Below are 121,896 nucleotides of genomic sequence, written 5' to 3'. Positions count from 1 at the left end.
CTTGTCCTGGGCACCTGCCACCTCTCTGAAATCTGGTCTCTTCTTCAGTCTCACCCTGGTAAACCCTCAGAGTGATTAAAAATATTCAGCTCTGAGCTCACATGGCTTTGATCTCAAAAACTTTTGGGTGGTATCAATTTTGCTCCCTTAGCTCCACTTTGGCTTTGAAAAGTCCCACCCACATTTGCTTTCTGGCTGTAATTAATTATTGATATAATTAATCACATTAATTATTATCCCAGATATAATACTAACGAACTGAAAAAACTCATTTTTATTGATTTGTTTTTGTTTTTTTTTGTTATGGTGGGGCCACTTCCGGCTCTGTGTTTGGAGACAGGGGAATGTGCAGTTCTAAGAGAATTGAGTTTATGCTTCCTGAGCGCAGAGCATGAGTTCAGCCCACTGAGTACCTTGTCCGCACCTCTTGGGGGGTTGGTAGTGGTTGCTTCACACGCAGTGGTGATCTGAGCTTTCTCCTAGCTCTGTGCCCAAGAAGTCACTGTTGGAGACGCTTGGAGGACCCTATATGGTGCCAGGGATTGAACCAGAATCAGGTTGGCTCTGTGCAAGGCAAGTGTCCTAACCTGCTGTGCTAACACTTAAGCCCTTTTATCCTGAAGATTCCAGAGGAACCTGACTTCAAATCTTCTGGTTTGGGGCCGGAGAGATAGCATGGAGGTAAAGTGTTTGCCTTTTATGTAGAAGGTTGGTGGTTCGAATCCTGACATCCCATATGGTCCCCTGTGCCTGCCAGGGCATGATTTCTGAGCACAGAGCCAGGAATAACCCCTGAGCACTGCTGGGTGTGACCCCCCCCCAAAAAATCATCTGGTTTGAATATTTCTCCTCTTTCTTTCTTTCTTTCTTTCTTTCTTTCTTTCTTTCTTTCTTTCTTTCTTTCTTTCTTTCTTTCTTTCTTTCTTTCTTTCTTTCTTTCTTTTTTCTTTCTTTCTTTTCTTTCTTTCTTTTCTTTCTTTTTCTTCTTTTTCTTTCTCTTTCTTCTTTCTTTTTCTTTTTTCTTCTTCTTTCTTCTTTCTTTCTTTCTTTCTCTCTTTCTCTCTTTCTCTTTTCTTTCTCTCTTTCTCTTTTCCTTTCTTCTTTCCTTCTTAATTTATTTCTTTTTCTCCCTCCCCCTTTCTTTTTCTTTTTTCTTTTTCTTTTTCTTTTTTTTGGTTTTTGGGCCACACCCAGCGTTGCTCAGGGGTTACTCCTGGCTGTCTGCTCAGAAATAGCTCCTGGCAGGCACGGGGGACCATCTGGGACACCGGGATTCGAACCAACCACCTTTGGTTCTGGATCGGCTGCTTGCAAGGCAAACACCGCTGTGCTATCTCTCCGGGCCTTCTTTTTCTTTTCTTTCTTAATTTCTTTCCTTCCTTCTTTCTTCTCTGTTCTTTCTTTGTCTTTCTTTCATTCCTTCTTTCTCTTCTTATCTCTTTCTCCTTCCTTCCTTCTTTCTTTTCTTTTCTTTTTTTTTTCCTTTCTTTTTCTTCAGGAAACCATATTGGATGCTGAGGATTGAATAAACCCTTCCTCCTGCTGTCCTATGACTCCAGCCCTCAAAACCACCCGTTTTTCTTCCCTTTTCTTCTCCTGGGCTCATCAGCATAGAAATAGCACCTCTGCCCCCTGAGCCCTTCCTCCTTGTCTGCAACCTCTACTGCCTCACTGGAGCTGAAGTTCCTCCCATTTCCTTGCTGAGCTCATCTGCCCTTGAAGCTCCTTCCCCCACCGATCAGGTGTGACTGGCAGTTGGTGGGGGCCCCACATTTTCTGAACTCCTATTTCTGTCCTGCAGACCTTCCTGGGGCTGCAGGGATCTGCCCCCATCAGCTGACGGGGCAGAGGCAGAGAGACCAGCGCTTCTGCTCTTGTGAAATAATCGCTGCAGAGTCAGTGTTGGTATCTCTTGCCAAACCCTGGGCGCGAAGCCGGTTCTAGCAGATGGTGTAAAAGCGTCTCCTGGCGCGGCTTCCTACAGAGGCTGAGGGAGCCCCAGGATGGACCAGAGACCAGAACTCGCAAGGTGAGGTGGCCCAGCATGGGGGACCCTCTCGCCTGGGTTGGGGAGTTTCTTTGGTGTGTGGTTGTTTGGAATTTTGGACCCTAGCTGGCCATGCTCAGGGCTGATTTCCTGGCCTCTGTGCTCAGAGTTAACTCTTGGCTCTGTGCTCAGGGCTGATTCTTGGTGGGGATCAGCTGGGGAACCAAAGCTGGGTCAGCCAAGAGCAAGCCAAATGCTTGATCCAGTCTGCATATCTCTGTCTCTTTCTCCTTTTTAAAGAAAGCAAACAACAAAACAAAACTTTTTTTTTTTTTTTTTTTTTTTTTTTAGTGGAGATTACTTTATCCCCACTGTCAGCTGGGGACTTTGTTGTCTGCTCTGGGCACTTTTCTTCTGCTGCCCCTGCCCTGTCTGCTGTTTGCCTGAGTCCAACATTGATCCTGGTGGTCTCTGGGTGGAGGGAAAGGACACCTTTTGGGAAGCAGGCTGGCCTTCTCCGCTCACTCCCCAGTTCCAGGGATTTCAGCATACCCGGGTTCATGCTGTGCTAGCAGTGATGAGAATGTTTGCTTGCAGGATTGGGGCAAGCTTGCTGCTGGCACTGGGCATCCTCTGGCCCCGGGCATCTCCCTGTGGCATTTCAACACACATCGAAATAGGTGAGTACAGCAATGCCTTGTTGGGGGTACGGAAGGGCGTTGAGCCTGTGATGGCTTCTTGTGGGGACCCTGGAAAGGAGAAAGTCTTGGTGGCAGGGATGGGGTGGTGGTGGTGGACCAGTACAGGGAGGGCAAGCCAGTGAACTGGGGGTATCTGTGTAAAGGGGCCAGGAATGTTTCTTTGGGGACAGGGGTTGAGTTGAGAAGGCACTAGACAGAAGGAGATGCATGTGTGTGTGTTGTGAAAATCATGTATGAAGTGAGGAGTCATTAATATAGTTTTATATTTCCCAGTATATGGGAAGGTCCAGGTGACTTGTGTATGAACCCTGAGCCAAGTGGCTTTGGCACTGGTCAGTTTCTGGGGTTTTATCATTAATCACTGGCATTAGAATGCCTAGAACGAAGGCAGAGGCTGGAAAGGACACGAGTGGGGGGGCATAGCAAGTTCAGGGGTGAAGGTGTCGTGATTTGGATCAATGTTTATTAGTGGTACAAAGGTCTGGCTTTGTATGAATAAAGTGTCTTTTTTTTGTTTTTGTTTTTTTGTTTTTTGTTTTTGGGCCACACCCGGCAGTGCTCAGGGGTTACTCCTGGCTATCTGCTCAGAAATAGCTCCTGACAGTCACGGGGGACCATATGGGACACCGGGATTCGAACCAACCACCTTTGGTCCTGGATTGACTGCTTGCAAGGCAAACGCCGCTGTGCTATCTCTCTGGGAAATAAAGTGTCTTTTAATGTATCTCTCTATTTTTTCTTTTTTTTTGGTTTTTGGGTCACACCCAGCAATACTCACGGGTTACTCCTGGCTCTAGGCTCAGAAATTGCTCCTGGCAAGCTTGGGGGACCATATTCGATGCCGCAATTCGAACCACTGTCCTTCTGCATGCAAGGCAAATGCCTTACCTCCGGCCCCTCTATATCTTTTGACTCATGGAAAATGTGAACCAAGGGCCCGGAGAGATAGCACAGCGGCGTTTTCCTTGCAAACAGCCGATCCAGGACCAAAGGTGGTTGGTTCGAATCCCGGTGTCCCATATGGTCCCCCGTGCCTGCCAGGAGCTATTTCTGAGCAGACAGCCAGGAGTAACCCCTGAGCACCGCCGGGTGTGACCCAAAAACCAAACCAAAACAAAACAAAACAAAAAAAAGAAAATGTGAACCAAGGTGTAAACATTTCAGTGGGATTCTAGTCAAGGTGTAGGTAGGTCCCTTTAGGATACATCCAGAGTTTTGGGTTTATTTGGTTAACTTAGAAACTACAACTACCCAATAGTCCAAAACAAAACAAGAATTCAAATCAGCAATGGAAAATCAGGGCCGGAGCTGTAGTACAGTGGTAGGGTGTTTACCTTGTATGCAGCAACCCAAGATGGACCCAGGTTCGATTTCCAGCATCCCATATGGTCTCTTGAGCCTGCCAGGAGTGATTTCTGAGCAGAGAGCCAGGAGTAACCCCTGAGTGCCGCGGGTGTGACCCAAAAACCAAAGAAAGAAAAAAAAAGAAACAATGAAAGACCATTAGTGTTAAATAGAACAATATAAGGAGCCCTGGCAGGCCGGAACCTTGTAATCTGAGGATAGTCTGGAGGGATCGTGGATGGAAACTACTTAAAGGGTAGGGGAGCCACAGCATGTCAGTAGAAGCCAAAGGACACAGGATGGGGTGGGTAGAGGCAGAAGCAAGGTCATGCAGAAAAGGTTGTGCCTGGGGCCTGTCCCCCGCATTTCAGTCTTGGGAAACTGAAGCAGATTTAATGGCTCACTTGCAAGTAGCTGGCCCTGAATGCTGTGTCTTAACAGCCAACCTCAGGTCCTTTTCCAAAAAGGACTGATTGCCACAAGGCTCAGGGAAAGAGTGGAAAAGGAAAACCACACTGGGCTCTGGTCCCAACTCTGCTGTGAACTGAGGGGTGGGGTAGAGGGAATCCAGGGTGATTCATATAAGCGCGTTGTAGCCTCTGTAAAATATCCGATTCCAAAGTCCCTTCTTTGAACTTAAAAGGGCTCAAACTGGGGCAGTGGGCCGAAACCCAAACTGGGAAAAGTCCCAGGTTTGCACCCCAAGGGCTTAAGCACAGAACAGATGAAAGTTTCAGGCTTTCCTATTATCTGGTTTTGTTTGGATTTCTCTGGTGCTGGGAACCTAGGTGAGATGTAGGCTTTTCTGTACAAAATGTTTCTAGTCCTGCTAAAAGCTTCCCCCCCGCCCCCTTTGTTTGTTTTTGTTTTGGGGTCAGACCTGGTGGCCCAAAAAAGGTTACTCCTGGCTCTGCTCTCAGTAATTGCTCCTGGCAAGCTGGGGGGACCATATGAAATGCCAGGAATAGAACCCATTCTGTCCCAGGCCAGCTGCATGCAAGGCAAACGCTCTACCACTGTGCTATCACTTAGGCTCCCTTGCTAAAGTTTTAATTAACTCAAATCTTTGCTTTTTTTCAGCAGGGAAAATGTTTGAATAGAGTTCTATGTAGTTCAATACAGGCTGAGAGGACTAGATCAATACAGTGTGCATATACTAATTATAACAATTAATTGGCTATGGATGTTACTAGATAGTAAAAGTATGTTAAGCTGGGCATAATGGAAAGGAACTGTTAATTCACTTAGATTTTGAGATATATATATATATATTTTTTTTGTTTGTTTGTTTTTGTTTTGTTTTTTGGGTCACACCCAGCAGCGCTCAGGGGTTACTCCTGGCTCTAGGCTCAGAAATCGCTCCTGGCAGGCTCAGGGGACCATATGGGATGCTAGGATTCAACCACCGTCCTTCTGCATGCAAGGCAAACGACCTACTTTTCATGCAACTGGCCCCTTGAGAATTTTTTTTTGAGAATATTTTTTATAAAAGGATGTTTTTATAATTTATATTGTTTTATAAATTACTGTTAGATTTTTTTAAACTGAATTCCAACATTTATTTTCTATCTTAGGAAATAATTATGTAACATAAATGATTATGTAAATATCTTACTTCAGTTTTTACTTTAAGTCCTTAAATAGGACTTGGGAAATTTCTGTGAGTTAGTTAGAATCGACCTCATTTGGGGATTAGCTCTGTACATTATTGGCATCCTAGATTCAGGTTTCTCATGTAGGCTGTGAACATTTTTTTTTTTTTGTTTGTTTTTGGGCCACACCCAGCGGTGCTCAGGGGTTACTCCTGGCTCTCTGCTCAGAAATAGCTCCTGGCAGGCACGGGGGACCATATGGGACACCGGGATTCGAACCAACCACCTTTGGTCCTGGATCGGCTGCTTGCAAGGCAAACGCCACTGTGCTATCTCTCCGGACCCAGGCTGTGAACATTTTTAAAGACTTAAAACAGAGGCTATCTTTTTTGTAGGAATTAAAAAGTGCCTGAGATTCATCCTAGACATGATATCTTTATTGATTAGACACTCAAGTTTTCCTAACATTAGTAAGTTTAGATTGTTTGTAAGGGGTTTAAGGGTCGTTGTTTCTATCCATGGCTTATTGTCAACCATAGTGCCTGTTTGTCACCGACTGATATTTTCTGTGACTCTTAACAATACCGTACAGTGGGACTTAGTTACTAAGGCAGAGAGACTCATTCCCTTTTCGGGCAAAGTAAGCAGAAATTTGAACTTATTATGCAAATCTTATTTGTATCACAATCGTATGACGATGATATGAATCTAATTATGCCTAAGAAACATGCCAAGCAAGGCCATACTTCATTTCCATTTATTTCCATACTTAATTTTTATTCTTCTTCCTTGACTGGGTCAATCACAGAAATATAGATTTTTCTGGTACAGTCACACAGCAAGTAGCAAACTATTGCTACTATTGCAGACCATTAAAAAATAATTTTAAATTTTGTGCATTTTTCCAATGGTTCAGAAGTTGTTTCCCTTTTAGCTGAACTTACTTGCTTTATGCATTTATTCTTCACAGGACACAGGTCTCTAGAATTTCTTCAGCTTCAACATGGGAATGTTAACTACAAGGAGGTATGAAATTTGATTTTTAGAAAAAATTTCTTTGGTGTTTTAATTGTCTTCCAAAGGTCCTAGCAGATGGTTGCTTACCCTTTGGTCACTGGGACCTATTCTGGCCCTTTCTACACTTTGGGTTCTCTGGCTATGGTTCTTTAATGCTCAATGAATTCAATGGTATTCAATTTGATAAGAGGGGTTTGCATTCTCGCCTTGGAATCAGATCCAATTATCATCTTGATAAACCAGTCTGTAGAGCTAGAGGGTAAAAGAACTGAAATCCAGGAATTTTTTTCAACTACCCTTTCTGTATTACTTCTAACTACCTGAAGCCAGTTTAACACACCCTGTAAGGGAAAAAAAAAAACATTTGCATTTGATAGTCATCTCTATAATTAAAAATAAACAAGAGGGCTGGAGGGATAGTAGAGCAGATAAGAAGCTTTTCTTACTCAGCCTCAGCCGGCTCAGGTTTAGTCAGGATCCCATAAGGTCTCCCAGCTCTGCCAGGCGTGATCCCTGGAGTAAGTACTGACAGAAAAGAGAAGCAAGAATCTGCCTATTCTTTAGCAGTCTCAGGTCTGCTGAGTGAATTTCTCTCAATAAGGCATTTAAATTTGTTTGTTTGTTTTAGTTTTGGGGCCACACAGGCAGCACTCAGGGGTTATTCCTGCCTCTGAACTCAGAAATCCGCTCCTGGCAGGCTTGGGGGACCATATGGGATTCCGGGATTCGAACCACCGTCCATCTGCATGCAAGGCAAATGCCCTACCTCATTGCTATCTCTCCAGTCCCAGCATTGATCTTAATGAAATATTATGTCATCGTTGAAAAAATCACCAACACTCCCTATGTTCACACACCCTTCTTTTATTTTGGTATTTTGGGGCCACAACAGCAATGCTCTGGGTTTGCTCCTGATTTTGCACTCAGGAATCACTCCTGGCAGTGCTCAGGGGAAGGGGACCATATGGGATGCCGGGATTTGTGAATCAAACCACGTTAGTTGCATGCAAGGCAAGGACCTAACACACTGGACTATTGCTCTGACCCTAATACCTCCCCCACTTTATGTTTTTGGGCCACACCCAGCAATACCCAGGGATTACTCCTGGCTCTGCACGCGGGCATCACTCCTGGCATGATTCCTACATTCCTCTGTCACATGTTGAGTTACCAAGAATGCTTCAGACTGTTGACTTTATCTTACTGACTTCTTTGGTATCACGTTGTTATTTCCTTTGCTAAACAATTTTTATGTCTGAAGGGCTACACTTGCTCTGTACTTCTCTCCCTTCCCCAGGAAGTTTCCGGGTTATTTTGCAGAGTCATTTACTTTCCAAAATTTGTATTATTACTTTTTTATGTTGAATAAAATATCCTCACTGGGTGATGTCTTTTTGTGGGGGGAGTCACACCTGGCAGCACTCAGGGGTTACTCCTGGCTCTACATTCAGCAATCGCTCCTGGCAGGCTCGGGGGACCATATGGGATACCGGGATTTGAATCACTGACCTTCTGCATGCAAGGCAAATGCCTTACCTCTATGCTATCTCTCCGACCCCTGGAGATTTTTTGTTTTTGTTTTTGTTTTTGTTTTTTTGGGCCACACCCACCGGTGCTCAGGGGTTACTCCTGGCTTTTTGTTCAGAAATAGCTCCTGGCAGGCATGGGGAACCATATGGGACACAGGGATTCGAACCAACCACCTTAGGTCCTGGATCAGCTGCTTGCAAGGCAAACGCTGCTGTACTATCTCTCTGGGCCCTGGAGATGTTTTTTTAATTTAATAAACTTTTTTTTGGCTTTTGCGCCAAACCCACTGATGCTCAGGGGTTATTCCTGGTTCTGCACTCAGAAATTATTCATGGGAGGCTTGGGACCATATGGGATGCCAGGGATCAAACCCAGGTGAGCTGTGTGCAAGGCAAATGCCCTTCACTGTGCGATGGTCTAGCCCCTCATTAACATGTCTTAATGTAAATAAAATATAAATTAACTAGAATAGTGACTGGAAGGTAAATATGAGTTAATTTTGGTGTTTGTGTGTGTGTGTGTGTGTGTGTGATTTGGGGAGCACACAGCTGTGCTCTGGGATCCCTTCTGGCAATGCTCTGTAGAATGCTCATTGCTGGCCATATGTGGTGCTGGGGATTGAATCAGTGTCATTTCTGTGCAAAGCGAACACCTAACTCACTTCTGATCTCTGTGGTCCCAACTATTAATGTTTGTAAGTGTACGCATATGTCTGTATTTCCCGCATTTTTTTTTTGTGTGTGTGTGTGGTTTTTGGGTCACACCCGGCAGTGCTCTGGGGTTATTCCTGGCTTCAGGCTCAGAAATTGCTCCTGGCAGGCACAGGGGACCATATGGGATGCCGGGATTCAAACCGATGACCTCCTGCATGAAAGGCAAACGCCTTACCTCCATGCTGTCTCTCCGGCCCCTATTTCCCGCATTTTATTAACTTTCTCTGGCTCATCAAAATCTTCCTACAGGCCAATTCTAAATTGGTCAAAGACACTTGGGGAAAATTCTGCTTTACTGAAACAGAAAACGAGAGTGAGGAAACTGACTTCCGTGATTTTTCTTCCTCTTAGCCTGTCTCTGAGGGTTTTTTTTTTGGGGGGGGATTTGTTTTTGGGTCACACCCAGCTACTGCTGGCTTTGTGGCAGGCCAGATGGGCCCCCAACCTGAAATTTTTATTCTGTCATGTGTTGCAAGAACATTTATTATTGACTTAACTTTTTTTTTGTTTTGTTTTGTTTTTGGGTCACACCCAGCAGCACTCAGGGGTTACTCCTGGCTCCATGCTCAGAAATCGTTCCTGGCAGGCTCGGGAGACCATATGGGATGCCAGGATTTGAACCGATGACCTTCTGCATGAAAGGCAAACGCCTTACCTCCATGCTATCTCTCCGGGTCCAACTTAACTTTTTTTTTTATTGACTTAACCTTTGCCACTTTTCTTTCCTCCTTCCTCCACTCTGCATACAGTAATTCTAAAATCTTACAGCTGGAAGTAGATGGTATCTGAGTTTCTCAGCTTATTGGTCTTTGTACTCTAATTTCTATATTTCTGCTCCCCAGTTGTTGCTTGAACATCAGGATGCCTACCAGGCTGGGACAGTGTTTCCTGATACCTTTTACCCCAGTTTTTGTGAAAGAGGTAAGAGACATTTCAAACCAAATGATGCCACTTTTACTTGGCTTACAGTAATAACTCTGACTTTAAAAATAATGTATTCTGGGGCACAGTGACTATAGGGCATTTACCTTGCATGGGGCTGACCTGGAACGGACCAGAGTTTGATTTCCAGCATCCCATATGGTCCCCTGAGCCTGTCAGAAGTGATTTCTAAGCACAGTGCTCTCAGAAATTACTCAGATATTACTCCTGGCAGGCTCAGGAACCTATGGGACCCAGGATTAGAAACCAAATTAGTGCCTGCAAGGAAAACGCCCAATCCACCACACAATACTCTCTCTGGCCCCACTTACTATGATGTTTTAAGGCAAATAGCCATGCAATCAAAAGCCTTTTTTTTTTTAAAGGTAATAGTTGTGACTAAAATATTATTTTATGTTGTCATGTTCTCAGTGAGTTCGTAAACATCACTTATATGTTAAGTATGTTTCTGCACTTGTGACATAGTGAAGCAAAGGCTGTGATTCTTTATTGGGTAGTTGAATATGTCATTTGGTTATTGGGGTTGAACAAATTCGTGCTTAAGTGTTATCTATAAACTAGATATAGAGAGTCATAGTTGTCACAGTCCCCGGGGGTGGGGGAGGCCCCAGAAGTTACACTTAGAATGAATCATTATTGGGGAGACTGAATCAGCAGCTGCTTACATGTCTCTCCAGTGCACCGGACAAAGCAAAACAGAGTGAAGCCATCTAGGGAGGAAGAGGCTGCATTCTATTGCAGGGTTTGGTAGAGTGAGGGCTTCTGGGCAGGGCAGGATTCAGTCCCAGAAGTTCAGTGACAACCAAAGGAGAGCGGGTGAGACAATGGAACCCCAGTTTCTCTTCCTTTGCTCTCACTTTCTCTTGGTTTTCCCTATTGGCCAAACTCAACCCAACCAAAGCCAGAAGGCAAAGACACAGGTGGAGGAGGACCCCCATTTGTGAAGAACATGCTCTAGGGTCAAGGACAGGCACAGAGGAGCTGTGGAGGGGTGTCAAAAAAAAAGACACCCCCCCCTCCAGCACATTGCTTTATCATGGCAACCCTTTATGGAGTTTTTGAGCCATCAGCCATTTTTTTTAATAAATTATCTTTATTTAAACACCATGATTGCAAATATAATTGTAGTTGTATGATTACAGTCATGTAAAGAACACCCCCCTTCACCAGTGCAGGATTCCCACCACCAATTTCCCAGATCTACCTACTCCCCACCCCACCCACACCTGTACTCGAGACAGGTTTTCTTTTTCCCTCATTCATTCACATTGTTATGATAGTTTTCAGTGTAGTTATTTCTCTAACTGCACTCATCACTCTATGTGGTGAGCTTCATGTCATGAGCTGCACCTACATGGGAAGATGGGGGAAAATAAGGGTTGGAACTGAGGCAGTAAAATATTAGAAATGAGATTTGTAGGGCGGTATCAAGGTCACAATACAAGATGGATATTATGGATATATAAAATATATGCATACAATACTATCAATAGGAAAACAAGGAGAAAAAATTTCCAGTGACTGTCCCAACATAAACCAGTACTAAAACGGCCCGCCCTCCTCCCAAAGTGCATTTCCATTAGTGTAGGGAGAGGTGGGGGGAAGCCTGAGGACCACTAAGAGTCCACCTGAACCCACTTCTGGCCATTTGAGCTGGCACCCAGGGAAGGCCTGGAGTCAGGGGAAAAAGACAAGGATGGTTGGGGGCCTGCCAAGCCTCCCAGCACTCCCCATGCCAGGGAGAAGGGTTCTGGTATGGGGCCTTCCCAAGCCCCATACCTGGCAAGAGCTGGTCTCCAGAATCAAAGAGGAAACCGGAGGCCAGATGTCTGCCCACCCTCCTCCCCATGCACCTCCCCCCTGGAGTATGGAGGGAGGGGGGAAGCCTGAGGACCACTAAGAGTCCACCTGAACCCACTTCTGGCCATCTGAGCTGGCACCCAGGGAAGGCCTGGAGTCAGGGGAAAAAGACAAGGACAGCTGGGGGCCTGCCAAGCCTCCCAACACTCCCCAGGCCAGGAAGAAGGGCTCCAGTATGGGGCCTCATTTTTTTTTTTCTTGACCACATCCAGTGAATTTCAAGGGTTACTCCTGGCTCTGTGCTCAGAAGTTACTCCTGGCAGGCTTGGAGGACCATATGAGATGCCAGGAATCGAACCTGGGTTTGTTTTGGGTTGACCTCATGCAAGGTAAATGCTCTACCACTGTGCTATAACTCTGGCCCCCAGCCATTATTTCTTTATTTTATTTTTTATTTTTTATCCTTTTTTTGTTTTTTGGGCCACACCCAGTGGTGCTCAGGGGTTACTCCTGGCTGTCTGCTCAGAAATAGCTCCTGGCAGGCACGGGGGACCATATGGGACACCGGGATTCGAACCAACCACCTTTGGTCCTGGATCGGCTGCTTGCAAGGCAAACACCGCTGTGCTATCTCTCTGGGCCCCCCCAGCCATTATTTCTAATTTATTTATTTCTCAACTACCCTGGAAGGCTCTAGACAGATCATTTCTTGGCATACTCTTTTTTTTTTTGGGTGGGGGGTCACATCCAGCAGTGCTAAGGGGTTACTCCTGGTTCTACGCTCAGAAATTGATCCTGGCAGGCTCGGGGGACTATATGGGATGCAGGGATTCGAACCACTGTGCTTCTGCATGCAAGGCAAATGCACTACCTCCATGCTATCTCTCCAGCCCACCTTGGCATAATCTTATGTTAAAAAGGGCATTTATGAGACCTGAGTGATCGCTCAGCAGTAGGTCATTTGCTTTGCAAGTGGCCGATCTAGAACAGCAGGAGCGATATCTGAGCTCATAGCCAGGAGTAACCCCTGAGCATCACAAAGTGTGGCCCAAAAAGCAAAAATAAAAAGAGGTCGTTTGCCTTGCAAGCAGCTGATCCAGGACCAAAGGTGGTTGGTTCGAATCCCGGTGTCCCATATGGTCCCCCGTGCCTGCCAGGAGCTATTTCTGAGCAGACAGCCAGGAGGAACCCCTGAGCATCGCCGGGTGTGGCCCAAAAACCAAAAAAAATAAAAAAATAAAAAAAAAATAAAATAAAAAGAGGGGGCATTTATTTAGGGGGCTGGAGTGATAATAGAGTGGTTAAGGCCTTGCATGCAGCTGACCTGAGTTCGATCCCCAGCATCTCATATGGCCCCCTCAGCCCCACAAAAATTGTCTCCTGCTTACAGAGCCAGGAGTAGCCCCTGAGCATTGCTGGGTGTGGCCCCCAACCAAAACCATAAAAAGGGAACTTTTAAAGTCAATCTTGAGAAATATTGCTTAATATAATGCTATCTGTAGAGATGACATGAGACAGACTGAAAGGTCCTGGGGAGTCTGGGAAAGGAATGCAAAGTATTTGGCATTCTGTTGATTTATTTTGCAAATGTTATTTCTAAGGTTGGGATGGAGTAGAGTCTATGCTCAGCAGTATTTCAGGGCTACACCTAGCATTGTTTTGGGGTCATTACTGCCTGTAGTACTTGAAGGACACAAAGTACCATGGATTGAACATGGTCAGCCATGCAAAGCAAGTGCCTTAAGACCGGTATTAGTTCTTTGACCTCAAATTTTTTTTTTGTTTGTGGGTCACACCCAGCAGCGCTCAGGGGTTACTCCTGGCTCTGCACTCAGAAATCGCTTCTAGCAGGCTCGGAGGACCATAGGGGATGCCGGGATTCGAAACACCGTCCTTCTGCATGCAAGGCAAACGCCTTCCCTCCATGCTATCTCTCCGGTTCCTCATATTTTTTTTTTTTTTTTTTTGTGGTTTTTGGGTCACACCCGGCAGTGCTCAGGGGTTACTCCTGGCTCCATGCTCAGAAATTGCTCCTGGCAGGCACGGGGACCATATGGGACGCTGGGATTCGAACCGATGACTTCTTGCATGAAAGGCAAACGCCTTACCTCCATGCTATCTCTCCAGCCCCCTCATATTTTTTTTAATAAGATAGCAAATGTCCTCTTTTCAGATGTAAATATTGGCCTCAGTGAATGGCTGATAACCAAGCCAGGCAATTAGACATATGCTGATGGTGAGATATCTGAATGCTATTTCTTTGGGATTTTTATGTGTTTCCATTTTTTTTTTTTTTTTGGTTTTTGGGGCCACACCCGTTTGATACTCAGGGGATACTTCTCGCTAAGCACTCAGAAATCACCCCTGGCTTGGGAGGACATATAGGACGCTGGGGGATCGAACCTTGGTCCTTCCTTGGCTAGCGCTTGCAAGGCAGACACCTTACCTCTAGCACCACCGGTCCCTCCATTTTTTTTTTTAATGAGGCCTCTGGCTCCTGGTTGTTACTTGATTATTTTTTAATCTTTTATAATTTTTTAAAAAATATTTGAATTATAAGTCTTTCATAGTTCTATTTAAGGTACACAGCAAAAGTGAATTAGGGGGGACCAGAGAGATAGCGCAGCAGTAAGGTGTTTGCCTTAGGCGCAGAAGGACAGTGGTTCAAATCCTGGCATCCCCTATGGTTCTCCAAGCCTGCCAGGAGCAATTTTTGAGCATAAAGCCAGGAATAACCCCTGAGCGCTGCCTGGTGTAACCCAAAAACCAAAAAAAAAAAAAAAAAAAAAAAGTGAATTAGGGCAATTCCCACCACCGAGTGTTGACCTCCCTCACCCCCTGTTCCCAGCATGCTTCCCTGTCTCCACCTTTAGTCCCTTTGTGTATAGCTTGTTGTAATTTGGGTCTCTTGATTCTATTGTCGTTTACTTTGGATTGGGTATTTAGGTCTGGTCTTTTTGTTTTTGTTTTTGCACCACACCCAGCTGCTCAGGGGTTACTCCTGGCTTTGCACTCAGAAATCACTTCTGGCAGGCTCAGGGGACCATATGGGTGCTGGAATTTGAACCAACATCTGCCCTGGGTTGACTATTTGCAAGGCAAATGCCCTACTGCTGTGCTGTCTCTCTGGCTCCCAAAACACATCTTTAAACTACAACTTCTTTGCAAATCATTTTAGAAAAACAAATGACTTGAAATTGGATCAATAGTATTTACTTTAGCAGCAGCATTAAAAAAATTGGGTTCCCTAATTTTTATATTTATTTATTTTTGTTTTTCTTTGGGTCACACCCGGCAGCACTCAGGGGTTCCTCCTGGCTCTATGCTCAGAAATCGCTCCTGGCAGGCTCGGGGGACCATATGGGATGCCGGGTTTTGAACCACTGTCCTTCTGCAAAGGCTTTACCTCTGTGCTATCTCTCCGGCCCCTCCCCAATTTTTTTTGAACCAAGGACTTTTGGTCACCTTCATAACATTTGACAATGTCTAGCTCTTGGAGTTGTAGAATAGACATCTGGCCCATTCTTATTCTGGTGGGCATAACAGGGCACAGGGTACAACTCTTGGCTGGTTCAGAGGCTGCTTGAGTAAAACAGCCGCTGGGGCCTGTGTTATTAAAACAATAATAAACGGAAATGCCTGGAAATCTTTGGAGTGTCTGCTTTTTGTCTTTTTTATTATATTTTATTTTTTTGTTTTTTGGGCCACACCCGGTGATGCTCAGGGGTTACTCCTGGCTATGTGCTCAGAAATTGCTCCTGGCTTGGGGGACCATATGGAATGCCAGGGGATCAAACCTCAGTCCGTCCTAGGTCAGCGCATGCAAGACAAATGCCTTACCTCTCGCACCACCACTCTGGCCCCTCTGCTTTTGGTCTTTTGTGCTAAATGAGAAGATACACAAAATGATTCCACTGTATATATATATTCATTCTTTCTTCCTAATGTGCTCATCTGTTATTGGGCTCTTAGTTGTTGATGGATAACAAGATTTAGAAAGACACACAGATTGTTTACCTCCTTAGCTTCTGGATACAGATGTTGAAATTCCTTCAAAGCTCTGTCGCAGCCCAGATGACTTGAGATGTTCTGCCTATGTTTTAGGCTCTTTCCTCTTTTGGTTGGCTCTGTTGTTCTAGACACTTCTTTGAATGTCTACTGCAGATACTTAGAATCCTGGAAGGAAAAAAGTCAGCAGCATGACAATCAGAGGAGGAAGGTCTGGTAAAGACTCGCCAACCATGTCAGTCCTGCTTTTGTCTTATCAGGAAAATTCCACGATATTTCTGAGAGCACTCACTGGACGCCATTTCTTAACGCCAGTATTTGGTACATCCGCGAGAACTACCCTCCGCCCTGGGACAAGGTAGGCCTGGCCCTCTCATCCAGCACAGAAATGCCTTTCTAGCCCAAATTTCCTCCTGGATTTAACCCCCTATACCTCTCACTCACACTCACCTTAGACTTTCTAAGGACTACTCACCATCAAGATACTTGGGATGTCATGAATGACTCATTTAACTTTTTTTTTTTTTTTTGAGGGGGTACACCCAGCGGCACTCAGAGGTTACTCCTGGCTCTGTACTCAGAAATCGCTCCTGGCAGGCTCGGGGAACCATATGGGATGCTGGGGGATAGAACCTGGTCCCTCCTGGATTGGCCACTTGCAAGGCAAACACCCTACTGCTGTACTATCTCTCCAGCCTCGACTCATTAACTTTTGAATAATTTTTTTCAAGTTTGGACTGAGTCACTTGGTCATTGATGCCTCAATAGTACTTCATCTGAAAGCCCTTTCCAGGGCCTACAAAAATTTTAAAACTGTCCTTGGTTGTATATGATGCCTGGGTGTTATTAAAGTGCCTCGTGATTTTTTGTGAAGTTTCAATAACATAAATAGATCCATACTCTTTTTTTGAATTTGTTTTTGGGTCACACCCGGCAGTGCTCAGGGGTTACTCCCGAATCTATGCTCAGAAATGATTGCTCCTGGCAAGCTTGGGAGACCATATGAGATGCTGGGATTCAAACCACCTTCTGTCCTGGATCGGATGAGGGCAAGGCTATCACTCCAGCCCTTGAATTCATACTCTTAAAATAATTTTTTTTGTTTTGTTTTTTTTGGGTCACACCCAGCAGCACTCAGGGGTTACTCCTGACTCTATGCTCAGAAATTGCTCCTGGCAGGCTCAGGGGACCATATGGGATGCTGGGATTCGAACCACCAACCTTCTGCATGCAAGGCAAACACCTTACCTCCATGCTATCTCTTTGGCCTCTTAAAATAATTTTTTTTATAGGGATGTAGTTTCCTTTATTTTTGAGTGGAAAGGGGGTCAGGGCCATACCTGGTGAGGCTCAGGGATGCCCTCCAGGGCTGCTTAGGGGACCCTGTGGTGCCAGGAATGGAGCATGGCCTCCCACAGATGAAGCCCTTGGAGCTATATCTGCAGCTCCTAGGCTCGCTGTTACAAAAACATGGGAACAAGCGTGACTCTAATTTGTTTTCTTTGGCAGGACACAGAGAAACTAGTGGCATTCCTGTTTGGAATCACCTCCCACATGGTGGCAGATGTGAGCTGGCACAGTCTGGGGATAGAACAAGGATTCCTCCAGACCATGGGGGCCGTGAGTGCCTGTCTTTGAGGGTTCTGGCTTTTAGGGAGTGGGGGTAGAGACGTCCTCAAAAACAGAGCTCTGCAAAGAAAAGGGGGCTTGGCTCTCATGTGTGAGCATGTCTTCTGTGCAAAGAGGGATTCGTGAGATTGCTGTTTCTTCTCATCATTCCCATCAGTCTTCTTTTTTTTTTGGTTTTTGGGTCACACCCGGCGGTGCTCAGGGGTTACTCCTGGCTGTCTGCTCAGAAATAGCTCCTGGCAGGCACGGGGGACCATATGGGACACCGGGATTCGAACCAACCACCTTTGGTCCTGGATCGGCTGCTTGCAAGGCAAACACCGCTGTGCTATCTCTCCGGGCCCCCACATCAGTCTTCTTGATCCTCAGGGGCAGAGAGAGACCTTGGCACTGAAAAGAGGTAGAAGAAAAGTTTTGTTTTGGCTACAAACAACTTTTGTGAATTTTTGTGTTTTTTTTTTTTTCTTCTTCCTGTTTTTGGAAAAAAAAACCCAATGATGCTCAGGGGTTACTCTTAACTATGCACTCAGAAATCTTTCCTGGCTTGGTGGACCATATGGGATGCCAGGGATCGAACCCAGGTTTATCCTGGGTCAGCTGCATGCAAGGCAAACACCCTACTGCTGTACTATTGCTCTGGTCCCACTTTTGTAAATTTTTGTTTTCTTTTTTTTTTTTTGGTTTTTGGGCCACACCCGGCGATGCTCAGGGGTTACTCCTGGCTGTCTGCTCAGAAATAGCTCCTGGCAGGCACGGGGGACCATATGGGACACTGGGATTCGAACCAACCACCTTTGGTCCTGGATCAGCTGCTTGCAAGGCAAACGCCGCTGTGCTATCTCTCCGGGCCCAAATTTTTGTTTTCTATACAAGATGCATGCCTCATGCATGCAAATTCTGCTTCTACCACTAAATTACCTCCCTGAACTATACCTGGTTCTGTTTGTCCTTTTTTTTTTTTTTTTTTTTTTTGGGCCACACCTGGTAACGCTCAGGGGTTCCTCCTGGCTATGCGCTCAGAAGTTGCTCCTGGCTTGGGGGACCATATGGGACGCCGGGGGATCGAACCGGGGTCCGTCCAAGGCTAGTGCAGGCAAGGCAGGCACCTTACCTCTAGCACCACCGCCCGGCCCATCTGTTTGTCTTTTTTGGGGGAGGGTAGGGTCACATCCAGCGATGCTCAGGGGTTACTCCTGGCTCTGTGCTCAGAATCGCTCCTGGCAGGCTTGGGGGACCATATGGGATGCCAGGAATCGAACCCAGGTTGGTCACATGCAAGGCAAATGCCCTACCCGATGTGCTATTGTTCCCACCCCTTGTTTATCTTTTGAAAGGGACCTTCCAGCCATTCTCAGGAGGCACAGTTGGGAGAGGCACTCCTGACAATAACTCAGTTAAGTGGCCGGATGGTACAGTGCTTAGACCCGATGACCCTGGAGTCCCTGCAGGCGTGAGGGTCTCCAGGGCTCTACCCGGTGGTGCTCAGGACCACATGGGACTGGAGATCGAACTTGGTCCCGGTACTCACAGACCTGATCCAGTAGCCTGCTCTTTGGCCCTATTGATCCTGTGTAACAGGAACAGTTGTGTGTGTTTTACTTTCCTTTGCCATATGAAAGCTCCATACAGTGATTTTTTGGGACTTTGTTCCTGCAGTCCTTCACTAAGATTAGTGTCGTGAGGAGACACTGGGGGCCCATTATAGTTAAATGGGGTGACATGTCAGCTGAGGCTTTACTTGTTACTGGGTACGAAGGTTAAACTCAGTTGCCAACAAGCTCATTTTACACAAATAAAATAATAAAAATAAATGCAATTCTAAAAATAGATGGAGGTCATTTATGGAGGAAGCCTAAGCAATGGGGGGGGGTCAGTCTACTAGCTTGCTGCTTGCTCCGTTGTGGGATGGGAGTTGGGGCTTTGGTTGTGATATTCAGAAGCTTCTCTCTCTTTCCCAGATTGATTTTCTTTATTTTGCCTTTTCTCCCTCAGATCGATTTTCATGGCTCATATTCAGAGGCTCATTCAACCGGGGACTTTGGTACGGTTGGTTTACATTGGTCAACTTTTCTTTATAGTTTTACTTGTAATGAAGCCCCTATTATAATAGAAATGTTTGTATTCTATAGTTAGCAACAACTTGTCTTCTTTTTTGGGGGGGGGGTGTGTTGGGCCATATCCAGCAGCACTCAGTGGTTACTTCTGGCTCTGTGCTCAGAAATTACTCCTGGCAAGCTTGGGGACTCTATGGGATACTAGGGGCTACTGTGTATTGAAACTGGGTTAGCCACATGCAAGGCAAATGCCCTACCCATTGTGCTATCGCTCTGGCCTCTCTATTTTACCTTTTTTTTTTTTTTTGACTTTTGGCTTTTGGCTTTTGGCTTTTGGGCTACACACGGTGATGCTCAGGGGTTACTCCTGGCTATGCGCTCACAAATTGCTCCTGGTTTGGGGGACCATATGGGACACCAGGGCATCGAACCTGGTCCCTCCTAGGCTAGCACCAGCAAGGTAAACAAATGCCTTATTGCTCCTCGACACTGCTCCAGCCCCTCTATTTTATTTTTTAATTAAACAATATTTTTTGGTCACACCCCAATAATGTTTAAGGATTACTCTTAGTTTTGTGGCCAGGAATTACTTCTGGTAGTGCTCAGGGGAGAAATTGAACCCAGTTTGGCCTCAGGCAAGGCAAGGCATGTTCCCTCTGCTGTATTGTCGATCTGTCCTCCTTCCTCCCTCCCTCCCTCCCTCCCTCCCTCTCTCCCTCCCTCCCTCTCTCCCTCCCTCCCTCCCTCCCTCCCTCCCTCCCTCCCTCCCTCCCTCCCTCCCTTCCTTCCTTCCTTCCTTCCTTCCTTCCTTCCTTCCTTCCTTCCTTCCTTCCTTCCTTCCTTCCTTCCTCCCTCCCTCCCTCCCTTTCTTCCTTCCTTTCTTTTCTATTCTCTATTCTATTTTTAGTCACACCTGGCAGCAGTCAAGGATTCCTTTGGTTTTGTGTTCAGAAATTGCTCCTGGCAGGCTTGGGGGACCATATGGAATGCTGGGGATCGAACCCGGGTCCGTCCAGGGTCGGTTGCATGAAAAGCAAATGCCCTACTGCTGTGCTACCACTCTGGCTCCAGGACTGATTCTTTTTTTTTTTTTTTTTTTGGTTTTTGGGGCCACACCTGTTTGATGCTCAGGGGTTACTCCTGGCTAAGCACTCAGAAATCGCCCCTGGCTTGGGGGGACCATATGGGACGCTGGGGGTATTGAACCGCGGTCCTTCCTTGGCTAGCGCTTGCAAGGCAGACACATTACCTCTAGCACCACCATGCTGGCCCTCAGGACTGATTCTTGAGTGCAGAGCCAGGTGTAACACCTGGGTATCCTCCAGATTTGGCTTCCCCTTTCCAAAAAGGGAGCCAGAGCAATAGCACAGTGGGTAGGATGTTTGACTTGCATACAGGTGACCTGGATTTGATCCCCAGCATCTCATATGGTCCTCTGAGCCTTCCAGGTATTCCTGAGGTCAGAGCCAAGAGTAACACCTGAGCTTGCTGGGTGTGGCTCCCCCATAAAAAATTGTTGGACTAGGCATATAAATCAAGAGACAGAGTCATGGCTGGCAAATCATGTGGTTCCATAATGACAATCAAAGTCACAAGTTTTGGAACCTGAGAGGGGGCTCAAAGGGCTGGAGAGTGACCCCTGAGCATTGCTGAGCTATGTCAGTAGTTTTCAAAAGACTATTTTTTTCTTAGAGATGTGTCTTTATCTAAAACAATAAAAAGAAACACCCAAAAGTAGAAAGAATGAGGGGATGGAGAGCTAGTACAACAGGTAAGGTGCTTGTTTTTTTTTTGTTTTTTTTTTTTTTTTTTTGGACCAAACCCGGTGGTGCTCAGGGGTTACTCCTGGCTGTCTGCTCAGAAGTAGCTCCTGGCAGGCACGGGGGACCATATAGGACACCGGGATTTGAACCAACCACCTTTGGTCCTGAATCGGCTGCTTGCAAGGCAAATGCCAGTGTGCTATCTCTCCGGGCCCATAAGGTGCTTGTTTTACATGCAGCATACCTGGTTCTACCCCCAGCATCATACAGTTTCCCCCAAGTCCTGCCAGGAGAGATCCCTGAACATAGAGCCAGGAGAAACTCCTGACCACCATCGAATGTGGTCCTAAAACTTCTTATCAAAAAGTTAAAAATGCATACATACATACATACATATATATGTAAAGAGATAGTTATTTGGAGTATATAGATTTGTTTTGAAGAAAGCACACTTTGTGTGTGGTCAGGAGTACACCCAATACAAATTTTATTTTATTTGTTCTTAATATCCTAGGCGGAGATGTGTTAAGCCAGGCGGAATTCAATCATAATTACCTCTCGAGGCACTGGTAAGAACACTGTCTATTTAAGTCTTTGAGATGTAAATCTTCTTTAGGAGTTTGCCAATTTTTAAACAATTTTCTTAGAAAATATAATTTATGGGGCCGGGCGGTGGCGCTAGAGGTAAGGTGCCTGCCATGCCTGCGCTAGCCTTGGACGGACCACGGTTCGATCCCCCAGCGTCCCGTATGGTCCCCCAAGCCAGGAGCGACTCTGAACGCATAGCCAGGAGTAACCCCTGAGCGTCACCGGGTGTAGCCCAAAAATCAAAAAAGAAAAAAAAAGAAAATATAATTTATGATGCCATCAGTAGTCTCTGTAATTTTTGAAAAGTGAAGTGCAGATTGGAATTGTCTAAGTAAATTTCTTTTTTATTAAATTCTTTACTTTATTGATGTAACATCTAATCATATTTTACATTAAATGTTATATTACAATTCAGATAAATAATATATTTCTATAATATATAAATAATATGCCAATAATATATATTATATTGAAAAATACATAGATAAATAGATATCATTTATGAATTATAAGAATTTAATTATTTATGTTCTTGGGTATTACCCTGGGATACTCAGGGCTTACTCCTGGTGGGGCTCAGGGGACCATATGGGATATTGGGGACTGAACCCGGGTCAGCCTTTTGCAAGACAAACTCGTTGTACTTCCTTTCTGGCCCCAGAATCATCTAAGTAAATTCTTGAAAAGATTTCACTGTGAGGTAAGGTGCTTGCCTTGCATGCAGAAGGACAGTGGTTCGAATCCTGGCATCCCATATAGTCCCCGAGCCTGCCAGGAGCAATTTCTGAGTGTAGAGCCAGGAGTAACCCCTGAGTGCCGCTGGGTGTGACCCACCCTCCCCCCCCACCAAAAAAAAAGAAAAGATTTCACTGTTGGGCCAGTGAGAGAGAGTACAGGGCTAGGCACTTGGCTTACACATGGCCAACTGTGGTTTGATCCCCAGCTCTGCATCTGGTCCTTTCAAGCACCAGTAAACATTCAAAAGAATATTGATTTATTAAAAAAAATTAGATGGTACACAGTTTTGGGGTTACCTTACTACTTAGGAAATAGCTTTATTGGCTTCTGGAGTTCCTAGCTTTTTCCTCTTTCTCTTTTTTTCTTCTATCCTACCAGGGAGCATCTCTACCTGTGTCTCCTGTCATTTATTTTGTTGCTTTTCTCCATAGTCTTATGATGTCTTGTTGAACCCATAATCACAATATCATGTAGTTTTTTCCTTTAATTGATAGAATGCATTGGAATTGTTCCTTCTGAATAGAGTCAGAAACAGAAGCAAGCCATGGTCCAGACTTTTCTCTGTCATTTTTTTTTTTTTTTTTTGGTTTTTGGGCCACATCCGGCAGTGCTCAGGGGTTACTCCTGGCTGTCTGCTCAGAAATAGCTCCTGGCAGGCACGGGGGACCATATGGGACACCGGGATTCGAACCAACCACCTTTGGTCCTAGATCGGCTGCTTGCAAGGCAAACGCCGCTGTGCTATCTCTCCGGGCCCTTCTCTGTCATTTTTTATAGAACTACACCCCACCAATCTCCCTATCTTACCCCCCTATTTTTCAGGAATTTCCCCCCCACATGGTTGAGGACATTGGCTGGTGTTTGTTTTTATAAAGGCGGTTTGTTTGATGACCCTCTCTGTCCATTCTTTTTTCTTTTTCTTTTCTTTTCTTTTTTTTTTTTGCTTTTTGAGCCACACCTGGTGACACTCAGGGGTTACTCTTGGCTATGCGCTCAGAAATCGCTCCTGGCTTGGGGAACCATATGGAACGCTGGGGGATCAAACCACAGTCCATCCTAGGTTAGTGTGTGTAAGGCAAACGCCCTATTGCTTGCGCCACCACTCCACCCCCATCTGTCCATTATTTATAAATGCAAATTATGTTTTTTAAATAGGGGGAAAACTTTACTGGAAAAGAGGAGGAAGAAATAAGATGGAACCCAAGAATTTTGTTTTTGTTTGGGGGCATGTGTCGCCATTAACAGCAGGTCTAATTTCTGGCTCTGTGCTCAGGAATTGGAGAAATGGTATAGGGATTAATGCACATGTCTTTCATGTGGCTGACTCATTCTGGTGTTGATGGACATGTTAATATAGTGGTTTTGCTTCACACAAAATGTTTCTACACATACAAAAAGTCTTATCCAGTCTTAGGACAGACCATGCTCTTGCCCTTTTGCTCCAAAGGCACTTTGCTTGTTCTTTGGCTTGTTCAGATCAAGTTGTTGTGTTCTAGAAAAGACCTTGAGATTCTTATTAAAAGTTTACGAACTCGGGGCTGGAGAGATAGCATGGAGGTAAGACATTTGCCTCTCATGCAGAAGGTCCGTGGTTCAAATCCAAGCATCCCATATGGTCCCCCGAGCCTGCTAGGGGCAATTTCTGAGCATAGAGCCAGGAGTAACCCCTGAGTGCTGCTGGGTGTGACCCAAAATCCAAAAAAAAAAAAAAAAAAAAAAAAAAAGTTTACGAACTCTAGGGATTAGTGACAGTAGGTCTTTTGGCAATATGGTTCTCTGCAAAAGTATTCTCAGTATTTTGAGTCTTTTTAAAGGTAATATTAAAGTTGGAAAGGTTTTTCAAGGTCTCACACATTTAAATTTAGTTTCAGTGACTTGATACTTTATTTGCTCCCATAAATGATAATACTTGGTACTAATATCATTTTTTTTTTGATTTTTGGGCCACACCCGGCGGTGCTCAGGGGTTACTCTTGGCTGTCTGCTCAGAAATAGCTCCTGGCAGGCACGGGGGACCATATGGGACACTGGGATTCGAACCAACTACCTTTGGTCCTGGATCGGCTGCTTGCAAGGCAAACGCTGCTGTGCTATCTCTCCCTAATATCATTTTTTAAAATTGACTGCTGGCATAGAGAAATACAAATAGTCCAATAATCAGTTGGATTAAAAATTCTTTAAACGTCTTATCCTACGGGGCCAGAGGATAGTGCAGTGATAAGATTTTGCCTAGCATGTGGCTGACCTAGGGTGAACCATATGGTCCCATATGGTTCCCCAAGCCAGGAGTGGTTTCTGAGCACATAACCAGGAGTGACCCCTGAGCGTCACTGGGTGTGGCCCAAACACCAAAAAAAAAAAAAAAAAGTCATCCTGTGATGCTGGACTCCCCTCCTGGTTTTTGTACTCTCAAAATTTGTACTAATGTGTTTTGAAGATATATTTTTGGGTACATTTAAATTTTAGAACTAGAACTTTCTAGAGAATTGAACCGTTTTTTATAAAATAGTAACTGTCTTGGGAGTTTGCTTTGAATAAACCTGACCTGGGTTCCATCCCTGGTGTGCTAGATGGTCCCCTGAGCACTTTTAGGAGTGAGTCCTGAGTGCAGAGCCAGGTGTAAGTTCTGAACACCGCTGGTTGGTTGCAGTCTATGGTATTATAATCACTCAAGATTTGGTAAAAATGCATTTCTCAAGAGATTGTCTTGCCTTACGAAATGGGTTATGGGACCCTGAGATTATGTTCAGTCTGAAGTTATTCTAATGAAATTGCATCAGAAATTGGGGGCCTCTCTAGGGACCTCTAGGGTAGAACTCACAAAGAAAACAATGGTGCAAGAACCAGTCTTTTATTGAGAGAGATTTTATGGACTTATCTATTTATTTTTTTGGACCATTATTTGGTAGTGCTACTGGCTCTGTGTTCAGAAATTACTCCTGGCAGGCTCAGGGATCCAGATGGGATGCTGGGGATCAAACTTGGGTTGGCTATGTACAAGGCAAATGCCCAATCCATTGTGCTATTACTCTGCCCCAAATGGAGAGAGATTAAAAAATAATAATTCTTTAATTGAATCACCATGAGATTTACAGTTACAAAGTTGTTCATGACTGAGTTTCAGTCACACATTGTCCAACACTCTTCACCAGTGTACATTTCCCACCACCAATGTCCCCAGTTTTCCTCCCAGCTTCCTCAATGCCCTCTCCCCTGCCTGCTTTTTCAGTAGATATTTTTCTTCTCTCTCTCTCTCTCTCTCTCTCTCTCTCTCTCTCTCTCTCTCTCTCTCTCTCTCTCTTTCTTTTTCTACTTTTAGACACGTTGGGGGTAACATGCACATCACTTTATCTCCTTTCAGACCCTGTTCTTGTCTAGAATGATCATTTCCAACTATCATTGTCCCTTCTCTGCCCTAGCTTCACTCTCCCATTATTTGTGGCAAGTTTTCTATCTGGCCTTTATCTATTGTCTCTGAATATTAATACCATACTATCTTTTTTTTTAATACACCACAAATGAGTGCATTCATTCTATGTGTATCCCTTTCATTATCTCATTTCTCTTAACAGTTGAATAATATTACATTGTATGGGTATACTATAGTTTCTTTCTTCACTTATCTTTTCCAGAGAACTTGGGTAGATTCCAAATCCTGGCTATTGTGAATAGTGCTGCAAAGAACACAGGAGTGACTTGGCTTTTCTGCATTGTTTTTGGTCCCTTAGGGGATATTTCTAAGAGTGGTATTGCTGGATCATTTGGAAACTCAATTTCTAGTTGTTTTTGAGGACTATCCGTAATGTTTTTCAAAGAGTTTGAACTAGATGACATTACCATGCCAGCATTGGTTGGTTCTTTTATTTATTTGTTTATTTATTTATTTATTTTTAATGTATGCCATTCTATTGAGAGAAATTTGCTGGAACAAAAGGAAACCAACCAAGGAAGAGAGTCTAACTGGTTGGTCTTTTCACAATTTCTCTGAAATTTTAGATATTATTGGTTTCTTACACCATATTTGGTGGTACTCAGGGCTTACTTTTGGCTCTGAGTTTAGGGAATCACTCTTGGAGGGGCTTAGGGATAGGGGTGCTGGTGACTGAACCAGCCATGTGCAAGACTAGCATCCAATCTGCTGTACTACGTATCTAGATTTTAATTAAAAAAATTAGTAAAGAAAGGGATGGCAGGAGGGTATATGGAGACGGTCCTTTTACTTTCATAGTTGGTCATTGTGCTTTCTGTGTGTTGCATATTCAAGGGCAAGGGTATCTATGCTCTTGGAAAGGAGGAGGTTTTCTTATGATAATGAAGTAAATGAAGGTATTTTAAATTTTGAGGGTTCTCCTATCTGAGAAGGTCATTATGGAAGCAACTCTTGGCTTTTGAACATCATTGGTTGGGGAGACAGTCTGTTCCTGGCTTGGACCACTTTCTGCCTAGCAATATACATCTTGCTTTTGTGGGTTCTTGTTCCCTGATTGCTTCCCATGATCACAAGACAAAGGATTTTTTTTTTTTTTGTGGTTTTTGGGTCACACCTGGCAGTGCTCAGGGGTTATTCCTGGCTCCAGGCTCAGAAATTGCTCCTGGCAGGCATGGGGGACCATATGGGACACCAGGATTTGAACTGATGACCTTCTGCATGAAAGGCAAACCCCCATGCTCTCTCTCCGGCCCCAAGACAAAGAATTTGTAGGGCAGGTAGTAATGATCAATTTTAGAAAAAATTGTTTTGTCTCACCCTTTCTATTAATTGCCAAGATGAAAATAAGCATTTTGTTTTGCTTATCCTTGTTTATGTGTTGGTTTCATTTCTAAGTCATTTTCATGTAGATGGCATCTGGAATCTTCATTCCAGGAAATTCCCCTGTGTTGGCTCATTTTGTGTCATTCCTATGCTTTCTCTCCTATCTCCTGCCAATTACATGCATCAAAACCCAAAACCAAACTAAATCTCCCAGTCCCCAGGGTTTGGTTGATGTCTTCAAGGCAAACTCTTCTTCCCACTTGTTTACCTCCCAAAGTTTCCAGTTTCAATTTGTTTTTGGTCTATGGAAAATTTTCGCTTTTGACCAAGGTTGGTGATTCATCTGAAAAAAAAATATTTTTGTTATTTTTTTTGTCTCTCCTTTTGAGCTATTTTTATTGGGAGGCCTCTATTTTGGTGCTCTTTCTGTGGGGTGGGTGGGTGGGGGTGAGGGATCCCAAGCAGTGCTCAGGAGAGCCTGAGAATTCTAGGCAACTGGGCTGAAGGTTCAGTCCAATGGTTGAGGATGTGATGTTGTTTGGGCTCTTTAGTTCTGGGGATACCTGGGCCAATCCAGCATTGTTGGGGACCTTTGGGACGACACCCAGTACTGGGGGTATCTGGGGCTGTGGTGCTATAAACTAAACATGGGTCATATGTTAGGTATGCTAATTCTATACAATCTCTCAGCCCTTTGGTGTGGTTATGAAATAAAAATGGACTTTTCAGGGCTGAAGCCATATTATAGTAGTTGCATGCAAGCAACCCAGATTCTATCCTTGGCATCCCATATGGTATCCCAAGCTCACCGAGAATGATTCCTGAGCTCAGAGCTAGGAAGTAACCCATGAGCCCTGCTGAGTGTGGCCCTCCCTAAAAAGTACTTTTATAAAAATAAATAGTTTTTTATATATTATCGAAAAACAGCTTTTTATTCTTTGTTTCTAATAACTGGTATGTTTTTAAGAATTTTCAAATGAATATGAAAGATAATTCAGTATAGATCTAAGGATTAAGAATTCTTTTTCCAGTAGAAATTATTATTTTTTTGTGAACTACTAGCTTGCTTTATTTAACATTCTTCCTAACTGTCTTTGGCAGTGCCTGTAAGATGTTTGAGTGAGGGTTCAATTTTGGTAATTTATACAGAATTATAACTTGAGACTAGTTTGACAGAAAATAATAGAATGACTTAATACTCTTCTTGAACTCTGAATTTTCTTTCTTTTTTTTTTGGTTTTTGGGGCCACATCCATTTGATGCTCAGGGGTTACTCCTGGCTAAGCACTCAGAAATCACCCCTGACTTGGGGGGACCATATTGGACGCCGGGCTTGGCTAGGGCTTGCAAGGCAGACACCTTACCTCTAGCGCCACCTTGCAGGCCCCCGAACTCTGAATTTTCTTTTTTTTTTTTTTTTTTTGGGTTTTTGGGCCACACCCGGTGACGCTCAGGGGTTACTCCTGGCTATGTGCTCAGGAGTCGCTCCTGGCTTGGGGGACCATATGGGACACCGGGGGATCGAACCATGGTCCGTCCTAGGCTAGCGCAGGCAAGGCAGGCACCTTACCTTTAGCGCCACAGCCCGGCCCCATAAAGTTTCTTTTTTTTTTTTTTTTTTTTTGGTTTTTGGGCCACACCCGTTTGATGCTCAGAGATTACTCCTGGCTATGCGCTCAGAAATCGCCCCTGGCTTGGGGCGACCATATGGGACACCGGGGGATCGAACCGCGGTCCGTCCTAGGCTAGCGCTTGCAAGGCAGATACCTTACCTTTAGCGCCACCTTCCCGGCCCTGAACTCTGAATTTTCAATCATAAGTGTCTCCTTTAAACTATAGAGTGTTCAATCTTTGGATGAACCTTCATAAATATTTCCTCAAGGTACTAGTTGATTCTACATCACTGAACAAATGAACTTTTATGTGTCTTAGATTCCTCTTGTATAAAAAAGTAATATGATAGTTCCAACTGCCTGAAGATTTGGGTAGGATTAGATTAATGAAAGCTTTTTTTCTCTCTCATGATATCCGGTATACAATAACTAGCAATTAACTGGTGCTGTTGTTATTAAACTGAAAAATAAAAAAAATATCTATACTTTTTTGTTTTAATGCACTTCTCAGGTATATTCCTGTCAAAGACCTCCTAGAAATTTATAAACAACTCTATGGCCATGAAGCTATCACTGAAAAAGTAATTGTTGACTGTTCTTACCTTCAGTTCTTTGCACTGTAAGTATCACAAGAGAGAAAATATGCAGCTGATTTTATTTTTTGCTTATTTAAAATATTTGTTTGGTTTTGGGGGCCATACCTGGCTGTGCTCAGGGCTTACTCCTGACTCTGCTCAGGAATCATTCCTGATAGGCTCAGGGGACTGTATGGGTTGCTGGAGATTGAGTCTGGGACAGATGTGTGCAAAGCAAGCACCTTACCCACTGTACTATCTTTTTTGCTCCAGTAGCCACTTTTAGAATAGACTGGAGCTGATTTTTGTAGCCTTCCTTACTGATGATTAGTAACTTGTTAGTGACTTTCTTGATGATTTCATTTTCTGGAAGCAAATTTTGCATTTATGGGCTTTGCATATTCCAAGCGATTTGTGTGTCAGTGGATATAGACTGATGGATCATTTAACTTGCTATTTGTGTCATTTATTTGAAGAAACCACACTCATGTCAGAATTTTTGTTTCATGTTCTAGGTATGGTGAAGTAATAGCCATTTCCAAGGTAAATGTTTCATTCTTCAAGATTTCAATGGAAAGGGTTATAGAGACACCTTATGCTTATATTCTTTTTTCTTTCTCTCAACCATAGCTTTATCCTACTTATTCTAGAAAATCTCCATTTATGGTGGAACAATTCCAAGATTATTTCCTTGGAGGATTGGATGACATGGCATTTTGGTCGACTAATATTTATCGTCTAACAAGCTTCATGTTAGAAAATGGGACCAGGTAAATTATTTCTTTTTTCTATCAACTTCTCCTGTTTTGCTTCCCCTTACCCAACATACTTGTCATGTTTTAAAACTGGTTATAAATGAGGGTAAAGGGAGGGAGTCTTCGCAAGTGCTGTTGCACCCTAGTCAAGAAGAAAAAGAATAGAAGCAAAGCCACATTGAAGCCCATGGCTAGCTCCCAGCTAGTGAGATTTGCCACCATGACTCAAGTTTTCAGGGTAGAGAAATCTGTGTGGTTGTGAGCTGACTCAGGTGGGAAGGAGTGAGCTTTCATTTTTGAATTGCATATATTTCTTCTAGAAGTGCCTATATTGTGGTCTAGGATGGTGTTGGATCTCTACAGCTCCAAGAACGGGTGTGGGGAGCTTCCTTTCCACCCCACCAAACTTTCAGGGTCCCCGGGCTTATTTTATTTATTTATTTACTCATTTTTGGGTTTTGGGTCACACCCAGCAGTGTTCAGGGGTTACTCCTGGTTCTATGCTCAGAAATCGCTCTGGCAGGCTTGGGAGACCATATGGGATGCCGGGATTCAAGCCACCATCCTCTGCATGCTAGGCAAATGCCCTACCTCCATGTTATCTCTCTGCCCCCACCCCCAAGGGTACTTTTATCTAGAATCCTCTTACTATGCCAACATGAAATGGAAGCTGAATATCTATGCAAAATGCAGACTCATGTGGAAATGTAATACCTTTTCTGAATGGGACAACTGGTCAACCTCTTAACTTTATTGCTTCTCCCAATATGTCCAGACCAGTGTTAGTTACTGACTCGATGGCATATAGGCCAGGATAGTCAGGGATCATCCTTAAATTAAGCTGTAGTAGATACCCAGATTCTAAGGGGCCCAAGGTTTCTCTGAGAGCCCATTTTCAGCCATGCCACTGAACATGTAGCCCCTTCCACACTGCTGAACTGAGTGACTTACCTTGGGGTCTGGAGAAGGACATTTAGTATAGGAAAAGGGTGAGATGGGAAGATTAGGCAGCAGCAAAATCAGCAGGAAAGAGGGTCCCAGAGAGATAGAACAGGGATTAATGCCCATGCTTTGCATACTGGTGATCCTTGTTTGATACCTGGTACACCTGGTTTTCCAGCATCATCCTAGCTATAATCCAGGAAGATCCCTGATAATATTGGGTGTGTCCTGGATAATCCCCAGTACTACAGAGCCTGAGCAATCACTACTACCTTGGATACTGATGTTGAACAGTTGACCTGGGCATCCTTAGGAGGCCCTCCCTGAAAAACAATAAATACTGTATGGCCATCCTGCTCTTCTAGGAAATAATCATAGCAGGCTTGACTCAATGGCCCAGATAAGTGTGCTTTGGAATATTACACATTGGATAATCCTTTGTCCTTCAAAAACACTTCCTGCTATTGAAACCATATCAACCGCAACTGTGTTGACGGTTGAGTTCCCATTTGAGGGTGAATTTAATTCGAGCTCAGTAAATACGACACTTGTTTGCCAGCCTCAGTGAGTAACAGTTTGGCTTACAAACCTTCTGTGGCTGTAGGATTTAAGGTGCAGAGGAGTTGTGGAGCCAAAGGGCTGAGAATGAGGAGCCCACGGCTCACCCCTGACTCACTAGAAGCAAGTTGCCAAACTGTCTTCAGGCTTAGTTTCTCATCTGTAAAATGGGGACAGCAATCATTTTTTATCTTTAAAATGAGTTGTTGTGAAGAACAAATAGAGATACTCATTTAAGAGGTTTCTACCTGTAGTCAGCACTGACTAAATACTGGCTACTGGAATTTATTATTAACAGGGCATTTGGCTTATATTACAACAGTGACGCAAATGGCATTGTGGATGACCTAATCTGTCGAGTCTGTGTAATATCCTTAAACTGGAAAACAATCTCTGTGTTTTGTTTGGTCTTGTTTTGTTCTGGGGCCACATCTGGCAGTACTCAGGGTTTAACTCTGACTCTGCATTCAGAGATCACTCCTGGTGGTGCTCAGGGGATCTTATGCAGTGCTAAGGATTGAACCCAGGTTAGCCACATGCAAGGCAAGTGCCTGGCATTGCTGTACTATTGCTCTAGCCCACTGGGTTTTTGTATTAATCAGGTTAACCAGATAAGCCAGGGAAGATATGTCACTGAACTTCATTCTTTCCTGAGGAGGAACAGTGGTGAAGTGGCGAGGTACCAGGTTTCTTGTCTTTGAATTTCTTGCCTGAATGATCAAGACAGATAATTCCATGAATTGATTGTATCTTTATGTACATACTTCAAGAAAGAATCACCAGGAGGGATAGAGATTTATGAGAAATTTGGAGAATGCTTTAAATAAAGATAATGACTTCATGACAGGAAAAATAAACATTTTTTCATCATAGCACTTCTCAACTCCCTGATAGGAGGCCATCAACAGGAACATTTTGTATTAGTTAAAATTTATGGTACTTTTATTTGTTTGTTTTTGGGGCCATACCTGGCGATCCTTAGGTTTTACCCTTGGATACATGCAAAGCAAGAACTTGAACCCCTGGACAGTTTCTCCGACCCCCTTTTTACATATCCTTTTGGGTGCTAAGGGTTAACCCAAAGGTTTATATATTTGAAGCATGTTTTTTGCATTCTCTTGAGTTATACCCACATCCTGATAGCACTCAGAAATCACTCCTGGCAGGCTTGGGGACCATATGAGATGCTGGGAATTGAACCTGGGTTTGTTCTGGGTTGGCCTCGTGCAAGGCAAAATCCATACCACTGTGCTATCTCTCCAGCCTCTTTTCCTTTCAAAGGGATTCAGTTGAGTTGAAACCTAACCCAGAATTAGGCGAACAGTGAGTAGGATGGGGTGGATGGCAGCTGGGTTGAGAACCTGCTCCCTTTGCCATCTCTGGCTCTAAGTAGATTTGTATTAGCAGGTAGAGCACAGAGGGAAAAGAAAGTCTGAGTATCTGGGCTGGCTGCCACTTGGGGATCTCGTAGTAGTGCCTGTACTCAGTCATTCCCTTCCTGAAGGGCTTAGACCTGGCACTTATTGCATGGGACTAAGTGGTGAGCACCTCCAGGCTAAGATATTGGGGAGTGCTTTAAGGTGCATTGCTGAGTCTTAGTGAAATTTCTCTTGAAAAGTCATAGATAGGGCTGGAGCAATAGCACAGCAGGTAGGGTGTTTGCCTTGCAATCAGCCGACCTGGATTCAATCCCCAGCATCCCATATCTTCTGAGCTTGCCAGGAGAGATTTATGAGCACAGAGCCAGGAGTAACCCCTGAGCACCACCAGATGGGACCCAAAAACAAAAACAAAAAGACATAGACAAATGCCTCACTCGTTTTACTGTTTTCCCTAGTGGCTGCAATCTCCCCGAGAATCCTCTGTACATTGCATGTGATGGAAAGCAGAACAACACCCCAAGGTAAGTGGCTTCTGGAACTCATTGCAGAAGCACATTTCCCAGTATATGGGGCTCCATAACATCAATAGCCTGATGCTCTGATTCCATTTCTGCAGGTGGTGCCATTTTTTTTAATTAAAAAATTATTTTTGGAGAAGATAATGCAGCAGGTAGGGCGTTTATCTTGCATACATCCAACCTGGGTCAATCCCTGGCATCCCATGTGATCTCCTGAGCACCATCAGGAGTAATTCCTAAGTGCAGAGCCAGGAGTAACCACTGAGCATAATCTGGTGTGACCCCAAACAAACAAACAAACAAACAAAAAGACCAAAGTTTTTTTTTTTTGGGGGGGGGCACACCCATTTGACACTCAGGGGTTACTCCTGGCTATGTGTTTAGAAATTGCCCCTGGCTTGGGGGGACCATATGGGATGCTGTGGGGGATCGAACTGCAGTCTGTCCTAGGCTAGCTCTTGCAAGGTAGATGCCTTACCTCTCTGGCCCCCCAAAGTTGTTATGAAGGATGAATCTGAAATGAGTCAGAGGGTTTATCCCTTACTCGATGCTCAGCTCTTAGCAATGCTTCAGGTACCATATAAGTGCTGGGGATCAAAGTAGTTTTGACCCTTACGCAAGGTCAGTGCCTTTGCTCCTGTACTATCTCTCTAGCCCCAGCAATGAGATTTTCAATAAGTTGCTTGATTTTATTTGTAAGATGACACCCAGCTATTAACCCAAAACAAAGGCATTCCACCATCTTCCTTTTTTTTTGGGGGGGGTAAATATCTCCTTTGATATGTAAAAGTCCACCTAGATAGGCACTTTTTTTTCTCTTCTACCTCCCCTTTCTGGTGAATTGGGAAAAGGTAAATAAAGAAAAGGAATTTTGGCTTGGTGCTCAGAGAGGACACCAGGAGAGAAAAGACACTGACTCCATGACTCTCCTGACTAGCTTGGTTTATTAATCCTTTGCCACTACCCTGCTTCTTCAGACCCATCCATTTGGGTGTAGACATAGAGTACATGGGGTGATCTCACAATGTGTGGATTTTATGTTATATTACTGAACCTCCTCCTTTGATTAAAATCACATGTCCACACTCCCAGAATTGGAGCCTGATTTCCATGTAGGGTAGACACAGCACATCATGAAATGAATTATGCGATGCTTGCAAATAGGATTACGTTATTATTATTATTATTATTATTATTATTTTTTTTTTTGGTTTTGTTTTGGGCCATACCTGGTGGTGCTCAGGATTTTCTCCTTGCTCTGTGTCAAGGATCATTCCTGGCAGGCTCAGGGGACAATCTGGGATGCCGGGGATTGAACCCAGGTTAGCCATGTGCAAGACAAATGCTCTACCTGCTGTGCTATTCTCTCTGGCCTCACATTACTTTTTTTAATTATTGTTATTTCTCATAAAATTTATCCAAATTTCACCCTAAAAGTGTGTTAGTCCATGGTTCTGGGTGGAGAGAAGAGTTCACTGATCATTTCTGGGAAAGAGGGATGAAGGGCTTGCTCGTAAAAGGTGATCAGGTACAAACCACGGAGGACTGAGCTAATATTTGAATAGCACATGTAACAAAATAGCCTCCCCCTTCCTTAGGTGCTTTGGACATCTTGGGGTGACCAAGTCACTTCCTGGCAGGCAGTTCATGGAGCTAGAATGGACACATTTTGAAGTGCTGGGCAGGACTGTCCAAGCCCGCACCACCAACCCCCATGGGTGGTAGTGCCTCCACCCTGCTCATGGAAGGGCTAGGAAGGCTGATCACAGAAACGGGGGTGAGCAAACATCGTGTACCCAAGAAAACACTCTAAACAAATGACCCAGGCAAGAGAGAATTGGACTGCCCAAAGAATCTTGTGTGTGTGTGGTTTTTTTTTTTTTTTTGGGTCACACCCAGCAGTGCTCAGGGGTTACTCCTGGCTCCATGCTCAGAAATTGCTCCTGGCAGGCCCGGGGGACCATATGGGACATCAGGATTCGAACTGATGACCTTCTGCATGAAAGGCTAACGCCTTACCTCCATGCTATCTCTCTGGCCTCGAATCTTTATAAAGTGCTGTTCATTTTCAGATATTAAAACTCTGTAAACTTTTTTGTTTTTGTTTTTGGGTCACATATGGCAGCACTCAGGGGCCACTCCTGGCTCTACACTCAGAAATCACCACCTTCTGCATGAAAGGCAAACACCCTGCCTCCATTGCTATCTCTCCGACCCCAAAACTCTGTAAACTTTTAATTAATTAGTGTTTTGGGGCCACATCCAGCGGTGCCCAGGTATTACTCCTTTTTTTTTCTTTTTGGTTTTGGGGCCATACCTGGTGATGCTCAGGGGTTACTCCTGGCTATGTGCTCAGAAATTACTCCTGGGCTGGAGAGATAGCATGGAGGTAGGGCATTTGCCTCGCATGCAGAAGGACAGTGATTTTAATTCCAGCATCCCATATGGTCCCCCGAGCCTGCCAGGAGCAATTTCTGAGCATAGAGCCAGGAGTAACCCCTGAGCATCACCGGATATGGCCCCCACCCAAAAAAAAAAAAAAAAAAGAAAAAAAAAGAAATCACTCCTGGCTCAGGGGACCATATGGGATGCCAGGGGATTGAACGGAGGTCCGTTCTGGGTCAGCTATGTGCAAGGCAAACGCCCTACTGCTGTGCCACTACTCCAGCCCCTATAGACTTTAATTCTCAACAATGATCACTGTTTCTCCATGTCTCTCTCCTTTCATCTTTCCAGCAGCCCCAAAGAACAGAAAAATGGTTTCCATAGAAATGTGACAACTCCCCCAGTGAAGGATGTCAAGAGGGCAATCAAGCACACGGAGAGAGGTGTGATCTTCAGTGTGGATTCCTGGGACATGGATACGGTGAGCACTTTGTTGGGCTGGGGTGGGGGGAGCCCTCCTGGGCTTGTCCTCTAAACCTGGTCTGTTCAGAGACTTCCTAAATTTCAGTCTGGACCCCAGAGGGCCTTTGGCCAGATTGGTAGAAGAAGCAAGGGCCGGGCGATGGGTCAGGAGTTGAGCCTTATATCCTCAAGTTTCCAAGTTTGATCCCTGGCACTGTATGGTCCCCTGAACAAGGCTAGATGAGGCCCTGGTGGTCCCCAATACTGCCGGGTCTGAATAGTACCATGTTGGATTTAGAATTTTGTCTCCTCAACTTGGAGGCATCTGGCGCCCAGACCCCATGGCTGAAAGTCACAGGGGTTACATAACCTGTGACCCTGCATCTATCTAACTCATGGTGCTAGCTTCACCAGACTGGATCTCCAACTGGCCATAGTCTGGCTGAGGCAGGTATTTTGATTTTCTACTCTATTTTATTTGTTTGAAAAATAAAAGTGAGGGTCTGGAGAGAGAGTTCAGGGGGAAAGGCTTTTGCTTTGCACATGACTGATCTGGGTTCAATCCTTGGCAACACATATGGTCTTTTGAGCCCTGCCAGGAGAGACCCTTGGGTGCAGAGCCAGGAGTAAGTCCTGGGGCCAGAGAGATAGCACAGTGGTAGAGTGTTTGCCTAACATGTGCCCGACCCAGGGCAGACCTGGGTTCAATTCCTGGCATCCTATATGGTCCCCTGCACCTGCCAGGAGCAATTTTTGAGTGCAGAGCCAGAAGTAACCCCTGAGCGCATCAGGGTGTGGCCCAAGAACCAAAAGTTAAAAATAAAAATGGAGTAAGTCCTGAGATTTTGAGATGTGACCTCAAAATCATACACACAGACACAAACAAAATAAGAATCCTCATGTTGGGGGCTGGAGAGATAGCATGGAGGTAGGGCTATTGCCTTTCATGCAGGAGGTCATCGGTTCGAATCCCAGCATCCCATATGGTCCCCCGTGCCTGCCAGGAGCAATTTCTGAGCCTGGAGCCAGGAATAACCCCTGAGCACTGCCGGGTGTGACCCAAAAACCACACACACACACACACACACACACACACACACACACACACACACACACACACAAAGAATCCTCATGTTGAAATATAGTTATAGTCCTATAGATTGAAGGGGTTTAACTTTCTAAAAAATGAAGCCTATAGAAATTACTCAATGACATTATTCTATGACATTCTGCAGATAGACACAGATAGTTTCGAGTTGGCTTTTTATGCTCAGTTCTGGTTCATTCTCTTCCAGGCTGGGTCATACTCTAGGGCTCTCAGTTCCAACACTAGCATGTCTGGAAAAATAACAAACCACTATGATTTCCTGTCCTCAGTGAGGCTATTTAAGAGGCACCTGTGCTAGTGTATTCCATCCCTGGGAATAACTTCTTTCCCCATGAAGTTCTCTGGCAGGAAGTGCTCTGCATGTGATGCCGGCTCCTAATAGTTCCATATTTGTTTCTCTGTTCTAGGATTCTCTGACCTCTGTGTATCATACCTTGGAAAGGAAACTCCACACGCTGTTCTCAGGCGGCTCCCAGAAGCCACTGAAGCGTGTTTCCAGACCCTTGGCCTCTTACTTCTTGTCAAGTTCCTATGCCCGACTGGGCTGGTAGGTATCAGCCATTGAGCTAATCTGTCTGTTCATCAAACTTCACCACACACTCGATTTCATTCAGGCCTTTCACAGGATGCCACCTGCTGAAAATGGGCCACCATACACACAAGAAATCCTTAATGGATGACTAAGCCAACACCCCCTGGGCACCTCATTTTCCAGCCAATTCATCTCAGTTCAGTGTTGTATAGATGAAATTCTTTTTCTTTAAAAATTGGGCAGCATGGGGCTGGAGAGATAGCATGGAGGTAGAGCATTTGCCTTGCATGCAGAAGGATGGTGGTTCAAATTCCGGCATCCCATATGGTCCCCTGAGCCTGCCAACAGTGATTTCTGAGTGTAGAGCCAGGAGTAACCCCGGAGCACTGCCGGATGTGACCCAGTAAACAAACAAACAAAAATCGGCAGCATAGCCTCATTGAAAGCAAGGAGCTATTGCTTTTGTATCATGGTATGGGATGAGCATTGCATGCCCGAAGCCCTGATACTCTCCCTGGCACTATGTGGCTCTTTAAGCAGTGGGGTGGATTCTGAAGTAGCTCTTTCCTCTGTTAGAAACCAAGCACCCCAAAGCAAATTAGAAAGGCAAAGTAGGACTTTTCTGATTTTAAAAGTAAATCCAGGGGCCAGAGTGATAGCACAATGGTAAGGCATTTGCCTTGCATACAGCCAAGTCTAGGACAGACCTGGGTTCAATCCCCAGCATCCCATATGGTCCCCAGAGCCTCCCAGGAGTGATTTCTGAATGCAGAGCCAGGAGTAACCCCTGACTGCTGCCAAGTGTGGCCCCAAATCCAAAATAAGTAAATAAATAAATAAATGAATGTTAAAAAAATAAATAAAAGTCGATCCAAATTGAGCTCCAGGATATAAAAGTAACTAATTTATGGAGTTATTTTTTCATCTTGTTGTTGTTGTTGTTAGGGGTGCTGAGGGTTTACTCCTGGCTCTGTGCTCAGAAATCACTCCAACAGTGGTTGGCCTCATGAAAGACAAATATTCTATCCACTGTGCTATCGCTCCAGCCTCAGATTTCTGGAGATTTGAGTGAAATGCTAATTTATTATTTTGCCTTTTCCCTCTATTTCTTGTGTATGTATTTTTTGTTTGTTTGTTTGTTTTCGTTTTGGGTCGTACTCGGTGGTGCTCAGGGCTGACTCAGGAATCGCTCCTCATGAGCTTGGGGGACCATATAGGATGCTGGAGATCAAACCTAGGATTTGGACTCATGCAAGACAAACACCATCTCCCCTGGTGTTCCTCTCCTTTTGCTATTTCTTAAACATATGATTGGCATGTAAGAGTTACTATGAACAACTTGTTGGGAGCTACTTGCAGCTGAGGACTCCATCAGTACTGGTGAGGCCAGATGGTCCCCCTTGAAGTCTCTCACACCCTTTTTTGTTATTCACTGTGTCTGATAACATCTACCCTCTTAGTAAATGTCAGGCGTATGGTTAGCTGCAAGCCCCTTGTCAGATATGGTAGGTGTCCAGTGCTCCTGATTGTCACTCCCCTCCTCTTCCCTCTCTTCCTGGTAACTGTCATTCCTGGCTCAGTGCTCAGGAATTGAGGCAAGCACCTGTTCCCTTCAACTTTCATCTTGCCCATTGTCCATTTTCTTTTGTTTCTTCTTCTTCTTCTTCTTCTTCTTCTTCTTCTTCTTCTTCTTCTTCTTCTTCTTCTTCTTCTTCTTCTTCTTCTTCTTCTTCTTCTTCTTCTTCTTCTTCTTCTTCTTCTTCTTCTTCTCCTCCTCCTCCTCCTCCTCCTTCTTCTTCTTGTTCTTCTTTCTTCTTGTTCTCCTCCTCCTCTTCTCCTCCTTCTTTTCTTCCTCCTCTTCTCCTCCTTCTTTTCTTCTCCTTCTTTTCTTCTTCTTCTTCTTCTTCTTCTTCTTCTTCTTCTTCTTCTTCTTCTTCTTCTTCTTCTTCTTCTTCTTCTTCTTCTTCTTCTTCTTCTCCTCCTCCTCCTCCTCCTCCTCCTCCTCCTCCTCCTCCTCCTTCTTCTTCTTCTTCTTCTTCTTCTTCTTCTTCTTCTTCTTCTTCTTCTTCTTCTTTCTTCTTCTTTTCCTCCTCCTCCTTCTTTTCTTCCTCTTCCTCTTCTCCCCCTCCTCTTCTCCTTCTCTTCTTCTGTTTTTTTTTTTTTTTTTGGTGTTTTTGGGCTACACCTGGCAGTGCTCAGGGGTTACTTCTGGCTCTGTGCTCAGAAATCACCCCAGCAAGCTTGAGGGACCATATGGGATGCCGGGAATTGAATCCAGGTCTGTCCCAGGTCAGCTGTGTGCAAGGCAAATGCTCTACTGCTGTGCTAGTTCTCTGACCCCTTGTTTTCATTTATATATATATGTATTTTTATTTTGGCCACACCCAGTGATGCTCAGGGGTTACTCCTGGCTATGCACTCAGAAATTGCTCCCAGCTTGGAGGACCATATGGGACACCGGGGGATCGAACCGCAGTCCGTCCTAGGCTAGCGCTGGCAAGGCAGACGCCTTACAGCTCCGTGCCACTGCTCTGGCCCCATTCATTTTTAAACAATAACCAAATTAATGAGGGTGAGATAATACCTTATTGTGATTTAAATTGCTATTTCCCTTTTATTTATTTTAGTATCAACAGCTTTATTATGAAATAAAGCAGTATTTCATACATTAACTCAATTTTAGTTCATAATCCATTTTTATTTACAGCTATAAATAAATGACTGTATGACTAGCTCCAACATAAAAATAGATGTCTTCTAAAAGGTCATTGACTTGTCTGATACATAAATTGGGACATATTTTCGCTTGTAGAAATAGTAAAAATGCTAACAATTCCCTCTTGATCAATGGTATTTAATTGCTTTCATTGGCCATTTGTATGTTCTTTTCTTTTCTTTCTTTTTTTTTTTTTTTGAGAATTATAAGTTCAGCCCATTGGCCTGGGTTTTAATTGAGTTATCATTCATGGTGTTGAGCTCTATTAATTGCTTTATATTTCAACAGTAACTTCTTATCAGGTACAGGGTTTATCAATCTTTTCTCCCCTGGAAAAAATATCTTACTTTTTTCTTTCTTTCTTTTTTTTTTTTTGGTTTTGGGCCACACCCGGCGGTGCTCAGGGGTTACTCCTGGCTGTCTGCTCAGAAATAGTTCCTGGCAGGCACGGGGGACCATATGGGACACCGGGATTCGAACCAACCACCTTTGGTCCTGGATCGGCTGCTTGCAAGGCAAACGCCACTGTGCTATCTCTCCGGGCCCAATATCTTACTTTTTTTATTTTTGTCATTTCCTTTGCCATATAGAATCTTTCTAGGGAGATTAAGTCCTGCTTTTTCAAAAATTGAGATATACCTTATAGTACATGTTATTATTTGTGTTAAACATATCATTCCCACTCTGAGGATATATTTTTAGCTGTTATTAAATTTCGGATAGATTTTGTTTTTTTTTTTTTTTTGTTTGTTTTTGGGCCACACCCGGTGACGCTCAGGGGTTACTCCTGGTTATGCGCTCAGAAGTCGCTCCTGGCTTGGGGGACCATATGGGACGCCGGGGGATCGAACCGCGGTCCGTCCGAGGCTAGCGCAGGCAAGGCAGGCACCTTACCTTTAGCGCCACCGCCGGGCCCCAGATTTTGTTGTTAAAGTAACATGTTTTTCAATAAATGATAATGCTCATGATTTTGATGTTTCTAACATCATCACCATCAAAATGCCCATGTTCCTCTCACACTACCCCTCTGCCCCCTCTTTTTTTGGGGGTCACACCTGGCGGCGCTCAGGGGTTACTCCTGGCTCTGCATTTAGAAATCACTCCTGGCAAGCTCGGGGGATCATATGGGATGCCGGGATTCAAAACACTGTGTGTCCTGAATTGGCTGCGTGCAAGGCAAATGCCCTACCATGGTACTATTTCTCTGGCCTCCATGATATCTCTCTGGTCCCCCTTGACCCCCTTTAGCTGCCTCTTTACTCTCTACCCCCCACTGTTTGGAAATGTGAGTTTTGTAACAAGGTCAAAGGTGTATCGTGGTTGGAGTCTGTCTATTCCTTTGTTTCGTTTCTCTGTAGTCCACAGAGGAGTGTTTGTCTCTCCCTTCCTACTTAATTCACTTCACATGAAACCTTATCTGGATATATTTCCAAATGATCATCATATTAATATCCTTTAGCACATAATTATAATCCTTTAGTACATAATCCTTTTGTGCGCACAAAGGATTTGTGTGGAACGAGAACTTATATTTTGTTTTTGGGCCACACCCGTAGGCGCTCAGGAGTTACTCCTGGCTCTGTGTTCAGAAATCACTCCTGCTAGTCTCAGGGGACTATATGGGATGCTGGGGATCGAACCCAGTTTGGCACTGTGCAAGGCAAATGCCTTCCCTGTTGTGCTCTCCTGCCAGCCCCAATGTATGGGATGAGAAGATTTAAGATCTGTTTCCTTAGGAACTTCAAAATATGCAACACAGGGGGTGGAGTGATAGCACAGCGGTAGGGAGTTTGCCTTGCATGCAGCCAACCCGTGACAGGCCCAAGTTCGATTGCTGGCATCCCATATTGTCCCCCAAGCCTGCCAGGCGTGGTTTCTGAATACAGAGCCAGGAGTAACCCCTGAGCGCTGCCAAGTGTGACCCAAAAACAAACAAACAAAAAAATAAAAAGCAACACAGTATTATTAACTGAGTGGCATATATCCATGACATTTATTTTATAACTAGACATTTAGACCTGGTAAATTTGACCAATTCTCTGTGTGCTCGATCTAGTCTCTGCAAATGTCAGTATCAAGAGTTGTTTCAGCCGCAGAGATAGCATGGAGGTAATGCATTTGCTTTGCATGCAGAAGGTCGGTGGTTCAAATCCTGGAATCACATATGGTTCTCCAAGCCTGCCAGGAGCGATTTCTGAGTGTAGAGGCAGGAGTAACCCCTGAGCGTTGCTGGGTGTGACTCAAAAACAAACAAAAAAGATAGAACAAAAGGAACTAACCAACGTAAAACATTTTGGGGGGCCGGAGAGATAGCATGGAAGTAAGGCGTTTGCCTTGCATGCAGAAGGTCATTGGTTTGAATCCCAGCATCCCATATGGTCCCCTGAGCCTGCCAGGAGTGATTTCTGAGCCTGGGGCCAGGAGTAACCCCTGAGTGTTGCCGGGTGTGACCCAACATAAAAATAAATAAATAAATAAAGTTGTTTCACTGTTTAGAATCAACATATAAGTAAACCCACGTGGTATCTTTTTTTCTTCTGACTTGTTTCTCTTACCACCATGCCCCTAGATTCCACTTATGTTGCTGTTAATGGCAGGATTTTCTCTGTAAATCCAGAATAATACCCCATTTCAGAGATAGCCAGGAACATTACCAGATGTGGTCTCAAAAGAAAACAGAGATTCAAATATAGAGAAGAAAACTCACAATTTTTTGGGGGGGGATGGGGCACAGCTGGTGGCACTCAGAACTTAGTCGTGACTCTGCACTCAGAAATCACTCCTGGCAGGCTTGGGGGATCATGTGGGATGCTGGGGATCGAACCTGGGTCCATCCCAGGTCTGCAGCGTGCAAGGCAAATGTCCTACTGCTATGCTATCACTCCAGCCTCCAAATCTCATATTTCTCCAAGCCAGGCCTATGTGTTCCCCAGGCCAGAAGCTCTGAAATCTCTTTTTCAAAAATGTTTCTGAAATCTTCATATATGCTCTTCTTCCTACAGGGCAATGGATTCAGCAGACCTCAACCAGGATGGGTTGGGCGACCTGGTGGTGGGCGCCCCTGGCTACAGCCGTCCAGGCCACATCCAGGTTGGCCGTGTGTACATCATCTACGGGAACTCCCTGGGCCTGCCGCCTGTCGACCTGGACCTCGACCAGGAGGCTCACAGTATCCTGGAGGGCTCCCAGGTGAGACACCACCTCAGAGCACTGGTTTCACTTGTACACATCCCTGAGACAGGAGCCAGACCAGAGAACCTCGATGGAGTGGGCAGGACGGCCCTTCCTGAATCTCCAGCTTGTTTCTTGGAAAGTGTGTTGTGCAGAAGCAATAGCACAGTGGAGAGGGCGTTTGTCTTGCACATAGCCAACCTGGGTTCGATCCTGGGCATCCCATATGGTCCCCAGAACCTGTGCAGAGCCAGAAGTAATCCCTGAGTGCTGTTGGGTATGGCTCCAAAACAAAACAAAAAGGAAGTGTGTTTAGGCTGGAGCCATGGTACAGTGGGGTAGGTATTTGCCTGGCATGAGGTTGATCCAGGCTCAATCCCTGACATCTCATAGGGTTCCCCAAGCACTGATCAGAGTGATCCCTGAATGCAGAGCCAGAAGTAACCCCTGAGCACTACTGGGTGTGGCCCCCAAACAAAAACAAAGACTAGAAAAATGATTTTCACCTAGTTCATTTCATTCAGTCTTTAACTTTTGATGGTTTAGTCGAATGATATCCCTAAAACACTGTTTAGGTCAGTGTGTGTGTGTGTGTGTGTGTGTGTGTGTGTGTGTGTGTGTGTGTGTATGTGTGTGTGTGTGTGTGTGTGTGTGTGTGTGGCCTGGACCACCCCCTTATGGTATGGTGCCCCCCCTATGGTGCTCCAGGGCTATTTCCATCTCTGCTCAGAATTTATTTCCAGGGTGGTTTGGGGGATCAGGCGATGCTGGGAATCGAACTTGGGCCCTCTATGCAGAGTGAGCAGTTAGTCCATTGACTGTCTCTTCGGCCCAACACTGTTAGGAACAGCTTTTTTTTTTTTTTTGGTTTTTGGGTCACACCTGGCAGTGCTCAGGGGTTATTCCTGGCTCCAGGCTCAGAAATTGCTCCTGGCAGGCACAGGGGACCATATGGGGCGCCGGGATTCGAACCGATGACCTCCTGCATGAAAGGCAAACGCCTTACCTCCATGCTATCTCTCCGGCCCCAGGAACAGCTTTTGTTTGTTTGTTTTAGGGTCACACCTGGTAGCAGTCAGGGGTTACTTCTGACTCTGTTCTCAGAAATTAATCCTGGCATTACTCAGGGGACCATATGGAATGCTGGGGTTCGAACCCGGGTCAGTCACATGCAAGGCAAGCGCCCTACCTGCTGTGCTATGCCTCCAGCTCCTTCTGTGCTAGTTTTGACACCTTTTTGAAGAAACTCTGAACCTCCCAAGGGGAACAGTTTGCTGGCCTGTATATAAGATTCCCAGTTCTGGAAGAAGAATATTTTCTAGAGCCTTCTGACAGCATGAGAAAGTTCCCACCTCAGTGTCCTCTTTCCTGCCATTGTCAAACTGTAACATAAAACATGACACTTGGGGCTTCTGCAGGCAGGACCAAGACAGGCAAGAAAGACAGCTGCTTCCTGTGGGCGATAAAAACTCTCAAAGGCCTTGGCACAAGGAAAGAAGGTGAAGGATTCGACTTCCCCAGGCCCCTTGCTGGGACTTTGTTTTAGAGGGTTGTTTTTGGGGACCACACTCAGTGGTGCTCAGGGACTATGATGACTTGATGTTTTTGGGGAGGGTGTCCCCCCTGGTGGTGCTTGGGTCTCATGTCTTGCCAGGAGCCAAACTGGAATCAGTCACAGGCAGGGCAAATGCCCTAATCCACAGTGCCTTGTTTTGTTTTGTTTTGTTTTTGGACCACACCTGGCAGCTTCAGGGGTTACTCCTGGCTTTGCACTCAAAAATCACTCCCGGCAGGCTTGGGAGACCATATGGGGTGTTGGGGATCAAACTCAGATCTGTCCGGAGTTGGCTGCATGCAAGGCAAATGCCCTACTGCTGTAATATCACTCCAGCCCCTGCAGTGACTTTTGATCAATTTGGAAGAGGACAGATGAAATGTGTGTTTTGATCAGTGGAGGGCTATGAACCTTTCTTATCTGTAAACGAGGAAGCATTGGCAACACCTGCTGGGCATCCGTCCCTCAGATTCTGGCCTTATCCTAGAATGACTGGTTCCCCCGCAGAAGGGCTGGGCAGTGTGGCTGGCGGTGATGAAATGACCCAGCCGCCCTCCACCAGCAGCCTTTTCCCTGCTGCTGTGTCCTGCCCTGCCTCATGTCCCAAGCATTCTCTCTTGCTCATCAAGTTCCTGCTTTGGAGAAAGGAGCAGAGTCCACAGATGCCATTGCATATGGGTGTAGTGAGATTAGCCAAGAAATGGTTGGCGTGGGCCGTGTGCTGTGCGAATCCCCTTGTGCAAGACTCTTCGTTGTTTTCAGGTTGTGAAAGAATAAGAACAATCTCAAGAGTGACTTGTACGGCTGGAGTGATAGCACAGCAGGTAGGGCATTTATTTACCTTGCATGTGGCTGACCTAGGTTCGATCCCCGGCATCCCATATGGTCCCGAGCCTGCCAGAAGTGATTTCTGAGTGCAGAGACAGGACTAGCCCCTGATGCTTCTGGGTGTGACCCCTAAATAAAAAACAAAACAAAACAAAAAACCCCCAAAAAACTCTAAAAAATAAGTGATTTTTAGGTCTAAGCTGACTCAAGGCAGTAGAAAGGGAAACTTCTTAGCACATTGGCTTTGGGGGGTGGGGTGGGAAAGAGTTTGGGCCACATCTGGCAGAGCTCAAAGCTCTTCCTGGATCTGTGCTCAGAAATGATGCCTGTGGTCTGAGGGGACCCTCTGCCGGGCTGGGGATTGAATAAAGTCAGCTAGGTGTGGGCAAGTGCTTCACCCCTGCACTCGTCCATCTGCCCCTCAATCCACTGGCTTTTGAGCATTGGTAACATAGCAGCCAGGGATCCAAATAGTTTTTTGTTTGTTTGGGCCACACTTGGAGGTATTCAGGAGTTACTCCTGGCTTTGCAGTCAAGAATTACTCTTGGCAGTCCCTCAGAGGAGGAGCATGTAAGATGCCGGGGATTGAACCTGGGTTAGCTGTGTGCAAGGCAAATGCTCTTCCTTCCTGCTGTGCTATTGCTCCAGCTCCTGGAATTGGTTTTGTTCATTTGATGTGACTTTCTTTCTACTAAGTGTAATGGCCACATCTAGCTTATGACTCCTATCTCCACAGGAAGTCAGGAGGTTCTAGAACCTTCTGAGTTCACAAAGGTTGATTGTGATTGTTGGTGTTATTGGGGTATTAGGCACACCAGACACTTAACTGAAAACTTAGACTTATTATTATTATTTTTTTTGTGATGCTCAGGGGTTACTCCTGGCTTGGGGTACCATATGGGACGCTGGGTGATTGAACCGAGGTCCATCCTAGGCTAGCGCCTTACCGCTCCGTGCCACTGCTCCAGTCCCGAAAATTTAGACTTATAATAACAAACTGATAAGCTTCTTTCTCCTCTGCCTCTCAGACAGGCAGGCAGACAGACTTGTCCAAAATCTCCTACAGACACAGAGACCCCCATACTGGTGTTCTGGCTGTGTTCCACATCATTGTACTTTTTTATTCCTTGGTCCTCAGCAGCCTGTTGGGAAGGCAGGAGGGCTTCCTGAGGAAGACAGCTCTGAGAAGGGAAAGTAACTCATTTCTTTTCAGCCCTCAGGTCGGTTTGGTTCAGCTGTGGCCGTGGTGGACTTTAACGCGGATGGTCTCCCGGACCTGGCTGTGGGGGCACCCTCGGTGGGCTCAGAGAAGCTCACATATAAAGTAAGATTTGGGGAGGCCAGAGGCCCTGGGGGGAGCACTGGGCAGCATTGTAGGCCCATGAGCCTATTAAGCCCTTGACATGACCTTGGGTTATTGGGCAGGGCCTATTTCTGCCTCTCCTGAGTCTGGCCTCAGTTTCTCCATTCCCTCAGGGCCTTTACTCACTGGTCCTGCAGGAGACGGAAATGCCAGCTGACTACCTCATGGGCATCACCACGAGGGGCGCAGCTGGTTCTTTCTTCCCTGGCACTTTGGAAGAGGACAGATTAAATGTTTTGGATGTGGACGACCATGAAACTACTTATTTATAAACAATGAAACATTGGCATCACTTCCTGAGCCTAGGCCTTGGTTACCCCCTTTGGGCCTCTGGGCCCCTCCCTGTCCTCCATCCACTGACTTTTTTTTATTATTTTATTTTTTGTTTTTTTTGGCCACACCCGGTGACGCTCAGGGGTTACTTCTGGCTATATGCTCAGAATCGCTCTTGCTTGGGGGACCATATGGGACGCCGGGGGATCAAACTGCAGTTCGTCCTAGGCTAGCACGCGCACAAGGCAGATGCCTTACCGCTGGTGCCACAGCTCCGGCCTTCCTCTGGCTCTTTTAGAAGCAGAATTTGAGCTTCTTACAACCCTGACCTTTCCTGCAGGAAACATGGTGCTACCTCGTTTCTGAAGGTCAACATTCCTTGGCACCTTTTCCACCCAGGGATTACCATTGTCCCTTGGCCAGCCCCACAAGAGAGCAGGCAGGAGCCTTGTGGGTCTCTGTGTTTGTTTATTGTGAGGACAGACGTTTGTCCCAGGGATAGGAACAGGAGGGCTCAACCCTGTGTCCAGGCAAATAACAGGGATGGGGACCCCAGGAGTATGCTGAGGCAAGCTGGGAAAGGGTCCCCCAGGCTAGACTTGAGTGAGTCTTGGAGAGGCCCTGAGAGGGAAGCAAAGACCCAGAGGGCAGCAGTCTAGAACCTTTTAGCTGGTGCACTGCAGGTCCCACTGGCCTCTCCCTCTTCTGTGCTTTTAATCCAACTGCCAGGTCCCACTTCCTGTACAGTCTCAGTGGCTGTCAGAAAGTCACTTTGCTGTGTTTTGTCCCATCCAGGGCGCCGTCTACATCTACTTGGGCTCCCAGGACACAGGAGTGTCCCCTTTGCCCAACATCACCATCTCCTGCCAGGTAGGATTAACCCTTTCATGAGGGTGGAAATGGAGGGGAGGCAGGAAACCCAGACCTGCTGCAGCCTGATTGGTTACTGGGGAGTAAACCATGGTTTCCTTGATTTCCCCCCAAAGTACACTTACTGCAACTTGGGCTGGACCCTGTCAGCTGTGGACATGAATGGAGATGGGAAGCCCGACCTGGTCATGGGCTCCCCCTTCGCACCTGGTGGAGGGAAGCAGCGGGGATTTGTAGCAGCCTTTTACTCTGGTCCCAGCAGGAGTCACCAAGGTAGTACTGGTCAGGCACCCTAGTGTCTTCCCATCCTGTGTGCCTGTACAACTTTGTTCTTATACTTTCAACCTCATTTCTTTTTTCCTTCCTTCCTTCCTTCCTTCCTTCCTTCCTTCCTTCCTTCCTTCCTTCCTTCCTTCCTTCCTTCCTTCCTTCCTTCCTTCCTTCCTTCCTTCCTTCCTTCCTTCCTTCCTTCCTTCCTTCCTTCCTTCCTTCCTTCCTTCCTTCCTTCCTTCCTTCCTTCCTTTCTTTCTTTCTTTCTTTCTCTTTCTATTTTTGGGCCACACCCAGTCATTCTCATGGGTTTCTCCTGGCTTTGCACTCAGTAATCACTCCTCGCAGGCTCTGGGGGAACATATGGGATGCTGGGGATCAAACCTGGGTTCATCTCTGGTTGGTTGCTTGCAAGGCAAATGCCCTACCACTGAGCCATCACTCTCCTTATTAACCTTGTTCTTGCAAAATTTTCTTTCTCTCTTTTTTATTTTAAATAATTTTATTGTGACCAATGTAAATCACAAGTCTTTCACAGTTATATTTAAGGTACATGGTGACAGTGAATGAGGGCCATTCCCACCACCAGTGTTGTCTTCTCTCCATCCCTGTTCCCAGCATGCATCCCATACTTCCCCCCTACTTTCTCTTTCTTTTTAGAGGGGGGCACAACTGTTGTGTTCAGGGTATCCTCCTGGCTCTCAGTTTGGGGGTTGCTCCTGAAAATGTTTGGGGGATCAGGTGGTTCTAGGAATCAAGTCTTTGGCCTCCCTAGGCAAAGCATAGACTAAGCCCTTTGAGTTCTAGCTCTGGACCCACCTCAAATATTAATGGTTTCTTACTCTTACATGTGTCCTGGCCAGTGCTATGAACAGACTCTAAATGTACAGAATTAATGAGCTGACTTCTCAGTTGAGAAGCTGGGGTCCATCAGGAGGTCATTCTGACCTCATTGCCAGTTTAAGCTGGCACCAGAGAGATGGTACAGCCAGCATGTGTTTGCCTTGCACACAGCCAACCCGGGTTCAATTCCTAGTACCCTATATGTTCCCCTGGACACTATTAGGGATGATTTCTGAGCACAGAGTCAGGTGTAAGTCCTGAGTATTTTTGGGTATGGAGCCCCCCCAAAAAAAAGAGAGAGAAAAAAGTGCACTATAAACATATTCAGAGGCATTCCAACTATTCAACTGAACTCTCTCTCTCTCTCTCTCTCTCTCTCTCTTTCTCTCTCTCTCTCTCCCCCTCCCCCTCTCTTCCTTTTAGACAGTGTGGCTTACAGAATTGTTATTGAAGGGGTAGCATACCTAGCTCTTTTTCTCTGTTCAACACCCAGTTCTTGTCCAGAGCGATCATTTCCAACTCTATTTGTCATGCTGGTCCCTTCCCTTCTCTGCCCTAACTACACTCACCCTCTCTTTGTGGGAAGCTTTCTACCATGGACTGGTCCTCTTGGCATTGTTTCTGGATATTATTACTATACTATCTTCTATTTTTTTAATATCCCTCAAATGAGTGTGATCATTCTATGTCTATCCCTTTCCCTCTGACTCATTTCACTTCGCAGAATACTCTCCACATCCATCCATATATAAGCAAATTTTATGTTGTCATTTTTCCTAACCACTGCATAGTATTTCATTGTGTAGATGTACCATAATTTCTTTATCCACTCATGTTCCTGGGCACTTGGGTCCCTCCAATTCTTCTTATTTATTTATTTTTAGTTTCTGGATCACACCTGGCAGTGCTCAGGAGTTACTCTTGGCTCTGCGCTCAGAAATTGCTCTTGGCAGGCTCGGAGCACCATACGGGATGCCGAGATTTGAACTAACATCTTTTCTGAATTGGCTACGTGCAAGGCAAATGCCCTACCACTGTGCTATCTTTCCAGCCATCCTCCCTCAAACTCTTCTTAAAATAAATTAAAAAAATTTTTTTTTTTTTTTTTGGTTTTTGGGCCACACCCTGTGACGCTCAGGGGTTACTCCTGGCTATGCACTCAGAAGTTGCTCCTGGCTTCTTGGGGGACCATATGGGACGCCAGGGGATCGAACCGCGGTCCGTCCTAGGCTAGCGCAGGCAAGGCAGGCACCTTACCTCCAGCGCCACCGCCCGGCCCCTTAAAAAATTTTTTTTTGCCTTTTTGCTCATACCTCGGGGTGCTCAGGGAATTACTTCTGGCTCTGTGCTCAGGGCTCACTTCTACTGAGGCTCAGAGGACCATATGGGGTACCAGAGAACCTTACCTGGGTCCGCTGAGTGCAAGGCAAGTGCCCTCCCTGCATACTTATTATTGCTCCACTCCCTCACAGATTAATTCTTTTACTTTGGATCTTGTGTTTGCTACAGCGTTGAAACTCATGATTTTGAGGTACTCAAATACATCACCCCACCACCACCACCAAAGTGTCCAGAACTCTCCCTCCATTCTTCTGTCATATCCTGTTCCCTCATCACCCCTACTCACTTTCCTCCTTGGCTTTCTCAGTTCTTGAACTCAGAGCCGAGGGTTGGCTGTCATTTCTGTTCCCCTGGACCCTTGCCTTCCTTGTTTTTCTGTGTTCCCCCAGATGAGTGAAGTTGCCCCATGTCTGTTCTTGGGGGTGGGCCTTCATGCACACCCTGTGCTCCCTGCATGGAGCTTTCAAAAGAGTGAAGAGGAAGGTACTGTCCAGTGGGGCTCAAGGCAGCCCATGTGCACTCTGCAGAATGCTGAGTAGGCTCTTGGGCAGGGCAGACTTTGCCCCTCGGAAGCCCTGTCCCCAGAGACCCAAGTTATGGGACCAGGGGCCGGAGAGATAGCACAGCGGTAGAGTGTTTGCCTTGCACGCAGCCAACCTGGAACAGACCCAGGTTCCATTCCCGGCATCCCCTATGGTCCCCAGAGCCTGCCAGGAGCAATTTCTTAGTGCAGAGCCAGGAGTAACCCCTGAGCACCACCGGGTGTGACCCCCAAACAAAAGCAAGCAAAACCAAGTGACGGGGTCTGGGTCTCACCAGACAGGCTGGACGTGCAGGCGGCCGACTGGACAGTTCGGGGCGAGGAAGACTTCGCCTGGCTCGGCTACTCCCTGCATGGGGTCCCGATGGACAACAGGACACTGCTGCTGGTTGGGAGCCCCACCTGGAAGAACACCAGCAGGTCAGCACAGCTAGGGGGCTGGAGAACGAGGGTGGGGGCTCCACACACTGTGAGTGCAGAGGAGGAGGTGGGAAACCAGGGCACTGGGCAGTGTGCGGATTTGGTCTTGCTGCTTCCCTCCCATCACCTCTCCTCTCCTCCTCTTTTTTTTTTTTTTTTTTTTTTTTTTTGGTTTTTGGGTCACACCCGGCGGTGCTTAGGGGTTACTCCTGGCTGTCTGCTCAGAAATAGCTCCTGGCAGGCACGGGGGACCATATGGGACACCGGGATTCGAACCAACCACCTTTGGTCCTGGATCGGCTGCTTGCAAGGCAAACACCGCTGTGCTATCTCTCCGGGCCCTCCTCTCCTCCTCTTCCTCCTCTCCTCTTCCCTCCCCTCCCATCGTTCCTCCCCTCCCCTCCTCTCCCCTTCCCCTCCTCTCCCTCCTCTCCTCTTCCTTCCCCTCCTCTTCCTTCCTTCTCCACTCCTTTCCTCTCCCCTCCCTTTCTCTCCCTTTCTCTCCTCTCCACTCCCCTCCTCTTCCTCTTCTCCCCTCCCATTCCCTCTTCCCCACTTCCCCTCCTCTCTCTTACCTTCCCCACCCCTTCCTTACCATCCCCTCCCCTTTTCTCTCTCCTGCCCTAACTTCCCCTCCCCTCCCTCTCTCTCCCTCCTCTGCTATCCCTTCCCCTCTCCTCCCCTCCTCTTTCTCCTCTTCTCTTCCCTCCCTCCCTTCCCTCTCTCCTCTACCCTTTCCCTCCTCTTCCTCCTCTCTTATCCCTTCTGCTCCCTCCCCTCCTTTCCCTTCCCCTCCTCTTTCTCCTCTCTTCCCTCACCTCCTCTCCCTTCCCCTCCTCTGCCTCCTCTCCTATCCTCACCCTTCCCTTCCCTTCCCTTCCTCCTTCCCCTTCCTTTCCATCCCCTCCTCCCCCTCTTCCTTTCCCTCCCTTTCCTTCCCCTCCTCTCCCCTCACCTCCTCTCCCCTCTCCCTTTCCCTCCCTACCCCTTTCTTCCTATCTCCTCCCCTCCCCTCCTCTCCCTCCCCTTCCCAAACTTCCCCTTCCTTTCTCTCCCTCCTCTCCCTCCCCTCCCCTCCCCTTCCCTTCTTTCTCCTCTCCTCTCCTCTTCCCTTTCCTCCCCTCCCTTCCTCTCCCCTTCCTCTCTCCCCTCCCCTCCTCTTTCTTTCCTTCACCTCCCCTCTCTTCCTCTTCCCTCCCCTCTCTTCCTCTTCCCTCCCCTCCCATCCTCTTTCTTCCCTTCACCTCTCCTCCTCTCCCCTCCCCTCCTCTTTCTTCCTTTCACTTTCCCTCCCTTCCCCTTCCCTCCCCTCCTTTTTCTTCTCCTCCCTTCCCTCCTTTTCCCTCTCCTCTTTTTTTCCTCCCCTCCCCTTCCCTCCCTTCTCTCTTCCCTCCCCTTCCCTCCTCTGTTCTCCCCTCCTCTCCTTCCCTCCCAACCTCTCCCCTCCCTTCACTTCCTCTCTCCTCCCCTTTTCTCCCTTTCCCTCCTCTTCCCTTCCCTCCCTCCCTGTCCTTCCAGGCTGAGGGCTATGGGCCCAGGAGGCACCCAGAGAGGGCCCAGGAGGGCCTCAGTGGTGTCTTTCCTGGGCATCCCTCCTGGCATTTCCATCCAGCCCCACCCTGTGTACCCCCCTGCAGCTTGGGCGCCCTGTTCAGGTCCAAGGACGAGAAGCAGAGTCTGGGCCGCGTGGACGGCTACTTCTTGCCCAATGGCAGCAGTTTCAGCTTGGCTGGAGACAAGGTAGAGGTGCCCGAGAAGGAGTGAGGCAGCGGGCAGGGGCTCCTGGCTGCCTCCCACACTGGCTCTGCCTTTCAGGCCATGGGGAAGTTGGGGACCTCCCTGTCCAGCGGCCATGTGATGTTGAACGGCACCCGGACACAAGTGCTGCTGGTGGGGGCCCCCACACATGGTAAGTCTCCCAGCCCTGTCACCCCAAAGTCACTCATGGGGTCGCCTCTTAGTAGCCTGCATGGACTGGGGTGAGCTAGGAGACATGCTCTGGCCTGGAGTCTTTCTTTCCCTATTATTATTATTATTATTATTATTATTATTATTATTATTATTTGTTTGTTTGTTTTTTGATTTTTGAGCCACATCTGGCAGCGCTCAGGGGTTACTCCTGGCTCTGCACTCAGAAATTGCTCCTGGCAGGCTCTAGAGACCATATGGGATGCTGGGAATCAAACCTAGGTTTGTCCTGAGTTGGCTGCATGCAAGGCAAATGTCCTACCTCTGTGCTATTGGTCCAGCTCCTCTTTTCCCATTATTGTAAGTTATTCCCCATTATTGAGGCCTCAGAGGAGCATCCCTGGCCTGATGAGCACTGTAATCTGAGTAGATTAGATCACAGTAGATCACCTCTTAGGTCTGTGGACAGACAGTGCAGAGGCTCTGGTACACTCAGCCAACCCTGATTCGATCCCTGGTGCTGCATATGGCCTCCGAGACCTGCAGGAACGATCCTCGAGCTCAGATGCAGTGGTCAGACCCGAGCACTGCCAGGCAGAGCTCAGATACCCTTTTCTTCTCTCCTAAAGCTAATCCGGAGCTAGAAAGATGGCTCTGAGCTGAGGCTGGCTGGCACTGGGGAACCTGGGCTTTGTCCTAAGCATTGCCAAAGTGATCTTCAAATACAGGGCGGCAGGGGTGGATGGGAGACCCCAAGTGCCGTAGAGTGCGAGCCCAAGACGTAGAGAAACAAACTAACAAGCAAGAAGAGAAGCAATTCGTGTTTTTAACAGTCTCAGATTGGGGTTGTTGTGTGGAAGGCAAGGGCCTCACTAAACAGTGCTCTCTGGTTAACACTGCATCTGGGGCAGGGCGATAACACAGCGGCAGTGCGTTTGCCTTGCATTATGGCTGACTTGGGACAGACCCTGCTTTAATTCCCAGCATTCCATATGGTCCCCCAAGCCAGGAGTGATTTCTGAGCACAGAGCCAGGAGTAACCCCTGAGTGCCTCCGGGTGTGGCCCAACCCCCCCCCCAACCCCCAAACGCACAAAACAAAAGAAAAAAAACCCCATTGCATCTGACATAGTGATTATAGTGATTCTAAGGAAATGAATGTATGTGTGTGTGTGTGTTGTATGTGGGGGCTAGGGGGGAAGTGTTGGATTACACCCGACTCTGCCCTGGGATCACCTCAGCGATGCTCCAGAAACTACATTCAGTGCTGCGGGTGTAACTGGGGTCAGCCAACTGTACTGTACCCCCATTTCAACTCCCTGCCCCTTTGTGAAGACTTTGGCTTACTCCAAGGGAACAGAAGAGGCAGTTTGATGCCAAAGATGTGAGGGTGGTTGACGTGAAGAACGTGTCAGACAGTGAGAGACTGGGGAGGGAGCTCATCTGTGGGGTGTGACTGAGTCCTGGGGGTCCCGAGCGAGGGGACACATCTCTGCGGTGTGACCAAGTGGGTCCATTGTCTGTCCCTTGGTTCCTTTTTACTGGAGTTGATTCCACTAAATGACTTGTCCCCGTATGACTCGGTCATTGGCACTAAGTGTAAACACAAGTGTCTAGGATCTAGAGCGAGAGAGAGAGAGAGACAAAGACAAAGGCACAGAGACAAAGACAGACACAGAGAGAGGAGAGAGACAGAGATAAAGACAGAGAAGAGAGACAGAGACACAGACAGAGAGGAGAGAGAAACAGAGAGACAGAGATAAAGACAGAAGAGAGACAGAGACACAGAGACACAGTGAGACAGAGAGAGATAGAGACACAGAGACACAGACAGACACAGAAAGAGGCAGACAGAGAGGAGAGAGACAGAGACAGAGAGAAGAGACAAAGAGAGAGAACAGAGATAGAGAGGAGAGAGACAGAGACACAGGAGAGAGACAGAGACACAGAGAGAGGAGAGAGACAGAGACAGAAAGACAGAGACAGAGAGTGGAGAGAGACAGAGACAGAAAGACAGAGACAGAGAGTGGAGAGAGACAGAGAGACAAACAGACAGAAGAGAGAGGCAGAGAGGCAGAGACAGAGACAGAGAGAGTAGAGAGAGATAAAGAGAGCGAGCACAGCAGCTAGGACATGCACCCTGCATATGAGCTAGGTTTGATCCCCGGCACCCCACATGGTCCCCACCCCGAGCCCTGCCAGAGCGAGACCTGAACACTACCAGGTGTGTACCCCCCAGACCCCCACCAGATGAAACAATAGGATTCAGATTCAGCTGGGAGACTCCTCTTGGATGACAGCATTCACAAACTGGGGTTGCTTCCAGATGATGTGTCGAAGATGGGTTTCCTGACCATGACCTTGCACCAAGGGGGGTTCACTCGGATGTACGCCCTGAACTCCGACCCGGAGCCATCTCTGCTCAGCTCCTTCAGCGGGGACAGGCGCTTCTCCCGGTTTGGTGGTGGCCTGCACCTCAGTGACCTGGACAACGATGGCTTAGGTGAGGCAGGGACACAGTCGACGGTCCCCTAACCCGATGGCCAGGCACTGCCCTCAACTTTGGCAACTGGGGGCCCCCAGGGCCTGGGATCAGGCCTGAGTCACCCAGGATCCAGCCAGCTGGCCCAGAGGGAGCGGTGCTTCTCCAAGGTGGGGGACATGTGTCGCCTGTCCTCTGGTTATTAATGAGGCACAAAATGGGAGATGGAATCTCTGGGACACGAGGGGAAACGGGCCCAGGTGGCTCTGAGTTCGGGTGAGGTTCCTTCCTGCAGCCCCCCCCCCCCATTTTCAGATGAAATCATCCTGGCTGCCCCAATGAGGATCTCAGACATGACAGCTGGGCTGATTGGGGGAGAAGACGGGCGTGTTTACATCTACAATGGCAGACAGACCACCTTGGGGGACATGACCGGCAAATGCAAGTCCTGGATCTCCCCGTGTCCTGAAGAAAAGGTAAATAAAGCAAAATCCTAAACGGGACAGGGTGAAGAGTGGTAGGACAGTAGGGGAGAAAGTTTGCCGGCTTTGGCCTGTGATACCCTATATGGTCCCCTGAGCACCTCCCAGAGTATTTCCTGAATACAGAGCCAGGAGTAAGCCCTGTGCACTGCAGGGTGTGGCCCTCAAACAAAAACCCCCATAAAAAATTTTTAAAATGCTTAACTGTATGGAGAAAGAACAGCTATTTCCTGAACTTGTGCTAAAGCCTATCCACTGCTCAGATCAGACATTTTTTTTTCATTTTGTTTTGTTTTATTTGGGGGCCACATCCAGAGGCGCCCAAGGGTAACTCCTTGCTCTTTGCTCAGAAATTGTTCCTGGCAGACACAGGGGACCATATGGAATGGCGGGATTTGAACCTGGTTCGGTTGCTTGCAAGGCAAACACCCTACTGCTGTGCTATCTCTCTGGCTCCAATTAGATTAGACTTTTGAACCTCACTGCAGAGGCCCAGGTGCAGGTTGCCAAGTCTTGTGCAAGCGACAAGCTCTAGCATTTGATTTGGAGCTACAGTTCCAGTGAACTAGGTGCCATGTAGGTCTTTGGTCACTGCCTGGCTGGTCTTTCATCTTTCCTTTCCTCTTTTTGTTGATCCATTATATTTCTTTTTTCTTTTAAGCAGGTTATATGTGTGTGTGTGTTTTAATTTATTTTATTTTGTTTTGTTTTGGGGCCACATCTGGCACTGCTCAGGGATTACTCCTGGCTCTGCACTCAGAAATTGCTCCTGGCAGACTCAGGGGACCATATGGGATGTCAGGAATCAAACCCGGGTTTTTCCCAGATTGGCAAATGCCCTACTGCTTTGTTATCATTCTGGCCCCTGTGTGTATGTTTTAAAGAAATTTATTGATTTATTATTATTATTATTATTATTATTATTGTATTTTTGGGTCACACCCAGCAGTGTTCAGGGGTTACTCCTGGCTCTATGCTCAGAAATGGCTCCTGGCAGGCTCGGGGAACTATATGGGATGCCGGGATTCGAACCACTGTCCTTTTGCATGCAAGGCAAATGCTTTACCTCCATGCTATCTCTCTGGCCCCTTAAAGAAATTTATTAAAGAGGCTGGAATGATAGTACAGTGGGGAGGGCACTTGCATTGCATGTGACACTTCTGGGTTTGATCCCCGACATCCCATAGGGTTTCCTGTGCACTGCCAGGAGTGATTCCATTGGCCTCTGAGCACCACTGGGTGTGGCCCAAAACAAGACAAAATTATTCAAGAATCATGATTTACTAAGTTTTTGCTACTTGAGTTTAGACTAAGGACAATGTTCTAGCATTACTCTCTCTACTTGTGTCACCTTTTGGTCACCAGTGACCTCTCCCAGCCCCCTTCTGCCCCCTGGTCAGGCACATTTTGGTATTTGGTGTCAGGGCTGCTGTCTCTCTGGTTTGGATCTCTTGCAAGTCCATTCCTTTATCCCTCTCTGGGTCCCCACCCTAGACCCCTGATCTCCTCTTTCAAGTCTTTTATTTAGGTTGCCTTCCAGAAATTTCTTGGACCGAAAGCCATGGCCATTTGAGACATTCTCTTGAAAATTACAAAATGAATGAGTTTATTGAAAACAAATGACAGAGAAAGAATTTTAAAAGTCATCTACTTAGGGGCCGGAGAGATAGCATGGAGGTAAGGCATTTGCCTTTCATGCAGAAGGACTGTGGTTCAAATCCCGGCATCCCATATGGTCCCCTGTGCCTGCCAGGGGCGACTTCTGAGTATAGAGCCAGGAGTAACCCCTGAGCACTGGTGGGTGTGACCCAAAAACAAAAACAAAAACAAACAAAAAAAAGTCATCTACTTAGAATTCCACTCAACTGAAATTCCCATTACTTTCTATATGTTCTGTTAAAATTTTTTTTTAAAATGAATTTGTTATAAATTTAGCGTGTACTGAGTTGGTTGGCCCTTTCTCTATATAGACTCACATCAAAGCCTATTTTTGCTTATTTTTGTCTTTGTTTGGGGACCACACCTGGCAGTGATCAGGGGTTTCTTCTGGCTCTGCACTCAGGAGTCACTCCTGGCAGGCTTGGGTGACTTTATGGGATGCTGGGGATCGAACCTGGGTTGCTCACATACAAAGCAAACTGTGCAATCACTGTGCAATCATTCCGGCCCCCTCAAAGCATTTTTTAGTCTTTTGCCCATTTATAGAGCTGAGTGGAACGCTTATTCTAGTCAACTCTGAAAAGTTTTCATTCATTGTGATCACATTGTACAATTTTATCCTTTCTTTTATCTCTAGATTAATAATCACTTGAACCATAGGTCTGTCATTACCTACTTCCGGTTTTCACTAGTTCATGTTCTAAAAAAAAAAATCATTCTCTTTGCCACCTATAAACATTGCATACATTTTTTTCTGAGCAAAAATACCAATAAGTAGAATTTTTGATGTAAAAAGGCATGCATAAAATATTTTTTAATAATAATTTTTATTTTGACCAAAGTGGATTACATATCTTTTTTTTTTTTTGTTTTTGGGCCACACCCGGCGGTGCTCAGGGGTTACTCCTGGCTGTCTGCTCAGAAATAGCTCCTGGCAGGCACGGGAGACCATATGGGACACCGGGATTCGAACCAACCACCGTTGGTCCTGGATCGGCTGCTTGCAAGGCAAACGCCGCTGTGCTATCTCTCCGGGCCCGGATTACATGTCTTTCACAGTAATATTTTAGGTACATAGTGACATTGAATTAGGGGCATTCCTACCACCAATGTTGATCATAAAAATATTTTTGTTTGTTTGTTTGAGCCACTTATTCCTGGCTTATTCCTGGCTCCTGACAGTGCTCAGGGATCACCATAGGTAATGCCAGGGAGTGAATCTGGGTTGGTAGTACTTGAGGCAAATGCCCTCCCGTGGGAAAGCGCCCAGGACAAACATACTTATAGATCATTCTAGACACATAGAAATGGAAATGAAGGGGTTGGAGATAGTGAGGAGGTAAGGCTTTTGTCTTGCATGCAGAAGGTCGATGGTTTGAATCTCAGCATCCCATATGGTCCCCCGAGCCTGCCAGGAGCTATTTCTGAGCGTAGAGCCAGGAGTAACCCCTGAGCACTGCCGGGTGTGACCCAAAAACAAACAAACAAAAAAATGGAAATAAAAGGGTCTAATGAAGCTTGACTTCAAACCTGCCACAGGATCTGTAGCAATACCACAGTGGTAGGGCGATTGCCTTGCACGGGGCTGCCCAGTACGAACCTGGGTTTGATCCCTGGCATCCCATATAGTCCCCCAAGCCAGGAGTGATTTCTGAGTGTATAGCCAGGAGTAACCCCTGAGTGTCACTGGATTCGGCCCCAAAACAAAACAAAACAAAACAAAAAACTGCCAGAGAATAGAAACACAAATAACTTTCTCTTGTCTCATCATTTTCTTTTTTTTTTTCTTTCAGGCCCAATACGTTCTGATTTCTCCTGAAGTAAGTGGCTCCTAAAAGACAGGATAAAAATGATGTGTCCTTTTCCCTTATTTTAAACTGCAAAGATGTGCTTGGAGGCCACTAACAGAATGCATTTTCCAGCCCAGCTCCAGGTTCGGAAGTTCCTTGATCACAGTGCGGTCCAAAGACAAGGTGAATACTAAGCTGGGAGGTCCAGGATGCATTTGTGCAAAGGTCGGGGCTCGGGGATGGTCTCATTTTCCTTTCTCCTTGGAGGGAAATATGCACAGGAGAGGTTGGTTGACAGGGGAGTCCAGCACCCTCTCTGTTCCTCCTCATTCCCTGCCATGACAGTTGGCAAAGTACAGTCGTGCACCGGATCCCTCTGGGAACTAAAAAGATGGTTACAATCAAAACTAGAAAGTTCCTTGTATTGTAGGTCAGTGTAGAACACTGGTCTTGGGCCCGGAGAGATAGCACAGCGGCTTTTGCCTTGCAAGCAGCCGATCTAGGACCAAAGGTGGTTGGTTTGAATCCCGGTGTCCCATATGGTCCCCCGTGCCTGCCAGGAGCTATTTCGGAGCAGAGAGCCAGGAGTAACCCCTGAGCACCGCCGGGTGTGGCCCAAAAACCAAAAAAAAAAAAAAAAGAACACTGGTCTTGTATATGTGAGGTCCTGGCCTCAATCTCTGACAGAAAAAAATAGGGGTAGCAATGGCTGGAAAAATAGAAATAATAATTTGCAATCATAATGGAGCCCTGTTTATTCATTTATGGTGGCTTTCATATGATAGTGGCCCAAACAGCCAGCTGCCCCAGAGACTAAAATATCATCTTGGAGGGCTACAACAATAGCACAGTGGGTAGAGCACTGGCTTTGCACATGACCTACCCAGATTTAGTCCCTGGCACCTGTTATGATCTCCTGAGAAAAGGAATGAGCCCTGAGCTCTGTTGAGTGTATTACTACTGATGTAATAATAATAATAAGAAAAAAAAATCATCTTGAATTCGTCACAAAAAAGTATGCTGACTCTTGCCATTACTTTATTTTCACAAACTATATTATATCATTTTCCATACCAGTATATATAGAACTACCTGCTTTACTTCAATGACTATATGATACTCCAGTTCATATTCTCATTGTCCTATCTCTATCCAGTTTTCTTTTATTGGTCTTTGGGCCACACCTGAAGTGCTCAGGGGTTATTCCTGAGAGGCTTGAGACCATATGGGATGCCGGGGATTGAACCTGAGTTGGCTTCATGCAAGGCACACACTCTATCTCCTGTGCCATCGCTCCAACCTCCTCTGCCACTGTTGAATAATTCTTCAAGACCGTGCCACAGACACATTCTCTCAGCTGTAGCCTCCCATTGGTCTGAATGAGATTCTCAGCCAATTGCTAGACAGAACGAAGAGTAAGCACACTAAATTTTTTGGAGGGGTTTCCACACGTGGTCATGCTCAAGGCTGACTCCAGGCTCTGTATTGAGGAATAACTCCTGGCAGAGCTTGGGGGACCATATGGGGTGACGAGGATCATATCCAGGTCAGTTGTATACAAGGCTAATGTCCTCCCCGCTGTACTATTGCTCTGGCCCCTTTGCACATTGAATCTTTTCATTCCTTCTTGGAATATGTATTGCACAGAACTCGGGATGGCCTTTGATAGGGAGAAAAATATGACAGACACGTGAGAAAGCTAACATGCAAATCAGCATGGACTTTAAATGCTTGAAAGGGTAGTGTAACCCCAGCTCCGTGTGGTACCCCCCCCCCCCCCAGTACTGCTGGGTGTGATCCCCAAACAAGCAAACAGGGTGATAAAGAGCAGTGGGAGAAGAGGATCTGCATAAAAAGCTAGGTGACACTGCCCTCTGGTGGCTAGAATTTTAGTTCACTGTCCCTCAGACTGTTCAAGGGCTGGATTATAGTTTAAAAAATATGAACGAATTTCTGTGCACACTGCACAGATCTTATTTTGGAGTTAAAAAAATAAAATAGGGGGGCCCCGGAGAAATAGCACAGTGGCGTTTGCCTTGCAAGCAGCCGATCTAGGACCAAAGGTGGTTGGTTCGAATCCCGGTGTCCCATATGGTCCCCGTGCCTGCCAGGAGCTATTTCTGAGCAGACAGCCAGGAGAAACCCCTGAGCAATGCCGGGTGTGGCCCCAAAACAAAAAACAAAAACAAAAAACAAAAACAAAAATGGGAACAAATACATTATTTAAAATAAAGAATAAAGAATAAATAAAGTTAAATCAACAAAATTACCAGTATTTCAATGGGAACGATGGACCTGTTTTGGCAGGCAGTAGTTTGAAGACCTCTGCTGAGACTGAGAGGAGGAGTTGAGAGACAGAGAAGAAAGGGAATTGGAGGGTGGGTGCATATTCTACACACTTGCACTGCAGGCCCAGGAGGAGCCGGCTGCTAAGCAGGATAGGCAACAGTGGCAAAAACACCGGATGGGCCAGATAAATGTCCTTTGTGGGCCGCATGTTTTCCTTGCACGTTTTCCTCACATGTTACTGACCCGGGATGGACCTGAGTTCAACCCCCAGCATACCATATGGTCCCACCCCAGCACCACCAAGATTAATTCCTGAGCATAGAGCCAGGAGTAACCCCCTGAGCACCGCCAGGTGTGGCCCACAAAGAAAACAAAACAAAAAGAATCATTTAAGGGGCCGGAGAGATAGCATGGAGGTAAGGCATTTGCCTTTCATGCAGAAGGTCATCGGTTCGAATCCCGGCGTCCCATATGGTCTCCCGTGCCTGCCAGGAGCAATTTCTGAGCATGGAGCCAGGAATAACCCCTGAGCACTGCCGGGTGTGACCCAAAAACCACAAAAAAAAAAAAAAAAAAAAAAAAAAAAAAAAGAAAAATCATTTAAAAATACTTAAAAAATGTTTTTTGTTTGTTTGTTTGTTTTTGGACCACACCGGGCGGTGCTCAGAAGTTACTTCTGACTCTGTGCTCAAAATCACCTGGCAGGCTTGGGAGACTATATGGGATGGGAATCAAGCCTGGGTGTGTCCTGGGTCAACAGCATGTAAGGCAAAATCCTTACCGCTGTGCTATCACTCCAGCTCCTAAAACTAAAACTAAAATTTTTACTTAAAAAAACAACAACAAAAAATCTCAAAGATGGATTTTTAACTTTATAGGAGCATTTTGAAAAGGTCTGTTCATAGAAATACTGTAAACTTTGCATGGATTTTATTCATTTTGCCCACACTGGACATTATTAAGAACATGTTAATAGAGAAAAACTTATACCAACTGAAGTGAATACCAAGTGAAGTGAACATTGGCCATCCAAATTTTATGATTCCTTTTGTTAAGACTCGGCAAATTCACTCTTCATTATCGTTCACTTGAGTTAATATTAAAGGCACATCTGCTTCCCAACACACGCCCGAGGCTGGGGACACTGATACACAAAGTAGATAAAAATCAAAGATCAATAAAAATGGTGGACCTGGACTTGGTCACAGGAAGTTCCTCTAAGGGAGGGAACCAAAGGCGGGTGGAGAGGCTGAAGTATGGGGTGCCAATGGTAGGGCAAGAAAATTCCAGCTAAGGACTAAATTCACACTCACTGGCTTGGCACAGGTTCCACAGACACTTGCCATTAGTTTTATACCCGGATTCCACTTGTTTGAAAAAGTAAATTTGTGGAAAAACTGTTTTTTTGTGTGGAAAGTTTGGAGTTATGGGCACACACAGGTCTGGCAAAAAGACTCAGCCAGTTTGATGACTCGCACCTATTTGACCTTAGCCCCAAGTGACAAACCAGCTTGAGAGTGAATGACAGGCTGTCTAGTGTGGCACCTCAGAAAGTACCTCATGGATGCCTTGGAATATGGCTCCTTTGGAAGGAAGTTTTTAAAAATCTCAGATTTTGGGGCCGGAGTGGTGGTGCAAGCAGTAGGACATTTGCCTTGCATGTGTCTACCTAGGACAGACCCCGGTTCGATCCTCCAACATCCCATATGGTCCCCCAAGCCAGGAGTGATTTCTGAGCACATAGCCAGGAGTAACCCTTGAGCATCACCGAGTGTGGTCTCCCCCTAAAAAAACCCCTCAGATTTTCACTCAGCATAATAGTTTCTTAAAGACATTGAAACTATTATGCTGAGTGAAATAAGTCAAAGAGAGAGAGAGAGAGAGAGAGAGAGAAGAGAGAGAAGAGAGAGAGACAGAGAGAAGAGAGAGAAAAGAGAGAGAGAGAAGAGAGAGAAGAGAGAGAGAAGAGAGAGAGGAGAGAGAGAGAGAGAGAGAGAGAGAGAGAGAGAGAGAGAGAGAGAGAGAGAGAGAGAGAGAAGTCCCACTCATCTGCGGGATTTAAGATAAATAAAAGACATTATTGTAATAATGCCCAGAGACTATAGAGAAGAGGGCTAGAAGGACTGGCTCATGATATGAAGCTCAGCACAAAGAGTGGTGAGTTCAGTTCGAGAAAATAACTACATTGACAACTATTGTGACAATGGTAATAAGTGAGAGAAATAGACTGCTTCTCTTGAATACAGGCAGGGGTCTGGAGCATTGGTGTTGGGAAAGTTGCCCTGGTGAAGGGGAATGTCCTTTTCTATAACTAAAACCCAACTACAAACATGTTTGTAATCATGGTGTTTAAATAAAGATATTATTAAAAAAAAAACAACTAAGATTTGCCACCCAAATTGCAGCACAACTAGAAATAGGATAACATACACTTTATATATAGAGAAGAGATTGGAGTGAACGAACTTCCCCAGCCATGGTTTCCCCACCTACCTATCGGGGGGAAATGAAAATGGCCTATTAGGATGTTATGGGTGTTTTAGGGCTCAGAGGTGACCCCTGCTGGTATCCATAAGTCGTGGCTGGGCTGGAGGATGTAAGGCCTTGTTTCCAGCCCTCTCTTGGTACTATTTATTTTGGGCAAATTGGTGATTAAACAAAGGCCACAAGAGGTGGTCAGTTTTATCCATCTTTGTCCCTAGACTAGAATTCGATACTTATATTGTAAGTAGAAACCTCCCAGCTACCAAGAATGAGTGAGTGACGAGTTCTTTTCTCTCCTCTATAGAATCAGCTTGTCATTGCTGCAGGAAGAAGCTCTTTTGGGGCCCGGCTTTCGGGAGCACTTCACATCTACAGCCTGGCTTAGATAGGAGGATTTCACACCGCTCTCCTAATGCATCAACCCCACTCATGCCAGTCACTTCGTGGGTGAGAGTGTTCTGCTGGACAACGGGGCACACAGTAGAAACATGTAGATATGTAGATTCTCTAGATGGAAGGTTCTGGAGCAGAGCCAGCCAGATTATCTGAAGCATGGTCCAGAGAAAGATGACACTTGGCCTCTTCCAAAGCTCCCCTTCCCCTCCAAGTCAATTTTACTGCTGTGTTTAGATTTGCCCTAGAAACTATTTTCTCTGCACATGAACTCCTAGGCCTGCTGCCTATACAGGGCCTCTCTGTGGTTCTCTCTGGATAGGATTTCTCCCCACATTGTCTTGAAAATCGAGGGCTCATTCTGACCAAAGAGAAATGGCACCAAAGAGAGGAAAGCTGGAGGAGCAGAAGCCTGGTGATTCCTGAATCACTCGTTGATGACTTTCTTGCTTAATGAGTTTTATTGCATTTTCAAGGTTTTGTAGAGTGGACAAGCACAAAACTCAAGTCCTACCTCCTTCCTGTGCTCATGCGCTCTCAGAGACGCTGTTTTTGTAGTGGATGGACTTGGCGACTCTCAGGCTTGTTTTCAACATCCCAGAGGATCCTTCCTTCGCTAGCAAGCAGCCTTGGCTTCACTTGTCTGGTCTAGTCAGTACAGTGGTTTCACATGCCAGTCTGGCATATTAAGATTAGTAGCACAGGGACCACAGGCGCCAGCGTTGCTAAGGATTTGGAAGCATGACCTGTAAACAGTAACTAGCCGATTTTGTATGAACTAAGAACCTCGTTCTTTGGAAGTTAAGGGGAAGTAACTAGGTAAGTCCTTTGCTCAGCTTCTCTGGGGGTAGGTGGTCAGGGAAGACAGCAGTCTAGCTAGCTCAAGAGTCACATAATGTAAGAAATTGTGGAAAAGTCTAGGAAGACTTTAGGTGAGTCTGTACTGGAAACAGACACAGACCTGGGAAACTGAGGCTTGCTCCATGATTGCTCCCTTTTAAAGAGTGGTGTTAGGGCTGGGGAGAGATAGCAGGGATAAGGCACTTGCTTTGCACATTGACCCTGGTTCTATCCTCAGTACCACCTACATGTCCCTCCTGCCCCCAGTGCTTCCAGGACTTGGGAGTAGCCCCTAAGCATCATAAATAGGTAAAGCAATATGCTAGCTGCTGGGTTTCCTAGGGTACTAACAACAGCACCATCTGGCCTTGTTTGGTCAACTCAGCCAATCAAGGATCAGAATTACAAGGAAGCTTGCTTGGAGAAGGGCAGGGGTTCTTAGCTGCACTCACTTATCCCATGAGGTGTCTCAGTGAAGGAATAAATGAGACAGCCCAGCGAGTGTCTTATACTAGAAGGATGCTTGTTTGCTTGCTTTAGAGACATGGCCAGTACTGGAGAATTTCTACTTATCTCAAAGCCAGAGAATATTGGGTATCCAGCACTAGCTGGAGGTTTAAACTTAATTTTACATAGGATTTTATCTAAGATATTGACTCATACTAGCTGATGGTATAAGGGAGAGTGGAGGGTATCAACTGTATTCCTGCTGCTCCAGGTCAACCTGGATGGCACATATGAAAAGAAAGGCCAAAAGAAAAATCTCAGATACAAGACAGCCACGTGTGGTATTTCTCTAAACTTTTCTGATCAGCCCCTTCTGACCTTGCTTCCTTCCTGTGCCCCCTCTTACTTCCCACTGTCCCGCCGATGTGCTATTCACCTTGGAAAATCCTGAAGCCCAAAGAGGGTCGCGTGACAGAGATCTGGTTGGGAATCCCTGGTCTGGTGGATTGTACTAAAAAAAGTAGATTAAATTTTCATTGCACTAAAACATTATCGGCTATAGTGCTTAAGAACTGAATGTAAATGGAAATACTTTGTAGGGTTTTAATAGCCATCTATATCAAACACACACAGCAATGTAACTCAAAATTAGTTTTATTCCAATAACTCAGAACACATTTAAACATTTGCAGCTTTTTTTTTTGTCTCTATATAACAACTTTCTTCAAGGTTTTATTTAATATCAGAACTATTCTCTGCCTTTGTCTCAAAGATGGAAGAGACTCTAGATGAAATGAATTTGGGGGTGAACTCAGGCCTCTGAATTCCACCATTAGACCCCCTTGTAGATGTTACTAACACAACGACAGTGACTTGTAAAGTGTGAGTTTTAACAGTGCAAGTCTGAGTAAAGCTGTGAACAGTATTGGAAAAAAAATCACCAAGAATAAAAAAACTTTTGAACATGAAATAGTGTTCAGTGAGTGGTTAATTATCACAGTCTATGGAGAATACAACGAGTGTTGCGGTTTCTTAAAATGCATCTGTTTTGCCATCTTCACATAGAGGCCTTATAAAGACCTTGGAGTGTCTGTGTGAGAGAGGAGGTGTGAGAGAGAGGGGAGGGAGGGAGGGAGAGAGGGAGAGGGAGGGAGAGATAGAAGAGAGAGGAGAGAGAGAAGAGAGAGGAGAGAGGAGAGAGAGGAGAGAGGAGAGAGAGAGAGAGAGAGAGAGAGAGAGAGAGAGAGAGAGAGAGAGAGAGAGAGCAAGAGAGCCTTATGCTCTGGAGCAGTGGTTCTCAAACTTTTTAAACAGGGGGCCAGTTTACTGTCCCTCAGACCGCTGGAGGGCCAGACTTTAGTAAAAACAAAACCTATGAACAAATTCCTATGCACACTGCATGAATCTTATTTTGAAGTGGAGAAACAAAATGGGAACAAATACAATATGTGGCCCTTGGGCCGTAGTTTGAGGACCACTGCTTTGGAGGGACAGTGCAAAGGGACAGAGTTGGAGTCCAGCACCACTGAGCGTCAGGACACCCCTGCAAATGGCCCAAGTAGCCCCATGCACTTCCGGCCTGAGCAATATCACATCCTGCCCAAAGCAGGGAGTGGCCCTGACCACTGGGAGGCTCCCAATCCTGCAAAATCCAATTGATGGATCAGATGGGGGCTATGATTTTGTGCTTGTTCACTTAGCTGGGGCCTTAGTCGAAGAGTTTACATGCTAGGTCCATCATAATTCACGCTTGAAATTAAAGAACTCCATACGTTTCTTTTGGTATGAGCTGTTATTAGTCAAGACAACTTTTAAGAAAATTCCTGAAATCACCAAAGCAGAACTGATACCTTGAAATCACACTTGATCTTACTACCTTCGAGAATGTTAGAAAAATCACCGGCTATTTCCCTTCATTCTGACTATAAATGAGGTAGCAGAATATTTTTTTTATACTATTGTGCTAGAACATTCAAAAAAAAATTTTTTTAACTCAAGCTCATACTAAATGAAAACATCAAGAGGAAAAAAAAATATTCTCCAAATTCATTTTTGGCCTAGTTAAATCATAATTTGCTGTCTAGGCCTCCAATTTCTTGGTATCACAGTTAATATTTTTTTAATCTACTTTAATAACATCTGATCAAAATAGCAAAGTTGCATGAGGTGTGGCAAACTGCCTGGCGATTTCATAATTATTATCAAAGATGCTTTATTTAGAAAACATCCAAATGGTTGATAAAAACGGTACGACGACGTGAGAATCCCACCTTGCACCCCAACCAGCCTGCTCTTGGGGCTCAGTGCAGCCCCATGAGCCTCTGCCCTTCCCCTCCTCCCACTTCTCCTGTCCTGAGCACAGTGGTCCAGGATCTAGTTTGGAACCTAAATCTAACAACAACAAAAAGGCACCACAGCAACCCAGTTCCTCTCTGCAGACAGACACCCACCCCACTCACTCTAATCAGTAAGGCATTTTTCTCTTTTTGGGGGCTGATGAGAAATCAGGAATGACTCAGCTGCTATACACAGGAGCTGAAGGGAAAGGGTCCTGGAACGTTCTTTCAACTTTGCTTCCAATGGCCCTGATGACAGCTGAGGAAAGAAAAGGGAGGTTCTACAGGACTGAAGAAGGATGATCCCATCATTCACCTCAGAGTTAAGGGAGACGGGGGAAATACAAGGAATACAGCTCCCTCCATCAAGGGTCAAAGGGAACTTAAAGCACTAACTGCCAGTTCCCACTCCCCGTCGGGCAGGCTTTGCAGTGACCTGAGTTAGAAAATGCAAGTGATTCCCAGAAACAAGAGCCGAGAAGCCTCATCTCGAAAACTTTGGGCTCGTTAAGTTTCCAGGTTTTCGGCAGGAAATTGCACTTTTCTTTATATGCATAAATTATATAAAATCTATAAAACAAGGAATTCTTGTGGCACTCTCTCCATGCCTCACATCACATTTATAAAAAAAACGTTCATTACATTTGTACATTTGTAGGAAATAGATTCTTGGCTTTTTACAAAGGCAAGAACTTTGGAGTGAAATTCCATGACTGCCGTAATCTTTTTCTCAATAGACATTATAACTTAACTCATCATTCTTCATATCTCCCTCTATAAAAGAAAACCATAGGAGAACATCAAGCTTCTCTGCGAATACCCGGGAAGAACAAGAGTTTTCGCTAAGTTGTTCTCATCGGTTTGCCAGAACATTCCGGTGTGATCCCAGTCCGTCCGGTCGGAAGTTGTGCTTCAACTCCACCCGACGATCTGCCTGCAGGGGCCGCTTGGGCAAAGAGGCCATCTAGACGAAGCAGGGAAATTAATTTTAGTTTAAGTCTTTCCTAAAAGTCAAGAACTGGAGCTGGAGCAATAGCACAGTGCTAGGCATTTGTCTTACACACGGCTGACCCAGGACGGACCTCGGTTCAATCCCTGGCATCCCATAGGGTCTCCCAAGCCATGAGTGATTTCTGAGCGCAGAGCCAGGAGCAATCACTGAGCATCACTGGGTGTGGCCCAGAAACCAATTAAGAAATATAAATAAAAGTCAAGAACTAGCAAAACAAATAATGTATGAAATGACAGAAGGACTAATGGCCAAATATCAGTGTCCTAAGCAATCACTCTAGAGGTGTGGACTAAATGCCAGAATAATAATGAGGGAAATAAGCTTTTATCTTCCTTTGGGGGGTTTTTGAGACATTTTCATCGGTGTCCAGGGTTTACTCCTGGTGAGCTCAATGAACCATTTAGGTTACTGGGGATCAAAGCAGGTCGATAGCATACAAGGCAAACACCCTCCTGCTGTCCTATCACTCTAGCCTGATAAGTTTTTTTCCTTGACCAAACCATTATATCCCTTTTCTACATTTCAATTTCATTTCAATGACAAAGCCCGCATCATAGTTTTGTCTGTTTCTAGGCAGGAGTAAAAGTGTATAGTAAGTTGAGTATTTATCTTGCACAATTTGATCCTGGCATCCTGCGTGGTCCCGCAAACCCGCTAGGCATGATCCTGAGCACAGGGCCAGTAGTAAATCCTGAGCACTGCTGGGTGTAGCTCAAGAGGTGAGAAAAGAAGTTGTGCACAAAGGACATCTAACCACCTTGCAGGCACTCTTAGTTATCTACACATTGTTCAACTGTCCCATAAGCACCATGACTCAGTGATACTAAGTTGACAGGAAACAAAGGGAGGCTTAGAGAGATCAAATCTGGACCACACAGCCGGGGCACAAGGAATACAGGATGTCAATTTGACTCTGCATAGGGGTGTTGAAGGAACTCTGACACACACAAACACACACGAAATACAGGATGTCAATTTGACTCTTCATAGGGATGTCGAAGGGACTCTGACATACACACACACACACACACACACACACACACACACACACACACACACACACACACACACACTCCACCCCCCCACCCCACACCCCTCTCCCTCCCTCTTCCTTACCACAGGAGGCAGAGGTGCTTCCAGCTGGCGCCCGAGGAATGACAGCAAACGCCTCCAGATAAGGCCACTCCCCATGAACATAATCCCCGTGATCAGCCAGAACACGCGATGGTCCTGGAAGAGAACAAGGACACGGGACTTCTTTAAAGGGGCGAGGGGGGAGTTCAGGCTCTGGGTGCGAGAGCCTTCATCTTTTAGGAGATGTTGAGCTCTGTGAGCGAGATCTTGACAAATGACCAGGCCTGTTATCATGAATAGGCCCCATCTACATCCTGTCCCTGATGTGGTCAGTGTCGGGGATGGGCAGGCTGGAGACAGATGGGGGTTGGAGTGCTGGTCAGTGTGAGGATGGATGGGCCTGGGGGAATGGCTCCTGGGGCGGTTCCATCCCAGCCAGGATCCTCCTGCCGAGTGTGACTTGGGGTCCTACAGGCATATTTCAGTACCAAGAACACACGGTGCATCAGGTGCGCCCACAATTAAGTTTGTGTAGCCCACAGGCTTCTGCCTCTTACCTTCCCTGTACTGCAATAGAGCTTCCCCAGGCCAGATTCACTGCTCAGCCTGGTGGCAGCAACACTCAGGCCTGAGGCACCAGCTATGAACAGTCACCAACCCAATTCGATTCAAAGCTTGGCCAGGGACCAAACCTGGGTGAGCCTCGAGTTCAGCAAGGGCCCTACCTACTTTACCACTGATGCCCTTAATTTAAAAAAGGGATAATTTTTAAATCTGCTCGATGGAAACTGTAGGTCATCAGAGATCCTCTCTGAGCTATAATGAATAAACTCAGGTCTTACAAAAATTGTCTAGTGCATGGGAATACAAGAAAAACCATGTGTGGCTAGAATACTGCAGCAAGTGTGTGTGAACTGAAGAATTTTCCAGCCCACATGAAATATGCTTCCTGAAAGGGGCAGACTCCGAAGGCAGAGAAGTGTGAGGTCACTGGCATGCGTAACAAGGGGTGCGAGAGGGCGGGTACAAACAGTCATGTTACTCTGAGGTGGGAGAGAATTTGGGGGGGGCACGAACCCTGAGAGGGAATAAGTAACAGAGTAGGCAGGCAGTGGGGGGCGGATTAGATGGAGAAGTGGCAGCTCACTGGATGGTCCGGTGTGCCAAGGGGCTGCGAGTCTTATGTTAAGGTCATCTAAAGGCACTGAGTGGTTCTAGAAGACCAGAGCGCTGCCCCACGGCACACTTGCTGCTTGCAGATCAGAGATTCCCACACTTATTATCTAGTTCTTGGCCCTTGGGTGTTACTTATAAGTTTTTTTTTTTTTTTTGGTCTGTAATACAACCATTTTCAGAGTTGTAACATTTGTAAGAGCCCCCAAATTGCAATGCCAACTGCCAGGAAACACGGCCTGCCAAATTAAATTCAGACCAAGTTCAGGAAAAGTCTCGGAGCATGACACCACTTTGTCACATCTTCTTCACATGCAGTTCCAGTTTTGGGGAAACATTGATAGCCTTATCTTATTAGGGATACCTGTACCTGCACTAATGGAGTTACAGCACATATGAAACTTCATCAGGGGAGCAGGCAAGCTAAGACATATTCAAGTCGTTTTTAAAATCAGTTTACTTATTGATTTATTGATGGAATGGTTTTGGGGCCACATCTGGCGATGCTCAGGGGTTACTTCTGGCTCTGTGCTCAGAAAGCACTCCTGGCAAGCTTGGGGGGCCATATGGGATGCCAGAAATCGAACCGAATCTTTCCCGGGTTGGCTAAATGCAAGGCAAATGCCTAAGAATGTGCTATCTCTCTAAACCCATTTTTTTTTTAAATCTTAAAAGACTATGCCACTGAAAAGACTCATGCTACTGAAAAGCACGAGCTTTTGGGTTTTTACAGTGGGATGTTTGCCTTGCACGCCAACAAAACAGATCTGACCTTGGGCATCCCATACGGTCCCCCAAGCATTGTGAGGTACAACTCCAGAGTACAGAGTCAGGAATAACCTTGAGGATGCTTGGGTGTGGCCCAATCCTGTTCACCCCTCCCTGCTAAAAAGAAACACTGATCTTCCAAATCTTAGTGAATGCCCCAGAGAGGCCCAAATTGGGACCTTCTTACCTCTTCAAGAGACGACTGCAGATTCATCCCAAAAGCGACTCCCATTAGTCCGAAGAGTGAAAGCGAGAAGGTGCCCATGGTCAGCTGCAGGTTCAGCCTCATCATCACGTTTCGGTGGCTGCAGAGAAGAGCAAGATACCAATGACCACACTAGCATGTGTGTGGCTGTGTGTGCCTGCATGATGGTGGTGTCAGGCGGTGCCCTAAGGGTTGTACTGGGGTCTGACACTAACAGTTTGATTCCAGCATTCAGAAGGTCAGCTTTGATTCCGTAGTGAAAACGAGGGTGTGACGAATGAGTGTGTGACAGATATGTGTGTGACGGATGTGTGTGTGATGGTGTGTGTGAGATGGTGTGGGAAGTGGTCCCATTCTGGGGTCTGGGACACTCCAGAGATGCTCACTGAACAGACTGGGCCATCCAAAGCTAGGGCCTGAGCATGTGATGCTGCCCATGCTCTGTGGTGCTGGGGACCACCAGGGCCAGTGCCGAGGGGGGCATGGCCAGCTGGGTTCCACCTCGACCACAGTTTATGGCAAGCTTGTTTTCCTACTGGTGGAGTGACCTCCTCATCACCCCAACACTTCCTTACAGTCAATTTTTTTTTCCCTTGGTTTTTGGGTCACACCGGCAGCGCTTAGGTTACTCCTGGCTCTAGGCTAAGAAGTCCCTGCAGCCCCCTCTCCCCCCCCCCCCCTCGGGGCAGGCTCAGGGGACCATATGGGATGCTGGGGATTCGAACCACCGGCCTTCTTCATGCAAGGCAAATACCGTATCTCTATGCTATCTCTCCAGCCTCCCCTTACAGTCATTTCTTCGCCAAGAAAATCACCCCCATTTGCCACCACCCTGTCACCTGTCCAGGTTGATGAAGATGATACTCTGGGAGTCATCGATGAGTGCCCGGAGCTCCCTGGCGGCGTTGGACAGATCCTCCGCCAGCCGGTAGTAGTTCTCCAGCAGCAGCTCCATCTCCTCGGCATGGTCGATCCCGGCGCTGCTCTTCTCGCTGCAGTGACAGCGTCAGAATGACCACAAGGGCCGGCAGAGCTCAAAGGGGCAAGTGCGGGCTTTGCTTGTCGGAGGCCTGGCTATGACCCCCAGTATGACATGGTTTCCTGAGCACCACTGGGAGTGACCCCTGAGCAGAGGCAGCAGCCAGTGTCAAATGTGAGGATCCCCCCAAACAAAAGTAACATGCCCCTAATATGTATCCCTTCTCTTTGGTATCACCATTGTACTCAACTAGCGGATACTATTTATTTAGCAAACTGGTTTACTAGGCAAAACAAAAAATATATATGACAAAGGTATTTGTATGTAGATTTCTGGTACTGTCTACCAAGAAGAACAACGGAATTTTTTTTTTTGGGTTTGGGGTCATACTTGGAAGTGCTCAGAAATCGCTCCTGGCAGGCTTGGGGGACCATATGGGATGCTGGGAATTGAACTCGAGTCTGTCTCAGGTCAGCCATGTGCAAGGCAAATGCTCTACTGCTGTGTTATTGCTCCAGCCCCAACAATGGAATTTTTTTTTTTTTTTTTTTTTTGGGTCACATCCGGCAGCGCTCAGGGATTACTCCTGGCTCTACGATCAGAAATCGCCCCTGGGGCCCGGAGAGATGGCACAGTGGCGTTTGCCTTGCAAGCAGCCGATCCAGGACCAAAGGTGGTTGGTTCGAATCCCGGTGTCCCATATGGTCCCCCGTGCCTGCCAGGAGCTATTTCTGAGCAGACAGCCAGGAGTAACCCCTGAGCATTGCCGGCTGTGCCCCCCCCCCCAAAAAAAAAAGAAATCGTCCCTGGCAGGCACAGGAGACCATATGGGATGCTGGGATTAAAACCACCATCCTTCTGTATGGAAGGCAAACGCCTTACCTCCATGTTATCTCGCCAGCCCAACAATGGAATATTTTGAATAAACTTTGGCCTCAAGTGCCTGTAAAAGTGAATGTTGATTGTGAGTGCTCAGGGCTATTTCTGGTTTTGTGTTGGGGAGCAAAAAGTGCTCAGCCTGTGGTCCTCTCTTTACCTTCAAATGTCTCAACTCTTAAGAAAAATTTCTGGGGCCGGGAAGGTGGCGCTGGAGATAAGGTGTCTGCCTTGTAAGCGCTACCAAGGAACGGACCGTGGTTCGATCCCCCGGCGTCCCATATGGTCCCCCCAAGCCAGGGGCGATTTCTGAGCACATAGCCAGGAGTAACCCCTGAGCGTCAAACGGGTGTGGCCCAAAAACAAAAAAAAACAAAAAAAAACAAAAAAAAAAAAAAAAAGAAAAATTTCTAAGATGAACATTTATTGTTGTTGTTGCTGCTGCTGTTGCTTTGGGGCCATCCCCATGGGTACTCAGGGGTTACTCCTGGCTTTGTGCTTAGGAATATCTGATGAGGCTTGGGAAACCATTTGGAATACCGGGGATTGAACCTAGGTCAGCCACATGCAAGGCAAGAGCCCTCTCCACTGTCCTATTTTTCAGGCCTAAGATGATCATTTCAACGTTGGCCCAAACTTCTAGACCATATGGTCACCTCATTTTTATTTCCCGTCATGTCTTTTCCTTATGCTTGAGAATTCCCTCCCTGTGCTCCCCTCATTACCGCCTACCTCCCACTCCAAAGCCCATTGGCAAATATCTGCCTCGATGCAAGACAATTTGGCCTTGGTTTCTGCCAGGACAGATAATGAATGCTATACTGATGAGACCATTTATCAAGACCTCTTTCTCTCCTCATCAGGATGAATTACACACAACATGAAGTGGGGAAGGAAATTGAACCCGCCAGAAATGTAAAATGCCTCTCTTTTTATGAGAGAAAAATGTGGTTATCTCCAGGAGAAATGACCCTGGGGGAAGAAGGATGCGTCATCCACTCACAAGACTCGTGGGTCGCTCCACTTGGTCAGACACAGCTCTTCCAGCATCTCTTCCTCATCTAAGATCTCCAGAATGGATTCTTTGAAGATTTTGATATCTGTTTCTAACTCCGAGAGGCTGTGGGAAGCATTGAGAAAGACATGATTAGTCACACACACATCAAAACCATTTGACTGTAAGAACAGTGTCTGATCAATGATGACTTGTGAAAACGGTTATTTCTGATGGGAAAGTGCATGCTCAGGATCCGTCCCAACATGCCTTCTTGCACCTACCTCTTGCCATTCTGCAGTAAGATGTGCAGTTTGCTTCTGTCTACAGAGGAGTGTTTGGGGTCCACCAGGGCTTCCAGCGTCTCCAGGATCAGAGGCTGTAGAGTGCTAAGTTTTCCCTGAAGCGTGTTGATCTAGGGAATAACATGACCATTCATAAGAATCCCAAAACAAAACAAAACAAAACCTTTTAGCATCCTCAGAGGCTCACTGTGAATCCCCCACTTAAAGACAGAAACCCATAAGAGCTCCGAGGCGGGTGTCACTTCAGAACAGGTGCTGCTGGAGGACCTGTTCCTGATGGACCCAAACAAGAGCCTCTGGGGTCACCGTAACCAATCGTCTATAATGTGCCATGGTTCTTGCACTTCCAGGCTTGAAAGGAAACTAACTGGGCCCGGAGAGATAGCACAGCGTCGTTTGCCTTGCAAGCAGCCGATCCAGGACCAAAGGTGGTTGGTTCGAATCCCGGTGTCCCATATGGTCCCCCGTGCCTGCCAGGAGCTATTTCTGAGCAGACAGCCAGGAGTAACCCCTGAGCACCGCCGGGTGTGGCCCAAAACTCTCCTAGGAGTGGGCCCCGAAAAACCCTTATCATTCAAGTGACGAAGATTATCAAATGAGAGACATGATCTTTTTAGTTTTCCAGTAACTATAAAGAAAGTTATACTTATGTCAAAAAATAGTTGATTTCGTGTAAGAAAAAACAACAACACAAAAACCAGGGCCGGAGCAGTAGTGCAGCAGTAGGGCATTTGCCCTGCATGCAACTGACCCAGGGTGGACCTTGGTTCGATCCCCAGCATCCCATATGGTCCCCCAAGCCAGGAGCAATTTCTTTCTTCTCTTTTTTTTGGGTTTGTTTTTGGGCCATATCCGGCAGCACTCTGGGGTTATTTCTGGTTCTATGCTCAGAAATTGTTCCTGGCAGGCTCAGGGACCATATGGGATGCTGGGATTTGAACCAATGTCCTTCTGCATACAAGACAAATCCCTAACTCCATGCTATCTTTCCGGGCCTATCTTATTCTTTTTGTTTGTCTGTTTGTTTTTTGGGTAATTTGTTTTGTTTTGGGGTCATACCTGGCAGCACTCAGGGGTTACTCCTGGGATACTGAATTCGAACCACCATCCTTCTGCATGCAAGGCAAATGCCTTACCTCCATGCTATCTCTCTGGCCCTCCAAGCCAAGAGCAATTTCTGAGTGCATAGTCAGGTAACCCCTGAGCGTCACCGTTGTAGCCCAAAAAAGCAACTAACCAACCAAACAAAAACCCAACACAAAAACCAACTGACCAATGTAATACCTTAATTAAAACAACAAAAACAAAACAACTTAGGACATTGTTGAGAAAGGTTCAGCCTCATCTGAGCCCTCAGCTTAGCTGCCGGAGGGTCTTATACAAATACAATTATGAGGCAGCCTGGAGACTGAGCCATCTGCAGGTCTGCACTGAAACTGAGACTCCAGTTGCCACAATATGGAAAAGCTTCTAGATAGGCTGGTAAAGAACATTCTGGACATCAGCCAGCAAAAATGAGTTAAGAGATAAAAGTCCAGTCTGAGCTCCTGAGAGCTTCTCCCGCCTGTGCAACTGGTTCCTGACAGTCCACGACTTGTGAGGTCAAGCACGGAGCAGCGGGATGGCTTCCTCTATGAGTGCCAGACAGGAAAGGGAGAGGGGTTCGGGGTTCACCTGCCAGCTCCTTCCTCTCTCCTTTTCTCCTCCCACCCACTCATCTATACACTCTCTGCCTGGGGAGTCCAATCCTGACTGACTCCCAGGACCAAGAGAAAATAACGAACTCTTTGGAGCGCTGGAGAAGCCAGGGCCGTTCTTGCTCAGGGCCTCAGACACTCATGAATTTGACAGAATTGGAGAATTCCCATGTTACATGCGGTCTCACACTGAGCAGCATTTAGCTGTCTCAAAGGACCATGTGCACGAAAGTAAAACGAAAAAACCAGAAAGATGTATTTTATTTCTAACACATGTCAGCAGTTTACCTACACCTATTTACACAATTTAATTTATAAATAGCTATGGTAAACACTTAAGACTTTTGTTTATTCTTGTTTTGGAGCCACACCCAGCAGCGTTCAGAGATCATTCTCGGCTTTTCACTCAGGAATCACTTCTAGAGGTGCTTAGGGGAACCAAATGGGGTGCCAGGGATTGAACCTGGGTCGGGTGTGTGCTAGGCAAGCTGTGCTATGGCTCTGGCCCCACACTTAAGGTGTTTTGGGAAATGTTCATCGGCATCATATTTAGGCTATTATATTTTGAATAACCAGTCCCAAACATTGAAGACGTGTACAAAGAAAAAACATTATGAAAAGTGCTTCCTTGGAGTCTCCATCTGCTGAATAGAGTGACCTCAGATTGATCTGATTTGACTTTTAAAGGTTTAATACTTAAGAAGCAAAAGCAATAGCACAGTGGAAGGGCATTTGCCTTGCATGTGGCTAACCTGGGACGGACCTAGGTTGGATCCTTGGCAGCCCATATGGTCCCGAGCCTGCCAGGATCAATTTCTGAGTACAGAGTCAGGAGTAACCCCTGAGCGCCACTGAGTGTGGACCCACCCCCTTCCCCCAAAAAAGAAAAAAGCAGAAGGCATTCAAGAAGCTAAAGACAGAGGCTCACCCGGTACTGTAGGAGTGCTTCAATGGCTCTGAACTCGAAAGGCAGAGGGTATGTGACGAGCTGGCCCTCCCCCGCCAACTGTGAGGGCAGCTCTCGGAACAGCCACTGCTCCAAATTCAAATGCCGATAATCTAACACCAGGAGGCACTCTGGAGTGATCACAGCTTTCAAGTACTATAAAACACAGATGGTTTATCAGTGCACAGAGATACATGCATCTACTGCAGAGCTGCAGGGAGAAACAAACCCTGGTAATATGGTTCCAGGCTCTTGAATTTCTCCTATACCAAATCATTGTGTTTTTTTTTTTTTTGGGTCACACCCGGCAGCGCTCAGGGGTTACTCCTGGCTATATGGCAGGCTTGGGGACCATATGGGATGCCAGGATTCGAACCACCGTCCTTCTGCATGCAAGGCAAACACCCTACCTCCATGCTATCTCTCCAGGCCCCCCGAATCATTGTTTTTCAAAGACAAAGACTTCAGTAAATGAAGTTTAAAATCTACCTAAGCCTGGGAACTTTTTGCTCCTTCTCACAGCATGAGAAATTGAAGACTGACCTCTTAAGATTCCCAGGGTCCCAGGGTGAGGACCAGAGATATAGTACAAGGGTTAAGGCACTTGTCTTGCACGTGGCCAGTCCGGGTTTGGTCCCTGCATGGTTTACAGTCCCGCAAGTACCACCACAGGTGATGTCAGAGTATGGAGGAAGGAGTAAGCCCTAAGCACTGACAGGCAGAGTCCCAATACCCATCTCACCCCCAAGATAATAGAGATGGTTCAAACAGCTGGAGCATGTGCCTGGTGCCCCAGGACCCTGGGCTTTATCCTTTATCCCTTTCCTGGGATAAAGAAAGTCCTTGCAAGTTCTCAAATAAAATTTCAGAAAATATTCATTCTAGCCATCATCAGTTTGCCTCAAATGGGAAAGGTTTCTTTCTTTCTTTTTTTTTTTTTTTTATAAAGCATCACCAACATATTATTAAACCAATTTGAGATGATGAGGCTAAAAATAGCCCAGTGCTACTTAATAACACCAGGAAGTGACACATCTTAAAGACAGGCTTCTGGGCCCGGAGAGATAGCATAGCAGTAAGGCGTTTGCCTTAGACGCAGAAGGATGGTGGTTCGAATCCCGGCATCCCATATGGTCCCCCGAGCCTGCCAGGAGCGATTTCTGAGCGTAGAGCCAGGAGGAACCCCTGAGCGCTGCTGGGTGTGACCCCCCCCCCAAAAAAAAAAAAAGACAGGCTTCTTTTAACCTTATTATTTTGAGCGCTGGGGTTTGAACTTGAAGCTTTCCCCCTACTTTAAGGCAAGTGCTGTACCCTGGAACTACACTTCAGCCCCAGCGTCCCATCCTTTCTGAGGCCAGTAACAGGGTGGCATAAACAGAAAATGGCCCCACAGTTCAGCACATGCTTAGTGTACCTGAGGCCCTGGGACTGTTCCTGGAGCAACTGAAGGACTGACCTGGTGCCAGGAGTAGCTACTGAGCACTGCCAGGCCATCTAACTTAGACGCTCCCCAGAGCAGCCAGACTGCAGCCAGAAATGTAGCTACCAATAAATAAAATGTTACCTCCATTCTCATAATAATCCTATTGTTTCTTGTTGTGATGCTCATTAAGTGCTGAAATCTCAAGTCTCTGGCTTGAAGTCCTAGTTCTTGATATAAATCTGTTTTCTTCCTTTCTAGAAAGAAACAATTACAATTAAACAGGTGGGCTAAAGCACTAAGGAACTTGTATTTTTTTTTTTAATTTTTGTTTTTGTTTTTGGGTCACTCCCAGCAGCACTCAGGCGTTATTCCTGGCTCTACGCTCAGAAATCACTCCTGGCAGGCTTCGGGGACCATATGGGATGCCAGGATTCGAACCACCATCCTTCAGCGTCTAAGGCAAATGCCCAACCGCTGTGCTCTCTCTCCTGCCCCTGAACTTGTATTTTGGGGGGTGGGGTGGGGGAGAGCGAGGCTGGAGAAATACGACAGCGAATACGTATTTGCACTGGATGTGATTGACTTGGATCACTGAGACCCCATATTGTCTTTCTGTGTACCCAAACATGCAAAGCCTGTTCTACACAGAAACCACCAAACACCATTGTTTCTTCATTTCCGTCAGCCACTCACTCAGCATGCAGGGAGAACTGATGTGGAGAAAAATGAAAGATACTCACCAAAAGAAGTAACATTTCCCCCTTCGTCAAATTTTGTCTGAAAGGCAAAAAAAACAAAATGTTAACGGCCTCCAAAGTGGCATACTGTTTACGGCATTAGAATAAAGGTCTGTATTAGGGTGGGTTATGTTTGTTGATTTAAAACAATAACTTTTTGGGCCCAGAGTAATTGCACAGTGGTAGGACATTTGCCTTGTATATGGCTACCCAGAATGGACCGGTGTCCCAAATGGCTCCCCAAGCCAGGAGCCGTATGATTTTTTTTTTTTTTTTGGTTTTCTTTTGGGCCACACCCATTTGATGCTCAGGGGTTACTACTGGCTAAGCACTCAGAAATTGGCCCTGGCTTGGGGGGGGGGGGGGACCATAAGGGATGCCGCTTGCAAGGCAGACACCTTACCTCTAGCACCACCTCTCCGGCCCCAACCAGGAGCGATTTCTAAGCACATAGCAAGGAGTAATCCCTGAGTGCCACCAGGTGTGATCCAAAAACAAAATAAAAAAAAGTAAAACAACAACTTTTTAAGAGTTTTAAAAAAAATAATCCCTTTCCCCTGGCTGGGCCAAACTGAGCTCATGTTAGGAAAAAAATGAAGTCATGAAATTTTCTTATACATGGAAGGATGTGGAGATTATGTTGAGTGAAATGAGTCCGAAGGAAAGGGACAGACATAAAATGACTGTACTCATTTGTGAGATATAAACAAAAGTAAAAGTATGGTAATAATATCCAGAGACAAAGAGACCAGGTCAGGAGGATTGGTCCATGGGAGGGAGCTTGCTACAGTGAATGGGGAAGTGCAGTGAGGGCTGAGAAGGAAGTACTAGGACAATGGCAGTTGGGAATGATCGCTACGGACAAGAACTGGATGCTGAAAGGAGGGAAAGTGATATGCAGGATAACTCTTCAGTAATAGTATTGCAAACCACAGTGTCCAAAAGAGGGGGGGAGAGGGGATAGGAGGGGAGAAGAAATAAAGAAAAGACAAAGTCTGCCAAAGATCAAGGTGAGTATATAACAAACAGCTTAAAACATTCTAGGGCAATTTGCAGCAAGACTAGCGTCCCCCTACAGTGATCTCATACACAAAAGCACATCTGCAGAGGACTGAAAATAATCACTTCACAGGACAAATTTTAGAGAACACCCCAGGAATATTTTATAGAATGTTTTTTTACTGCTCATGTTACATACAGTTCTTAGTAGACTCTCCTCCACATTATACAGGATACATTGATTTTTTTTTTATTTTGGTAGCAGTACTGATTGGAATCACTTCTGATTCTCTCAAAGTTTCTAACTGAAACAATGAGATGAAGGCGGGAGAGAGCTCAGTGCACTGCCGTGCGTGCTTAGAAAGCCTGGGTTCGAGTTCCAGCACTGATCTATTTTTTTTTGTTGTTTTTTGGGCCACACCCGTTTGATGCTCAGGAGTTAATCCTGGCTATGCGCTCAGAAATCGCTCCTGGCTTGGGGGGACCATAGGGACGCCGGGGGATCGAACCACTGTCCATCCTACGCTAGTGCTTGCAAGGCAGACATCTTACCTCTAGCGCCACCTTCCCGGCCCCCCAGCACTGATCTTAAGTGCCAAGCAAGGAGGAGCTCCTAACATGGCTGGCCAGGTATGGACCCAGGACAAATAAAAAACAGCACTTAAACTATGATTTTTAGGAGTCTTAGTATGTGAGTATGAGTGTGTGTGGAGAAGGCTTGTTAGTCTGATTCATTATGAAACAACAAAAAAAAAATCAAGTAACATCAGTCATTGGTGCTACCCAGTTAATGTAGCAGATGCGCTATTGTTTATAAAGACACCAATATGACACACTTACCACAGCAAACACCGGGGACACGCTGGCCAAAGTGGCCTGAGAGACATCCGCAGATCTATACCGGCATATTTCACCTGAGGAATGAATTTAGACAATTATGTACAAATCAGTTTAGTGGAAAGGGACAAGGCAACTCTCTTAGCATGTAGAGGTCACTCAGCTGTTTTATTAGTTTTGAAATTTCTTCCTAGAGAAAATAAAAAGCAACTGCTTTTAATTTTGGGAGGAAGGCATACCCACTGCTGCTCAGGACACTCTCGGTATTGCTTCGGGAGCCTGCGATGCCAGGGATGGATGGAACCAGACCTTCCTCATGCAAAACATGTGCCCCAGCACTTGGAACCAGCTCTCTGGTCCTACCAAGTAAAACTTCTATTTTTAATATTCAAAGATGATTGTCAAATTTGGCAGGAAATAATTTTTTAAAAAGTGAGGTTTTTGAGGCTGGAGTAATAGCACAGAGGTAGGGTGTAACCTTGCATGCAGGTTCGATCCCCTGCATCCCATATGGTCTCTTGAGCCTGCCAGGACTGATTTCTGAGCACAGAGCCAGAATAACCTCTGAATACAAAAACCAAAAAAGAAAAGAAAAAAAAAAGTGAGGTCTTAGGTGAGGTAGAAGAATAAGTTAAAGACTCCTGCCACCATTTTTCTTTTCAATTTTGCTATTTCAGATTTATTTATTTTTTGGTTTTGGGGCCACACCCGGTGGTGCTCAGGGGTTACTCCTGTCTGCTCAGAAATAGCTCCTTGTAGGCATGGGGGACCATTGGCTGCTTGCAAGGCAAACACCGCTGTGCTATCTCTCTGGGCCCCTATTTCAGATTTAGAACAAATGCACAACACAACATTCTTTAAGGGAAATGAACACTTTTTTTCCGGCATAATTTTAAAAGGCTCTTCAGGGGCTGGAGCAATAGTAGGGCAGGTAGGCCGCTTGCCTTACAAGCAGCCCAGCACCACATAGGTCCCCTGGGCCAGTCAGGACTGATCCCAGATCACACAGTCAGGAGTAAGCCCTGAGGGTTGCTGGGTGTGGCTCCCAAACAAAAAAAAACAATAAAGCACAAAAGAAAGCTCTTCATGTAAATGATACTGCTAGCACAATTAAGAAAATGTCAACTACCAATCGTCTATCAAGCATTCTAGGATCAGCATTATCTGGATAACTTAAAAATAGAGAAACTGGGACCAGAGTGATAGCATAGCCATAGAGCGTTTGCCTTGCACAGGGCTGACCCAGGACAGATCTGGCTTTGATCCTCAGTGTCCCATATGATCTCCCAAGGCAGGAGAGATTTCTGAGTGAATAGCAGGAGTATCCCCTGAGCATCACCAGGTGTGCCCCCCCCCCCATATATATATATATATATATATATATATATATATATATATATATATGAAGAAACTACAGATATTACTTTTCTATTTTTAACTTTCTTTTTCCTTTTCATTTTTGGGCCACACCTGGAGATGCTCATGGTTTATTCCTGGCTCTGTGCTCAGGAATTACTCTGGATGATTCTTGGGGGATCCTTGGACCACCAAGGACCAAGCCTGGGCTGGCAATGAGCAAGGTCAGAAAGAACCCTATGGGGGGCCGGCCAGAGAGATAGCATGAAAGTAGGGCATTTGCCTTGCATGCAGAAGGATGATGGTTTGAATTCCGGCATCCCATATGGTCCTCCGAGCCAGCCAGGAGTGATTTCTGAGCGTAGTGCCAGGAGTAACCCCTGAGCACTGCCGGGTATGACCCAAAAACCAAAAAAAAAAAAAAAATGACCCTACGGCTGTACACCAATTTGCCTTTTGTATTAACTTTCTTTCTAGATACATTTTATCTGACCCACTATATTTTAAACAACTCATTAAACTGGAATGTAGAGCACAGTGCGCTGGAACAAAGCTGTATCCCTTACTGGGGTTGACAAGACCTTTAAAGAAGTTTAAGCAAATACGTTTCACTCACGATGGACATAAGACAAATGCTCAAAATACAGTATGACTGTCTAACAACGCAGCAAGGGGGATAACACAGGCAGGGGTAAAAACATCACAGTTACTGTCTGATCTAAATGAAACCCCCCCTCATCCCTCATTGCACAGATATGTAAATCTGTTGTCATTTCTGATATGATCCCTTGGGGGTGGTGGTGGGTGGGATTCTATTAGCATTTGAAGTTGGGTTTCCCTTTCCAGAATAATAATAAAAAAAAAGAAACCAAACTGGAAATATCAATGACTTAAAAGTAAAAAAATAAAAAAGCAGAGCCAAAGGCTGGAGAGATAGCATAGAGGTAGGGTGTTTGCCTGGCATGCAGGACAGTGGTTCAAATCCCGGCATCCCATATAGTCCCTTCTTGAGCCTGCCAGGAGCGATTTCTGAGCATAGAGCCAGGAGGAACCCCTGAGCGCAGCTGGGTGTGACCCAAAAATAAAAACAAACAAACAAACAAAAAAAATCAAAACCACGAAAAAATAGCATTTACCAACCAACCAGCCACCATCAAAGAGAGCTACCAGGAGGGAAGATTTGTGTATTCTTGAATTCTCCAGGTGATTGTCCTGAACCAGGGTAAAAAAAAAAAAAAAAAAAAAGGAAGCTGGTGCTGAGTGGACAAGAGAAGAGACTTGGGAGGAACCTTAGTGACTTGGGGACAGCCCAGGCGGGACCTTTTGGGCTTGCAAAGATCTCTGAGCCTTGGTGCTGCAGCTAAGCCACCATTCTGCAGGTCACAAAATGCAAATCCCAACTATTCCCCTTTTTGCCCCTGGTGTCCCTTGGGTCCCCGCAGGCCTTGGCAGCACCATCAGCTGCTGCTGGGGAGTTAACTTTTTCGGGTTCCACCTCCTAGACCTGTCCCGGGGCAGCAGGGCACAAGCAGAGACCCGGGCAGGTGAGTCCCAGGGTCTGCAAACTCCAGGGCCTGGGAGGTGCATACCTGCCACCCGGTGGCTGCTAGGCCGGGGGCCACAGGCGACCAGGGGACGAGCCCCGGAGTGCAGGGAGAGGGCGAAGAGGGTGCGCACGGTGCGGGGCAAGGGTCGGCCGAGGCTCCGCAGACGCTCCATGGGCGCAGGGGCGAGGACCAGGCCGGAGCATGCACCCAGGGAGTCATGCCGGACGGTGGCAGGCGACCCAGGTGCGACCTCGCCCCGTAGTGCGCAGGCGCGACGGCGCCCGCGCCTGCGCAGTGCAGTCCGCGCAAGCGCAGACGGGCTTCCCGGGACTTTTTAGGTCTTAGGCTAGCGCGACTTTGCGACCCCCTGCGGTGCTTGCAAGCTAGTGCGGGTGCGAATGGGGCGCGCTCACCTGCTCTTCCCGGTGCATGCACCGCACACTGAGATTTGGCTCTTTGCAACTTTAGAATGGACGGGTCGGAGTTAAAGGGACTTCTTTGGGGAATAAAAAAAAATTTGGCATTGCTTTGGAAGCCTGAGATGCCACGAATGGATGGATGGATGTATGGAAGCAAGCCTTCCTCTAGCAAAAAAGCATGTGCCCCAGTCTTCAGAGCAAGCTCCTTGGTCCTAACAATTAAACTTTTATTTTTTTAATACTCACGGAAATGAGGTTCAGGTTTGGCAGAAAATAATTTCTTTTTAAAAAGTGAGGTCTTAAGTGAGGTAGTTAGAATAATTTAAAGACTCCAGCCACCCTTCCCCACTGTCAGTTTTGTTATTTCAGAGTTAGAACCAATGCACAACACAATGTTCTTTAAGGAAAATGAGCATTTTTTTTTCTGGCATGATTTAAACAGGTTCTTCAGTGCTGGAGCAATAGTAGGGCAGCTACTCTGAAGCTATTTCACCCCCCACACCCCCAAATGATAATAAACTGCAAGAGCAAGTGAGGAAATTAGGTCCTTTTCCAAGTCAGTTTGTGTTCAAGCTCAGTTTTGCAAAAATAGGCTCATGAAGAATGGTGTACTTTTGATGCTGAAGGAACAGAATGCAGAGAATTTATATTTCATATTAGAAGATGTAGTGTGCCTATTTCAAAGTACCATTGTTTTACAATATCAAGAAAAATGGTGATAAGATGTGCTTTCTAAATAGATCATTGTAAGATTCACCCCAGTTTCAAAGATTTTACTTTTTGGTTTTGGGGCCATAATCAGTGAGGCTCAGGGCTCACTTTCGGCTCTGTGCTCGAGAATACCGTTGGTGCAGGCTGTGGTACAAAGACAAAGGTCACCACCAAGATAGAGCTCTTATGGAGAACACAACCTTGGATGTGAACCTGTCTAAGCAACTTTGTAAAACCAGGTGGCATTCTTGTTTAGACTTGGGATATCTGTTTGATTGATTGATTGATTCATTCATTCTCTTTCTCTCTCTTCCTTCCTCAACTCTAGATAAGCTCATATTCTCTCCTGAATGTGTTACTAGGTACCTGCAGCTGCCTCTCTCTCTAGTTCTCACAAAAATATCTCCAAGCATTGCCACTTTCCCGAAGATCAATGCCATTCTTGAGTTTGACCCACTTACTGCATATTATATAAAGGCCTCAAGGCCAGCTCTCTCCTTCCTTCCTTAGAAGATTAACCTTTCAGAATGTTTCCTTCACACATAAGGAACATTAACCAAATGCAAACATAGGGGCAGGGAGATAGTTTAAAGGACTAGAGACCAGAGTTTGTATATAGAATCCTCAGGTTCTATCTGTCAGATTGCAAGGCCCCCTGAGCAGGGGAGGTGGCTATAAACAAACCATAACTTGATTTGCTTGTGCTCATTATAGCAAACTAAGTCAAACCTTTTAAGTTGCTGTTCCTGTGCACACACAGTATCCGAGGTGTAAGTAAGTGACTTCCCTGATGCCTGAGTTCTTCTGATCTACACTCATGGACTTGGCAAGAGGGAACTTGCCCATGTTCGAGAACTTTCTAGGTGTCTAAGTGTCTGACCACTAGAGGGAGCACTATTCCCATGCTTATTTTGTAGTGACAATTTTATTACATACTTATTGGACAGAGTATCACATACTTATTGTCTGGTTTAGGAACATGACAACCTAGCAACCCCATGTCAGCCAGGGATTCCACAGAAGGAGCACCAGTAGGAGAAAAGACAATTGGATTTGGCCCAAATGATTATGGAGGTCAATACTCTGCCTGGAAGCTTTGGGGTGCAGTGTAGTAAGTACTGGAGATTGAAGAGTAGTGGTGTTTGTATGTGTGGGAAGTAGGTTGGAGGCAGGTGAAGATGGCATGAGATGCCCTGTTTCAAAAAAAATCTGTGGTGAATTCTTCTGCCTTCTGTTGGGATCAGGCCCTCAATGGATTCATTGTTTCACCGGAAGTGGGTGACTCCATCTTCTGAGGTGCTGGATTGACCCAGGGAGGGGGGTTGCCTGTAGCCTTGAAAGCAATGGGCAAGGAGGGGAGTGCTTTCTGCTTATTTGCTTAGAGAAGGCATATTTCAAGGGGTGTGGTAGGTCAAACAAGCTTGGGAACTTCTAGATTATATGGTGATCCCAGGTAAGCCATCTACTGTTAATAGTCTATTTATTCAAAGACTACTTTTTATCTGGAAGCACCCAGAGATAAATTTTAATCTAGGCACCCTGTAGACCAATCATCTAGATGCTAACTATTGAATTAAATCCTCAGATTCAAACACCAGAACCCTGGAGACACACGGGTCTGAAATTGGATGGTGTCTGTGAAATAATTCACACACATGCATGGAGAGAGAAAAGGATTTTGAGAAGTTAGCTTTAGCTCATAGAAAGCCAGAACTTCAAGCTCCCAGCACCCAGTAGATTTGGAAACATAAGAGGCTTACTTATGTAGGTAAGAGGTAAGAATAATGTAGCAAATTGGATGGAAATTAATTTAGAAAGGGGAAGATAGTGAGAATTAAATTCTGTAAAATATCATACCATTTATGGAATTTTTACCATATTTTCTATAAAAACTAGTTTAGGTACCAGAGAGATAGAACAAATGACTTACCACTGTGCTAACTCTCCGCCCCCCACATCTGTATATTTAGGATAAAATAAAATATCACTTCCAGAAAAGTTTGGGATATCATATGAGATGCCACGGCATGGACTCGCTGGCTTCGTACAAGGCAAGTGCCCTACTTTCTGTACTATTGCTCTGATCCAAGTGTGATACATTTCTCATAAGACTGAAGAGTTCGTGATTTTCTTTAGTCAGAAATAATAAATATACTAACGGGGTATATCTTTGTTTTGAACATCTGCGAGAGGCCTAGCCTTCACTTATGGCAGGGGTCTCAAACTCGTGGCCGGCGGGCCGTTTGCAGCCCTCCGTACAACATTTTGTGGCCCTGCCCTAGAGGAATCTTTTGTTTTGTTTTGTTTTAGTTATTTGGGTCACACCCCCAATGTTCAAGGCTTACTACTGACTTTGCACTCAAGGATCACCCCAATTTTGCCTCCTGCGGCCCCCAAGTAAATTGAGTTTGAGAGCCCTTACGGAGTCACAATTTTTAAAAATCTCATTATATTCTTATACATAAATGGAGACATATAAGATATTGGGAAAGACATTCCTAAAATATTTTTGGCTCCTAACTTATTTAAAAAATTCTTTATAAAAGTAAGTTGGGTTTAGCATACAAGGCCTCAATTAAATTTTTTTTAAAGGGGAATATTATGCAATTGTCAGGAGAAGTGAAGCCATAAAATTTTCTATACATGGATGAACATAGAAACTATTATGCTGGTGCTAGAGGTAAGGTGTCTGCCTTGCAAGCGCTAGCACAGGACGGACTGTGGTTCGATCCCCCGGCTTCCCATATGGCCTCCCCAAGCCAGGAGCGATTTCTGAGCACATAGCCAGGAGTAACCCCTGAGCATCCAATGGGTGTGGCCCAAAAAACCAAAAAAAAAAAAAAAAAAAAAAAAAAAAGAAACTATTATGCTGAGTGAAATAAGTCAGAGGGAGAGAAATAGACACAGAATAGTCTCAGTCATGTATGGGATTTAAGAAAAATAAAAGGGCCCGGAGAGATAGCACAGCGGTGCTTGCCTTGCAAGCAGACGATCCAGGACTAAAGGTGGTTGGTTCGAATGCCGGTGTCCCATATGGTCCCCCGTGCCTGCCAGGAGCTATTTCTGAACAGACAGCCAGGAGTAACCCCTGAGCAATGCCGGGTGTGGCCCAAAAACCAAAAAAAAAAAAAAAAAAAAAAAAAAAAAAAAAAAAGAAAAGAAAAATAAAAGACATTATTGTAGTAATAAACAGAGACAATAGAGATGAGGGCTGGAAGGACCAGCCCATGAGCCCATGATATGAAGCTTATAACAAAAAGTGGTGGGGCCTGAGAGATAGCATGGAGAAAAGGCATTTGCCTTGAAGGCAGAAGGTCAGTGGTTTGAATCCCGGCATCCCATATGGTCCCCTGAGCCTGCCAGGAGTGATTTCTGAGCGCTGCCAGGAGTAATCCCTGAGCGCTGCCAGGTGTAACCCAAAAACCAACCAACCAAACAAAAAAAAAACAAATAAAAAACAACAAAGAGTGGTGAGTACAGTTAGAGAAATAACTATACTAGCAACTATCATGACAATGGTAATGAGTGAGAGAAGTAGAATGTCTGTCTCAAATACAGGCAGGGGTAGGAAAGTTGCACTGGTGAAGAGGGATATTCTTTTTTATAACTAAAACCCAGCTACAAACATGTTTGTAATTATGGTGCTTAAATAAAGATATCATTAAAAAAAACTTAGTTGGATTTAGCATACAAGGCCTCAGCATGCATATATGTTAGTTCAAGTGGTGGCAATGTGAATAGGAATGATGGGATCCTTTTGACTGGTTCATACTTATGATCTTGTAGCATTTGGTCTCATAGTTATAGGCGAGCATAAGACTTCTTTGCTGGTAAGGCATATCCTGCTTCCGGGTCCATATTAGAATAAATGGAAGGCAGTGATTTGCTACTTCTTTTCCTTTCCTCTTCTTTCTATTATTCACTTTTTTTTTATCATTTGTATTTTTAAATTAGAAATTCAGTAACTCATAGAAAAATCAGTTGGACAGGGTTTCAGAATGCTGGGTACTCAATAAGTATGGTTTCCTGCAGTGTAACTCAAATATTAGTTTTTTTTAAAGTAAAATCATTTAATTTATTCAATATGAGTGAGAATGGGGAGAACTCCATGGGCATAAAGGAAAAGAATGACACAATCCAAGATGGGATTGGATGTGTGTGATCCCAGGTTGATCTGTATTTAACTTTAATATTATTAAAATTTCTTTAAAAACAACAATTTATGCAGCACTCAGTACAACAGTTAAGAATTAGAATCAGGGCCCGGAGAGATAGCACAGCGGCGTTTGCCTTGCAAGCAGCCAATCCAGGACCAAAGGTGGTTGGTTCGAATCCCAGTGTCCCATATGGTCCCCTGTGCCTGCCAGGAGCTATTTCTGAGCAGACAGCCAGGAGTAACTCCTGAGCAACGTCGGGTGTGGCCCAAAAACCAAAAAAAAAAAAAAAAGAATTGGAATCAACCTAAATGTCTAAAAACAGCTGAATGGATCATGAAGATGTGGCACATACATATAATAGAATACTACATAGCTGTAAGAAATGATGCAATGATGCAATTTGCTGCAACATGGATGGAACTGGAGGATATTATGTTAATGAAGTAAACCAGAAGAAGGATAAATACAGAATGATATCACTTATACATAGTATTTAGAATAACTGCATGAAGTAATGCAATGGTTTAAATGCGGGTTGTTGAGAACACTCTAGGCTCTAGAGCAAGGGTCTCAAACTCAATTTACCTGGGGGCCGCAGGAGGCAAAGTCGGGGTGATCCTTGAGTGCAGTCAGTAGTAAGCCTTGAACATTGGGGAGTGTGACCCAAACAACTAAAACAAAACAAAAAAGATTCCTCTAGGGCAGGGCCACAAAATGTTGTACGGAGTGCTGCAAATGGCCCCTGCTCTAGAGTATAAGAGAAGAAAGAAAAGACATTGAGTGAAAGACAAGAAAAACACATATAAAATGATGGGAGATAGGGGCTGGAGAGATAGCACAGTGGTAGGGCATTTGCCTTGCATGTGGCCAACCTGGGAGGGACCAAGTTCTATTCCTGGCATTCCATATGGTCCCCCAGCCTGCCAGGGGTGATTTCTGAGTGCAGAGCCAAGAGTGACCCCTGAGTGTCACTGGGTGTGGCCCAGAAACCAATCAATTAATCAACCAATAAATAAAGTAAAAAAAAAATGATGGAAGACAGGGGCCAAGAGACCAGGTGCAGTGGTGGTGTTAAGAAAAGACAGAACTGGGGCCCGGAAGGTGGCGCTAGAGGTAAGGTGCCTGCCTTGCAAGCGCTAGCGTAGGACGGACCGCAGTTCGATCCCCCGGCGTCCCATATGGTCCCCCCAAGCCAGGGGCGATTTCTGAGCGCATAGCCAGGAGTAACCCCTGAGCGTCAAATGGGTGTGGCCCAAAATCAACAACAAACAAACAAACAAAAACAAACAAACAAACAAAAAAAGACAGAACTAGGACTGGCCTTGGATAATTGGTTACTTCACAGTCATAAAGCTTTGCTCTGGTGGTTTGAGACCCGCTGATGCTTTCCAGTCCTTAAAAAAAAAAAGACAGAACTAGGGGCCAGAGAGATAGAATGGAGGTAGGGCATTTGCCTTGCATGCAGAAGGATAGTGATTTGAATCCTGTCATCCCATATAGTCTATATGGTCTCTCGAGCCTGCAAGGAGCAATTTCTGAGCATAGAGCCAGGAGTAACCCCTGAGCACTGCTGGGTGTAACCCAAAAACCAAAAACCAAAAAAAAAAAAAAAAAAAATCCAAGTCAGAGTCAACAATAGTGAAACCATGAGACAGACCCAAACTTTAACAACCCAAATTAAAAATGGGTTTGTTATGCTGGCAGGCTGGGGTGAAGGGTGGTGGTCTGGGATAGACTCTGAGAATATTGGGGGAGGAAGGTGGGTTCTGGTGGTGGGATTGGTTCTGAAACATTGTATATCTAAAACCCAACTATGAAGAAACTTTGAAGAGTTTTCAAATCACAATGGTTTCAATAAAAATTGAAAAACAAACAAAATATCAACAACAACAAAATACTCAATTATTTAAATCGACACCCAGTTTGGTTTTAGGGTCCTGTCTGAGAAGGTCTTTGGGAACTGATCAAATAGGTCATACAACAGAGTTTGAAAAATGCTATATTGTGCAGCCTCTGAAACCACTGTAGTTAATGTATAATCACCTTAGAAGTTTAGAAATCTATGTGTGAGAAGAAAATCTCAGGATATCTAGTTTTAATAGCACAGCCTCCTTGGCTAGACAATGGTGTGACGGACATTTTATTAAAATGAGCATTTTGGCTTTCCTTCCTTCCTTCCTTCCTTCCTTCCTTCCTTCCTTCCTTCCTTCCTTCCTTCCTTCCTTCCTTCCTTCCTTCCTTCCTTCCTTCCTTCCTTCCTTCCTTCCTTCCTTCCTTCCTTCCTTCCTTCCTTCCTTCCTTCCTTCCTTCCTTCCTTCCTTCCTCTCACCCTCCCTCCCTTCCTCCCCCCCTGCATGCTTGGAGAACCATATAAAAAAAAAAGAAAAAAAAAAAAACAAAAAACGAGCATTTTGGAGCTGTGAACACTATCAGAACATTCCACTTCACCAAAGAAACTTTCTTTATGAATCTAGTGACTCAACTGCAGTTAACCAATAACTTGGGTATTGGTGACAATTTCCTGCAAAATGGCTATTTTTTAATGGTTAACTTGTCTTTTAGTTGTTCGCAGCTGGGGGGTAGTTTTCTTTCATTAAAGTCTTCTATTTATTTTCAATCACTATGACTTCAGACATTTGACCCGAAAACAAAACAAAGCAGAAAACCTCCCAGGTTCTGAGAGACAGCCAGCATTGTTTCACCTCAGAGATGGTCTGGGAACTAAGGAAAAAAAAATCTTTCAAAAACAAACACTAAGTAGAAAAAAATGATAGTTCAAACGGGACAGCTAAGATGACCTCAGTGGTTACCTTTCAGATGACAGCTCCACAAGGGTTCATCTATGCCTCCTTGTTGATGAGAAAAGGGAGTGATTTTCTTTCAGAGACACAAAACGACAAGAAAGGAATATTTTATTTGGAGGTTGTGTAGGGGGTTAGGTTTGCGGAGAAATATAATCTGCCTGTAGCATGAACAGACAAAAGAAGCTCCTAGAATGTTCTCTTCAATGAAACTTGGAAAGACAGTGAACTAGTTCCTCAAGAACATGGCTGGTCTTAAATCACAGAACCTTGAAACAATGGCTGGTTTTGTCCAACATTATGATAATGTTGAGGAGAAAGAAAATTCAAGCAAACTAGTCTGGGCTGACCTTGCACTCCATGATGCGGTTCAAGGACATTTCTTTCTAATAGGTTATCTGGTATGTAGAAGGGACTTTCCCACAACTGATAGGTGCAAAGTGAGAACTTAATAGGAAACACATTAACTGGTGACTATGCTTTGGCTTTGTTTAAAACAGCACCTGGGACGCATATAAACCTACTCATGCTTTTTACTGAAGAGTTGTACACCTCAACAAATGAGAGCCTAGAAGATAGAAGCCTAAAGCTTAGTTTGATATTCGAAAGCCATTTATTTCTAAACCACTTTGTTGGGTCAAGTTGGGGACAAAATCAGAAACAAGTTTATTACCTTGGCCTCTAAACAAGTCTGGCTTCTATTGCGAGGGATATAAATAACTTAATTGAAAGTACAGGGATGCCTGAAAGGTTGAAAGGATTTTGAGCTAAGGTGGCAGAGTTTCCTGGAAGTTTCTAATCTCCTGAAATCTGGTCTTTTCAATCACTGTGCAAGGGAAACGGCTTTGTTTCATTAATTTTTATGTTCTGAGACTCAAAGTATCGTGACAAAGTTAAAATAATTTTTAATTGCTATTTTTAAATTTGAAAAATTTTATTTTTACATTTAGTAATTTTTTTAAAATTGAATCATCAGGAGATACAGGTAAAAGGCATTCATGATTGAGTTTTAGTCATACTATGTCCAACACCCTTCACTAGTGCCTATTTCCTGCCACCAATGTTTCTAGTTTTCCTCATTCCTCTCACCTTCCTGCCTCTCTGGGGCAGACATTCTCTCTCTCTCTCTCTCTCTCTCTCTCTCTCTCTCTCTCTCTCTCTCTCTCTCTCTCTCCCTCCCTCTTTTTTCCAGAACTGTGATTTTTTAAAATAATATCATTATTATTTATTATTATTATTATTATTTTGGTTTTTGGTTTTGGCAGCACTTGGGGGTTACTCCTGGCTCTATGCCCAGAAATCGCTCCTGGCAGACTCGGGCAACCATATGGGATACCGGGATTAGAACCATCGTCCTTGTGCTTGCAACGCAAATGCCTTACCTTCATGCTATCTCTCCAGCCCCAATTTTCAATATTATTACTGAAAGAGTATTATGCCTATCATTTTATCTCCTTTTATCACCCAGTTCTTTTATTTATTTATTATTTTTATTTTTTATTTTTTTGGGTAACACTGTGCAGCGCTCAGATGTCACTCCTGGCACTATGCTCAGAAATCGCTCCTGGCAGGCTTGGGAACCATATTGGACGCTGGGACTCGAACCACCATCCTCCTGCATGCAAGGCAAACTCCCACCTCCATGCTATCTCCCCAGCCCCTATCACCCAGTTCTTGTCCAGAGTTATCATTTCCACCTACTATTTGTGTGACAAACTGTTGTGATGTGAAATTGTGCCTTTGGTGGAATAGTCCACAGAAAAGTTTTAGTATTACGTCTACTGATGTCCTGCGAATAATCAAGTCAGTTTATCAGCTGCTGTGACTTCTCAGAAATAATTTGAAAACAGCCTTCCAGCTTGAGTCCTCACTTGTCATAGCAGAACAATTCTCAGGGGGTAACTAGTTTTCTACAATAAAGTAGTAATTTATTCTTTGGGTTTTCCAAAACTAGAGTGTAGAGGAATAAAGCAAATAATGGATCTCAGGGTTGTATCTGGTTAACTAGATAGAATGAAACAGCAACAGAATTGAATGAATCGTGTTAACAAAGAGATGATAGAAGTGATATCTATGGTCAACTAATGTACTGAAACAACTCTGAGAGTGAATAAATTTTGTGACTAGATTGGTTTTCTGGCAGCTGATACAGCTGAAGTGTCATTGCAATTCTCCTCCAGAGGATCCAGGGTTAGTGTCTTTTACCACCAATTTAATTTCTCAAAGGGGAGACCCTTTGGTGCTGCTCACAAGTTCTCACAATGTCAGTGGGCACCTGTTTTGATGCTCAGTTGGTGTGGGGCTATTGCTAAGAGCCCAGCAGTGTTTAGGGGATACAAGGTGTACAGCAGGTGGCCACAGCTCAAACTCTGGGCTTTGTGTAAGACGTGTTCCAGACCTTTGAGTTATTCCCTACCCTTTAGCACCAGATCTAAAATCAGCTTCAGGATCAAGACAGTGTGGAAGAGTCTTAGGCATATTGATGGTGATGTATATGTAGTAACTTTATACACAAAAACTAGAAATGTGGATACTATTGGGACCACATTATCTATTATACAATACATGTGAACTATATAAATAAATAAACTCAGTTTCAGCAGACTCTGAGTCCTGTAGTCTTGTCTACTTGCCCAGAAAACAGGCAAAAGAGTATAAGTGATAAATTCAAAGGAGACACTCTCTAGAACAAACAATATGTAAAACCACGAAGTGGTGGCAATGGGCCAGAATTAGCAAAGTGACCTTGCAAACTGTCAATTATGAGCTGAATTCCTACTCTTCATAAATCCATGTGTTGACCACTTACTCTAGCAGCCCGGGGGTTGATGGTGGGGCATATGGGTTGCAGGAAGGGAATAGGGGTGGAGGGAGGACAAATTTGGTGATGGGTATTCCCCTGATTCAATGTTAATATGTACCTAAAATACTACTGTGAAAGATATGTAAGCCAATATGGTCAAAATAAAAATTAAAAAAAAAATCCATGTGTTGGGTCAGAGCAGTAGCACAGCGGGTAGGGTGTTTGCCTTGACAACAGCCAACCCGGTTTCGATCTCATATGGTTCCCTGAGTCTGCTGGAAGTGATTTTTGAGTGCAGAGCCAGGAAATTTCTGAGCACCACCAGGTGTGGCCCCAAAACAAAAACAAAACCCCAAACTCCATGTATTGAAGAGTAGTGCCCCAGTTTCTTAGAATAAATTTGTATCCTTTAGTTCTTTAAAGGAAGTTCTTTAAAGAGGAAATCAAGTTAAATTGAGTACAGCAGGTGGGGCTTGCATACGGTGTGACTATATCATATTAAGAAAAAATGAGGACACACACATTATACAGAAGGAAGATACAGGGTCAATAGGCTACAAGAGAAACCAGTGAATAAACTCAGTTTACTGACACCTTGACCGAGGCCATCTACCTCAAGCACTGTGAGATGATCCATTTTGTTGGTTAAGCCAATGTACCTCAAATAGGGGCCAGGATATTCCAAGGGCCACAAGTGAAAAGTGTGCCAATGGAAGGGGTCATGACATGAGCCTAAAGGGCCAACCATTAGGACAGGCACCATAGAGGGAAATGTGGTTGGAAGGAGGCCATGGTCTAGAAAAGGTTGAGAAACACTGCTTTAAGCTGCCCAGTCATGCCCTCATCACAACAGCCTTAGTAAATAAAAGCAAGCGGCATAGAAATCTCTACATAGGCACTAAAGTTTTCTTATTTTAGGACTAGGGATGCTGTTGATTTGCAAAGCACCTGCCCTGGGTTCTCTCTCTCTCTCTCTCTCTCTCTCTCTTTTGGTTTTTGGGCCACACCCGGCGATGCTCAGGGGTTACTCCTGGCTGTCTGCTCAGAAATAGCTCCTGGCAGGCACGGGGGACCATATGGGACACCGGGATTCGAACCAACCACCTTTGGTCCTGGATCGGCTGCTTGCAAAGCAAACGCTGCTGTGCTATCTCTCTGGGCCCCGGTTTTATCTCTGATGTCACAAAACATGAACATACAGGGGTGGAGCAATAGCACAGCAGGTAGGGCATTTGCCTTGCACAAAGTCAACCCGGGTTAAATCCCTGGCATCCCATATAGTCCCAAGAGCCTGCCAGGAGTGATTTCTGAGTGCAGAGCCTGTAATAATCCCTGAGTGCTGACAGGTGTGGCCCCAAAACAAAAACAAACAAAAAAGATCATACAAAAAAGAAAAGCTTTCTCTTTTTATAAAAATTGGGGTTTGTATGGGGGGTGGGAAAGTTGGAGTTTGTGCTGTTTTTTAAGCATATGAATATGTATTGTTTTATCTATTTGTGAGCTTAATGTATTAGATCTCAGAGCATTATCATCCTGTACTTACATACTTATGTACATATTATTTTTTTTCCCTCTATGATCAGACACACACAACCAGACTAAGAATGAGACTAGTTTTTCTCTCTGCTCTGTTGGATTCTACTGAATTGTACAAGTTACTGTAATGATAAGATTCAGAATAGACTCCATTCATCTGCATAGGCCAATAAGAAAGACTTCAGTTGGTTTCTTTTTTTTTTGCTTGATTTTTTTGTTATTGTTTTGATTTTTTGTTTGTTTTTGTTTTTTTGTCTTTTTGTTATGTTTTTCTTCTTTTTTTCTTTTTTCCTTTCTTCTTCTAACTTGATATTTATAACCTCTAGATGGACTCCTCCTGGTTTTTAGTTTGTTTGTTTGTCATTTTTCTTTTCTTTTTTCTTTTTTTCAAACAGAACCACATAACTTGAATCATCTTGTTCTGCCTCATAAATTGAGGGAAAAAATGGATGGTACCAAGACCAATCAGTTGTATGAACATTAAATAGAAGTAAAAAGTGATCAGACTTAAACACCAAATCCAAAGCCAACAACAACAGAATCGATACCCAATCTACAACAAGCTAGACACAGAAGGGGCCACTTATACTAGCAGTCTGGGGGGCAAAGGAAGGAGATATAGGATGCATGCTAGGAACAGGGGCGGAGGGAGGACAACATTGGTGGTGGGAATGGCCCTGATTCAATGTCACTATGTACCTTAAATATTACGGTGAAAGATTTGTAATTCACTTTGGTCACAATAAAAATTATTAAAAAAAAGAAAGACTTTAAATAATATTTATTTATTGGGCCCCTGGGGTGAGCACTCCTCATTCTCTGTTATTCTGCTTGAGGTAGGATTTTGTCACTCATTTTGTCAATGAAGGAGCTAAGACTTAGAAGAGCCAAGTAACAGGCCATGATAAAAGCTATTAATGGACTTGGCCAAGAGTCAACGCCAAGTCACCAATATCATAACAGAGACCACATAACCAATCTCCTTGGAAGGGGAAATGCCATTTCCAGGGAAGCAGTTCATATCAATTTTGAGGCTATACCCCATGAAACCAAGGCCACTCTTGTCCCTGATGAGATGGGACTTCTCTGATGAATGCAGAACAGAGGGATGCACTGGAGAAGGGAGCATGGTCTGGCTCAGCAATTCTCCCCATCTTCCTCTGATAATAAAAGTTGATCATTACCTGTGAATATTGATTGAGCTTTTAGTATTGAGTTTCTGTCACCTGGAAGAGAAGATTCTGGGGTCCCATCTGGTTCATGGGTCGGGGGAAAGAGCAGATGTTTCTGGGGCACTTCAATGACCTGTGAGTTACCCTACCCATCTGAGGTGTTTCTCAACGCCAGTGACTGTGACTGTAGTTGCAAACCTAGGCAACTTTTTTCTTCCTTGCCTTGAAATAATTGTCTGGAGACAGAGCAATCCTCCGGGTGTCTAGTTAAATGCCTCCAGAAGGCTTGGGGTGCTGATGGATCCCTCTGGGACTTCCCCTCAGTGTTCACTGGGCACAGGACCTCATTAATCCAACCTGTTCACTCTCCAGCTCCACAGGAGGCTGTTTGTGAAGAAATGGGGTAAAGGCTGTGAGAACGATTCTCGGCATCTCTAGGTGGAGCCCCAGTACCCAACGGGTTGTTCTGATCTTAAATCCTTAGTCACTGAACACATACCCACATGCTGATATTTGAACAGTTAGCTACTTGTTTTTTTCCAACATGTCTAGGTTTTATTAATCTCCTCCTCCTCCTCTCTCTGACTTATACCTCTTCCCCTCTTGCTTATGGCTCAAAGCTTGTATTTTCCAAGCCATGCCATGCTAGAGGCATTCTTTAATCAGATAGACAATGTGACTCTATTGAAATGCCTGGGTGTACCCTTTAACCATTCTCCCTTAACCCTCATCCTCCTGGCTAGCTCTAGGCATCCCCAGAAAGGGACTCCTAAGTCTGTCTCTGTTCCAGGTGTCTGCTTCTTCCTCAGGTGACCTAGCACCCTTACTCCTAAGAAGGCAGTGTCAAAGGTCTAGAGTTGATGTGGAACCAAGGAGGCAGCCTCCCCTCCTCTCCCTCCTTTTACCTTCACATGCTTTGTGGGTCTCGTCCTTCTAGAAGCCACTGAAACCGTATTTCAGCCTGGCTGATGGCCATGAGTGAATGGGCACATGCGAAGTTCAATTTAAGATGGCTTCTCTCTCCCCTTCTATTCTAGAGACCAAGTTTATATCTCTCACCACCCTTTATTTCAGAATCAGATTTTCCCCTCCAGTTTTCTCACACAAGCACATTCCTGGTGGAGCCCTAAAGCTCTGGCTGATTTAGTCAAATATAGAGGAGTATTATGGAAAACAGAGAGGAAGGAAGGGAGGGAGGGAAGAAGGAGGGAGGAAGGAAGAAAGGAAGTAAGGGCAGAAGGAAGGGTGGGGATGAGGCGGAAGGAAGTGTGGGAAGGAGGGAAAGAAAGGACAGAGGAAAGGAGGAATGGATGCTACACTGTCTCCTCCCTGGCTGCCTGCTGTCTGTGGGAGCCATTGGAGAGGTCGCTATATGTGTGGCCCTACTCCCAGATCCTGTGCTGTGGGATCTTCCACAGCTCCCCCTTGGGGCCCAGTCTCATTCCCAACCCACCACACACTCTAATGGGGCCTCTGGGCATATGGTTTTCAGGGTTTTTACCCCTAGTCCTCTGGGAGGACAGCTTCAGGGAAATCCCAGCCCAGACAGAAACTCACAGCAAGGGGAAGGCAGTGGGGACCTCATCTCCCCTTTCTCAGGGAACCCCAGAGTCCATGTAATTAAGCTCTAAGAGAGAAAGAGCAGGTTTTTATCCCATTATCCTGGGTTGGTACATCTGATAGCGCTGGAGGTGAGAACCCAGATGCACCAAGGTGGAGTCAGGGCACAGGAGCCTCCTGGAGTGCCCTTGTAGGCTGAGGGCCTTCCTTCCCATACTTCAGAGGGCAAGTCTGACAGAGGGGCTTCCTGTTAGCCGCCTCACTGATGTTTCCTGTCTGTCAGAGATTTCTTTGAAGGCCTCTTGTATTCTCTACCACAGATTGCTCCATAGATACAGGCCTCTCTGTGGCCTGAGCCATGCCTACCCACTGTCCTTGCTCTTCTACTCAAAAGTAGAAGATGTCTTTTCACTAATGGAGCCTAATCAGTTTTTCAAGTCCACCTCAGGACTTATTTCCTCAGGTTGGTCTTCCCAAATGAGTAAGACTTCCATTAACCTCTTTGCTAAAGATTGGGAAGCACCTCCAATCGTCCTCATGCACTCATTCATTCCTCCCTTCCCTCTTCCAGTCTCCTCACTCACCCCTCCCTGTTGTTCTTTTCTTCCTCTCTTCCTCCTTTCCTCCCCCACTTTTTTCCTAATCAGAATTCACTCACTCATCCAAACTCTTTTTGAAAATAGGTTATTATTAAAATTTTAAAAGTTTTACAGACTACTTACAATGTATGTAGGAGGCATAAAACAGTCCAAATACAGAATTAATACTCTTCAAAGTGCCAGATTCCACCCCCCCCTTTTTTTTTGGTCCCTATCCTCCCTAGTCAGTAACTACTATCTGAAGATTTTGTTACTCCCTTCTTTTTTTGTACCTTGCCAACTTTGAATCCTTAAGCAGTGAATTATTAGTTCTGTACAATTCATTTTGAAATTGGGAAATTGCTACTACATGCCTACTGTGTCTATTTTTTCCTGGGTTCCATGTTATGTTGGTGCAGTATCCTCCTGTCGATTCATGTGTGTGTGTGTGTGTGTTCTTTTTCATGACTGAATGTGATTTCATTGTCTGATTGCATGATTATTTACTTCTCCATCTCTCCATTTTACATATTAGAAGATTTTCTTTTCTCATTATGAGAAATAATTCTACTGACAACCGACTGTAGACCACCAGATAATTATGGATGGGTAGATGTAGAAGAGATGTTGGACTCAAGGGTTCCTGCATATACCACTTTATAGGAAATGCAAATAATTTTCACAGGAGTTGGCCTAGTTCATAGTCTCATTAGTGGTACAAATGAATCTGTGGTTCTTCTTCTTTAGACTTAGCTTAAATTTGTCCTATCTTCATTTTTTTTTTCCAATTTGGTGGGAAAATCTGGGAGATTTCTCTGTTTTAATGTGGCCAAGTATCATTCTCATTTGCTTGTTGGTCACATTAGCTTCTTATTCAAATTCCTTGCTCAAAACTTAGCACAATAGATGAGAAATGGAAATAAACTAAATGTCCAAAGCCACATGAATGGATGTAGAAGTGTGGCATAGACACACAATGGAGTACTATGCAACTGTACTAAAAGTTAAACTCAAACGCTTTTTCGTCTCGGATGGAACTGGAGGGTACCATGTTAAGCAGAATAACTCTGGAGAGAAGGAAAATTATCAGATGATCTCACTATCTGTGTTACATAGAGCAACAAAACACTAGACAGTATGGAACAATAATAAAGCCTTGGCCTTAGATTATAAAACTCAGATTACCAAGCAGATTAGAGTTGGGGTTTTGAAGAGATGAACTAAAGACAACGTAAGGACATTGATGGAGGGTATTGAACACTTAGCAGTGATGAAGGGGCAGTAACTTTGTACATAAACACCAGAAACCTGGGGCTGGAAAGATAAGTACAATGGGGAGAATGTTTGTCCTGTTTGTGGCTGACCTAGATTTAATCCCTATAGGGTCCCCAAAGCCCACCAGGAGTGATTCCTAAGAACAGAGTCAAGAGTAAGCCCTGAGGGCCCGGAGAGATAGCACAGCGGCGTTTGCCTTGCAAGCAGCTGATCCAGGACCAAATGTGGTTGGTTTGAATCCCGGTGTCCCATATGGTCCCCTGTGCCTGCCAGGAGCTATTTCTGAGCAGACAGCCAGGAATAACCCCTGAGCACCGCCGGGTGTGGCCCAAAAAAAAAAAAAAGAGTAAGCCCTGAGTACCATCCACCATTGGGTGTGGCCCCCAAACAAACAATTCCACCCCCAATTCATAACACGAATACAACCCTCTTACCTAGCCTATAATATAATAAATTAAAGACAATAACAATTTCTTGATTAGCTGAGAACCTGAGTTCTTAGGGTTGTTTATTTTACATAAAATTTTGGATATTGGTTTGTTCTTTTTTTTTTTTTTTTTTTTTTTGTTTTTTGGGTCACACCCGGCAGTGCTCAGGGGTTATTCCTGGCTCCAGGCTCAGAAATTGCTTCTGGCAGGCACGGGGGACCATATGAGATGCCGGGATTAGAACCGATGACCTCCTGCATGAAGGGCAAATGCCTTACCTCCATGCTATCTCTCCGGCCCCTATTGGTTTGTTCTTAATGTTCTCAGTCCTTTATTGGATATTTTGCAAATGTTACCTCCTTTTTGGGTTCTGCCCAAACTTATTCTCTGTTCATTTTCTTTGCCTTTTATTTTTCTATTTGTTGTTGATAATATATATATAAACACAGTAGATCTTTGTTCTGTGTCCAGAAACATAAAGCTTTTATTAATGTTCATAAGTACCTTCTAGTTGATTTTTAGATTTTTGATACATATATTTAGATTATTTAGGAACAATAGATTTTTTTTTTTCGTTTTTGGGCCACACCCGTTTGACGCTCAGGGGTTACTCCTGGCTATGTGCTCAGAAATCGCCCCTGGCTTGGGGGTACCATATGGGACACCGGGGGATCGAACCGCGGTCCTTCTTATGCTAGCGCTTGCAAGGCAGACACCTTACCTTTAGCGCCACCTTCCCTGCCCCAACAATAGATTTTTTATCTTCTTTCCAAGTCCTATATATTTTGTGCTTTTACTGTTTCTTTGCTTTCTTGTCTGAGAAGCCTCATCTTCATATTTTTATCTATCCCAGAGAACACTTCAAGAGACTTTATTTATAGTAGAATTTTCTTGGGGTGGTGGTGGTGGTACATGCTCTTTGTTAAGATAATTCTTTTCTATTCCTAGCTTGCTGAGATATTTTTTTTTTCTTAAATGGGCTGTGAATTAGAGTTGTAATTTTAGAAATAATTATACAATTTTTGTTCCTATAATCTATAACAAGGAACATTAAATTAATCTTTTGAATGTCAAAGCAATTTTGTATTCTTGGCACAAGTCCAAGATACCATACTGGATTGAAAAAAAAACTAATTAAAATGATTTTAAATGCTATTGTTAAACCATTAAAAAAGTAACCAAGGGCTGGAGAAAAAGTTTAGTTGGCAAGTAGCTTGCATTGCATAGTCTGCTTAGATTTGACCTGGGGCACCATATGTGGTCCCTCGAACCCCAGCAGACATCAGCCCTGAGAGTCAGAACCAGATGTAGGAGTAAGCCCTGAGCATAGCCAGGTGTGACTACCCCCTTTTGTCTTCCCCCCCCAACACATACATATACATTCAAAACTAACTAAGAACTTTCCTGGGGTGAGGAACTGAGGCATGCATGTATTTAAGCCACAAAAACCAACACTACTGCAAACATGGAACCTAAAAGACAATAATTAAACTTAATATGTTAAGGAGACAGAACAAGGGTGTATTTCAGGCTTTGGGTCTGCTGAAAAAGGAAGATTTTGGTCAGAGTATAGTTGACAAGGCTGTCTGGCCAATAGCTCTATCTCCTGCTAAAGTCCATTCTCCTAGCTTTCCTTATTTTGTTGCTAAAGCAAGATAAAACTTTATGCTCTTAAATATTCCCAAAAATTTGGAACCTGGGACCATTGGTAGAGAGATGCAGACACTGGTGGAGGGATTGAACGCTGTGTTGTATCTTAAGCTCTATTGTTAACAGCTTTGCAAATCAGGGTGACTAGATTAAGGAAAAAAGGTCAGTAGAAAAAAAATGGACTTTCTATTAGTTGCAGGCTGACTTTTAGGTAAAGAGGATCATTCACAACAATATAAAATTGTTTCCTTTTATTAAATATTAAAATTTTCTTTTTCCTAAATATTAAAATATTGTTTCCTTTTTCTAAATATTAAAATATTGTTTCCTTTTCCTAAATATTAAAGTTCTCCATTAGCCAGGAAGATGTAATCATCTAATTCTCATCGAGCCCTGAAAAACCTAAATTGATAGGACTGTTGCATTAAATAATTAGTGATGGTGCTGGATGGAGGTGGATAGATGGATGGATCTTTCTCTGCCATCCCAGGCCACGTGGCTCCGCAATCCCCATTCAGCTGGCGGGTCCCAGGTTTAGGTGAACGTCGGAATCACTCATCCAGAGACAGGCATCAGGAAGTATCAGCTTTATTCATGCCCTATCCACATGTGTGGTCTATATCATAACCTATTAAGCATTAAGTCATTCTTAGCTAGCCCTGCATCTTAATTCCTGTCAGCCATCTTTCATTTGACCTCCATCCTGGCCAAAGACCAAAAGGGCGGAAACCCCCCCAATCCCCTGGGTCAAAGGCTTTTATCTACCTTTTCCAAGACCCCTCCCAGGAATGGGCGGGGTCTTGCAGGTAAGGTCAAGTTACCTAGGAAGAAAGGAGGGATGAGGCTTCAAGGACCACAGAGACAAACTGAGAATTTAGAAATTGATCTCAATTTAGACACTTCTCTCCGAGAGTGACAGAAGCAACTCCTGAGATAAAAGGCATGCCAACAGATAATGGAACAATATAGTTTAAGAAACTTGACCTAATAATGCAGGATTAGCAAATTTCTTCTACAAGAGGTCAGGCATGACATGATTTTTAGGTTTTGTGGGTCATCAGGCTATTATTGTTACACCATAGAAGAAGTTGTAGCCAACGTAGAATTTTATTGACTTTATGCTACTAAAACTTAGTTTGCCTTTTTTTTTATTTATAATTTTTTATTTTTCATTATGAGAACAAAGATACAAAGAAAGAGGACAAGGTAAAGTTACAGTGGAAGGACAATCACCCATAACATAATTCTCGGAAGTCCCCTTAGTTTGCCTTTTTGTTTGGTTGAGGGCCATACTCAGAGATTCCTGACATGCTACCTGGAATTGCTCCAGTCCATTGAGTTATCCCTCTGGTCTCTAAGAGTTTATTGAGAAAAGTAGACCAGTAGGCCACCAGCCATGTTTGTTAACCTCTGATCATAGATAATATAACAAAGCTGAAAAATGACTTAAAGAAGTTGAACATGCAATAGCAAAATGAATTCAAGAACAGCAAGAAAGGCAACTTCCTTCCTCCATTTACGCTATTATTATAACTTAGGGTGATATAGGATGCTAGCACCCACTTTGGTTGAGGATGAGATTGTGGCCCCAGGAATCAAACTCAATGATGACATTGGAATTCATACAGTAGGTGGGGTTTATCTTTAAGCCACATTCAGGCCCCAGGAAGGGTGATTTTCTCAAAGAACTACATAAATGGCAAGGGAAAATAATATTACCTGGGGACATAGTACAACAGGTAGGGCTCATGCCTGGCATGCACTGGACCTGGGCTTCAACCCCAGCACCACATATGATCCCTTGAACCCCATCAGGATGGATTCCTGAGCCAGGAGTAAGGCCTGTGCACTGCTAGTGTACTACTTACCTCCTCCAAAACCCAAAACAGAGTGTACTTTAGAAGATTTCAACCAAACCAAGTCGTTCAATTAAGAAATTGAAATTCCTTCCTCCCCCATTACTCCCTTCCTTCCTTCCTTCCTTCCTTCCTTCCTTCCTTCCTTCCTTCCTTCCTTCCTTCCTTCCTTCCTTCCTTCCTTCCTTCCTTCCTTCCTTCCTTCCTTCCTCCCTCCCTCCCTCCCTCCCTCCCTCCCTCCCTCCCTTCCTTCCTTCCTTCCTTCCTCCCTCCCTCCCTCCCTCCCTCCCTCCCTCCCTCCCTTCCTTCCTTCCTTCCTTCCTTCCTTCCTTCCTCCCTCCCTTCCTCCCTCCCTTCCTCCCTCCCTTCCTCCCTCCCTTCCTCCCTCCCTTCCTTCCTCCCTTCCTTCCTCCCTTCCTTCCTCCCTCCCTTCCTCCCTCCCTTCCTTCCTCCCTTCCTTCCTCCCTTCCTTCCTCCCTTCCTTCCTCCCTTCCTTCCTCCCTTCCTTCCTCCCTTCCTTCCTTCCTTCCTCCCTTCCTCCCTCCCTTCCTCCCTCCCTCCCTCCCTCCCTCCCTCCCTCCGTCCCTTCCTTCCTCCCTTCCTTCCTCCCTTCCTCCCTCCCTCCCTCCCTCCCTCCCTCCCTCCCTCCCTTCCTCCCTTCCTCCCTTCCTCCCTCCCTTCCTTCCTTCCTTCCTTCCTTCCTTCCTTCCTTCCTTCCTTCCTTCCTTCCTTCCTTCCTTCCTTCCTCCTTCCTCCCTCCCTCCCTCCCTCCCTCCCTCCCTCCCTCCCTCCCTCCCTCCCTTCCTTCCTTCCTTCCTTCCTTCCTTCCTTCCTTCCTTCCTTCCTTCCTTCCTTCCTTCCTTCCTTCCTTCCTTCCTTCCTTCCTTCCTCCCCCAGGCAGTGCTCAGGAGCATCTCCTGCTGTGCTTTTTCCCTTTTTAGGGTCATTTCTGATGCACCTCTTGATTCTAAACTCAGAAATCACTCCTGGCAGGCTCGGGGGTGGGGTGGGAGGACACCATCTAGGAAGTTTGACATAGAATCCGGGCTGGCCACATGCAAGACCAAGGCTATACCTGCTTGAACACAAATAGCATGAGTGAGACTCTAAATCACAGACAACATAAATGCATCCGTTTAACTTTCTCAAACCCTCCCCCACCCGCCCCCCAAAAAAACCTCCTCTAGACAGAAGCTGGGCTTGTGGTTGGCTCTTTAAAGCACTAGCCAGAGGGTGTGTGAGTTGTGTCCCCCTGCACCACAATGCCCATTCCTCATCGGGGGAGCCCGGAGTCAGCCGCAGCAAGCTGGCACTCAGGTCCCCCAAACCCCTGATTTCTTTCCAGCACCTGCCCCGGGCAGGCGTGCTGGCGTGCGGGCGAGACCCAAAGGGACCCAGGCGCGCGTGCCAGGCCCGGTTCACGGACTGGGCTACCCGCGCGTGGCTGCAGTTGCTATGGAAACGGCGGGAAATAACAACCGGGTTCCCTGGGGGTGAGGGAGGAGGCCCTCGGAGGCAACGGCAGCGGGAGGAACAGCGGGAGCAAGCGAGTTCTCCGCGGTGCCAGCCGCCAACCCAGCCGCAGCAGCCGGGCACCTCCATCCACTGCGCCTTTGAGTGCCGGTAGGCGGGTGGGTGGAGTGGACGGGTGTGTGGGTGGGTGTCTCTGCAGCCTGAGCATTCTGGGGGCTCCCACCTAAGGTCCCCCCCATTCCCTGGGCACCGCTGCATTGAGACGATGCCCACCTGATGCCCCAGATCAGCTGGGGAGGGCGCAGGCGGGATGCGTGCCAAGACCTTTCTCTTTCCTCCATGCACTTTGCGCATTTATGTTTTGACTAAGAAAATAAAGCAAAAGGGGGAAGGAATCTGGGGGTTACCTCAGCCTTTTTAGAATCCTTTCTTTGGGGAGGGGTGCAGAGGAGAGGGAGCCGGGATGAAAAAGAAATCCATTTATTTGGAGAAAGTACCCAGATGTATTTGTAGTACTGGGTAAAGTCTGTGCGTATGGGCGCGCGCGTGCGCTTGGTGTGTGTGTGTGTGTGTGTGTGTGTGTGTGTGTGTGTGTGTGTGTGTGTGTGTGTGTGTTAATCTTCATTTAAGCACCATGATTACAAACATGTTGGGTTTTAGGCCACCTTCCCACCACCACTCCCCCCACACCCTTTGCCTGTATTCAAGACAGACATTCTACTTCTTTCACTCATTAACATTGTCATGAGAGTTGTTAGTGTAGTTCTTTTTTTTTTTTTAATAACATCTTTATTCAAGCACCACGATTAAAACATTTTTGTAGTTGGGTTTAAGTTATAGAAACAACAGCCCTCCATTCACTAGTGCCACCTTTTCACCCCCAACGCCCCCATCTCCCTCCTCTCCCACCCACTGCCTGTATTTAAGACAGGCAAACTATTTCTCTCACTCATTCCCTTGTCATGAGAGTTGTCAGTGTAGTTATTTCTCAAAACTGCACTCACCACTCTTTGTGGTAAGCTTCATACCGTGGGCTGTTCCTTCCAGATAAGACTATAATTAAGTTGAGAAGTTTCTGCACCTTAAAGGAAGTAGTGATTCGGATGCAAAGGGCACCCACAGATTGGGAGACACTTATTCCCCCAATACCCATTTGATAAGGGGCTAATCTCTAAGATATACAAGATACTGAACAAGTTAAGTAATTAAGAAGAACAAGAACTTAAGAAAAAAACAATCTCATCATAAGTTGGCTTGCCTCTTGAAGGCCCTGGACACCCCATTCCTACAGGAGAGTCCACTTGGGCAGATCCAGCAGCCTATGAACTAGCTCAGGCACTGCTTGACTAAGCTGGGCAGACCACGGTGACTTTCTGGAATTCCTACCCGGGCTCTGCGCCCTCGTGTGCGCCCCAAGATTTCTCTTGTCCTTGTCTCATTCATTCCAGGCGCTGACCGGGAGGCCCAGGCGGCCGATCCACCGGGGTCCATCTCCCCTCCCCGACCCCCAGAGGAAGATGAGCGCCCCTAGCCACCACCTGTCGCAGCCGGTGGTCAAGAGTGTCTTGGTGTACCGCAACGGGGACCCTTTCTTCGCGGGCCGCCGGGTCGTCTTCCACGAGAAAAAGGTGTCCAGCTTCGACGTGTTCCTAAAGGAGGTGACTGGCGGGGTGCAGGCGCCCTTTGGAGCCGTCCGGAACATCTACACCCCGCGCACGGGCCACCGCATCCGCAAGCTCGACCAGATCCAGAGTGGGGGCAACTACGTGGCTGGGGGCCAGGAAGCCTTCAAGAAACTCAAGTGAGTCCCCCACTCCCCTGGCACTCCTTGCACCCCGGGGTGCCCCTTGGCAGGAGGGAGTCGAGGAAGGTCCCGTGCGCTCAGGGGCTGGGACTTCTCCAGGAACTGATCCTCCAAAAAAAGGGGAGATGTGCTACAGAACCCTCATTTTTGCACTTGGGGTTCTAGGTTGGACCTGTCACCAGAGCAGGGCTGGGAAAGCCAGTTTTCAAACAGAAAAGTTGTAGCAAGTACAGGCATCTTAAAAAGAAAAAAAAAAAAAAAAAAAAAAAAAAAAGGAATCCAGTTGACCCAAACTTTATTTTTAGCTCTTTCTGTTCACTTTTATTCCCTCCCCCCACTTTTATTTAATTAACTGATTTTTTTCTTTTTTTGGGAGAGGGAGAGAGAAAGGGAGACGGAGAAAGAGAGAAAGATAGAGAGGGAGAGGGAGAAGAAAAGAAGGAGAGGAAAAGAGAGAGAGGGCTCAGAGAAATAGGGAGAGGGAAGAGAGGGAGAAGGAGAGAGAGGGAGAAGGAAAGGGAGAGAGAGGAAGAAAGAGGGAGGGGGAAAAGAGTGAAGGAGAAAGAGAGAGAGATAGAGAGAGAGAGATAGAGAGAGAGAGGTGTTCACTTTTAAATCTTTCCTGACTCTTTTTGCTTGGAAACTATTTTTGGATCAAATAAGTATTTTCAACAAAAGTTGTTTGGGGGTTGCTGGGAACTGCTCCTGGAACTGTGCTTAGGGGTTCACTCTCTTCATGGTGAAACCCTTTGTCCTAATTCTCTGGTCCCTAAATAAAAATATTTTAGACAGAAATATGAATTTGATACTGTATTTTTACCACAGAAGATTATTTTCTGCTCTCCCCCCTTAAAATTTTTACCCTTTCCTTATAAATGGAAATTTCCCATCTCCTGTATGTTAGTGCTATTGGCATTATGTTTGGAAAGATTTCATTTATTTGGTACTGTTCCCTCCCCGAATCCTAGTTCCAACTATCCAATAAATAGACCTTCCAGGACCTGGGCCTGTGTGTTGATGCCCAGGTCCTGGCAGGAAACTCTCATAGTAGGTGTTCAGTGAATGAGTCAATTCTGGTTGGGTCTGTGAAGGAAGCAAAGTTGAATGAGACCAGGCCTTTTTACCTTTAGTTATAGTCCCATCAGGAGTAAGAACTCCATGCCTATGAATAATATTAACACAAAGTACAAAGCAATTAGAAAAAAATACAAACACAATTAGAAAAATAGTTGTAACTGTGTGGGCTGTAATTTCTGTCGCTGGTAATTATTGTAGGGCAGATAGAATAGAGTATTTCAGAGGTATTTTTTTTACTTACACATCAATTGAGATGTTCAAACATCAACATACATCACATGTATCAACCCTCTATTTGAGTGTTTTAGTGTATTTGTAGAACTGTGTAAAAATCACTGCCAACATTTTTTAGATGATCTGTTTCAATCCCCAAGAAACATATCTCCAATTTCTCCATTGTCTGTCCTCTCATATCTTGTACCCATTCATTTGCTTTTAGTCTCTCTAGGCTTATCTGCTTGGGGCATGTCATATAAAAGGAATTGGACGCTATTTGGTTCCTTGTGTTTCTGCGTCTTTCTCTTTGTTTTTCTGTTTTCAAGGCTCATCTTCATGGATAGTTGACCATATTCTGTGGCACAGACATGTTACATTTTGGTTATTCATTGTCTCGATAGATGTTTGGCTTACTTCAATTTTTGTCTAATATGAGTAGTGCTGCTATATGTTGTGTTTAAGTTTTCATTTCTTCTGTATATGCATCTAAGTGAAATTGCTGGTTGGGCAATTACTCTGTATTTGAGCTTTTTAATATCATATTTTTATTCAAAACTCAACTTAGACCTTAGGATGGAAAAATGATCATTATTATAACGTGTGTGCTTGTGAATTTTGATTTTAACTATACACATGTTATCCATCCCCCCAATACTATCAGTTACCCTGTATTATCTTTCCTAACTTTTTTGGAGTTTTAGATGTTGTACCATTAGTTGTACCAGATAATTCTTCTTGGGGACAATTCTGAGGGATGCAGCTGGGGCCCAGAAATTACTTTCATTGTGTTTGTCTAACTTTAGAGAAGATGAACTCAATGAAAATATGTACTTTCCACAAACTTAGGACTGAAAACTGAAACTCAGGAGGCATGAGTTGTTGGCTGACTCTGTATAATTTTTTTGGGGGGGCCAGACCCGGTGGTCCTCAGGGGGTTACTCCTGCCTCTGTGCTCAGAAATCTCTTCTGACGGCCTCAGAGAACCATATGGGAGGCTGGGGATCTAATCAGAATCAGTCCTGGGTTGGCCACGTGCAAGGCAAAAGCCCTACTGCTGTGCACCTACTTTGTATCCATAATCAGAGACTGATCTGGCTGAAAGAGGAACAAATAATTTCTAACTCATAGGGTTGTGATAAAAAGTAAATGCTTCGTGTGTCAGTGAGTTTTGTAAACACCAAAATGATATTTTTAAAACTTTATTTTAGTTATGCTTTCCAGTTGTATAATATAGTCAGATAGCATTTTATGCATGCAACATGCCAAGACCACAATTTACATAGACTGGCTCAATACCCCACCACCATCTCAGGCTTCCCTATTCACCCTGCTGTAGCCTCCAATCACACTGCCATGGAAAACTTAGATTCAGTTGCTTTTGACCATTTATTATTCCCTTACTTATACTTCTTTATAGTCCAGGTATGAGAGAGATCACTTTATATCTGTACTAAGTTTTTTTTATGTAAAGAATTTCTGTAGCCTTTCTCTTTATTTTTTAAATTAAATTATTTCCATATAAAGCATTTATTATTTTGCAGGAGTGAACTTTTGCTTCAGATCTATTAAGAGTTCAAAATCAAAAATTCAGTTGAGCAATTTATATGGTTTGTTTCTTTGGTACTAGTAACTCAAAAGATAAAAGAGGCTAAATTCCAGATCCAATGGAAAGTGCACTTCAATATGTTTTTTACATATCTAACATTTACAGGGGTTCACTTTGCTTTTAATTAATACACCCACAAAGCTAGCTGTGAGCTTGTTATAAGTGTATATGACTAATTTTCTACACCGACCAATGATTTGAGTCAAAGTAGTAGGTCCTAGGCTTAAAGTATCTATGGTAAGATTGAGAAAATGGAAGATTTTAATACTGACCACATTTGAAGCTTTGCAGTCGTGCGTATATAACATAAGAAGTAACTGGCGGGGCCAGGCGGTGGCGCTAGAGGTAAGGTGCCTGCCTTGCCTGCGCTAGCCTTGGATGGACCGCGGTTCGATCCCCCGGTGTCCCATATGGTCCCCCAAGCCAGGAGCGACTTCTGAGCGCATAGCCAGGAGTAACCCTTGAGCATCACCGGGTGTGGCCCAAAAACCAAAAAAAAAAAAAAAAAGAAAAAAGAAGTAACTGGCATAAATTAAGGCAGATATAAATATTGTTGGGAAAGATACCAGTAGTGGAAAATTTTTCCATATGAAAGCAATTGATTTTAAAAAAAGAAAGCAATTGATTTCCTGTGTAAATTGCTTTGCCTCGGATTTTTTTCTAATGATTTTTGAAACCTTAATTAAACTTCAGGTGGCTGTTAAATCTTTATTTTGTGAAAGAAAATTCTAGAAATTATTATTCTCCTGACCCAATTTTCCATCTACAGTGTTGACAACCAACTTGACTACATTAATCTTTTGTATTTGCAATCAACCAGAAATTTTTTTGTAGACAATCAGTGAACGGTCCTTGTAGCTTTACAGAAGAGCTGTCTTATTTCCAAAGAGATTATTTGTACTGTTATATAAAAACCATCTATTTACAGGGAACACAGATCATCAATTAAGTAAACTATATCAAAAAACATCCTTGAGGGCCCAGCGGCATTTGCCTTGCAAGCAGCCGATCCAGGACCAAAGGTGGTTGGTTCGAATCCCGGTGTCCCATATGGTCCCTGGTGCCTGCCAGGAGCTATTTCTGAGCAGATAGCCAGGAGTAACCCTGAGCACTGCTGGGTGTGACCCAAAAAACAAAAAACAAACAAACAAAAAATAAACACCCTCGAATTGATGACAGTAGAACACATTTCAATAGGTAGAATTCATTCAAATATAAACATTTGTTGGCAACTTAAAAGTTATGACACTTCAGTTAGAAAGTGATAACTGGTGAGGGTGAAAAAAAGTTTCTCCTGCTAATATTGGTTTCAGTGAGCTACTAATTTTGCTTTAGGCTTAAGCATTGCCTAAGATTTATTTTAGCCTTTTTAGTAATTAAAAAAAGGATATATATCTACTCAAACTTAAAAGAAAATCCTTCTGTTTTTTTTTTCTTCCTCCAGCTACTTGGATATAGGAGAAATCAAGAAAAGACCAATGGAAGTGGTTAATTCAGAGGTAATGCAAATCTTATTTTGAAGGTTCAAATAAATAACATATCATTTTTATTTCTTATGGCGTGTCTCAAGAGACCAGTACAGTATCCTAAATCCTAGGATATGAATTGTCTACTGGATATGAAGTGGACATTTTATGTTTTAAGGCATTATCAAAAGCAAAGAAATTCTTAGACACATAAGATTAGACTCAATATATTCTGATCTTCCAAGTACCTTTACTGAGAAATTCTTTGTTCTAATTTGTTTCTGATAGTGCCAGTCTGAAATGCCTGTGAAATGCCACATCATGGCTGTGCCCAGAGTTCTCAAAAGAGCTCTATGATACCAGGAAAACACCTTTTGGGAAGGGAATTTGAGTCACAGCTTGCAGTGCTCAAAGATTACTCCTGGCTCTGTGCTCAGGGATCACTTCTAGTAGTATTTTTGGGGAGGCAGTACCCATAATGCCAGATTCCATGTATGTCATACTGTACAATCTTTCTGGATCCTATATGCCTCTTTTTTTCCTTTTTTCCTTGTTTTGTTTGGATTTTGCACCACACCCGGTGACGCTCAGGGGTTACTCCTGGCTATGTGTTCAGAAATTGCTCCTGGCTTGGGGAACCCTATGGGACGCCAGGGGATCAAACCGAGGTCCATCCTGGGTCAGCTGTGTGCCCTACTGCTGCGCCATCGCTCAGCCCCCCTCCCATTCCTCCTTTATTTTATTTTATTTTTTTAAAACTTGCATGAAAGTTCAGTTGATCATGGCCAGAGAAATCTTGCTGGAGATTGGAAGCATGTCTTGTACAATAGAAGCTCAGAACACAACTTTTTTTTTTTTTTTTTTTTTTTTTTGGTTTTTGGGCCACACCCTGTGACGCTCAGGGGTTACTCCTGGCTATGCCCTCAGAAGTTGCTCCTGGCTTCTTGGGGGACCATATGGGACACCGGGGGATCGAACCGCGGTCCGTCCTAGGCTAGCGCAGGCAAGGCAGGCACCTTACCTCCAGCGCCACCGCCCGGCCCCCAGAACACAACTTTTTTTTTTAATTTAAACACCTTGATTACATACATGATTGTGTTTGGGTTTCAGTCATGTAAAGAACACCACCCATCACCAGTGCAACGTCCCCATCACTGATGTCCCAAACCTCCCTCCTCCCCACCCGACCCCTGCCTGTACTCTAGACAGGCTTTCCATGTCCCTCTTACATTCTCATTATTAGGACAGTTCAAAATGTAGTTATTTCTCTATCTAAACTCATCACTCTTTGTGGTGAGCTTCCTGAGGTGAGCTGGAACTTCCAGCTCTTTTCTCTTTTGTGTCTGAAAATTATTATTGCAAGAATGTCTTTCATTTTTTTAAAAATCCATAGATGAGTGAGACCATTCTGCGTTTTTCTCTCTCTCTCTCTGACTTATTTCACTCAGCATAATAGATTCCGAGAACACAACTTTTCAACAGTTTCTTAATACTTAGCTCTTTGGTAGGATGGGTTTCTCAGTTGATGGATGGAAATGTGGATGAAAATCAAGGCCACATATCCATGAAGAATGGGGGGGAGGAAATTGTAGCCACATTGAGTCTCCCCCTTTTTTTTTTGTTGCAAGTCCTCAGTTTCCCTTTTGGTATTCTGAGCGTTCTGCAGGGAAGAAGTGGCTGGAAGTAGAAACATCTACCACCCTTATTTCCTCTGAAATTATGTTTATGCCGCAAAGGTCCAAATAAGTTTCTCCACACAAAACTAGAAAAAAGGGCCAGAGAGATAATGCAGGGGTTAAGGCACGTGTTTTGCACATGGTTCAGCCTCATGCTACCAGGCACTGCCTGGTCCCCTGTGCAACGCCAGGTGTGTCCCTGGTGGCTCTGAGCTCTGCAGAGCAGTCGTTTCCTTGGGCCCAAATGAGACTTGCTGGGAAGCATTCCCTCCCCTTCCTGGGGAGAAAATAACTGCATTTCAGTGTTTGAAGCAAGCAAGATCAAATCAAGATTGGAACAAGTTGTGGAAAGAGTTGCTAATCCCAGACATTTTACAAATAAGTTGCATTCTAGTTTGCCCTGAAAAATCAGGCCTGGCAATATAGTCTTTGGGGACTGTGCTACCACTGGGAGCTTAGAGTAGATGAGAAGGTTCAGATTGAGTTTAGGTGACAACAAATTCCTCCTGGATATCGTTTTGGTGGAAGCTCACACAGTTAAGGCTGGGAAATGAGCCTGAATTTCTTTTTTTTTTTTTTTTTTTTTTTGGATTTTGGGCCACACCCTGTGACGCTCAGGGGTTACTCCTCCTGGCTATGCGCTCAGAAGTTGCTCCTGGCTTCTTGGGGGACCATATGGGACGCCGGGGGATTGAACCGCGGTCCGTCCTAGGCTAGCGCAGGCAAGGCAGGCACCTTACCTCCAGCGCCACCGCCCGGCCCCGAGCCTGAATTTCTACAATAGAAATTCTAAAATGCGTGAACATCAATTTACTCTGGATCCCAGTGGGTTTTGGGGAAGGAGGTAGTGGTGCTTTCTAGCAGAACTCAGATGGTTCAAGAGTCACTTCCAGGGTCTGGAACGATGGTGCAGTGGTAGGGCGTTTGCCTTGCATGCAGCTGACCCAGGACGGACCTGGTTCAATCAATCCCCAGATTGATTGAATATGGTTCCCCAAGCCAGGAGTGATTTCTGAGTGCATAACTAGGAATAACCCTTAAGAGTCACCAGGTGTGGCCCAAAATCATAAAAAAAATTAAATGAAAGTCACTTCCAGGAATACTTGATAACTGTGCCCAATAGTTCAAGGATGCAACCCACTGATGTTGATACTTAGGCCCAGTAGTAATGAGGAAATGACTGGGGGTATTGGGAGGAGGGCAGACACATAGTACTGGGGATTGGATTTGGGCCCTTGTAATGTTCCCCCGAGGAAATATCTCCCTCGCCCCTGGATTCCAGTGTCTTTGGTGATGATGTTGCACCTATGTGGAATGATTGTACAACACCATTTTGGAGTATAGTTTTCTTTTTCTGTTTTTGGGCCACATCTAGTGGAGCTCAGGGGTGACTCATGGCTCTGCATTCAGAAATTACTCCTGGCAGGCTCAAGGAACCGTATGGGATATCAGGGATCGAACCCAGGTTGGCCGCTTGCTAGGTCCTCTCTGCTGTTTTATCACTCTGGCCCTAGTTTTCCTCCTTTTTTAAAGATTTTCCTCCACAAGAATTCTCATTTGCTAATTGTTCTTCTATTAGGGGGCCATCATAATTTTTCTTTATTTGGGATTTTTGTGCAATCTGCACTAGACTTCCAATTAATGAATGAACATCTATTTCCCCCCCTTTTTGGGTGCCATACCTAGTGTTGCTCAAAGGTCCCTCTCCTCAGCATTTAGGGCTCACCCCAGGCTGCTTAAGAGACCATATATGGAACCCAGGATCAAACTAGATTCAGCTGAGTCTAAGACAAGTACCTTCACCCCTGTATCATCTCTCTCTGGCTTTTCTGCTTTAGTGAGATTCCTGAGATGATGCATCTTAGAGTCTTCTTAGATTCCTGCCTTATCCTCTCTGCTTCCCTGCTGTTGACCCAATATTGGAGAGCATGGTAGGGAGAGTGCTGGGGAGCAAAATCAATCTAACCTTTTCTGCAGCATCACTTATTTGGGCGGGGGTGGTGGTTGTCTGCCCAGATCTGTGAAGAAGTTGAAGCCTGTGTGTGATGGAACCAGCAGAAGGATGGGGAAGGATGGGGACTCTGACCCTTCTCTGAGTCTGTTGGGGGAGGCATAAAAGGGGGCCTACTATAAGGTGCAGGCATGGTGCCAGATGCCCCAGAGCCTTTCTTGAGTGACAATTGTTCTTTCTGCTAACAGCGCCAGATCAGCTTGGCTATTGCCATATTCTACTGGGAATTTTTATTTTGGGGGAGTGCTCAGGAGCTTTTTTTTTTTGTCTCTGCCCAGGAGTGACTATTGACAGTGCTCAAGGGAGCATATTATGGTGCTGGGGGGGGCGTAGAATCAGGGGTTCCAGCCTTAGCAGGACCTGTTCTCTTTCTCTACCCCCACCCCCCCAGCCCTCTACTGGGAATCTTTGCCTGCTGAATTACCCTCACCTCTTAACAATCCCTAATGTCTCTCCACCTCTCCTAATCTCACCTCAAAACCCCATCGACCCAGAACTGAATCTGCCTGTCTTTGATCGTCTAGGTCCTTCAAGGACAGCTCAGCCCTTAGAGAAGGTGGTTTCTTCCTCCCTTTCTCAGCAGCATTCTGTTGAGTTTTCCTCACTGCACCAAGCCAATGGGTCTGTCTGATTTCTCTGAACTCAAGTTTGCTGTTATTCCCGGGTGTTCCAACAGACTGTACATGCATCATGGCTGTCTGCTACCTTTTTTCCCCCCCTAAATGTCTGCTCCTTCTGTAAATCACTCAGCACAAACAGGTTGGCAAGAGTCTTAATGTTCTTTTTATCAGCAATGAAGAGAACCAAGATTCATCCCATAAATGCCTGGTGATTCATTTCACACAAGACTGGAGTATCTCGAATCATTTGAAAAGTCTTTATGGCCTCTGCTTGTTTAGATTTTGTTTCCGGGAGAAATTAGCTGTAGTTAAAACCTTACTGGTAAATGTCCATCGTCTCTTTAGTATAATTTGGAGCTATGCGGAACAAATGTTATTCATCCAATAAGGATTTATTGTGGGTTTTCCATATCCAGACTTACTTCCTCAGAGAGTTTTCTCTGATACTTCTTTGGCTGGTGTGCCTTAATTTCTACATTAATTACTTAATTAATATTTGACTAAATATTGACATTTATTACTCAATTTGCCATACAATTTTTTGGTTCAAGAAGCTGTATTTGAAGACTAAATAATAGTTTTGGACTTTATTATTAGTAATGTGGCAGAGAAAAACTGGAATAATTTTGAGAATTAATCTCTATTTAATTTCTTGCCAACAACTTTCATTTCTCTTACTACTGAGTATAACCTGATGAATATCTAGGTTTTTCCATTTCAGCATGATCAGGATAATAATGACCTGAACCACCCCCATCATTTAACTTTTGTAACACTCAGCATTCTTCCCATGATTCCTGTGAAATTATGTAGGAATTATTACTTAAAAAATAGTTTTGGGCAGAGCAATAGTGCAATGGCTAAAGCACTTGCTTTGCCTGTGGTTGACCTGAGTTCAATCCCTGATATCTCATATGTTACCCCATGCACCACCAGGAGTGATACCTGACTACAGAGCCAGGAGGAAGCCTTGAGCACTGCAGAGAGTGGCCTAAGAGCCAAACATTTTTAAGAATTCACATTTATTGGAGCCGGAGAGATATCAAAGTGGTAGGGCATTTGCCTTGCATGCAGCTGATCCAAGACAGACAATGGTTCAAATTCCATATGGTCCACCATGTTTGCCAGGAGCGATTTCTGAGTGCAGAGCCAGGAGTGACCCCTGAGCGACACTGGGTATGACTCAAAAATATACAAAACAAAAACAACAACAACAAAAAGAGAATTCACATTTATTATATATGTTTTGGTCAGAGAATGGGAAAATGTATATTTAAAATATACATCATTTTGCCACGTAGCTTTGTGAAAGAGCATCTGGTAGGAGTGATTTTCTTCACTCTCACTCTGCTTTCAAGGGATTCATTGTCTATATTTATTGCATTGTTCCCCTATAGTGCTCACCTCCTGAGCACCCCACCAGCTCAGAGATGAAATTCTTTGTGTGTGATGAAATTTGGTTGGTAAAAATGGGGCAGGTTTGGTTGGTTATATAGAAATGTCAACAACTCAAGTCTAGTAGCAGATTTCCTCATTCTTTAAAATTCACTGGTCCTTTGTGACAAATTCAGGCTGTTCCTTTGCTCTTATTTCAGGTCATCTTCCCTCCTCCTCCTCCTCCTCCTCCTCCTCATTTTCTCTCCCTTCCCTTCCCTTCTCTTCCCCTACCCACCTCTCCCCTCCCTCTCTTCTCTCCACTCTTTTCCCCTTCTCTCCCCTCCTCTCTTCTCCTCTCTTCTCTTACCCCTCCCTCCCCTCTCTTCCTCCCCTGCCCACTCCCTCTTTTCCTCCCTCCCTCTGTCTGGCATATTCTATTGATTTCTAACACAGAACAATTTAGAGTTTCATTTGGTTTCCTTGAATCCTGCTCATCTGTGTTCTCAGGGCAGCGGAAAAGATCAATTTTAAATCACATTTTTTTTTCTCTTAAGAAAACACATGCAAAAAAAAAAAAACACATGCAAGTAGTTTGAACTTTTTTCTTTATCTTCCCTAGTTTAGTCATAGTCATAATATTTAGTCATAAGCATAATATTAGACAAGAAGGGACTAGGAGGTAAAGTTCATTTGTTTTTAAGGGTTCTAAACAGGAGTAGCTGTGTTGTTATTGTTTAGAGATAAATTGTCTTTAAAAGAAATCAACAGGGGGCCCGGAGAGATTGCACAGATGATTTTGTCTTGCAAGCAGCTGATCCAGGACCAAAGGTGGTTGGTTCGAATCCCGGTGTCCCATATGGTCCCCGGTGCCTGCCAGGAGCTATTTCTGAGCAGACAGCCAGGAGTAACCCCTGAGCACCGCAGGGTGTGGCCCAAAAACAAAAACAAAACAAAACAAAACAAAACAAAAATCAACAGGGTCAGAAGAGATAGTACAGTGGGTAAAGCTCTTGCCTTACACGCAGCTGACCTGGATTTGATCCTCAGCATCCCATATGGTTCCCCAATCATATTGGAGTGATTGCTGAGTTCACAGTGAACATTAATCCCTGACTATCATCAGATGTTGCCCAGCCTTGCTCCCCCAAAGAGATCTACAAATTAAGCTCCAAAATCCTTATCATATATCTCCTCCAGAAGTAGATATGTCCTTTTAAGATACTGAAATCTCGGGGCCGGTGAGGTGGCGCTAGAGGTAAGATGTCTGCCTTGCAAGTGCTAGCCAAGGAAGGACCGCGGTTCGATCCCCCAGCGTCCCATATGGTCCTCCTAAGCCAGGGGCAATTTCTGAGCGCTTAGCCAGGAGTAACCCCTGAGCATCAAACGGGTGTGGCCAAAAAAAAAAA

General features: G+C 45.1%; 3 protein-coding genes across 4 annotated transcripts in view; 2 read left to right on the top strand and 1 right to left on the bottom strand.

Moving 5' to 3' along the window:
- The first annotated feature begins 1,696 nt into the window (after positions 1 to 1,696).
- Positions 1,697 to 65,840, top strand: GPLD1 (glycosylphosphatidylinositol specific phospholipase D1). 2 transcript variants are annotated; one of them, XM_049764947.1, is made up of 26 exons: positions 1,697 to 2,029; positions 2,585 to 2,667; positions 6,595 to 6,650; positions 9,727 to 9,805; positions 15,895 to 15,992; positions 17,144 to 17,254; positions 19,256 to 19,304; positions 21,595 to 21,649; positions 29,284 to 29,391; positions 29,863 to 29,890; positions 29,978 to 30,117; positions 33,440 to 33,505; positions 36,239 to 36,368; positions 37,865 to 38,004; positions 43,708 to 43,894; positions 47,474 to 47,584; positions 48,692 to 48,766; positions 48,883 to 49,039; positions 52,040 to 52,181; positions 53,819 to 53,921; positions 53,997 to 54,090; positions 56,415 to 56,591; positions 56,886 to 57,046; positions 60,505 to 60,531; positions 60,634 to 60,684; positions 65,579 to 65,840. In XM_049764947.1, exons 1-26 carry the CDS (start codon positions 2,004 to 2,006, stop codon positions 65,657 to 65,659), a joined length of 2,535 nt encoding a protein of 844 aa, XP_049620904.1. In that variant the 5' UTR covers positions 1,697 to 2,003; the 3' UTR covers positions 65,660 to 65,840. The 2 variants fall into 2 exon arrangements, with proteins under 2 accessions (XP_049620904.1, XP_049620905.1); XM_049764948.1 differs by lacking the exon at positions 1,697 to 2,029 and having other exon boundaries at positions 2,571 to 2,667.
- A 4,049-nt stretch (positions 65,841 to 69,889) lies between these two features.
- MRS2 (magnesium transporter MRS2) lies at positions 69,890 to 86,442 on the bottom strand. The gene is made up of 11 exons (XM_049764988.1): positions 86,261 to 86,442; positions 83,319 to 83,392; positions 81,483 to 81,519; positions 80,884 to 80,996; positions 79,302 to 79,475; positions 76,656 to 76,786; positions 76,381 to 76,497; positions 74,362 to 74,514; positions 73,505 to 73,622; positions 71,422 to 71,532; positions 69,890 to 70,254 (listed from the first exon to the last, which is right to left on the bottom strand). The coding sequence occupies exons 1-11, from the start codon at positions 86,388 to 86,390 to the stop codon at positions 70,144 to 70,146; spliced, it is 1,269 nt and encodes a 422-aa protein (XP_049620945.1). The 5' UTR covers positions 86,391 to 86,442; the 3' UTR covers positions 69,890 to 70,143.
- A 22,303-nt stretch (positions 86,443 to 108,745) lies between these two features.
- Positions 108,746 to 121,896, top strand: part of DCDC2 (doublecortin domain containing 2) — a 169,665-nt gene continuing 156,514 nt past the window's right edge. The window contains exons 1-3 of the mRNA XM_049764977.1: positions 108,746 to 108,787; positions 110,086 to 110,438; positions 114,785 to 114,839. Of these exons, the coding sequence (XP_049620934.1) occupies positions 110,155 to 110,438; positions 114,785 to 114,839 (339 nt within the window). The 5' untranslated portion in view covers positions 108,746 to 108,787; positions 110,086 to 110,154. The remainder of the gene's footprint in view (positions 108,788 to 110,085; positions 110,439 to 114,784; positions 114,840 to 121,896) is intronic.

Source organism: Suncus etruscus, chromosome 18 (genome assembly GCF_024139225.1).
Source record: "Suncus etruscus isolate mSunEtr1 chromosome 18, mSunEtr1.pri.cur, whole genome shotgun sequence".
Lineage (NCBI taxonomy): Eukaryota > Metazoa > Chordata > Mammalia > Eulipotyphla > Soricidae > Suncus > Suncus etruscus.
Note: the sequence above shows the minus strand (reverse complement) of the source record. Positions and strands in the feature narration are given on the sequence as shown.

Excerpts from the sequence above, each read along its gene's own strand:
- MRS2 (XM_049764988.1), bottom strand. The coding sequence starts at position 86,390 with ATGGAGCGTCTGCGGAGCCTCGGCCGACCCTTGCCCCGCACCGTGCGC. Across the intron at positions 73,623-74,361 it reads ATCTTCATCAACCTGGACAG|CCACCGAAACGTGATGATGA; the intron begins GTGACAGGGTGG and ends TCTTCTCTGCAG. Across the intron at positions 70,255-71,421 it reads TGGAAGCACCTCTGCCTCCT|ATGGCCTCTTTGCCCAAGCG; the intron begins GTGGTAAGGAAG and ends TGCTTCGTCTAG.
- GPLD1 (XM_049764947.1), top strand. The coding sequence starts at position 2,004 with ATGGACCAGAGACCAGAACTCGCAAG. Across the intron at positions 2,668-6,594 it reads TTCAACACACATCGAAATAG|GACACAGGTCTCTAGAATTT; the intron begins GTGAGTACAGCA and ends TATTCTTCACAG. Across the intron at positions 19,305-21,594 it reads TCATTCAACCGGGGACTTTG|GCGGAGATGTGTTAAGCCAG; the intron begins GTACGGTTGGTT and ends TTAATATCCTAG.